At 41.9% G+C, this 139025-nt stretch overlaps 24 protein-coding genes across 24 annotated transcripts in view; 12 read left to right on the top strand and 12 right to left on the bottom strand.

Annotated features, from left to right (window-relative positions):
* Positions 1–6124, top strand: part of SERLADRAFT_404853 (uncharacterized protein) — a gene marked incomplete at both ends in the record, with an annotated part of 6557 nt that extends 433 nt beyond the window's left edge. Inside the window, 19 exons of the mRNA XM_007312690.1 lie at positions 27–90; positions 111–231; positions 553–724; positions 888–1277; positions 1331–1692; positions 1815–1818; positions 2018–2205; positions 2258–2356; positions 2958–3020; positions 3664–3679; positions 3825–3928; positions 4061–4130; positions 4311–4615; positions 4694–4952; positions 5001–5159; positions 5211–5380; positions 5432–5545; positions 5599–5658; positions 5912–6124. Coding sequence (XP_007312752.1) covers positions 27–90; positions 111–231; positions 553–724; positions 888–1277; positions 1331–1692; positions 1815–1818; positions 2018–2205; positions 2258–2356; positions 2958–3020; positions 3664–3679; positions 3825–3928; positions 4061–4130; positions 4311–4615; positions 4694–4952; positions 5001–5159; positions 5211–5380; positions 5432–5545; positions 5599–5658; positions 5912–6124 — 2933 coding nt within the window. The remainder of the gene's footprint in view (positions 1–26; positions 91–110; positions 232–552; positions 725–887; positions 1278–1330; positions 1693–1814; positions 1819–2017; positions 2206–2257; positions 2357–2957; positions 3021–3663; positions 3680–3824; positions 3929–4060; positions 4131–4310; positions 4616–4693; positions 4953–5000; positions 5160–5210; positions 5381–5431; positions 5546–5598; positions 5659–5911) is intronic.
* Positions 6125–7737: 1613 nt separating this feature from the next.
* On the bottom strand, positions 7738–12434 carry SERLADRAFT_404852 (uncharacterized protein; the record flags this gene model as incomplete). The annotated part of the gene is made up of 20 exons (XM_007312689.1): positions 7738–7753; positions 7839–7907; positions 7960–8069; positions 8315–8412; positions 8525–8696; positions 8750–8846; positions 8915–9077; positions 9389–9413; positions 9541–9596; positions 9657–9668; positions 9765–9781; positions 9855–9860; positions 10123–10229; positions 10406–10497; positions 11029–11124; positions 11435–11563; positions 11673–11690; positions 11847–11967; positions 12037–12267; positions 12366–12434. The coding sequence occupies 20 exons, from the start codon at positions 12432–12434 to the stop codon at positions 7738–7740; spliced, it is 1704 nt and encodes a 567-aa protein (XP_007312751.1).
* Positions 12435–14049: 1615 nt separating this feature from the next.
* SERLADRAFT_404851 (uncharacterized protein) lies at positions 14050–15966 on the top strand (the record flags this gene model as incomplete). Its single annotated transcript, XM_007312688.1, has 6 exons — positions 14050–14125; positions 14526–14668; positions 14765–14848; positions 14924–15003; positions 15056–15221; positions 15625–15966. 6 exons carry the CDS (start codon positions 14050–14052, stop codon positions 15964–15966), a joined length of 891 nt encoding a protein of 296 aa, XP_007312750.1.
* A 6924-nt stretch (positions 15967–22890) lies between these two features.
* SERLADRAFT_432505 (uncharacterized protein) lies at positions 22891–23953 on the bottom strand (the record flags this gene model as incomplete). Its single annotated transcript, XM_007312687.1, has 2 exons — positions 22891–23283; positions 23681–23953. The coding sequence occupies 2 exons, from the start codon at positions 23951–23953 to the stop codon at positions 22891–22893; spliced, it is 666 nt and encodes a 221-aa protein (XP_007312749.1).
* A 12020-nt stretch (positions 23954–35973) lies between these two features.
* Positions 35974–36259, bottom strand: SERLADRAFT_344304 (uncharacterized protein; the record flags this gene model as incomplete). The annotated part of the gene is made up of 2 exons (XM_007312686.1): positions 35974–36105; positions 36158–36259. Coding segments are annotated over 2 exons (234 nt in total), but the record flags the coding sequence as incomplete, so codon positions are not given.
* Positions 36260–37406: 1147 nt separating this feature from the next.
* On the bottom strand, positions 37407–38439 carry SERLADRAFT_432503 (uncharacterized protein; the record flags this gene model as incomplete). The annotated part of the gene is made up of 3 exons (XM_007312685.1): positions 37407–37799; positions 37843–38050; positions 38111–38439. 3 exons carry the CDS (start codon positions 38437–38439, stop codon positions 37407–37409), a joined length of 930 nt encoding a protein of 309 aa, XP_007312747.1.
* Positions 38440–39290: 851 nt separating this feature from the next.
* SERLADRAFT_455143 (uncharacterized protein) lies at positions 39291–42078 on the bottom strand (the record flags this gene model as incomplete). Its single annotated transcript, XM_007312684.1, has 8 exons — positions 39291–40046; positions 40104–40523; positions 40587–40966; positions 41060–41320; positions 41380–41599; positions 41653–41761; positions 41821–41919; positions 41982–42078. 8 exons carry the CDS (start codon positions 41982–41984, stop codon positions 39505–39507), a joined length of 2034 nt encoding a protein of 677 aa, XP_007312746.1.
* Positions 42079–44283: 2205 nt separating this feature from the next.
* On the bottom strand, positions 44284–45327 carry SERLADRAFT_404847 (uncharacterized protein; the record flags this gene model as incomplete). The annotated part of the gene is made up of 4 exons (XM_007312683.1): positions 44284–44627; positions 44832–44997; positions 45090–45290; positions 45319–45327. 4 exons carry the CDS (start codon positions 45325–45327, stop codon positions 44284–44286), a joined length of 720 nt encoding a protein of 239 aa, XP_007312745.1.
* Positions 45328–46819: 1492 nt separating this feature from the next.
* On the top strand, positions 46820–47182 carry SERLADRAFT_432501 (uncharacterized protein; the record flags this gene model as incomplete). Its single annotated transcript, XM_007312682.1, has 1 exon — positions 46820–47182. One exon carries the CDS (start codon positions 46820–46822, stop codon positions 47180–47182), a length of 363 nt encoding a protein of 120 aa, XP_007312744.1.
* A 1218-nt stretch (positions 47183–48400) lies between these two features.
* On the top strand, positions 48401–49666 carry SERLADRAFT_404846 (uncharacterized protein; the record flags this gene model as incomplete). The annotated part of the gene is made up of 8 exons (XM_007312681.1): positions 48401–48500; positions 48557–48763; positions 48842–48851; positions 49098–49134; positions 49295–49362; positions 49453–49498; positions 49519–49579; positions 49629–49666. 8 exons carry the CDS (start codon positions 48401–48403, stop codon positions 49664–49666), a joined length of 567 nt encoding a protein of 188 aa, XP_007312743.1.
* A 1790-nt stretch (positions 49667–51456) lies between these two features.
* Positions 51457–52684, top strand: SERLADRAFT_455139 (uncharacterized protein; the record flags this gene model as incomplete). Its single annotated transcript, XM_007312680.1, has 3 exons — positions 51457–51521; positions 51578–51871; positions 51924–52684. One exon carries the CDS (start codon positions 51942–51944, stop codon positions 52521–52523), a length of 582 nt encoding a protein of 193 aa, XP_007312742.1.
* On the top strand, positions 52652–53467 carry SERLADRAFT_376091 (uncharacterized protein; the record flags this gene model as incomplete). Its single annotated transcript, XM_007312679.1, has 3 exons — positions 52652–53043; positions 53103–53178; positions 53235–53467. One exon carries the CDS (start codon positions 53243–53245, stop codon positions 53396–53398), a length of 156 nt encoding a protein of 51 aa, XP_007312741.1.
* Positions 53468–55771: 2304 nt separating this feature from the next.
* SERLADRAFT_432499 (uncharacterized protein) lies at positions 55772–58160 on the bottom strand (the record flags this gene model as incomplete). Its single annotated transcript, XM_007312678.1, has 3 exons — positions 55772–55984; positions 56042–56068; positions 57696–58160. 3 exons carry the CDS (start codon positions 58158–58160, stop codon positions 55772–55774), a joined length of 705 nt encoding a protein of 234 aa, XP_007312740.1.
* Positions 58161–58652: 492 nt separating this feature from the next.
* SERLADRAFT_412417 (uncharacterized protein) lies at positions 58653–61259 on the top strand (the record flags this gene model as incomplete). The annotated part of the gene is given in 11 exon segments (XM_007312677.1): positions 58653–58709; positions 58790–58993; positions 59031–59051; positions 59513–59588; positions 59787–59819; positions 60018–60032; positions 60052–60092; positions 60134–60440; positions 60493–60563; positions 60808–60951; positions 61014–61259. 11 exon segments carry the CDS (start codon positions 58653–58655, stop codon positions 61257–61259), a joined length of 1215 nt encoding a protein of 404 aa, XP_007312739.1.
* Positions 61260–66076: 4817 nt separating this feature from the next.
* On the bottom strand, positions 66077–67410 carry SERLADRAFT_404843 (uncharacterized protein; the record flags this gene model as incomplete). The annotated part of the gene is made up of 6 exons (XM_007312676.1): positions 66077–66432; positions 66478–66528; positions 66617–66641; positions 66786–67068; positions 67162–67274; positions 67348–67410. The coding sequence occupies 6 exons, from the start codon at positions 67408–67410 to the stop codon at positions 66077–66079; spliced, it is 891 nt and encodes a 296-aa protein (XP_007312738.1).
* Positions 67411–68974: 1564 nt separating this feature from the next.
* SERLADRAFT_432497 (uncharacterized protein) lies at positions 68975–70705 on the top strand (the record flags this gene model as incomplete). Its single annotated transcript, XM_007312675.1, has 6 exons — positions 68975–69070; positions 69129–69302; positions 69777–69949; positions 70171–70405; positions 70468–70561; positions 70608–70705. The coding sequence occupies 6 exons, from the start codon at positions 68975–68977 to the stop codon at positions 70703–70705; spliced, it is 870 nt and encodes a 289-aa protein (XP_007312737.1).
* A 2817-nt stretch (positions 70706–73522) lies between these two features.
* On the bottom strand, positions 73523–74044 carry SERLADRAFT_376087 (uncharacterized protein; the record flags this gene model as incomplete). The annotated part of the gene is made up of 3 exons (XM_007312674.1): positions 73523–73768; positions 73821–73860; positions 73909–74044. The coding sequence occupies 3 exons, from the start codon at positions 73914–73916 to the stop codon at positions 73619–73621; spliced, it is 198 nt and encodes a 65-aa protein (XP_007312736.1).
* A 320-nt stretch (positions 74045–74364) lies between these two features.
* Positions 74365–81024, top strand: SERLADRAFT_444458 (uncharacterized protein; the record flags this gene model as incomplete). The annotated part of the gene is made up of 23 exons (XM_007312673.1): positions 74365–74493; positions 74590–74676; positions 74739–74790; positions 74838–75669; positions 75729–76924; positions 76976–77205; positions 77254–77328; positions 77381–77726; positions 77790–77863; positions 77912–78106; positions 78161–78224; positions 78277–78382; positions 78434–78599; positions 78654–78719; positions 78775–78942; positions 78994–79002; positions 79057–79135; positions 79190–79351; positions 79407–79678; positions 79734–80213; positions 80268–80648; positions 80703–80724; positions 80779–81024. The coding sequence occupies 22 exons, from the start codon at positions 74365–74367 to the stop codon at positions 80709–80711; spliced, it is 5178 nt and encodes a 1725-aa protein (XP_007312735.1).
* Positions 81025–82909: 1885 nt separating this feature from the next.
* On the bottom strand, positions 82910–85205 carry SERLADRAFT_432495 (uncharacterized protein; the record flags this gene model as incomplete). Its single annotated transcript, XM_007312672.1, has 3 exons — positions 82910–83132; positions 84883–85036; positions 85091–85205. 3 exons carry the CDS (start codon positions 85203–85205, stop codon positions 82910–82912), a joined length of 492 nt encoding a protein of 163 aa, XP_007312734.1.
* Positions 85206–90340: 5135 nt separating this feature from the next.
* Positions 90341–91875, top strand: SERLADRAFT_432494 (uncharacterized protein; the record flags this gene model as incomplete). Its single annotated transcript, XM_007312671.1, has 4 exons — positions 90341–90766; positions 90830–90937; positions 91186–91477; positions 91610–91875. 4 exons carry the CDS (start codon positions 90341–90343, stop codon positions 91873–91875), a joined length of 1092 nt encoding a protein of 363 aa, XP_007312733.1.
* A 3382-nt stretch (positions 91876–95257) lies between these two features.
* SERLADRAFT_404840 (uncharacterized protein) lies at positions 95258–96864 on the bottom strand (the record flags this gene model as incomplete). The annotated part of the gene is made up of 7 exons (XM_007312670.1): positions 95258–95262; positions 95728–95788; positions 95839–95904; positions 96045–96237; positions 96396–96421; positions 96449–96576; positions 96780–96864. The coding sequence occupies 7 exons, from the start codon at positions 96862–96864 to the stop codon at positions 95258–95260; spliced, it is 564 nt and encodes a 187-aa protein (XP_007312732.1).
* A 4157-nt stretch (positions 96865–101021) lies between these two features.
* On the top strand, positions 101022–103285 carry SERLADRAFT_404839 (uncharacterized protein; the record flags this gene model as incomplete). Its single annotated transcript, XM_007312669.1, has 3 exons — positions 101022–101805; positions 102010–102198; positions 102876–103285. The coding sequence occupies 3 exons, from the start codon at positions 101022–101024 to the stop codon at positions 103283–103285; spliced, it is 1383 nt and encodes a 460-aa protein (XP_007312731.1).
* A 1198-nt stretch (positions 103286–104483) lies between these two features.
* Positions 104484–104708, top strand: SERLADRAFT_376078 (uncharacterized protein; the record flags this gene model as incomplete). Its single annotated transcript, XM_007312668.1, has 1 exon — positions 104484–104708. A coding segment is annotated over one exon (225 nt), but the record flags the coding sequence as incomplete, so codon positions are not given.
* A 17754-nt stretch (positions 104709–122462) lies between these two features.
* Positions 122463–122789, bottom strand: SERLADRAFT_376081 (uncharacterized protein; the record flags this gene model as incomplete). Its single annotated transcript, XM_007312667.1, has 1 exon — positions 122463–122789. A coding segment is annotated over one exon (327 nt), but the record flags the coding sequence as incomplete, so codon positions are not given.
* Positions 122790–139025: the final 16236 nt, after the last annotated feature.

The following is a 139025-nucleotide window of genomic DNA, read 5'->3' as shown; positions in this document are numbered from 1 at the left end:
TCATCATTGCCATGGATGTTCTGCAGGTGATTGCCTGCAATTCTACGAGCCTGCATATTTCCTCCAGAAGTTGATCATTGAATCAACAAGGTCCAAAAGCAGATCCCCAGGGTAGTCAAAGCCCTGGTGCCTGGTGAGGCTATTGACCATTGCCAGAGCTTATACCAAGCCACAGATGGTAAGAAGAAAAAGGCAGTTGCAATTGCAATGGATAGCTTTGATAATACTGGAGTAATGGCACTTATCTGCCGTCACAATATCCCCTTTCTTTTGCCAATATTGACACACCTGGTGAACAGCAGAAGTATGCTGTAGCACTCATTCAACATCTATTTTCATTACTACCAGCTCAAGCTAACATGGTTCTATTGTAAGATGTTGGATAGTGCAACAAGAGTCCCAGCTCTCAGTTTGTGCTCCTAAGTACTTATGAGGTTCTTGAAAGCAGGTGATGCTGACACTATTTGCAGATGCTCCTGCCTCCCTCAAAAGAGGACTAGACACTGTTATATCACACAGGCTGACTTAAATCTTTTGGACAAGGCTTTACAGGTAACAAGATCCATCATAGAAAAGGACTCTGCGTCAGAGAAGACACTAGAGGCCCTTGGAAGCCTTGAGTGTGGGCACAAGTGTCTGATGAACAAAGTTGATGTCTTATGCGCGTCTATCAATGCACATGACAAGTTCCCTGAACTCAACGGCATAGACTTGGAGTTTGTTTGTACTCTCTTGAAAGCCCAAGATCTCAAAATCAATATTTGAAAATGGGCAATCAGGAGTTTTTTTGAGTGGGATAAACTTGATTGCACAGTTGGAGGGGCGCAGCAAACACTTGGTGACATTCCCTCCTAATGTAATATGGCATATTGAATTTAGTATATTAGGTATAAAGCTCCACCAGCAAACATGGCAGGCTATTTCCAAGAGGCAGCCTGCTCTTATGACTGCATTTCAGAAGTTCAATATGTACTGCAAGCATTTGCATACCCTCTATGATCTATCCTGGGCCATACCCCTTCCAACACCTCTCCCAACAAAACTCAATGATCTACAAAATGACCAGACCCTCATAGAAGATGTTTGGATATCTCCATCTGTTAGTGAGATTCCGCCTTGGTTGGAAGACCCGGATGTAGGTTATGGTATTTGTGCAGTCCTTAAATGGGATAGATGTAAAGAGGAACAATGCCGCCTGGGCATGGAGGCTGACAACATATGTCGATGGTTTGGGCAGGAACTAGCAGCAATTGAACTTGCTCTTTGCATGCCAGCTTGTATGTTTATTTGTATTAAGCCCTGTGTTCTGATTATCACTTACTCCTCACAGATAGCACATTTAAACTGGCACTGCAGCAACAGTGTAACTACTTGCATCACCTTCAAAAAAGACTAGAGGGCCCACTTGCCTCTCAAGCACGCTATGACAGCCAAGCTAGTGAAGCTATCAGGCTTGCAGCAACACTCTTAGGAGGCTCCGTCCCTGCCACTTACCACTGGATCATCCCTGACTTGCCCCCTGATGATGGTGATGGTGACCTCCTAGACCTTACTGATAATAAGGTCCTGCTCGAGCCTGAACAAGTCACTCTAGGTGACATAATCACAGAAGCATCCACTGGAGATGTAGACGATGAAGAGAATGAAGAGGCTATAGTAGGGAATGCAGAAATGGTATGGGAGATTCCAGAGGTACAGTTATATTCCCTTGGTTGTCTGCCTTCGTTCACATTTGATAACTAGAACCTTTGCATTGATACTTTTCCCATTTTGTGTCATAACAATACTGTAATTGTTGTTGGTACTATTTTCAGAAGGGTATGAGAGGCTCAAGGTGGATTTGCCCAGCAAACATTTGAAACCAGCGACATCAGTAGGCTCTCATCCTCCACTGCTCATCTTAATAACATTTGTATGAACGGTTGTGCAACACTCTTGTACTCTGAGTTCAAGTCCCCTTATACTCAACAGTGTGCACTTCTTTCTACACATGACCTACTGCATATACAATATAAAGCATCTAATGATGCTCTCTGGCGAAACATGTCATGGACATCATGCTGGGACAAGGACATATGGATAATACCCATCCATAGACCACACCCTGTTGGCCACTGGGTGTTGTGTATTGCTCATTTCTCAACAAAAGAGCTACATCTCTTTGACAGCTTTGCGGACAAGAAGGGATGGAAAGCAGATGTCAAGGTCAGTTATCATTTTTCTCTGATCTCATCACTCAGCATGAGATTTATTGCAGGATATCATGATGTTAATAATGAGGCTACATGGCCTTGCAAGTCGACACTGTGAGGCTTGCCAGATGGACACACAGGGCTGGGTTGCCAAACTTGTAGTGGTAAGTCTTGATGTACTTCTATTAACGATGCCACGCACTCCTCTTCCCCTTAGCACAAGCCACTGCAGAGCAATGGATATGATTGTGGGGTATGGGTATTAGCAGTAATTGCGGCTGTATTGCAAGGGTCAAACATGACTAATCTACAAGAGAGTGATAGACACTTTCCGACACTATCTACATATCCTTGTGCTCTCAATTCCTGTAGTATAGTCCCTATATAAGGATTCTTGCCCTCTGCTAACACCAATAATTTGGCCTTCCGGTGACATATAGCTCGAGCCCACCAAAATAAGAGGTTGTTGGCCATTTCTTGATGCCTTCAACAACTCTCCACATAACCTATTAGTCTATAAAGAGACTTCCACTGGGTTAGCAGCTCAGATACATCCATGTGAAGTGCACTCTATAGCCTAGCACAGTCTCTATCTCTATACATAGCAGCACAAGATTTCATCCTCTCATTATCCTGTCGCCAGCGCCGCCCATGCATTACATCAAAAAGATTGGAGGTGAAACAAGCCTCCTCTATTGTATCATTGGGTTCTTATATGTCGTAAAGTGGAAGGGAATTCCACTGCTCTAGGTTTGATTCATCAAGGTTGTTGGTGCTTTGCAAGGCTTCATGGAACAGATAGGAGTTGGGGAGGGCTTTTCTAGCGAGGTTAATTAACTGGTAGGGTAGAGGAGGTGAGATTGGAGTGCCCAAGTTTGTTTGTTCTGCATGAGGGGTGACTCAATTTTGTTGTTTATGGAACTTAGCATATGAGTGGGTATTCTGCTCTTGTTGTGTATCCTTTCCCTTACATATATCAGTTAGCATAGCCTTTGAGACTTTATAAGCACCTACTTTGTTGAATGATGAAGTTTAAAGGAAGAAAAGTGAGACTAATGCGTACTCAAAATTTGTATCCCACCTACAGCAGCCCCTGCACCCAAAAGCACCACTAGGTAGGAAAGTACTCAGAAAATTGATGTGGCTCTGATGGAGGGGCTTTCCTCTATCTGTTTGACTGGTTCCGGTAATATTGTAGCTAGAATTGTACGCTAGGGATATGTGTTAAAATCAGTAGGATAGATATACACACTATGATTGGTGGGACGCCTCCAACATGACTTACAATATTTGTACATTCTTCTGGTCTTCTTGTTGTGCTTGTGCTTGCCATCATCTGCCAGTGCTTCCTTGTAGCCTCACGCACCCTGCAAGCCTCATCAGCAATTTATCCTAAGTTGCCAGTGAGAATCCCTTCTGCTCTTCTAATTTTTTTCACCTCCACCAGATCCATTCCATCTACCCTTTTCAGACCACAGACTTGCAAGGTATGAAAGTCTCAAAGAGAAACCGGTCTCTATGTGCGTGTCCTCCAGCATCCTATGTCTGTATCCAGAATGCATGTTTTGTACCGTATCTATTCATCTGCACTCAAATCATCTCAGCCATCTATGGTCTTGTTTTATCTTTTAGCTTCTGCTTTGCAATCTACAAAAGGGTATTCATCTGTTCCATCTGGTAGCACACTGGTTTATCATGCACCACTCCTCATATTATCGGAAATGCATTCTCTACATGTAAGTAAAGGCTCACATATCAAGACAAAACTAACAACCTTCCTATAGAACATGTCTCCACGCAATTTAAAATTCAAAACTTGCGTTTCCACTCCAAACCCTTGCACATTAACTGCCTCTGATGTTTTGCAGGATGATGTAAGTTCAGCTGATGGTGACTTCATTGTGGCACAAGCAGGCGGAGGGCACAACATACGTGAGGGTGAGGTGACACCTACACAATTTTGAACACACATCAGAGTCACGCACCGTGATTCAGGCCTTGTTCATAATACCCAAACCTGTAGGGCCAAACTAATCCAGCCTCAGGACAATTTTCCTTCAGGAAGCCTTGATGACCCCTTCCTTTCCACACCTAATCACTCTGATCCGCATCTCTCAGACACAAGTGATCAACCTCAAACATCTAAGCCTAACAAGAAACATCAATATATTGTGATTCCTGGCCTTGTTGGGGATGGTGTCCCCAGTCTCCACAACTTGTGCACCTACAAGTCTCGTCAGCACACTCAACCTCCACTTCCACTGTCAGCTCAGCCCTCTCTACAGCCTCTTCAATATGCTGCTGTTGCCAGTAAAGTATCTCCTGAGCCAGAGCACGCACATGAGCCTCACAGAAACCCTCCACCCGTTAATTATCCATCTCTCATGTATCATCCAGCTCTCTACCAAAGTTTAGTCCCCAAGGTATGTCAAGCTAACAACACTGGGGAGTCATCAGAGGCTCTGCAACACTCTGCAATTAATACTGCAGTTCTCCCACAGCTTGCAGGCAGCAATGGTGTTAACAACACTGCACCTCAAGATGACATAGCCATTCCTGCCATTCCATATATGTGTGTCATCCCTCCTACACCTGCTAAAGGCATTGAAACCGCTCAAGAATCAGACTTGCCAAATGAGACACAGGTTGCCAATGAACTCTTTCCACCAATGGAAGACATTGAACAAACACCACCGTTGAGCATCACCCAAGTCGCTTTGGGCAGGCAATCTGATGAGACCAATGCAACTCTTCATCAGGGTTTCTGAGATCTTGATAACAAAATAAGTGCACTTTTGTACAGTACAGGAATACCTGAGTTGCAAATAACCAATCTCTGGAACATATCCCACTTGTGCAAGATCAACACTCAAAACTTCTGGAACATCTATGGTCAATATTTTGCTGTACATCAAGAAAGGGAAAAAATGAGATCTTCTTCAGAGGATCAGGTCACAGGCAACCCTTGTAAGTCATCTGTCATGGTACACATCAAAGTTCAACTTATTGTTATTGCAGCAGTAGTGATTTGTAAAGAGTGCTATATGCGCTTCAAAAAAGCATACCCAGATACATGGCAAGAGATCCTCAAAGCATTTGAAGAGGCTGCAGCATGCTCTGAGATTCCACAGACGATTGCGCAGCACTTGCAAGACTTCAACAAATTTAAAAGCAAACTTGTACAACTTGTGAGTGATTGCAATTGTTTTGGGATATTATATGACAGATCATTGCACAAGGTTGAGGCACTAGCAAATACTCATGACTTTGAGGTAGTAATGATGATGGCTGGTAGTGTTGTAAACCAAGATGCCTCTCTCACATTTGTTCATACTACGCCAGACGCTGAGAACGTGAGTAAACAAAGCCTTGTGAAATCAAATCAGGTTGCTAACCTTTTTTATAGTTTTTTCAAGACCAATGTCAAGCAAATAACAACCAGATAATGGGTAATTTCAAAGCTCACGTATAGTAAGTTGTTTAATGTGCTCATCTACAACAATACTCATCTACTCTCTCAGCAATTGTATTTTGCTGAACACAATAGGAGATGTATTTCACGACCATACAAAGAAAATGTTGCTCCCAAACATGATATAATGTTGGAAGGCTCTGAAGAGGGCAACAAAGAGGCTATTACGGAGGAGAAAAGCAATTTAGTGCTGATCAGGAAGCTGATATTGACTTAGCTTGATACATTGGTTTGTTTTCTCAACTAGGTAGACGCTCACACATTCAATATTTGCAGAGGCTCTTGGTCACAAATTTGGATGTTTCTTCTAGGAGAAGAGCAATCTTCTACAGCCAAACCAAAAGGTATATCTGACTTGGCACTCTCTGAGCACTGCAAGCTAGCCGCAATTTTGCGCGACCAAGGCCCACAACAATTGCTCTTCAAACCCGTCCCAAAGCTATGGCGTGAGTACTATTAACCTTTGTATTATGTACAAGCTGACTCCTTCCACAGCAGTTCAACCAATCAACTCCTCTGAACCTGTCATTGTTGGTGTTGCCACCCCACACGACTTTTCCAATGCTCGTGTGCCCCCCTATCAGGATCATCTTGTCCCATCTAGGCCATTGCAGGAGCCCCATCATAGGGATATGGGGTCATTGCATAAAATAAAATGTTTGAGACCCTTGGTGCTTATACCACCTGAAGTATACTATGGTGGACAGCGAGAAGGCCCTGTGTACACCACAAATCCACCTGAGCATCATTTTCCAAGCTAGCACATTGTCTGACCCTAGCAGAGTGCAACCCGTTGCCAAACGGCCCCATGGAAATGGAGAAACCAGCACAATTCCTGAGGGAGAGATTATAGGTAATCTACCGGCTCCCTAAGCTACTGCCAAGTGTATGCATTGTCCATAGTGTCCATTCTTGTCTTCTCACCATACCTATACAGTTACTATGTTTGCCTATTGTTTTAGCTGATACCGTATTAATTTGCTCTGAATATATCATCATTTTCTTGGTTAAATTTGTTGGTTTAGATCCCTCACACAAGCCTCGCATGACACTCCAAGACCAAAAAACCCCTCTGGTTGAGAGCCTACACTTGGTGCCTGCTGGGGTTGTGAATGAGCTTCAAGAAAACAAAACGAGTAGAAAAACATAGGAAAATGTCTGGAAATGTAACTACATCAAAGGAAGTAAACACTCGGACTCTACCACAATCTAGAATTCAAGAGCCTCAACTGAGGTTGACCTATAGCCTTTTGGTAACTCCTATAAAAGCTTGACATATCCCCCCACGAGCATGTAATATAATCTGGGAATTAAAAGAAAACCTCATTTGAGAGGGTGTCTGACAGACAGGTTTTTCCCTACAGAATAACCCCCTCTGTTAGTGTGTGAGAACCATTTTGAAGTGCTGCCTGTAACAACCAAGAGTTAGTTACTCTGGTGCACAACTCAGACAAGCAAAGAGTGATGAGGGGGAGTGGTTACCCCTTAAGATGTGATCAAGTTAGTTGTGGGTAAACAATAGGAGGACTCACTGAGGAGTCTCCTGGATCTATTGAGGTTATATACTACTACAGCATGTTTGTACTTATGTACTGTACAGTTGATGAAAGCAGTGGCTGATGACGTCAGGGGGCACAGCCTGTGTGACCAGCTCCACTGTGTGAGAGACTTGTAGCTAGAAATAAGAAGAAAGGCAGCGCAGCACGAGAATGTGGAGTTTGAACAAAATGAAAAGTGCTGCATGGCACATTGTGTGAAAACTACAGTAGAAAGTTAAAGAGGAGAATGAAAATTAAAGGTCCGAAAAATGTGTATCGTAACACTGCCAAGGGTGGTGTGATATGGGCATTGAATACCACTGGTTGCACATTTTTCTTTAATCTAGCTATCTTGAAGTAATTTGCAAGTCAGGTAATCTTCTTATCATATCAAGTGATCTACCTAGTTAAGACTAGTCTCAGCCATCATTATGAAATATTACTAAGTTTTACAAACAATGGGCGAGCTGTCATTCTACGCCTACCGTAACATACAATACAATTGAGATCTGCTAGGTAATATGTAACACATGCATCATTCAATTTGTTGACTATCATATGATAAAGAATGACAGCACACATAACTAATACTATACTAGAGTATAATATCTAACTAGCTCAAGATGAGCAGCTAACCATGAAACCAACGTGTTTTCAATAGCTTGTGGAGAATACACTGCTGCTTGTGAATGTCCAAATACTTTCCTAGATATAATATCAGACATATCATTATTTAGAAAATATAAAACAATCATACCTGTTCCACCATAAAAGAAGGTTTTCGATTTTGGTCTTACTAGTTGGGCCTGGGGGCATTTTGAAGAAGTCCAGTATATTGTTATATAACTGCTGGTAGTTAAAATAAAGCTACAAAAGAGCATGAGTATGATTTGATGGTATGAAGGTATACTTTACCTGGACTGCTATATAGGCTATGGACCTAGGTGTGACGGTATATATGCCTAACAGTGATGCTACATGTTCACAAGTTCAACTTTTGGCTGATACACATCTGGGGTGTTTGTACAGAGGATGCAGAGGAGGGTGATGTAAGGATAAATTTGTAGGCCAGTGGTATCAATCATGAATAGATAACACAGATATTGGCTTACTTTGAGCAATAAGGTGCTTTGGAATAACCCCTTCTCAATATCCTTGGGGTTGTACTTATAATTAGCATACATGAAGGTTGGCCACAAATTTGCTGTGACTAGATATTTGGGGTGGCAATCATGAATCTGTTCTTTGATGCTGAGAGGAAGTGAGAGTGAGAAAAAACACAGTTGAGAAAACATATATTGCATTGCTCCAATCATACTCACTAGGGCAAATAAGGCTGCCTGTGAGATTGTGCAAGAAGCCTTGCCAACTTTTGTCTAGAGGATCAAGAGTAGTAGTAAACAATGTAGGGAATAACTCTGGAAGCCACTGCACTGCCGCAGGCTTCATATTCCCAGTGTTGTCGCCTTGCGCTCCATCCAATCCTTTTTGTAACTATAATATTGTAGTTAAGAAACTATCTCAGAGAAGGCAGGGTGTAAACATACCTGCTTGTAGATGGAAGCTAGTTCTTTATTACTTGCAAAATCTTCATTCAGCTTTTTCTTGAGGGCAGGAACATAATATACAAGTTCCTTAAACCCTCTAAATGTACAATTCTTGCTATTTTTCAAATTTTATGCTGCTTCTGTAAACAGGATACAAACACTTACTCTTCACTATAGTCTTGAGGTTGCACCAAATTCTCTTTGTCATCTTGCTCATAAATTTGCCAATTGTGTTCAGCTACCATGTCACTGATAGAATCAAACAGTGATACCAGACGCCAGATCCCACAACTTTGGTTGAACCAAGAGTCAATACTGACATTTTTTCCTATCAATAGCATGTATTAGCTAACTGTAAGTCCAATTACTCGCCTTTTAGTTTTCAAGATGCCAGATTTTAAGACCTGTCTATGTGATTTTCATCCTCAGGAGAGGGGAGAGGGGTTGAAACAACCGAGGTCATGACAAACAGGAAAGAAGGGCAAAAGACAAAGGGGAAGAGACATCAAGAGCTTCTCTTTTTATCTGATCCACAGCAGCAATGGCAAACATTTCAAGTTAACCTTGATTAGTGTTGCGGTACTGTTAATATTAGGTCCATTTTTGACCTACCTTACTGTAGGTAACATGTGGCCGCACCAGAAAACCTCTTGTAGAGCTGAAACTGATAACAAATTAGCGACACAAAAAAATTGTTGAAGACTTACAATTCCCTCAAAATAACTGGCATGTTGTGAACTATAAATAGAACCTCACACCTAAAACAACTGCAGATTGCCATCCACGCCCACCTCATTCAGCTCATCTTCTATTCTGATACTCTCCACATTCACTAAGTTCTCCAATCCTTTAAGAAGAATAAAAGTGAGCACAAGGCCCAGTGCATTAACGCACAAGCTAGACTCACCCTGCTTGAGGCCTAGTAATATCTTCAAAGCAAGTCTAAAACAAGACACCAAAGTGTAGAAGACAGGTGATCTCCACAAAACGGGGAAAAAGTGGGAGAAGGACTCACCAGAAACACTCAACACCCTCAACACAATCATTGATTACAGAGGAAAAATATCCGATTGAGCTGTAGGATGCTTTGGATGTTGAGACGTACCCAATTCTAGAATATCCATGTGTTGGCTACATTCTCATGACTCTCAACATCACTAGGACTTGTGGGCATATGCAGGAGTTGAAGAGACATTTGCACAGGGGAGGTTGGGATACACTTGATGACATCACAATAGTATTGCCCAGTGGATTGCATGTCTTTACAGGGATACCAGTCTGGTCCGTATTAGAGATCTTTGAAGCCAGCACAAATGCATTAAGGCAATTTCATCAGGAAAAGAAGAAGCAGATAGACAAGTATCAATGCTTACTGAGAGAAGGTAATTTTGATCTTTTCACTATTGTGTGGTCTGCTGAACCCTGTTTTCAGGTTGTGATAGATATTGTGCTGGGCCAGGAAGGAAAATGATGGCGATAGCTAAAGTATAGAAAACACAGTGTCCCTGCTCAAAGCTAAAGGTTTAGGATAGAATACATCTATTAATCAGTACATAGCAACCTTTACTAGTAGATTTATATTCAAACAACAAAAAATAGAATCTGTCCACAATACAGAGAGATTAGCCTATAGTTGAGGACTTGGATGTTACATACCATCAAGTTGGAATTGAGGAGGTGATTCTCACAGATAAACACAATAGCATCCCACATAACCATGATCCGCAACCTTGGGCGTATATGTTGACCTAGAGAAAGACTCAAGATGCAAGAAGATCAGTAGTAGTACTAGTAAGCCCAGAACTTAGACATTGCAATATTGGGTTTACTACCGTGGCTGTGATGAACATGATAATATCACTCTGATAGCAGAAATCAATGAACACACTAATGAGTGCATGTGTTCTGTGCTACTACACTGGCAGTCCTTCATAGCACTGATAGCCTGGGTAGATTACACGATTCAGAGAAAGCATGGTGTTGCAGACTCTAGATTCAAGTTGCTGAGTGATTGCCAATGTCTAGCTTGGACTTGCAATTGTATTAATGGCACTGGAGAACGGTCTGCATTATTTTAACAGCTGGACTGATATAAGCGAGCCCTGCAAACAATTGCTTTGAAAAATTAGCACAAAGGAACTTTGCTGGAAAATCATTTAACACCCAAGTTGGACTCCAATTTGCTGGTGAGCTGATTCAACCTCTACCTTTACCCTGATATCTCTGCTCCAATCATTTATATCAAGGACTACTCATTCCCAGTTCAGACTGGCACATACTCCAGTCCCAGAGCTCAAAGATAATCCTGCTTGTATTATGGGACACTTCTCGTATTGGAATCCTCCCACTTTTTTGGTGAGTATCATCTCTTTGAACTGTTGAAATATTGATCTAGCTGTCACAATAACTTTTCCAGCCCACTACTATAGAATATTCTCAAGTTCATCACACTATACTAGCCAAAAGTCACCTTTAACTCCAACCTCCCCAAGTTCAAGTTCATTCTCCATGGGTCCTTTTGGTGACGACACTCAACACGTCACTACATATATGGTAAGACTTATCTATACGCTCATGCTTCATTACATCTGACTATCACATTAAAAAACAGATTCAAAGGTGATCTTACAGCATAAACTCAATATCAGACGTGTAGAGAGGACAATCCTGTGGACCCATGAGTACCTTGCAAAATTATGCCTACACCATCTTCTACTTCTATGTGCATTATTGAAACAAGAAGCACTATGAGCTGCATCAGGTGCTCTGCAACAGAAGCCCAAATAGCAGAAATTTGTACTGTGATGGATGAAGCTAGAATCAATGCAAGCAATGTGAGGCCTGTCAATATATCAGATATACAGTATATCTTCAAAGCTACTGATGAAGAACTTTTTGGCGAAGGAGCAGGCATTGTACTTACAAGAATGGAGTTGGAGGACTTATGGATAAGATCAAGACAATTCACATAGTTCTATTAAAAATCTGCCTTAGTTATAATAATATGTCTGTTGATATGTGGTGAAACTGAGATTGTGCATGAGCACTCAGTAAACTGAATAAATGACAACAAAAGAACAAGATACCTGTAGCGCACCAGCAGCAACCAATATGTCATGTTCATTATATAGGGGTGGTTCAACATATGTACTGGGCATATGCATGGACTCTTGTTGAGGGTAGTCTTTGCCCATAATATGGTCATTGACTACGTGATGCTGATGGTGGTTGATGATGTTGAGATTAGTGATCAACAATCAACACAAAAGAAAGATATCCTAACACACACTCTCTTGATTTAGGTCCATATTGTAAACTGCCGATTCCTGGTTTATATGACTATCTAAAAATGCCTTGCTAGCGCAGAGGTTTGGGAATTCTTGTTGAGGTACCCAATCTTGATGCGCATTCCAATCTAAGGAGACACTGATGTTATTATTGCAGTCCTGAAGCACCAAGGCATGTTTGAAATCAGTCTGAGCATCAACTATTGTGATATCCAAATCATCTGAAAGACACTGAGGTTGTGCAATATAAATCATAAGTTTACCATAACTTGGGCTACTATTGGCGGTCATCCCTGAAGTAGTCTATCCAGGCCAAATTGAGCATTTACTGTAGCTTGAGTAAGTTTGACCCCAAACTTGAAAGCCATTGGTATAGCCTGAGGGAGTAGCAGATCCATGGATAGTGCAAGACTCTGTTGAATGGACGATATATCCTGAACTTAAATCAGGTCTACAGGCCATACAACCAGCCTGAGATTGGTGAGAGTCAAAGTGACATTGATGCCAACGCCTGCTAATGCTGGGCTGTACAGATTCTGGTTCTGTTTGGCTGGTAATTGACAAAACCGGATAAACCCGGTCTCTGCCAAAGCAGCCATTGTTCTCCATGGAGCATAGCCACCACTCCATGGAGTAACTATTGTACTCCTAGGAGTCATTATACTGTAGCGAGTAGCACCTCCAACTATAAGTAGTAGGGGGTTTAGTATAGGAATACCTCAGTCGTTTCTATAGCCTCTTGGGCAGCGGCTGAGTTTCACTTAGGTTTATTAGTAATAGACTGCGTTGGCCAAGCTGGCTCAGATCTCTGAGCTGGAACAACTTTCATGTCCCAACTTCACTGGCACAGCCAAACCTGAATCAGAGTATTGCAACCTTGCTGGCAGGATAATTTGAAGGCACAACCTGAGAGAGAGACTTGGCGACATCAGTGAATAAGGTTTTCCATCCATTATCATGATGTGGTCCCACTGTCTGGCTAGAATCATAGCTGTAACCCTTACCAAACTTTATAATTCAATTTCTGACACCAAACTTTGCACTACAACAATACAGACCATTCACCTGACACCGGATACATAAAGGGTCAGCGGATAACATTTTGCTATAGTGTGGGCAATTTGTAGATATTTGCAGATTTTTTTGAGGAACCAACTGTCAATGACTGGACATTAGCCTGCCCAAGCAAATGGCACAGTGGTTGGGTGTGGACCTTATCAAATTCCGCTCAGTTCAGTAGCTCTACAAGACTCGATGATCAGATACTGCCAGGCACTAAAACTACACTAGAATGGTCAAACACAGACCTGCATTAGAGCGGCCTGGTGAAACCCACCCAAGCAAGCGGCTTCTCTTCAGTTGCAACATCCCAGAGCTCCAAACAACCACCATGATAACTCATAATTGTTGTCTGATTAAATCCATTGCAGCTATATAAGAAAGTGAGTCCATCATTTTCATGTTGTCATAACACAAACAATCACCTTGCAATTCACTTCATCATTGGCAACCCAATGTATCCTCAGGATGTCGAGAGTGACTTGGAATATGCACACATGCAGCACCCAGAGTGCCCCAACATTGCTGAATCTTCTGACACTGCAGCTTTTGCTAGGGCAGCAAACTTATTTCATTCTTTGCAACACCAGCCTTCAGAAACAGTGTCCCATCACTTTGCTTGGTTCTAATTGTGAGTACAGTTTAATATTACATCAGTTTTACTCTAAAATATATACTGTTGTTGTTGTTTAGGATGGAACACAAAATCAGTGTTGCTCTAGGTGCAGGTTTTTGCAGAAGCAAAAATCTGCTGCTGATGGCTCAAGTGGTGGGTGCTCATAGTTTTTTCTGGGTGTACTGGGCTAATGTTTGACCGCAGATTATGAGAATGCTGTTGCCTTGAATTAACTGACACGTACCAATGACAAACTCTTACAGACTCAAAATGAAGCCCTGCATAAGGAACTAAACTACATACATAGTCAGATAAGCACTTATAGGAAGGGGGCTCACATGTGGGAAGTTTGTTGGGCTGAAGAGGCTTGTCAATGTGATCTCATGCAGTGTTACATCTCAGAGGAAGACCTAAGTAAATGCATACTGTCTTCTCAGTTAGATCTCACTTGCTATAAACCAGCCAAATTACGCCATAGAGATCATTGGTCTACCTTCTCATCCAATTCTTAATAGCTCAAATCATTGTGTGTATTGTACAAAATAAGAATTACTCACCTGATACTGTATCTCAAAATCCCTCTAATTGGGTATTTCCCTTTATATGGTAATTAGCATCCATACCTTTGCGATTATTGATGGGAAGTAAATACAATATTTTACAGCATATAACAGTCAGAAGAGAGCTTGAGGTAAACCACTGCAACTGCAAACAAAACAGTCATTATGGCAATTTACAATAGAGAATATTTGAAGGGCTCTTCCCGAGTTTCATATTTCTCTACTAGTTCTCCAACACTATCTTTGATGACCAGAATTTCAAGTCCTCAGGCTCATAGCAGTGATAACAGAATTAAGTGCGCACAATGAGAACACACCATCAGCCCATCAGGTCCGGGTGATATTGAGTGTTGTCACAGTTGACAGTGTCCCCTCTGCACTATACCCTGCCAAAGAAGTACGTCCAGCTCAGACCACACAATATGGTGTTATGCCTGTTGTGAACCAACTTACGGTGAATTACAAAATGGATCATTGTCAGCACCCAACATAGGTAGCTATTTTCAACAAAGCAGCAGCATTTTTTGCACCTAACACCCAGGGCCTTGTCCCAGGTCAAATTGTGACAGGAAAAGAGGTACGTCATTAATAAAAATCTATTCTGTCAACAGTGTGCTCACCAATCATCTGCCTGTCTTTTCTTTTGACCTAGATTACTTTCAAGAATGTTGAATATTTGGAACCCCACAGTATTTTGAAAAAGCTAGGGAGAAAGGATACACTTTCAATTAGGTATGAATCTATTGATAGCAATTTTCACTGTGAACTTACCCGGTATAAATAGGTACTATTGGGATGTTATCTCAAAGATTTTGATTATGTTTGGTCCACCCTCTTCTATACACAAGGCATCCACTGAACATCTGTGCAACTGTTTTTTAAAAGCCATGGGGGTGCAGGACGCAAGTGTGGGAACAGATAACATATCCAACCCTATGTCCATGTGGGATGTAAGCACGGCTGAAAGCTTTAAGGTACAGAGCAATGAGACCAGTGACAACAGGCCAAATATCAGTATTGAACGCCCTCAGATTGGCCTTATATTTCCAGTAGAGACATACTTTACCAAGACCTAAAACAGCGCCTGAGCCCGTATTGCAAATCATATATTAATTCCATCTGTTGTAGGAGCGATGATCATAGACATTAAAGAACATGGATACGCATCACCTACATCCAATCATGCTATTGCTTGAGCTTTTTCACTTCCCTCACGTAAACAATGGTTCACCACTTGTAAGGAATATAGTTGTTCTGATCCATTATTTGGGTACAACTACAAGTGGGTGGGCCACTTCATGTGCAATGTTGAAGTCTACATTAAAAATTGGGAAATGACAGTACATACTGCAGTATTTTGGTAACATTTGGTTGATGCTAAGGATACCACAGGCAGGTCAGCTGTTACCACAGGAGAGAAACTTAGCAGCTGTGAACAAGGCATTGCAGGAGGCTTGGTGTGCTATGGTAGACAAGGTCTACCCTGGGTTGGTGCCAGTACCGTTCTCAGTGAACTGGCAGTTTTTTAAGGAAGCTCTCAATAAGGGTGTCATTATAAATGCCTATCTTTGCTATACATCTTGGTATACTGAGCACAAGAGAGGCAGATATGAGGGCAATAATACTGAAAGCGGTGGCCTGGGAACTGATGCAGCAGGCAATAGTAGCGGGAACAATGCGAATGATGGTGGTTGATTTGTCTGCAAATGCCACGGTTAGGACTAGTGTTGCCACGGTCTCGGCTAAAATTGGCTTTGTAACCAAGCTGAACTATTGTGTCATGTGACTGAACTGAGCTATGACTGCTATGAATCACGTGGCTATAGATGGTTATCACATGATATTAGCTGGCTTGCAGGCCTAGCAAGCCTTTAGAAGGCTATGTCATAAAGTTTGTAATTATTTTCGCATTATAAAGCTCAGATATACCTTGACAAAAAATTTCCATTTTTAGTGATAAAATCTGACCTTTGGATCTACAATGATACAACGCTGGAACTTACTGCTCTAAGGAAGAGTGGCATCATTGGATACAAATAGTGAATGCATATTATGTATATTGTAGTGGTACTTCACTTATTTTAATTGTTTGCCTATAGCAGAACAAGCCTCCTGCGAAAATGGTTAAAGCACTGAGTTTCCTAATACAGTAGTGTTTGTTTGGCAATAGCTTCTAATCCAAGCAAACCGATTTTGAATCTCAGAAAAATCTTCAAGAGTAATTTGAAGTCACGATCAACCACAGGATATGGAAGTGGACCAAGATTTCCAGCGTATCAAACGCTTCAAAGTACGACACAGCCATATATTATATTCAAGTTGTTAACTTTAACTAACATAAATCTAGCATCAATCTTATAAACAATCTCTCAAAGAAGTTCATGTACCTTCGGCTCTCACCTTGTCAGAATTTGATCATGAACTTCAAGTGGGACATTCTAGTTGTCATATTTCTCCCCACTTATTAACATGGATATTCTATGATAGGATAATCAGTCGCATTTCTTTGAAACCCTCCAGCACTGGTGGCAACTCAATCTTTCCCCCGGATTCCCAAATTTGCAAAGAAGGCTAATCCGCTTTCCATGTTGATGCCCCTTTTGTTGCACAACTGGAAAGAAATTGTAGGTGTTTAAATAGAAACAGTAAAGGGCTTCAATGATGAAGCTTTAAAAGCCCTCCTTGAGTATGTGTGTTGACATACTATCCTATGCCCCCTTCTTAACTTGCTTTTAGTCTACTACAGAAACTAGCCCACGACCTCCATACCACAATTTCTCCCATTTATCATAATTTATTTCAGCTCCTTCTTGAGCTGCTATCTCGCTCTGTATCAGCTCCTGCTTTGACCTCACTCCTTGCTACACTGTCTGCACTCTTTAAATATTTACTCCTACCATCGGTCAAATTAGATCTCTTAAAAACATTGTGGGCCTCCATCCGTGCTGTTTTACCAAAATGTGATAATGAGGTACAATGGGCTACAGCTGAAGTTTGGGGGACAGTTCTACAAAGATTGAACACCACTGCACGAGAAAAAACAGTCACACTGATGGTGCAGAGTCTGATTGGCATTGAAGATGCTTGCATGTGGATTTTGGTATTTGCGTGCAAGGTACATATCACTTTTTTAGATGCGAGATAAATGAACTGACTCGTCTCTACAGTCTGTTTCACAAACACTGCATACTGTGACAGCGACAGTTATCACTCCCTTGCTTGCTTATCATTTAACACATGGTGCACCTGATGCTAACCATGCACTCTTTCATTGCGTGCTGACCGCTCTCATACATCACTGCAATCCAGCAGATCAATTTTCACCTCTGGCCGATCTCCTTGTCAAGCAATTTTGTGCTATCACAAAGTCAGTAAGCTTGGGTGAGACAGATGAAGAATAATTGTGTCATATGCTACAAACATTATCCGTCATTTGCTCTGTGCGTTAAGGCTTGAGGATACTCGATATGTTGCTTTCCACCGGAACTGGTCATGCTTTTCTCCTGCGCTCTCTTGAAGCACCTTCGCTTGGTATTTGCCTCTGTGGCATTCTCTCAGAACTCGGGTGGGGAGGATGGAAACTTGCTGGACTTCCTGCAGTCCTCAAAGCTACACCTGTGTTGCTGGAGCATGAACTGAAGCTGACTATACATCTTTTTGCTAGCTTGAAGAAGCAAGGGAAAATAAGCGATGTAGATGTGGTTTGTTTGGAGAAGGTGTGTAGAACAATGGGTTGTCCGCAGATTAGAAACATGGGAGAGTGAAAAGTGGCGGGTGGATGACTTGAGCGATATACTCAAGATATGCCGGTTTGTGGGCTGTTTGCCTCAACTCTTAGCTGGGATTGTCAATTCTTCACTCAATACACCTAAACCCAAAGCAAACTATGAGTCTACCTATGCAAATGCAGCATGAGTAGTTGGTTTATGCATGCGGACGATAGCATTGCACCATCCTTCACAGTGGATTGATACAGTAGATCTCGGGGTGTGGACAAAAAAGGTTATTGTAAACTGGAGTTGGTCGGAAAGTGTGCTGGAAGGATTGGTAGCGCTACTGCGAGCAAGGTACCTTATTTTTTCTCTGCTATTGCTCTGTGTACTGACAACAAACCTATAGTCCAACAAACAAACCAGTGTTTTCATTGTTAGAAATTTACACGCCTCTCAAAGCAGCCCTCATTTTGCATTCTCGTCTTCTCCGTCTTAATTTCCTCAGGATTTTGGCCTCTTCGCTCGTCAAGGCTTCACCCGGAGAGCAAGATATTGTTAAATGTTGTCTACAGGAAGGAGAAAAAGTATCTTTGGATGCCCATAGAGTGCGTGAATGTGTTCTGCACATCGGGAGGGCCAGTCAAGTAGTAAAGGATGGCGACCGGCTTGTTGTGGACCTTTGTGCAAGATGGCTTATTTGTGCAATTTCATCCATGCACCAGCCGTTATTAACTCTCACCCAGAAATTATAGCACAACTCAAAGTTAACCTTCGACCCCTGTGGTCCCCTGCTACTGAGGCATTGTCTTCACTCTCGCAGAGATTTGGCGACCAGGTCTGGAGTTTGATGTTTGACAAGCTTCTGTAACAACCAAGAGTTTGTTACTCTGGCGCACAACTAGAACCAACTATAGAGAGGATGATGAAGGAGTGGTTACCATTTAGGCTTCAACAAGTTAGTTGTGAGGATACAACAGGAGGACTCGCTGAGGAGTCTCCTTGATCTATTGGTCTATATATACTACTACAGGTTTGTTTGTACATATGTACTATACAGTTGATGAAGGCAATGGCTGATGATGTCAGAGGGTGCAGCCCGTGTAGCTTAAATAAGAAGAAAGGCAGCACAGCACGAGAAAGTGGAGTTTGAACAAAAGGGAAAGTGCCGCATGGCACAGAGCGTGAAAACTACAGTAAAAGGTTAAAGAGGAGAATGAAAATTAACGGTCCAAAAATGTGTTATCATAACACTACCCCTCCTCTAAGGCTCGACTTCCAGGCTCGACCAAGTACCGGAGGTAGTAGTTAGATTTTTGGGCATAGGTTGGAAAAGGGAATTAAAAAGTTTAGAATCCATGCCTCTAAGCTGCCTAGGAGCCAACGGATTTTTAGAATAAAATTTGCGAACAGCATTGCAGGAATTGTCCAGATGGGCTTCTGGTTCCCATGTTCTGTCCTTGTCTCCATAGCCCTTCCATAGGACTAGGAATTCTAATTTTCCACGCTTCAAGTGTGCATCCACCACTCGTTCGACTTTGAATTCTTCTTCACCTTCCTGGGTGACTACAACTGGTCTGGGCCGGTCCACGCGCTGTCCGGGCAGCAGCCCTTTGTAGGGTTTCACACGGCTAATATTGACCGTGGGTACTACCCTCATTCATTTTGGGAGTCCCAACTCCACTGCATTGGGTTTGACTTCCTTAATCCAGTAAGGCCCAATCCACTTCTCAGTCAGTTTTCTAGACTGCAGGTCTTTTAACTTTAAGTGGTCAGTGTCTAACCAGACCAGGTCGCCGACCTGGTAGTCAGGGGCCTTAGAGTGTCTACGCTCTGCCCTGTCTTTCATCTGCTCTGCAGTTTTAAATAGCGCCTTGCGCGTTTTGTCCAAGACAGACTTCATATCTTTGACCATGTTCTCAGCAGCTTTGTTCTTGCTTTTGCCAGGTTCTACACCCATTCTGGGAAGGTACAATCTTGTAACATCAAATGGTGCTTTTCCTGTAGCCGACAACTGTTTACTATTGTAACAGAACTGGGCTATCTTTAGCCACTTGACCCAATCCATCTGTCTATCATTGATAAATATACAGAGGTATTGCTTCAATTCCTGATTGAGCCTCTCCGTTTGTCCATCGGTCTGCGGATGGAACACCGTTGATAATTTAGGTTTGATGCCCAGCATCCAGCATAATTCTTTCGTAAATTTGCTAGCAAATTGTGGTCCCCTATCGGAGATAACCATTTCCGGCAATCCGTGGATAGACCATTCAAAATCTTTAAATAAATCTGCCGTACCAGCAGCAATAATGGTTTTGTTGGTGGGAATAAATACCACTTCTTTGGAGAAGCGATCTACTACCACCATCACTGAATCATAAACTTTTGACTCAGGTAGATCCGTTGTAAAGTCAACCAATATATCTTGCCAGGGACCAGCTGGTATCGGATTTGGCATAAGTTTTCCCGCCGGCGGTTGATGGGAGTTCTTTGCCATGGCACATCTCAGACAGGATTTTACGTATTCCTGTATGTCTTTGACCATGCCAGGCCACACATAGTTTCTGGAGATCAACTCCATTGCCACCCAGGGTGCCCAGCCACTGGAGTGTTGTGACGTCTGTCTATTGCCTTGATCCTTGCGGACTCAAACACATAGATTTTGTCTTTAAAATGGAAGAGCTCGTCTTCCCATAAATAGTTTTCATTGCCGTCAAGGCGTGCCTTCTCTTCTGAGGAGATGTCTTTCTTGAAGACTTCTAGAAGATCGGAATCCTGCCCAATTCTAACATTGGCAACCCTTGATTGGTCTATCAGGGTGACACCTTTGTTGTCATCTTTGATGCCGTGGGCATGATCCTCTATTCTGGACAAAGTGTCCACTTTCCCCGTAAAACTTCCCGGATTATGAATTAACTTGTAATTAAACCTAGACAAGTACACCGCATAGCGGGCCAGTGCTCTAGCGCTCTAATGATGGCCAGCATCTCCTTATCATAGATTTGATAGTTGCGCTCTGTAGGCAACAAACTATGTGATAAATAGGCACAAGGCATCCAAAGATTGTCAGGGCATTTAATTGATAGAACAGCCCCAGTAGCAAAATCAGAAGAGTTGGTTTCTAGCCGGAACTCTTTGTCTAATTCTGGAAATGCCAATATGGGCGCTATTGTAAATGCATGTTTAAGCTTATCAAAAGCTTCCTGTTCCTTGGTGCCCCAATGCCAAACAATGTCCTTTTTATTGAGATTGTTCAACAGTCTCGTTATTTTTGCGAAGTTTTCAACAAACCTTCGGTAGAAATTACCTAAGCCAAGGAAGGCCCTAACTCCTTTGATGCAAGTAGGTTCAGGCCAATCCAATATAGCTTGAACTTTCTCAGGATCCATCCTGATTCTGTTCTGGCCAATTATCATACCGAGGAAGTCTACTTCCTTCACATTGTCCAACTTTGTAAATATTAATAAATTGGCAATGTAAATGACGACACAGTTTTCCATATCCGCAAAGATCTTGTTCATCATGCTCTGGAAGGCCGCCGGTGAATTGGTCAACCCAAAGAACATAATGAGGGGCTCAAAGGATCCTCGGTAGCACGTGAACGTGGCCTTCCAAGCATCTTCTTCCTTGATACGTACATTATTGTACCCCCATCTGAGATCCATCTTTGTTAAGATCTTGGCACCAGCCAACTTGTCCACTAGCTGACTGATTAAAGGCAGTGGATACGTGTTTTTAACTGTGTACTCATTCAAGTAACAATAGTCCATAATCATGCGCTTCTTATCATCCTTTTTAGGAATGAAGAACACCGGGGATGTTATAGGGCTTTTGGAAGGTCTGATGTAACCCTTCCTAAGCTGTTTGTCTATGAAACTTGAAACCTCATCTCTTTCTGGAGCAGAGAAGGGAATCATGTGTCCCTTTTTTGGTTTGAACGTGTCCTTCAAATCTATTGCATGGTCCCAAGGCTTAGCCTCTGGGAAGTGCTCTGACTTATGTTTTGAAAAGACTTTCCAGAAGTCATGGTACTCATTGTTGTTGTCAATCTTTTCCAAAGATCTGAGTCCATAAACGTGACCAGCATCTATCTTTTCAAGGCGCTCAGTTTGACGGACGTGATATGGTTTACCCAAGTTTTTACACTCCTGAGGGCAATGTGACAATGTGACAACCCCTGTCTGCCAGTCAATCTCAGGATTGTGTTTAAATAGCCAGGTCCAGCCCAAGATTAAATTAATCTTCCCTAGTTGGGTAGCTTTGGCGGTGACTCGTTCTCTGTGTCCTTGGTACTCGACAACAAAAAAACATTTGTGCATAATGCAGCCACCTGCGTTAAGTGTACCATCAACATTATAGACGGGTATAGATACATCTAATTTTACAAGGGGGAGCCCAATTTGCTCCGCCCAAACCTGATCTATGAAGATGCCGTTAGTGCATGAATCAAGCAGTGCGCTGGTTGGGTGTACTGTGCTCCGGGCAAGGTTTTCCACACCAACATCTAAATGGATCTTTTTTTGGAATAAATATGTGCGCATTAACACATGCCTTGGGATTTCTGTGGAAAATGGCTCCAAAGAAGAAGAAGAAGAAATATCAAGAGAAACATGTTTTTCTATTTTATAATTTTCTATATTTTTATTTTTATTTTTACCAGAATCAAGCACCCTAGTGTTTGTCTTGCCGGGGCCACACTCCAGAGGAGACGGTGGTGCAGCGGTAGTATCATAAATATTACAGTTACAATTCTTCATACAAGTACATACTTCAGATAGCAAATTAAAAAAAATATTTACAAATGTGAGAGCCACCCCCTTTCCTTTATTGCTCGTGCAACACCCCGGAGCAGGGGCCATCTTGTTGTGGTTTACTTCATTTCTTCGAGGAGTGAAGGCACCCATGTGACCTAAGCTCCAAATTCTTTTCCCTGGGCTTTCATCTTGTTGACCTGTTGGTCATAGAAGAAAGCTCGGATTTCGTCATACGAATGACCGGCCAGAGTAGTGAGCCAATCATCTGGTTTCTCTGCTTCTAATTGGCGCGCCTGGCACCCTTGGTTATTTTTTTGGTGAGCAGTCTGCGCTCCATTTGTACAATTTTGGGCCATGTGCCCCTCCTCGCCACAGTTGTAGCAAGTGAATCTGCGCGTCTGTCCGCCCTGGACTGCGCCAATATCCATAGGAGCTCCCTGCCCTGGTTGCAACTCAAATGGTTGGAACCCGTGAGAGTGATTGTGTTTTTGGTTTGATGAGCCAGGGCTTCTCTGGGAATAGTTTGGTTTTGGTGGTGGTCCTGCCACCTTGATGCATTTTGTAGAGCTCTATGGCCCTACCTATTTTTTGAACCTCCTCCACTGCTTGGATGAGGTTCTCACTCCTCATATCCTGCAGATAAAGCTGTTCTGCAATGTGGGGGTTCACATTACGTTCCAGCAGTTCCACTGCATGTTTATTAACTTAGCCCCCTTGGATAGAGAGGGCCAGGAACCGGGTTACAAAATTGTCCATCCTCATGTTTCCTTGCTTGAAAGTACGGATCTGCTGGCATGCCAAGTCACGCTCAGCTTACGGTTTGAAATATTTTTCGATGTCAACTTTGAGATCATCCCAGACAGGCCACACTCCCATGGTGTAGCACTCCTGCATTCCAACTTGGGCATATTGACCCGCCACAGGTCCTTTTAGTCAAGATAGCACTGCAGTGGCTATCTCAAAGTCATTGGCAAACACGTCCCAGTTTGCCTTGACCCAAATCTGGAGCTTGATCCACCATTCGGCAAATTGTGCTCTATCTCCTTTGAAGGCACCAGGGTCAGCGACAACTTTGACTTTCTTCTTGAATTTCTCAACTGAGGGGGTTGCCGCAGGGGGGTGGGGCTGCAGCTCAGCAAGTTGCGTGGTCAATGCCAAGATCTGCTGCTGCATGTTGTGCAACAGAGTGTTGACATCGGTTTGGGGTTGCGACGACATGTCAACTTGTTCTCTTTGGTAATCTAATGTAAACAAACGTAACTGGGGGTCCCTGTTTGCTATCTGTGGATCTACCTCTTCCCAGCTGAGTATCGGATCTCAATCTCCGACTACCTACACTATAGTATTTGAAAATGTATATAAAAGTTATAGTATTGAACCCTAGTCCAAACAGTTGTCAGGGGGTGGTCCACTTGTTAAGCTGTCAACCCTTCTCCAGACTGGCAGAGGCAGTGCCCGGCCTGGTCAGAGGAAAACGAAGAGGAAGTTTTGTATTTAAATTTCTAATCAACAATAGTTCCACACTATTGCTGAGCTAAAGTACTCCCCTTAACACTGGGGGCCGTGTATCAATAATTATTGTCTCTTCTCCCAAAGCAATATAAGGCCATCGCTAGGAGCGCATCTATCTGCTATACAGGATATTCCCAAACAACAATACTATCATCTTAACCCTGGGGTCTGGGTTTGCACAACGTGCGAGAGAGTAAAAAGAGCGAGTCCTAATGTAACAACCAAGAGTTTGTTACTCTGGTGCACAACTAAAACCAACTATAGAGAGGATGATGAGGGAGTGGTTACCCGTTGGGCTTCAACAAGTTAGTTGTGAGGGTACAACAGGAGGACTCGCTGAGGAGTCTCCTTGATCTATTGGTTTATATATACTACTACAGGTTTGTTTGTACATATGTACTGTACAGTTGATAGAGGCAGTGGCTGATGATGTCATGGGGCCTAGCCCGTGTGACCAGCTCCACTGCGTAAGAGGCTTGTATCTAAAATAAGAAGAAAGGCAGTGCAGCACGAAAAAGAGGAGTTTAAACAAAAGGGAAAGTGCAACATGGCACAGAGTGTGAAAACTACAGTAAAAGGTTAAAGAGGAGAATGAAAATTAACAGTCCAAAAATGTGGTATCGTAACAGCTTCAGGCTGTTTCACGTAGTCAGTCTAGTGATAGCATGCGGGCTTGGATGCTTGACAACCAGAACGGAGTTGAGAACAGCATTGATGACCCATGGGAAGAGGAGCGGACTTGGAGAGATCCCAGTGCTCACAAAGTATGAAGTACCACTTCTGGTTGGCTCCGCAAAGATTATCAGTGTAGTGAAATCATCTGGGTAATTTCCTTTATATCAATTACAGCATTCAGGCTAACTTGTAAAACTACCTCTACATAGGTGCAACTTCTGAAAAATTGCATTGATAGTTCATCTTATGAATCTCAGCTGCTGTTCACCCTTGGTGAATGTAGCTCACTGGCAGAAAAACATAATTGAGACCTCATCCCTTTCTTTCTTTCCTTAACTGGTCTGGACACGTCCTCTCGGCTACCTTGGTATAAATTGACATCCTGGCTGACTTTATTCAGCAAATTCAGCAATCCAAAGGCTCTCTTGCTCTTCATTGTTATCCCCCTTAGTAGGGCCTTCACGTTTAAGTGAGGCAATTCATTCTTGAGCATGAAATATGATATCTAAGTGGTACCTAACAAAGCAGGCCAATAAGAGATAACGTGGGGCCCAAGGTTCTTCTGCTTGGGCTGTTTGCCTAATACCTTCTCTCAAACCCCTCTCTATTTGGGTAGAATTGGGGACCTTGTTTTAGGCAATGCTGGTTTGCAGTTATCTAGGTCCAGCTACGCAGAAGACCTTCCCAGAGGTTCAAATGATGGAGTTCATTCAGATCTCTCCTTTTCCACCATTCATTTACAGACGTTCTACAATCCTTCTATCCTTGCCAACACCAGTTACACAGCAGGCATAACCAACTTTTGTCACGCCCAAAATCAATGAAAAAGTCTGAAAGTAGTTAAAATGTTTAATTACATTTTGGACCTACAAGACTTTATCAGAATAATGTATTTTTGTTAACATATTTCTACATATTCACACAAAAACATAGTATTTATGGGAATATGTCAACAAAAAGACATCATTTTGTAGGTCCAAAATGCATTCAAATATTTCAGCTACTTTCAGAATTTTCCATCAATTATGAGTATGACAAAAGTTGGTTATGCTTGCTGTGTTATCCTGTTCCTCGTAACTATCGAGAAAACATACAATGGACTCAGCATCAAAGGTGTATCATAAAAGATAAAAGCATCACTGTGCATAGTACAGAAGAATTAGAACAACTTGTAAGTTTAATTCCACATTACAGCCACTTTCTATCTATACTGATTTTATATGTAGATCCAGTCATTCTATCCAAACGGTCAAAAAATGCCTAATTCCTTTATTACTATTCCAGAGGGCACAATTGCCAGGTGAGTTTTGTATTTTTGCTTGTTGAATAACAACTTTTAAGAAATATGTTTGAAGTAGTGCACTAGATTTGTGCAATGTTGATGGCACACTACTAGCCTTTGTATGCACTTCTATGCCAAATTATCTGCGTGCCAATCTGCAGGAGCTTTTAGAGCTCTCATTTGATACTGAAGGGATACAGCAACTTATTCACCAGTCTGGTAGCTCTTCTAAAGAGGCAGCACCTTTACAAAGCCTGCATTTTTCAAGTTATAATCGCTATACTACTAAGGTTGGCTTTTGTTGAAATACTTTCAAGTGGTTTTATGCTTATTTTATTTCTTTGTTTAAGGGAAAAGATGCACTTCAGTCACCCCCAAAACATAAGCATTTAGCTTCAACTATCTGTGTAAATGTATAAAGCTAAGAGCTTGTTTTTCCTGGTATCATCCCAAGTGCTCCAGCAAGGATGGGATCATCCCAGAAGCGGAATAATACCACCCTTCTGGGATTTTCCCATGGTATCAGACCATGTACCATAGTGGGATTATCCCTCAGATGGGATAATCCCAATAACCTGTCACATGTCACATGGTATCAGGGGGATTGGTGCTAATACTAACATGTGAGAATGCTGGGCCAACTAGTGAAGATATTTCCAGTCTTTTCCACCTGAATAATGGTACTTTAGCCCAATATAATCAAGACTATTTTGAAATATATGAGTTACAAGTTCCTCATTGTAGCTTACTGCAAATTTGGGGAGAAGCATTCCCTTTTTTTTAAATGTGGAACATTATCAATTTCTAGATATAATCAATTGCAGGAACCATACACTAGAAAGATGCTGTTGTCCTTGCTGATAGATGTGATATGTGAGTTCTGCTTTTTTGCAAGGTTTATTATACCCTTAATTGAAGTAAAAACTAGGAAACACAACACAAATGCTGTGACAACAAAGTAATCTGCAGAAGGACATCGAATATTAGATTTACACTAGATCTGGCATATTCTGTGAGGAAAATCCTGACCTTGTAGAAAGTAAAACATAGTAAAAAGAAACATAAAGTCATGTTCTTGCAAAAACATGAATTTACCACTTTTGTGGCACTACCAAGGTATTTGATACCTTATATTGTACATTCTCTGAGAGTGGTTCCTGGGGGCTGCTGGCTGAAGGTCTATGGGGAGAGGGGGATGCTTGCTATGTACAGTATAATACACAAGATCTCCATTTTGATACTCCTACACTAGATGACTTGAGTGTGAGGATTAATTAGGCACTGCTTAGGTATTTAATACCTTGAGTTGTGCCATTTCTGGGAGCTACCAGCTGAAGGTCTAAGGGGTGACTGGTGCCTATATGCTGACTGTGTATAGTACAGTATCTAAGTCCACAAAGAATCTGAGTGCTGTAAAGGTATTCTTTTTTTAGATTCTTGAGAAATTGAAATGAATCCGGAAAATATTTTTTCATGCCAAGTAAGGTTTCTGCCAACATTCTCTGTCTCTCATATGATAGTGATGCTGTCTCACACCACTCTTTTTGGATTATCATTTTTATGGCAATATGTAGAACTCAGGTAATTTCCTTCAAAACTGATTCTGACCATTGACATTGCCCAACTTTTGATTTTTTTTACTGAGGATCATCCCACACTGATCTGGACAAATCCCTGAAATAGGGTGTGATCATCCCAGTTAAATCTGTACATGTCCCCACGTAACATGGGGTTACCCACTTCTCACATGGACAAATACCAGAAGGGGGTGGGATCATCCCAGTTCAATATGGACAAATACCATAAAGGGATGGGATGATCCCAGCTCAATGTGGACAAATACCACAAGAGGATGGGATAATCCCAAGCCAATCTGGGATGATCCCAAACCAATCTGGGAAAATCCCAGTTAAGCATGGACAAATACCAAATGAGATGGGATGATCCCAAACCAATATGGGAAAATCCCAGCAAGAGATGGGATGATCCCAGTTAAGCATGGACAAATACCAAAAGAGGATGGGATGATCCCAATTGAATCTGGGAAAATCCCAGCAAGAGATGGGATGATACCAGTTTAACATGGACAAATACCAAAATAGGATGGGATGATCCCAATTGAATCTGGGAAAATCCCAGCTTAACATGGACAAATACCAAAGAGGATGGGATGATCCCAATCCACTCTGGGAAAATCCCAGCCAGAGATGGGATGATCCCAGCTCAACATGGACAAATACCAAAAGAGGACGGGATGATCCCAAACCAATCTGGGAAAATCCCACCAAAGGATGGGATGATCCCAGTTAAGCATGGACAAATACTAAATAAGATGGGATGATCCCAGCTTAACATGGACTAATACCAAAAGAGGATGGGATGATCCCAAACCAATCTGGGAAAATCCCAACAAGAGATAGGATGATCCCAGTTAAACATGGACAAATACCAAATGAGATGGGACAATCCCAGCTCAACATGGACAGATACCAAAAGAGGATGGGATGATCCCAAACCAATCTGGGAAAATCCCAACAAGAGATAGGATGATCCCAGTTAAACATGGACAAATACCAAATGAGATGGGACAATCCCAGCTCAACATGGACAGATACCAAAAGAGGATGGGATGATCCCAATCTACTCTGGGAAAATCCCAGCCAGAGATGGGATGATCCCAGCTCAACATGGACAAATACCAAAAGAGGATGGGATGATCCCAAATCAATCTGGGAAAATCTCAGTTCAACATGGACAAATACCAAGGGGGGATAGGGTCATCTCAAACCAATCTGGGAAAATCCCAGCAAAAAAGGGGATGATCCCAGTTAAATGTGGACAAATACCAAATGGGATGGGATCATCACAATTTGATATGGACCAATGCCTGAAGGGTAAAGCATCATCCCAAACCAGCCAAGGAAAGTCTTGGAAAGAGATGGGATCATTCCAGTTCAATCTGATCTAGAAAAATCTCCAAATTACATAGGATCATCTCACTACATCACAGACAAATCCAAGCAGGGGACAAGATCACCCTGAGTCAGAATAGGACAGGGAGATCCCACAACAGGAACAGAATTATCGAATAGCATGCTTAGGCTGCTGGTGACTCAGCATGACAGGGGAAAATACTCCTGAAATGCACTAAGGTTATTCTGTAACATATAATCATAGGTAAGTTCCCAGCAGCTTAAAATATTATTGTCCTTTTCCAGCAGTTTCCATTTTTTACATGTTGCAGTATTTTGTTTGTAAACCAACTATTATGTTATGGTAGGACCTGGATGAACCTAAGGTTGAACTGGGACAGTGATTCAGAGTAGCCCTCACGTAGGTTCATCCCAAGTCACATGAAATTGCATAAGCATGCAGAGCACACCTTTCAGCCATTTTTGTTTTCACAAAAATTTATAATCAATTGTATGCGTGGGGACATATAGTGGATAAAATGGGTGTTGGCTTGTGGATGCTGGGCTGCCACAAAGAGCCAGCAATTTGTCTCATGCAAGACATGTTCTGCCTTTGACAATGATGCAGCAGAGGGAAGGATAATGAATATATAGTACTTACTCGGACTGGTATCTTTGTGCATTTTTCAGTTCAGGCACTTGGATAAAGCTGCACAATTCAAAAAAATATCATATCTTTTGGATCAGCACATTAAATGGATTTGTGACATATCTTTGCCTGGTTGCAAGAGTGTTACATTATTTAAAGTTGGATGAGCCTGAATGAGAGGTATTGTAATCCTGCAGATGTATATGCTTGGTATTGTCAAACATCTTGTATTCCTTTGACTATAAGCCATTTTAAGTAACATTGATAGAAATCCAGGGTAGATAAATCTACTTTGTGATATGCAGTAAATTATATGATAAGTAGGAATGACAAAGTTATATAGTCAGTTAAGGAAAAGAGATATGGTTGAATTATCTCCTAATCAACTGAATTAAATCAGGTTAATTTGTAAATGGTTATATGTCACAATTAGTTACACTAACCTTTGGTCAAAGTCTCCTCCATCAATCTATAGTATATGATATTACACTAGAAGCTGGACAAATTAAGGTTCAATTGAGAGTAAACACCATTTGAAATTTGTATATATGTTATAAATGATGAAAGCAGGTAGTATTGTATTCTGCTTCATGGCTATTATTACTATTGATAATGTATTGATGTTGGCTACATTTATGCAGGAACTATTTTTGCAGTAAAGCCCCCCTGACACCATGTGACATGTGGCAAATGTCTGGGATTATCCCATCTAATGGGATTATCCCACCATAACAAATGGTCTGATACCATGGGAAAATCCCAGAAGGGTGGTATTATCCCACTTCTGGGATGATCCCATCCTTGCTGGAGCACTTGGGATGATACCAGGAAAAACAAGCTTTTAGCTTTATACATTTACACAGATAGTTGAAGCTAAATGCTTATGTTTTGGGGGTGACTGAAGTGAAAAGATGCTCCAACCAATGTTCACCCAAGATATCTGGAACAAGAAGATGGTAGAAGGGTAAACTATTCTCAGATACCGGTCCCTTTGGATATGTCATATTTAGTCCGCGGGTACTATGTTATTTTGCATATGCACTTTTTATTGAGTTGCACTATGCTTGCTCAGTCATCAACTCACCTAGGTAATAGCCAGGTATTATTTTACCCTGCCGGAAACAGGTGTAAACATCCGGTACCTGGAAATATAATATATATTTTCAGCCCTCTAGGCCAAGACAAGGTACAGCTTGCCATTCAGTGACACCTTCTGGCTCCTACTAGCACAGTAGATCCACTTCTACAGTACCCTCATTTGTAGGCATATTTCCATATACTCAATATATCATTCTCATGATTCAACATTTTATTTGAGCCTACGCTAATCTTTCAAGTACTAGATAATTCATTTACAGTCTGATCTTTCACCCTATAGTTGTGGGAAAATATTTCCCCATTGGGATTAAAAAACCCGGACTTTCCCTTCTCATTTTTATGCTCGTTTCTAGGATAGTTACACCTCAGTTTGTATTGCACAAAACCGAGGTTAGTAGATACAGTCTTCTTCACATTTTCATTTACTTATTATGCTTCAGTATTGATTTCTTAGATCATTTCCCTGCTGCTTTATACTCACCCCTTCTGGTTCCTACACCCGAAGCAGTTGACCTTGATTGGGTCATGTGTCAGTATGCGTGTTGGCAAATGACCCCCAATACAGTCGTGATTATGTCCCTTTCTCGTGTAAATATCTCTCTTTTATTTCTTACTATTCATCTGATACTTTTGTTATAGAATTAATGGCTCACCCAACAAGTGGGCAGTTCAGGGGCAAAAAGCAGGCGACCATTGGGCGACCATTGGGCAATGTATTTTCCAACTGGCTAAAGACCTATTTTTCCTTTACATTTTCAAAATACTCACAATTAGTTGTTTTTGTTCCCTCAAAACTTTTGGCTAAAATAAGTAATTTATATTGTGTCATGCTATGTATCTGAAATGTTGAATCTTGGAATGTACAAATGTTCAATAAAATTATTATTATTCGCAATTACTTTTGTATCCCTCAACATTGCTAGTTTAACCCATGGCTGAAACTTGTAAGGAAATAAGTATTATATTTGTTATATATCCATAGCAAATGAAATTTGTAATGTAAGGTAGTTCAAATGTTGACCCAAATATTATTTTTTCCAACATATTTTGATAAACATGTTGGAGCAATCAAATTCTCCTCACTGTAAAGTGTCAGCTCATTCAAACTAAATGGCTCTTGTTTTGGATGAGCTGAGAGGCAAACAGAATTTCTCATGCTATGTCACACCATGTCACGCACATTTTGGTATTGTAGATTATCAGTAGATAATGGTTTTCCTGCCCCCCAAGCCTCCATTATGACCACATCCTCTTCTCGAAAGAAAACAGCTGCCTTGGCTCTCCTTAAGTCATCCCATGCTCAACAAAGGAAGGCTGCTTCCCTGGCTTCAGCCACAGCTGCTGCTATATCACTGGCTTCAGTATCATATTAAATCACATCAGCATAATTCAATTTTAACTGGTCATGCTTGGGTTAGGGAGCTATTATGTGGACATCCTCGTTAATTCCATAATATGATGGGGCTTTTCAAGCCAGTTTTGCGCAGGCTCCTTCAAAAGCTCAAGGATTGTTGCATTATCAACCGCTAGGACAGAATTTAATAGCAGCCAAGACTGCATTTGGCTGAGCATACCTTCAATGAATTCCAAAGCATCACCTGTAAATGGACAGTCAAGAACTTCAAGATGGATGAACCAATCCAAGGAAATCACCAGTAAAATCAAGTATCTTCATCCACGGACAAAAAAGTCCCTTCGGCAAGCACAACCCACGCATAGTGCCTATGGATATGGTCGGCGTAAGGTTATGTGATTGAAGTGTGTTTTGTTGGCAAATACCAATTGGTCTGCCTGAAAGTGGTCACCAACCAACATTTTGTAGAGAGCATGATCATCTTCATTGCACTTGCAAGCAGGATGGGTCACCTGAAACCAATGTTTCCTCAGTAGAAATTATTGATACATCAGATGTAATACTCACCTTTTTCATCATAAAACCCTGTCTCTTCAAAGTTCTCAGAATTGTTGTCAAGGAGGCTTGCACTTCACACACTTCTTGCAGCTGTTCCTGTAAATCACTAATTATCATATCAGGCAGACTCCAAACCAGTTGACAGATGTGTGTATATGCTACATCCTAGTGCTTAGTGATTATATAATCTGATTGTATAATTATCCAAAAATTTACCAAAACTTGAGTTGAGCATAACACACATGGCCGACTGGCACAACTTGTAGTGGTGCCAGATTTGGCCCTATTTGCCCCTCCGCTCCTTCCACTCAAATCAAGCAGGTCGTGACCAACGTCCTGGGAATGTCAATCAGAGTTGTAAAAATAGAAAACAGAAATAGAAACAATGGGGAGAAATTCAGGTATTCTATTAAGGTCACAGCCTTTCTGAGCACTCTATCTTTGTCTATCTTATGTCATTATTGAAGATCAAAGTACCCAGTGTAGAAAAAGCCAAGCAATGCGTGCAAGAAAAGTTTGGGATTATACCATGTGACTTATAAATACAGTCTGCTCGTTCACAACTACAAAGAAAAGATGTGTTCACCATTGCACCAACAGGATCAGGCAAGACACTTACATTCTGGATCCCACTATTTTTCAATGATAATGGGATAATAATTGTTGTTTACCCCCTCACAATTCTTGGAGCACAAAATGTTGATGAGCTGAAGCAATAGGACATCCCTGCTATCAATCTGGATGCAAAAAATGCCGCAGATGAGGCCTTCAAGGTCATTTGTTATTTTGCTATAGTGGTTTATTAACAAGGAATTATGGTCAGGATATAATGCAGTTTAAATACCGTGTCATTTTGGTCAGCCCAGAGCGAATCCTTCACGATCGTTGTTTCAATGCTCTCTGGAAGAACACTAAATTCACGGACCAGCTCTTCAATATCACCTATGATGAAGGCCATTGTATTAGCAAGTGGGGTAATAACTTTCAACCAGAGTATGCTGACCTTGGTAGGCTTTGCTGGATACTACCATCAAAAGTTGCTTTTCATGTTGCATCTGCAACTATGCCACCACCTATATTCCAGGATGTCCTGAGGAAACTACAAATTAGAGAAAATAATGTAGTTAAAGTTGTGCATTCATGTGATCGCCCAAATATTCACCTCATGGTAGAAGAAATGCAATAGCCTGCAAAGACACTTTATGACTTAGAGTGGGTGCTTGCAATTGATGGTGAAAAGCCATCTCAGAAGTTTATGGTTTTCAGTGATTCCCACAAGGAAACAGAGAGAATTGTGACTTACCTTCAAAGCCGGTACCTTGCTCACCAACAAAACAAAATTGTTTGGTTTCATTCAGGAATAAGCGCACAATTCCAGCAAAAAACTATGGATAGGCTGCAAAAAGGAGAGACTTAGGGCATTTGTTGTACAGACGCAGCTAGAATGGCAAGTTTTAGCTACTAAGCATAATCAATAAAGCTACTGACATTCAAAGGACAGGGCCTTGACATCCAGGATGTGGGCTTGGTTATTTAGTGGAAATATACAAAGTCACCTTGTACACTTTTCCAGCAGAGAGGACGGGCTGCATGACATCCCTCTGTTGAAGCAACTGGCATATATCTTGTTGAAGCTAAACACTTTGACTTATATTGAGCCAGTGCTGAAAAAAGGAAAAAAAAACGCTCTAAAAAGAGAAAGAGAAAAAGCGACAAAAATGGATCTGCAGAAAAGAAAGGAAGGGGGCAGGTTTCAACAAAAGAAATAGCTTTTCCAGACAAAATCCACTCTGATGACTTGGACAGCAGTAGCAATTTGAGTGAGGATGAAGTGGAAGAGATTCCAATGGCCACCTCAGCAAAGAAACAAGGAGAGAAAGTTCATCCACATCAAGATAAACTGGGCACACCTCACGACCACATCCGGAATGTTTTGAGCTTGAAATGTCTTGATAATGATGCATACGAGATTGCTGTGATGGACTTGTTCATAAATGCTCGTTCTTGTCAAGTCTGCCGGCGTAAAATTGTCAATGAATATTTTGAACACTCTGAAAGTGCGTACTACCTAGTTCAAATACCACTGGCCGATCCTATCATTGCATGGCACAGTCAATTCTGAACAACTCGGACTGTGTTGCTCACAGTGTTGCAAGGAAGTGTCATGCCTTTGTTGTGACACTTGTAACCCATCCTTGTTCTTGTTAGTTCAACCAAATACTCCAGAGCCAGTATCAAAACAATCAAAGAGAAAATTCAAACTGAAGGACAGCGACGTATCTATGCCAGACAGTGATCTCACAGCCAGCCTGAAAAAGTGGTGCAAGCAGCAAATGGTGGAGGAGGGACTTGAAGGAGACAATATCTTTGGCGCTCAGTGCATCATGCCTGATGATTTGTTGGCTAGAGTTGTGGTGCTGGCTTGTTTCCAGAAGCTAATCAGTGTGACCGCTCTTCAGGAGCAAACAAACTGGTGTTATGCAGAGTTGTATGGGCCTGCCATAATTGCTATTGCTCATTCACACTATCTGCCCCCACGTGCAACTCCACCTTCTAGATCACACACAAGTCCAGAAACATCATTGATCAGCACAATCAATACAAGCTCATGTGCATTACTGATTGACTCAAGATCAGGATTGTCGTTGATTGACACTATCAATTCAATCAATGTAGTTGTCCCTGCACTTGCTTCCACATCAACATCCACTACCTCAGTTTTAGGCCCTGTAAAGATGCCTAATGTCCTACCAATGGGCAATGATGTTATCATGGCTAATTAGAAGTGTCCGTACTCATGCAGATCTTGTGGTGCCGTTGGCCACATTGGTAGGTCATTTATTTATTCCTTTTCTTTGTTTTCACAACAATTTTTCCAGCGTCAAACTGTTCCTGTCCAAAATACATTGCCAAGCCAGCTCGCTCCAAGAAAAACATTCAGAATGTTGCTCCTAGTACAAACTAACTACTGCATTGGTAAGTCATTCCTCATACAAGTCTTCAGCTTCTAATTCGACGTTGTTTTTGGGCTCTTCCTCCTCCTCAACTTTTGTCCTGTGCATCAAACTCATACCCACTGCTAATTGATTGTTAATAACACTCTGTGCTGTTTGGCCTGGTATGAAAGAGTGAGTCTTTTTTTTCTTTCATGTGTACAGCTAATTTTTGAATGGTTTTTGTCATGTCAGGTGGGGCGTGTCAGATTGTGCAGTGCTGAAGGTAGAACACATTCTCAATTACTGTGTGGCAGTATCGGTAAACTTTAATTAGAGGAGATTCTTTTATAATGTGATCAATAGTATGATTCGGCCCAGATTCTGCAAATTCAACCTTGTTTTTCTTGTTAAGGACAGGATGTTAGAACAGCAAGAGCTTTACTGACCTTTGTGTACAGGTTGTTTCTTTCTACTAGCCAATCCATGGCACGGAATGCATCCACCTTACCTGTCGGGTTGCAGAGTAAGTTCATTCTAATTATCCTACTATTAGATCATCAGCTCCTGATGCAAAACAAATCAAGGATAAAAGACTACCTTACAGATGGTGGATAATTTCTTCGAAGGTTCGTGACAAAGCGCATCATTTGTGAAGCATACTTATATTTTCCTGTAGCTTTGACATGATAGATCCATGGAAGGAACAATGTCTCAACTCTCCCAATATCACCTGCATTCATCGCCTGGCAGAGGTCGACATATAGCAATTCATCACGGTTGCACAAGGTCTGGTTCTCAAAGTTTTTGCCTCGCTCAACATCAGGTCTTTTGCGGCCTACACTGATCTTATCCGATCCTGCAATGTTTTTCTTCACAATCTCTTGCAACATCTCCATTACTAGGTCCCAGGTTGGCTGACCCCTCGCAAACATCTCCAATATTGTCCACTCCTGATTGCAGCTCCGTGCTTCTATGCGCCAACAGTTGAGTATTGAGGCCCACAAGTCATGGTGTATAACATCATACATGCGGCAAAATCCAGGCTTAGTCACAATTTTACCTGTTTTGTTTGGTCGGAGGATGCCTACGCTCTGGAAGAGGCTGTTCTCGTTGTCCCTCCATGCCTTTGGATTTATGTAAGTACATCATAGTGCATGCACATGCCATCTTATAGTGGAATAGTCCAGGGATGAAAATGATATACTGAAAGCAATTTTGAGGTGTTTCTTCTATTCTCCTCGTATCTTGCACTGAATCCACTTGTTCCTTCATCAGGAGGTCTCCATGTACGAGAAGAATGTTTTCAGACATGTCAATGTCATGGTCTTCATCAAAATCTTTGTCATTTTTGTCACCAATGCCTCCCTGCCTAAGTAAGTTCTCTAGGACTTCTACATTCCCATCCACTGTTGACTGCTTTATATTCATTGCTCAGAATGGGATCTGATTTGTTTCGTGTACAGGTATTTTTTTGACCGCTTCTGGTTTGCCAGGAATGTCCTTGAAGTGCTCAAAAAAGCTGCTTCGGTGTACAAGAATATCTCAAACATGCCACGCAAAAGCTTCATAGCAAGGACTAAGTCTTTCAGGATGAGTTTTGTGGCTGTAAGTGTCCTCTTTGTGGAATGCAAGCATAAGTCTGTTGTCATTCATCAGTGGGAAAGACAAAGGTGACAGATTTCTGGGATCACACTGCTAGAGTTGAGCTGAACAACACAGAGGCACAGGATCCTGCACGCCAAAAAGGGAAATAGCTGTCGCAGAGGTTGCACTAACAAAGCTTCCACTTTTCTCAACAGTTGGTTGGGCTGTTTTGAAGTCAATGTCAAAATTGTTGTACGCAATCGCAGTGCACAGTGAATGAAGGGCCTTTTTCATTTGTGAAGAGGTGTCCTTTGAGAGGGATACTATAGCTTGGTAGATGGATGATAGGCTGACAGATAGGCCAGCGTGAGCGAGGGTTTCAATGACTTTCTCAGGAACGGACGTCGAGTGATAAAATATTCCTAGTATTGCTTGAAGTTGAAGGTAATTACATCTTTTGTTCAAGCTTTGAAGGAAGATAATAATGCAAATAACCATTTCTAGCTATGGTTACTAGTTGTCAACAGCCTAGTGACAATTCACTCACAATCATCAGCAGTGCAGCATTTCTTGCCCCTGCTTGCTTCTGGCTTTTTTTCATAGGGCTCTCTTCATCATGCTCGCTGTCTCTTGCAAGCTCCTTGGTACCACCTAGTTTGCCAAGGTCATTCTCCACCAGCGGTGCAAAGCCTACCAGCATTTCATCATTGTTTTGTCTCAGTTTCACGTGCCGATCATTGGGACCTTTGAGAAGCCTTTGTACAACAATCCAAAGGTGCAGTGCTATATCTTTCATTTTTGTTCCTAATACTGACAAGAAAGTATTGTCTAGCTGTTCTGTGGTCGCAGTGTTTGCCTTGAAGTGAAGGTCGTGTTGCTCTTGGCTCAGTTCTTCAACCTTCTTGCACAACACCCCACTAACAAGCCCAAATGCCCATGAAAATACTGACTGGTGAGCGGCCGACTGCTTGTGTAGAACAGTACATATCCTTTGTGCATTGCGTAAAAGCAACTCCCGGGCTGTTTTGTGACTAGGTTTGTTGCTCTTTAAAACTCCTTGGATCACTCCTGAAAGTGTGAGTTCATTCTGTTGTAGACATGCTATAATGTTACTTAACCAACTTGCAGTACTGTTTCCTGGCATTGTGGTGGTGTTCTTAGGTTAGCATAGGGCAGTCAGGTCCTTATATATGTTGCTATGATTGTGTTTTACATTCCTTACACAACACTGTATCCTTGCAGCTCACTCACAGCCCATTTCACTCGTGGCAAAATCCAGATCGCTTAGGTACATTATATTCAAATTGTTTTCTATTTTTACAACTCTGATTGACGTTCCCCGGATGTTGGTCACGACCTGCTTGATTTGAGTGGAAGGAGCGGAGGGGCAAATAGGGCCAAATCTGGCACCACTACAAGTTGTGCCAGTCGGCCATGTGTGTTATGCTCAACTCAAGTTTTGGTAAATTTTTGGATAATTATACAATCAGATTATATAATCACTAAGCACTAGGATGTAGCATATACACACATCTGTCAACTGGTTTGGAGTCTGCATATCAGGCTGCCTTTCTATGCAGCCCTCTAAGGGCAAACAGGTATTCTCTCAAGTTCTCCAGTTTGTTGGTATGTTTGTCAGATCCTCCTCACAGTCCTCTCGCTGATCCCTAGGTAACATAATGTTTGATGGTCGGGGATACTGTGTCAATGGAGGTCAAGGGTGATGGCCTTGCGTTCTTTGTGGATGTGGTGCCTCATGTTGTCCTCAAGGTTAGACTCTGACAGCCTACATGCCGCTCATCGGCACTGTGAAAAATTTCACACTCTGTCCAACCCCACTGTATATGTAATTTCAAGTACCGGTTTATCAATCTGAATTCAGCTGTATCTTTAAATATCGTGAATATAGTTATGGATTGAAATAATCTATCTACAATGGTATGGATCTGTAAATGTGGTCAGGTGATCCGAGCTCACATCATTTTCATGTTCTATTTTTGTATTTCTGACTGGGGGTTAGCAATATTTCAGACAAAAATAAGTCGAACTTGAGATCGCGGAATGCAAACATAACGACCGTTGACTATACAAGTCTAGGGCTTTTACTAGTTTGTTTGAGACCCTTTCAAGGTCTCGTGGTGCGAAATCGAGCGCTGTGACGCATTGGCACAAGCGCCGGTGGAATACTGTACATAAGTTACATGGGCACTCAATCATATCCTCTCCCACTTCTCTGTTTGATACGTTTATTTTTCTTGTGATGCTTCTTCGATCCAATATCACCCTCATTGACTAACACTGTAGCAATCCTTGCATTCCGCTCGCCGAGTGGGGTCCCATCACTGGCGAGAATGTTCTGATGCGGATATATTCGTTCCCTAGAGAATTCTTGCCCATCTCGAATTGAACCCTGAACGAAAGGACGAAAGGATAAGTTGGAGCTGTTAGTGAAGAACTCCATATCAAGCCTTTGTGATTTATTGCCTCGATCTTTAGTAGCGAGAGTGCTGCTAGAATTCGGCGGTACAAAAGTATCAGAATTTTTGGCAACCCTCGTCTCCGGAGCTCGCTTTTTGCTGGATGCTCGGAGGAGCGCTAGCTCATGTGTGCGCCCATTGAACAATTTTTCTGTTACTCCCGGGGGTGGGTGACAGAAAAGCAGCTTTGCATTCACATAGTCTTTTAGAATATACCGTGCAGCTCTCGCTTCGTCCGGGTTGCCTTGTCCTGAGCGCATAAAACCCCTAGCAACTGGAGCAATTCACGTGGTCAGGGCATCCCGAAATGATAAAAAACCATATTGCTTACTGGCATATGATATCAGAAAGTCCTCGGCTGTGACATTCACATCACCAACCTCGTCTGCCCCTCTTATTTTCACATTCAGACCATACGTCGCTTCAAGTACTTCTATCGGTAGTCTTTTCACCACAAGTGAAGTAGGGCCACTGTATTCTCTCATTTGATCAATCGGTAAAACCCCATCACAGACAAGCGCTGCCTTCGTTGTCGTGAACTGAGGAAACACCAAGCCGGGACAATCACAAAGTACGATGGTAGGCGATAAGTGTATAGTTTGGAAGTGTTTGGTTTTCCCGGGAGTCGAGGACACGCTAACTTTCTTCTCACCTACAAGAGCATTGATCGTAGAAGATTTCCCAACATTTGGGTAACCAACAAGTCCGACAACCAGCTTAGTCGGACGATTTCCGGAGGAATCCCTAAACGCTTCAACATAAATATAAATCAGGCTTCCTTCAAATACAAGCTACACATATACCATACACATACCATCGAGGTCAGGCGAAACAGTGACAAAGAGATCTTCTAATTCCATCACTGATAGGACCCGAATGCGAGGATCTTGCCCATCCAGTGGATCGTCTTCGGTTAAAACGTTAGGATACTCATCCTCTGTTTCGTCGCCAAGGGACTGTGAACCTTCATCTTGTATTGCGCTATTGTATATATCTTCACTATCGCTACTTTCAGCGCTGGGTGTTGGTGGATTGTCCGACTCTGATTCTGATCCGAATGATTCTTCAGGTGAAAGCTTTGCTTCAGCTTCAGCTAGTGCATTCCTCCGTGCTTCTTGTATGGCTACAGCATTGGCAGCAGAGAAGAAGGTAAACTGAACCCCTTGCTTGTCAAAGAAATCGGCCCAATGACGCCTGTGACATTGAAAACAGGAAAAATGGTTAGCTTTTCGCGGTACGATGCCACAAATCTCTACAAAAGAAGGTTGAAAATGAGTCCGTACTTGCCTCTGTTGGACAGTTAAGAGATCCGCCTTATTGATCAACAGAAGGCTCTTCCTTTTATTCCCTCCAGTTCCCTTTTCACCTTCAGGTCCCTCTATATCTTTCACATACGCCTCAAGATCCTCGCAACGGAATCTCAATGGGTTACGAGCATCGACGATCTGGATAACTAGATGGGAGCGCTCAACTACACGCCACAGTTGGCGCCAAACTTCCAAATTCCTTTCGAACGGCGTGAGAAGGAATTTCTCTTGTTCTTGAAGCCTAGAAGAACATCGTTTTAACTGTGACGTCCAATAGCCAACACATGAAAAGCGACACACTCAGCAAGACCTCTCCGCCACTCTAGAAATGAATCCTTTTCTTGGCGTTCTAGCTGAGCCATTGTCATGGCCTTCGTCCACGGTGGTCTTCTTGGTACTCTGAGCCGTTGCTTGTTGGCTTGATGTTTTTGAAGAGTGATTTCTTCTTCTTGATCACTAAGGAGGTATGGATTATGCGTCGGTCCAACTGGCGATTGTATGATTTTCACATTGCGCTTTTCTGGAAGTAAGGTGAATACCAAACGGGTAACGAACCTATATATCATAACACACCAGCTGTAAACTCTGTTCCCGCCAGTTGAGCTGTATTCAAGAACTCATCCAGATCCTTTTCCTGAGTGACGGATTTCAGCCGAATGGTGTTATCGATTTCTGTTGTGTACTGTTAAGCAGCCTTACAGTAAATCATAGTCCACATCCGACGGAGAAATGAGCACATACGAGGCTTGACTCTTGCTGCTGGCGGGCATCTTTGACTTTTTTATTGATAATCGCTCTCCCTAGACCTGAAGGATTTTGGCCAGCTCTCTGTTTGGGCGCCTTCAACGAAGTTTGAGGTGAGCAAAAGCAAAAGTATTTACTAAATCACACGAACTACGTACCATTGTGCGAGCTACAGTCGAGCTCTTGTGATAAAAGAACACTGGATCCCTATATGACAGTGTTCTCTGGAGCGTTGAAAGTTATAAGACTCGCTTTGAGAAGTGATGATGAGGATAAGATTGGAATCCCCGACTCTGCACCGCTAAATTTATCTCACGCTTTGACAGCTGAATTCAGATCGATAAACCGGTACCTGAAATTACACTGGGTATCCTAGACAATTTTCAACTGAACGTGCAACTACTTTTGTAGGGGAAAACACCAGTTTATGAGAAATGCAACCTCACATGTGGATAATAATTAATTTTCGGGTGATAAAACAAGGTGATAAGCAACCCATGGTATTTCATAGATCTGGATAGCCATATTAAGAAACATGCATATCAGATGTCAATACCATATAATATCAGTATGACTACTCACATATGGGATAACAGTACCATATATTCCCTACATGGTGTGATATAGCCATGTAGGCCACTTCAATATGAGACAACAGTACCATATACTAACTGTATGGTTTGATATAGCCATATATGCCATTCACATATAAGACAACAGAACCATATATTGCCAGTATGGCCCTCTCTAGCCATATGGCAAACATATATATATCATATGGCACCACTATATAATGCCTGTATGGTTTGACACAGCCGTATAGGCCACTTGCATATGAGACAACAATACTATGTACTACTCATATGGTTCTGGCTACCCATGTCAAAAACATATATATGGTACCACTATATATTACCTGTATGGCTTGATGCAGTCATATGGGCAACATACATAAGGTATGGCCCCACCATATATCACTATGGTTTGATACAGCCATATAGGGTCACTCACATTTGAGACAAAAATCCCATATACTTCCTATATGGTTTGATACCGCCATATGGACAAATTACATATGGTATGGCCGCACCATATACTAACTGTACGGTTGGATACAGCCATATGGGTCACTCACATATGAGACAACAATACCATATACCAGCTATATGGTTCAATACCACCATATGGACAAATTACATAAGGTATGGCCGCACCATATACTAACTGTATGGTTTGATACAGCCATATAGGTCACTCACATATGAGATAACAATACCATATACCAGCTATATGGTTCAATACCACCATATGGACAAATTACATATAGTATGGCTGCACCATATACTAACTGTATGGTTAGATACAGCCATATGGGTAACCTACATATAGTATGGTGCCACCATATACTACCTATATAGTTAGATACAGCCATATAGGTCACTGACATATGAGACAACAATACCATATAACTGTATGGTTTGATACAGCCATATAGGTCACACACATATGAGACAACAGTACCATATGCCCCCTTTATGGTTTGATACAGCCATCATTTGATCTTGCTGCTACATTGACTGAGAGCAGTATGGTACGGTAATCCTACTCGCTGTCAGAATCAGAGCTTTACATTGAACTCTTGTCACTGTCAGAATCAAACACTGGATTGTTCAAAATTGCACAAGCACCACTGGACCCAAATACCTCTTTATCCTCCCCATCCTTATTGTTTAGCTCGTGAAACATATCAATTGCGGTGGATATAAATTTACAAAGGATCTGCTTCTTGATGTTGAACCCCAGCTTGTGAGTATACAAACTATCAATGTTGACCCCAAAGTCACAAGCAGTTTTGTATAGGAAGTATCGCAAGCGGGGGGGGATAAATTGGTTTTGCATACTTTCTTTGTTGTTGCCATTGCCGTCAGTGGCTCGCATGTATTTCCAGATGTAGAAGTCAAACAGGGTGTGGTCTTCGGGGCATCCGCAGTGTAGGAAACCTGGTGTTCGTTCTGTCCCATTGCTTTTTTTTTCATTTAGGTTTTGCACCAGAGGGGACCCCACAATCTTATACTTTACTCTTTCTTCTTCAGCTGCTGTGCCTGTCTTGTCGCCGTCTTTGTGGAAGAGGCATACAATATCCCCTCAGTTTGTAGTCAAGAATTGTAGGGCAACCTTGCGACTTGTCCAGGCAGCTTCAGGGAGGAAATCGGCATCAACCCTTATGATTGCCCGAATGCTTGGATGGATGCACCTGCATTTTCCATCATGCGGCCTAATTTTTCTTTTTCTGTGAGTGGACTTTGTCATTAGCCGGATATCAAATACCTTTGACATATTCTTACCTTGCAGAGGACAATTTTTTCTGTAGCTTCCACTAACCACATCTGTCTTTACTTTCTTACTTCTCCTTGCATCATTGTCATCATCAGGATCATGATATGTCTCTCGTTTCTTGGCTCATTCCATATTGCTTTTCAACTCCTCAAGCTTGGCCATAATCTTCGCCAATTGGTCCTCAAGCATAGTGCGTCCTCCTGCTTGCAGCTGGGCCTGGTGCCCACTGATATCTTCTGTCGTTGTTTGCAGCTGGATATGGCTCATTTCCTTAGGCGATAGTGTTTTCCCAGTGAAGTTCTCAGCTAGCGGTGCATTTCTCTTTTCGGGGACTTGCAGCTGATCCTTCTGCATGGACTCGTTATTCTCTGCAGCAGCCCCCCTTCTATTGGCTTTTTCCTGTCCTTTGCACGCCCCATACTCCTCAGTGTCATGCTGGTCCCCATTCTCACAGCTATTTCCCTGCTCTGTAACGCTCTGTGTGACAGCTTACCCATTGCTGGCAGTTTCTTGCTTGTTTGTGCCTCCTAGATTGACCACATTCCCTTGCGGATTTTATATGGAACACTGCTGTTGGTTTCTCTTGTTATTTCCTGGTGCTGGGCCCTGGGTTGTTACTTGGAGTCTTTGTAAGTGTCTCATGTCTGCTTATTTTAACGAGACTGAAATACCTATCGCCATCCCGCTCTCCTCTTGGTCTTGCCCTTCTCCATGTGGTGCTAGATCCTTGCTTGCCACTTGGTCATTGATTTGCATGGCTTTAGAGGCCGCAATCTCCTTAATGGCTGATATAATGGTGAGTTCCTCGTACTTGCTTGTTGTCGCAGACTCAAATACCTTTGATGTGTTCCATTTTTGCCTTCAGCATGGGCAGAGTCCTCCTCGATTTGTTTAGCTGCCCTTCTGCCATTTCACGCAATACTAAAAACCAAAATTTGTGTCACTGCCATTGTCTCATAAATGCGCAGCCACATATGTTTTCCTCCCCCTTTTTTCTTGAGTTCAGCTTTCATATTTATCTCAGCCAGCTTAGCCTCTTTTTTTGCAATGTTGTTCACTACCTTAGCTAGCTGCTGCTCCAAGTTCTGTAGGTTGGAATCTAGTTTTTCACCCCGTGCTTTTAGTATTGGCTAATATCTTTTATTCAGTGTTACATACCTGTGTCATTGTTATCATGAGCCACTATTCTCGTTTGAAATAACTACGATAGCAGTAGGAGACACAAAAAAGCGGGGGGGAGGTCACACCAAAGTACCACATCAAAATATCCAATATTTATGACACATTTTTTGATTTTTTCCTCTGATGTGATTGTGGTTAGAACTAACGGTATTTCCAGATTGCCCTTAGCGTCTGCAACTGAAATATGATCGTCAGGATTTACCATATCTTACAGATTTACGCATGTCGGCACGAATTCCCAAAAACAACATGCCCAAGAAGTCCGGCCAGGCTCACACATGAACCATGTGCTTCCCGAACTCAGCAGCAGAGAGATATACCATGTCAAACGAAGATTCCATGTGGTTTGTACCATTTACATCACATGTGCTCTTGCACGCTTATTAACAAAACATTGAAATATAGAGGGGACACTATGGAAGTTAATATGGGACGCATAATAAGTTAGATGGGACTTTGGCTTGAGCTTGGACATCAAGATGCGCTTTATGATCCAATCAATCAGTGTAACAAGCAAACTAGGACTTAGGTTGGAACTTGTACATCAAGAGGCGTTGGACTAGTATTGCTAGGTTTTTCGTGTTGTGATTCAAGTTCGTAGAGGGATTGGGAGAAGTTTAGTTCATTTGTGAGGTGATTGTTTTGAGATAGGATGGCTGGTTTGGTTTGGAGGCGAAGAAAGAATCTAAAGGATATTAGTGGACATTTTGATTGATATTTGTCACTCTAGTTTCTCAACAAGTTCAAATCAGAAGCAAGGACATTGAATTCTGTCTAACTACATCAAAAGATTCTGTGAGACGTGCGTGGGTGGTAGGGATATATGTACTATATGTACCGGAGATTTTGAAGGTACATTTTGTTCATGAGCATAACAAGATTGTTAACAATCTACCCCAACACTACCCCAGCCCAAACAACTTAGTGCTTGTAGTGACTGTACAGACTTTCAGCCACAGCTGGTTGATCAAGGATGCAGCTATGACATCTCGTCCGATCATCAGGTAGCTACTTGATATTGCCGCAAATGAATCCAAAGGTGGTCACCATTCATTCCGCCACATGAACTTGTGAAAATGGTAGGTTCTCAAGTTTTCTCTTGACCAGATAGATCTTGATCAATTCTCTCATCAAGTTGTTGACTCATCCGTTTATGTCCTACCGTCACACCACCATCATCTATCATTCAATATTGTAGTAGTTTCTGAAATGAACACCATAGGACTTGGCAAAATTACAGCCGGGGGACTTGACAAAGAAATAGGTAAAGCCCACCAAGCCAGTCTCTTCAACAGGCTGACCAAAACTGACAACCCAAGGGAACACAAGCACAACCACTACTACAACAACAACCGTGTCAACTACGACAACCGAAAGCACTACAACAACAACTACGTCGACTACGACAACCAAAACCAATGGCAACAGAAGAACCACTATCATTACCACTACCATCACAACCACAACCACAACCACAATGCCCCGTATGCAACAGGACTTCAAAGTAACTGGCTCTCAATCAGATCTGCTGGCAGGCCACAATAATTATAGCCTGAGTAGTGTTCACTCGATGGACCCTACCACTATGAGGAGTTGTCTGCAATCAGATGGCCAGGTGAGCCATCACCAGGAAATTGATTCCTTCCGCACTGTGAAACCACCCCCTCGGCAGGATGATTGTACGGGCATGGCCCTGCATATTGGGATGTTCCATCCAAATTCTATTCGGCCTAACATACCAAGTTCTGCATCAAGCCCGGCATCAAATTCATCAAGTGCTGCATACTGGAATGGGTTAGAGGATCTGTTGGTTGAGTTTAGCCAGGTGGTGTTAAATTGAGGACTTAGTTATTGGTTCATTTGTTGTTGGTCTATTCACACATAGATACAATGATTGGTGGTTACATCAAAATCAATAATGTGTCAGAATGTAGTATAAATTACTATTTACAACCCAAGTCGAGCCTTCTACTCTAAAGTCAATGCATCTTTTTTGAGCAATCTCCATTTGTGTCTCCGCTAGTTGAGTTTTGGTGTGTACTTGTGACTGATTCACTTCGGATAACTTCTGAGACAGCTCAATAGCATGCGATCAACGTGCATTGATCAGATTGTTGATAGTGTTCGAGAATAGGTTGATAATATCCACAGTTTCGGATTTGGCCTCACGTTGAAGTCAGGGGGATGTGTAATGGATGAAGTGAGCATTTGCTTGAGGATGCTGAGCTGCTACAAAGAGCCAGCAGTTTGTTTCATGGCATACACACTCGGCCTGAACATTTAGTGAATAATGTGAGCCTTGAAACTTGGAAGAAAACTTACCCGTGTAATAATGTCAGACATGAGACGCGAAAAATGTGCTGAAGCTTGCCCAGCGCACATCTGCAGAGGTTGCAAATGTGCTGTGTGAAGAATTGCTTGAAACAAAAAATCAGTAAAATACATTTGCCTAGGTAGATTGATATTGACGCCATTTGTTTGCTCCCCTCCTAGCTCCTTCAACACATCCATAAAGCGGGTTCCGAGTTGACATGTGCTAGTGTGAACGGCAAGAGCCATTGTAACTACTACCTGTAACAACCAAGAGTTATTCACTCTGGCGCACACAGGAACACACTATAAAGAAGATGATGAGGGAGTGGTTACCCCTTGAGCTGCAGAGAGTTTGTTGGTATACAACAGGAGGACTCGCTGAGGAGTTTCCTGGATCTATTGGGGTATATATACTACTACAGGTTTGTTTGTACATGTGTACTATACAGTTGATAGAGACAGTGGCTGATGATGTCATGGGGCCTAGCCCGCATAGCCAGCTCCACTGTGTGTGAGAGTTGTATCTAAAATAAGAAGAAAGGCAATGTGGCGCAAGAAAGAGGAGTTTGGACAAAAAGGGGAAGTGCCGCGTGGCACCCTGTGTGAAAGCTAAAGTACAAGGTTAAAGCGGAGAATAAAAGTAAAGGGAAGGTCCGAAAATTGTGTTATTGTAACACTACCTGTTAGGTCAGACAACATGCCCATTTTATGTGAATAAAACGATTGAGGGGTTACTGGTTCTGGGATGTCAGAGATTGAGGACGTGTTGAAAGGGTTGGGTGGAGTACTTGGTCAGTCAAGCAAGGGAAAAGGTGGGTCAGCATTCAAAGTGTCGGGGGGAACAAGTGAGTTCATTGGCAAGAGGGACATCTGGATCACAACCTCTCCTTGGGTATTGCAGATCAAGGAGGTGCAAAACAGGTTAGGGGTACTTTGTTGGTCAAGTTGAAGGAGAATGGAATGGGGTCTATGTTTGATGTGTGGAGAGAGCCAGGGTGGGCTGGTGGTTGGGCCAAAAGTGGCTGCAAGACAAATGCTGCTTGGCCAGATGGTGTGGCCAAGTCGTCTCCCTCTTTCTGGTTCTCAATAGGCTCTGTACCTGGAGTTGGTACGGAAGGAGCAAGGAGATTGGCTGGGGCAAAGTCATCATGACCACTCAATGAGCGGACATCATTATTGACATCAGTGTGTGGCTAGTAAGTCCTAAGTTTCTGGGATAACATAGAAAAAGAAAAAGACTTACATATTCTAGATACCTCCTCTCAGCTTTTGTGTGTTGGCATAATGCCAATGGCAGATTTCCTGCGCATCGGCGACATTGTCGGATTCATTTATTGCCATTAGAGGCTGCCATCGTGCGATAAAGAGCTTGAGGAGGTATTGGGCTGTTGGAAAACACATGTGGAAATATTATTTCTATATTGCTGATGGAAAATTTCAAGTGGTGGTGTTCAAAAAGTGGTCAAGAATGAGCTGCCAGTGGGTTATCCAAATTTTGATGACAACCACGAGCCATCATTTCCTGATTCACCCACACCTCTGTGATTGGTGAACAACCATGATGTCGAGCCCTTGGCTAACAGCCACGGGGATACTAGTTATGATAGTTTTGTTGACCTGGTATTATCAGAGTGTGTAGCTATATATCAAGTCACCCGTACCATTTTTGTCATTCAAGGATGGGATAATAAAAGTAGCACATGCACAGTGAGTAACCATGATTCCAAAATCACAATGATGTGAGACTCACCAATCCGCGGTTTGGAACAGGGCATGTTTTACCATCTTCAAATGAAGAAAATTCACTCAGAATTGGTGGTTGTGTGTTTTTGTCCAAAAGCCAGTGAGTGCGTCCATGTTCAGTTTTTTGAGGAGTATGGAGAAGAGTGCTTCCCTGTGGATGAGACCACATTCACTTATGCGGGTAAGCTATTCTACAAATATCTTGACGCTCTCACAGCTAAACACTATAGTACTTGAAGACAAAGAATGTGCCATCTTGTTTTCTTGACAGCCTGTTGATGACAACATCTCAACAAACTTATTCTTGGTTGTGCTGTTAAACCAGCTATCTGCAAAAAACCGCGTAATTGTGTCTTACACTGGTTCAGACGGAGGAGAGGGGCAGTGGAATTGTAATAAAGATTGTACTAGTAGTTGTCCCCATGTAGTGCAAGCCTGTCACCAACTTCAAAAGCTTCTCACCAGTGATCCTAACACGCGAGATAACTATGCAGATAATCCAAGTGATGAGTTATCCAGTGAGTTTATTTTCTGCTATCAGAATTTAGACTAAAACTAATAGCGAGACAGCAGCTACCCGCGTCTGTACAGCTCAATCGAAAAGCCAGAGGTCAATATTGTATCAGGCAATTCTGCCTCCAATTTGGACCTCACTCAATGAAGACATACAGCTATACCCTTGTCCTCGTCCACTTCAAACCACTCCATCCCTTCTTGAGATAAGTGATTTATCAAGCTGTGCCTGTTCAAATGCAAGATATTCGACATTGCGAGAGAAGGAGCGCTGCTCGTGTACTATCTATACTTTGACAGGTGCCCTACCATGTATAATTGAAATCCAGCCATGCACAAGCTGTCCCCCCATCAAATGAAGATTTATCGGACCCAATTTACAAGAGATGGGTCTATTTAACTGGAACAACTGTATCATTTTCACTCACGATCTCCTCAACAAATATACAAGTGAGTTTACAACATCAGAGACACCTTTCATTTCATTTGTCTGTTGTATCACGCCGATACCAAAGCCACGGGTCACGTCAATAATTCATTTCTGAGGAGACCTTTCAAGCCATTTGGTTTTCTTACGTGTGACTTCAGCAATTAAACAACAACATGGAATGTACCAAATGTGGACCTCTCCCGGAAGAAACTATTTGGGATGGAGTTACGCTCACTTTCAGCCAGAAACAGCTCCTTCCTTCTCTTTGCCCACCAACAATCTCACATCCCCAATCAGTTTGTTGTGAGCTGGTATGTTACAAGAATCATCAACAGGTTATTGTTACAATTGACGTACCAGTACCTACTCACACTTTACTTTTCGTACTTTACTTTTACTTTTTCCAAGTCACATGACCAGTCATGTGACCATTTACCTTACTTTTCATTTTCGGACCTTTCCTTTAATTTTCATTCTCCGCTTTAACCTTGTACTGTAGTTTTCACACTGTGCCATGTGGCACTTCCCTTTCAGTTCAAACTCCACCTTTCTCGCGTGGCGCTGCCTTTATCCTTATTTTAGATACAAGTATCTCACACAGTGGAGTTGGTCACACAGGCTAGGCCCCATGACATCAGCAGCCACTGCTTCTAGCAACTGTACAGTACATATGTACAAACAAACCTATACTAGTATATAAACCCCAATAGATCTTGGGGAAGGACTCAGCGAGTCCTCCTGTTGTATCCTCACAACTAACTTGTTGAAACCTAAGGGGTGATCCCTTTCCTTACTCTTTGACCAATCAATGGTACATACTGTTGATTGGTATTCCCTTTTACTTGTCTGAGTTGTGCGCCAAAGTGACTAACTCTTGGTCGTTACAGTTATCATAGATAATACTCTACATGTTAAAATTCACAACATCTTAGGCAAATTTTCTTTGCGCTCGACCACAGTCATAGGGACCGAAGTAGATGTTGATAATGGCGACCACTCTATAGCTCTAAATGCCGAACGGAACGCAAATGATATATTGACAAGGACAGAAACTGTTCTAGATATTTATACCAAGCTTAAGGAGATCAACATTGCACTCGGAAATCTATTTCTACACCATTCTGGTTCGGGGGACATCACAAGTAAACCACCTTGTCTATATCGGATACTATTTATACAGGTATGTACAACAATTTTGATAGCATACAACATTACTCTAACTGTGGTCGGTGGAAGCTTGTAGCCAAAGACTCAATCCTACAATTGGTCAACCGGTCAGTTCAATACAAGCTGTACCAATTTCTTCTGTCACCTACCAAGGAAAATGCATCATACTTGGTAGGCATTCCATGTCTTTGCAATGTGTTAAAGTTCCACAAAAGCCAAAACAAGTCCTATCCTTTGAATGTCATTGCGGTCTGTTTTTGGCTGTATGTGTGTAGTTGCGATGTCTTGAAGTCTTTGCTGGTCAAGAATTCTCCACTTCCTTGCATTACACCTGACCCTGGTGTCTCATCTGAATAGCAGAAGGTTAGACAACTAATCCTTGGATTTTATATCACAAGACTGAACTTTTACACAAACAGGCTGCTTCTATAGCATGCCCCAGATTTGGCATCGTCCTTGTTATCCCCACCTCAAGCACGACCTTTGTGAAGAACCTGGCGGACAGCGAGGAGATAAATGCTCTAAATACTATTCACAATACAGTGAAAAGAGGCTGACAGGAGGTTTGATGCGTGCATGGTGCACACACAGCATATGCTATGGATTCCATTGCATACCCCGAGGTGAGGGGCAAAACAATGTTTTTTTGGCCATTGTGATGCGTTGGCCGAAGGCCCCAAGAGTCGTTGTCTACAACTTTGCATGTGCTTTGGCACCTTACTGTATCACTCAAGAACCGGAGTTCTTTGCAGATACCCTCTTTGTGGTTGATGGATTTCATGCTAAAGGGCATACTAAGTGCTTGCCAGCTGCTTTTCTTACCAGCTATGCCAGCACGGACCCTCGACTCACACAAATCAACTCTAGTGCCGCTGAATGCGGCAATATCGCCTTGAAGCAAATCCGAAAATCTGTTAGCTACATGTCGCAGGACCACGCAATATTGTATACAAGAGTTTTTCTGGCTGTCTGGAATCGGTTGAGGATACGCAAGATGAAGAATATTGAAGTTTGATGGGTTGGTTTATTGTTGGTGTATCTTATGCTGATATTGATAGGGAGGGGCACTACCACAAACGCTCCTATAGTACAGTGTAATCAAACAGCGTAAGATATCTATACATAGTTTAAATCTTTTCTGCCATGGTCAAACAGCCGTCTAACACCATTTGGGGTCACTCGGAGAAAATTTGCAAACAGTTGATGTGAACTATACACAGCGATATAGTCCCACCATACTATTTTGCAGTCCATAAGGATAGTGCTGTAGGACGGTATCAGAAAAGTAGATTTAATAACTACAGGACAAACCATGTTGTATTTCACTATGAAGCAAAATGATAGTATCGGCTGAGTAGTCTAAAGCCAATGTACCATTTTTCATTTCTGCCATATGATTTTATCATACCATACACGATCACATAATGGTAAGTGACCATCTGGCAGCTAGACCCACCATACCATCTCTGATTTGGGCCATACAGTGTGGTGACACTATACGTGGACGTATAGCCATAAGTTACTGTATGATAGCTAACCAAAATGATCCATAAGATAGTATTGATAGATTAGTTTACTATGGACGAAACTCACCATCTTGTGTTTTTGTGGTTATGGCCTATCAGCCCCATACATGTTCATATCATCACCAGTTACCATATATCAGTTCTCTGAAATATGGCGTAGAATAGTGTCAGTAGAATGAATTCGTATGAAATTGGTGTACCATGTCTGATGCCGGTGGTATGGTATTGTGGTACCATATGCGTTCATATCGTTGCACGCAACTATCCAGCAGTGATTGTCCTTGTACTGGAGAATGGTGTCAGAGGACTGTTTGAGACCATGCAAATATGGTTTTGTGCCACTGTCTTGTGGGTACAGGAATGACTCGGAAGTGTTTGGTCTCCAACAACCATAGAGCAAAATTTACTGCCGGCTGTAGTGTTGGAGTGGCTCAAAACCGTGAACAGCCCATAGTGTGGGAATGTATACATTTCAATGGTATGGGATGTGAAGGCTATCCAAATCTCCGGGCAAAGCTCCAAAGTTTGCTTACATAATATAATTTCTACAGATCAGTCTTCTTGTTATGACTTACAAGCATCTTATTTTTTAAGCACCTCAAGATAATGTAAGACAGAACAATATCAACAAGTAATATTAAGAGACAAAAGCCACAAGGTAACGACAAGACAGGCTAAGTAGCATAAGACAGGAAATAGCAAGATAACAGAAGATAGAAAAGATAGCAAAATATTTTACCACCAAAATTACTATTAAAGTGTAACTACGGTCCTTTGAGAAAATGAAATTTGTAATGGGGAAGAACATGAAAAACATTCAAATAAAAGCTTAAAACGTAGACATCTCTGATACATGCACGGAGGTCAATTTCCTCTGTGTCACTTTCCATTAGGTCATGCTTCCCTTCTGCTTTCGTATATTTGACGGACTTCTTGTAAATATCTTCAATGGTTGCCGGTATCATGCACCAAAGTTGATTGGTAGCATGGACAGGTGTCAATAACGAAGCAAATATTCAAAAAGACTCGCCTTTGCACCACACAGGCACAGTGCCACATGAAATAGCAATCCAGTCACGCTCACCTTTGCTTTGCCATTCGGTACTTTCCATGTTTCGGCATTTCGGCAAATTTTTGCGTCGCCACTGGCTATACATTGCATTGCGCCCTCGTTTTTGTCGTTTCCTTCACTTCCCTTCCTTTGCCTAGCCCCACCATGGGCCCCTTCCTCTCCTTTTTATTCTCACCTAACAGTCATTTCTGGATCCCCATTCTAATCCACCATTTCGTCACCTCCACCCTCCTCCTCCTCATCTTATTTGCACCCCCACCATTTCTGATGTCACCACTTCCTATCCGCTTCCGTCGCTGATCCGTCGACTACCACGTGCCACTGCTGATATCAGCAAAGCCCCGGCGGCCGGTTCAATAGGGCAACAGGTCCATCTTTATGATGTTGATCTACCATCATATACTATCAAGACATCGGTTACTCATCTTGCCTGGTTGGAGCGTGGGTGGGTAGTTTTTGAGCTGGAGAAGGTCCATCCCCTTGCGTCGCCCATGTTCATTGCTGTCCCATTCACTTGGGTACACTTATCTTTTGTCCATCGTCTTCACTACAGCTACACCTACCACACGCTGCCTGGGACTCACTTGTTCCAAATTGGGACTACTCCTCTCCCTCCCTCGTTTGACCAGGTGGTCCAACACAACCAGTCCATTGGTGAGGCCACGGAACTGTCGGATTTGGACTAGGTGGTGGACCGGTGGCTCCAGTTTCTTTTTTTTCAGCAGAACATTCATTTATAGTGCGATTATTTTTGATTCTTGAATCATTTTTATGGACACATATTTTTTAGAATGCCTGATTGACAATAAAGGAACTGTGTTGATACTGATAGTGTTTTGCCTTGCCCTTTTTTTACCTGTATCTTCCCATGACATCATGATTTTCCTGCTCTCTTTTTGCTATTAGACTTTACTTTATGGCTGTACAAACCTGTGACATTACTCACAGCATTCATTGTTCTATCCCTTTCTTTTCCTTTTTTTGACAATCTTATCCTGTACTACCTACGCAGGATTTGTCAGCGTACATTCCTTCCTTCATGTTTTTTCTCATTCTTTTTGCATAGCTATACTGTGCATAGCCTACTTTTCTTTTACTATATAAACCCCTGTATTTTACCTTGTAAAGAACAAGAACTCAATTCCAGACTTCTTCTCTAATTTCAAGTTCACTACTCTGCTGCTTGTGATCCAGTGTAGTCACAACACTTCCCACTGCTACCACTGTCAACTGCTGTTATCGTCACTTCCCACTTTTGAAGTCATTGTCATCCCTTTCAATTAGAGTCCTTCTGAGCACTACAGTTTGTGCATCAGGAGCCTGCTATCACTGGGAACCTTGTCATATTGTCGTTCTCAAACCTACCTTGTGCTACGATTAGCAAGGTAGTGCTCGTCTATACTCGCCACAAAGCCCCTATCTTTCTATATTCCAACTATCCCTCCTCCTCAAAACCCACACCCATACATCTCTGGGTTTTACTTTAAAGGATCCTCATACATACCACCCCACGAACAACCAGAGCACCCACTGTTCTAGGAGGCAAAGCCCATAAACAAGTTCCGTGGAATCTGGGAGGATTGTGTGTTAATTTGTTTTTGTGTGTGGTTTTCTAACAACAGTTCTCATCATCGACACAGGCTGGAGGGATTTGAGGGATGTCACCTAGCCACGGGTAGCTGCTCCCCAATTGGCGCTAGAGAAGTTGTCGTGTACAGTTGTCTCTTTTCCGCTGAGTACATTTAGCTGAGGGATGGGCTTGAGGAATGATTTGCCGGTAGACATGCTATTCCTCCCCTCAAGAGAGACATCATCCTCCTCCTTATCCTCAGCACAAAGTATGGGGACTTGACTTTGCTTTGTAAATATATGTTCCACCTGAAAGTATACCAAAAATGAGTAATAGTCCAGGGAAAAAAATGAGAAAAAAAATACCGCAGCTCCACACCGTGCTAAAGCACCCTATGGAAGGTTTTTGACAAGTTCAGATGAACTGGCGGTGGCATGACTTGCCCACAATGCTGGGACATCAACTGAGCCAACAATTACATCCAAATGGGATGCAAATGTCTGTAAAATAAAAGGGGAGCAGAATGCTCCCCAATGCTTCTAGTAATATAAGAATATATTATTATGGATACTACATTGGATAGAAATACAAGTGGGTGGACTCACTGATCTCTCCGGTCCAACAACCCCGTATAAAAAGGTCAAATCTTCTAGCATAGACTTTGAGAACAACTGACAAGATTCCTGGGACCTGAAGTCAGGCATAGTATCGAATAAATGCTCCAACATTGCCTGCGCTGAAGCACTGAAACTGTTATGCCACTTGTAGACTTGTTGGCCAAGCTGAAAGGGTATGTGAGATGTAACGAAGAAAAAAAACATAGGAGAATTACTTACTACACAATAAACAGGACAGTTCACACTAACAAGGTACACAATATCTGTAACAACCAAGAGTTATTTACTCTGGCGCACACAGGAACACACTATAAAGAAGATGATGGTGGTTACCCCTTAGGCTGCAGTGAGTTAGTTATGCTAGACAACAGGAGGACTCGCTGAGTCCTTCCCCATGTATTGCTCTTGTATATATACTAAAATACATGAGGTACTGTACAGTTGTAAATAAAGTTCAAAGTCCGATGTCTAGCATGTGACCGGTCACATGATGAGTCTAGACACTGGTCAGGTGATGTGTCACATGACTGGTCATGTGACTTGGAAAATAGAAGTAGAAGTACAAAAGTGAAGCGTAAGTAGGTGCTGGTATGTTAATTGTAACAATATCAGGATACACAACATCCCAGATCACCTGCATAGCAATCAATACTTTGGGATCATTGAGATTCCATGGATTCTCAGAGGTACCAAGCTATTGCTGAAATGTTGGTACGAAGACCAAGCACCATCTATTGTCTATGTGACATCCCTCATGGAGATCACGGTTCTCCGACTTATTGTGACCTGATTCTAAAAACCAGTTCAGTGAGTGGACTGTGTAGAGTGGGGATATGTACTGATGTAGTGGTCCTCTTTTTCCCTTTTAAAGCCATTTTCTCATCTGCTTCATCCTCATCCGGGTCAATGAATCCACCAGGATGATACAGGCTGCCATTATTATCGTCATTTGCATGGGCATTAGATGAGTTGGCCGTGCTAGATAAGGATGTTAGAGCTGTTGAAGTTGTTTTTTTGGACTTTTCAATGTCAGTGATTTGAGACAACAATCTGCTGTTTGTGGCAAGTAGTTTGCCCTGGCTTTTGATGGAATTAGCATTGCTAGCAACATGATTAGCCCAATCTTCGACTACATCAAGTTCAAAGGATTGCACAGCTGAGCCATCAGCTATTCTTGGATTGTGGTAAAATAGAGTTGAGGGTGTAAGTAACATCATGGGTGACAATTGCATGAGTATAATGGAATCAAGCAAATTAGGGAAAATGACTCGAACCTGACATGTGGCTGTTGCCTCCCACATTCTGATTCCCTTGGTGGTGGCTGATGGTTGATAGACGCACTGATGAGGCAAGGTGCCTTCTGATTAACTGGGCCATCAGATTGTTTATGCAGTGCACTTACAGCTTCCCTCATGTTCATCTTTTTCTTCTTCTTTGGCCGCTCTTCCTCGTCGCTTTCTTCAATGTCCTCTCTGGCCCTCTCATCAACTTCAGTATGCTTACTAACTCTTTCTCTTGTAGCAACACCCAGGCCCCCGCTCTCATTGATTGAACAATCACCTGGATTGGCCATATCAAGCTGAGTCCCATTATCAAAGTCTCCCCAATGAGTCTCTGCAATATCTTCCTCACTAGCAGGAATATCAATAGCTCGGCTGCTTCTGCATTGAACTTGAGATGGTGGTGGGGGAGACAGGTTTCTTCTGTGTCGAAATCGGGACGGTGGTGGGGGTGACAGGTCAGAGTCTTCTTTGTATTGTTCATTACCTCCAACAGACACTCTTTTTTCTTTGCTATCAGGAATGACCATGTGGTTGCTTTTCTGACGCCTGAGAGTGATGCCAGGTCCTAAAGTCTTTGATGCCATCTTTGGCTGAGCACACTGCGCTGAGAAGGAGGTGGAACTGGATTTTCTGCTGCTAAGTCTTCTCTTGCTTGTTTGTCTTCCTTTTTTGCCAGAGCTGAAAGTGCCTGCCTGATAGCAAGTGTGGTCATTTTGTCATTGTGGGCTTTGTTTTTTCTTTCTTCTGCTATTTCTGTTCATGTCCGACGCTTGGGCTGAGAGTCCAACACAACTTGTCCAGGGTGCTGGCTTGCATTCTTGGCACAAGTGATTGGTCAGCTCATAGTTAAGAGGATGAGGCAAGAGGTAGAAGTGAGAGATGGAAATGGGGTACATATCAATAGGTGAGCAAGTATTTTGAAAATGCACCCATGGTGTGGCTAACAGCCTGTCGCACGCCCAGGGTAATGTGACTCAGAAATTGTAACAATGTGTAGCTGCGTCTCTCTCTTTTGGTTCTACATCCAATGTATTTAACTTCCCCAACCCACAGATCACAATCTCATCAATCTCACAATGCCAAGCTCCTTCGTTGTGACACCTTGGGCTGCAAACAATGGTTTTGTAATCAAAGTGGGCTCACAAAGCATATACGGACGCACCACCTGTCCTTTTTGAACACTACACAGCTCCAGCATTGAGATTTAACTCAGAACAAGACCCAACAGGATGCTATACAGGATGTGACAGACAGAGATGTGGATATGGAAGACAAAGCAACACAGGATGAGGATGAGGATCAGATGTATGATGAGGACATAGAACCTGTGCAGAATGGTGACAAGGACATCCCTCCACACGAGGAAAGGCCAAATCCTGAGTTTGAATACCATCCATTCATTAATGGTGATTATTCTGTCTTTTTACTATTTCAATCTTTGATTATTTATTCAGGTTTGCCATGTGATGAACACGGTGTCTATCTACCTGCAGGAGAGCTGCCTATTCCACCGCAGAATCCCTCCAAGGAAGACCGGACACCATATTGTTCAAATGAGAACTTCTGGGAAGTGTCTAGCCACTTGCTGAGAGCTAACAGGGACAGAACTAGAGTCCGGTATGAGTAACTATATTATCAGAGAGTACAGAATGTGTACAGTACCTAGAGTCCAGTATGAGTAACTAAAGAATAGGAATACTGGACTCTGCAATACTAGTCCGAAGTTTTGTAAACAAAGGTAAACAAATCAGCCACAAAGGCGAAATTATAGAATGCTCAGTGAATACTGAACAATACAGCAGAAAAAATAAAGAGGAAAGTGATTTAGAAAGAAGGGAAAATAGATAGCACAACTAGGTGCAGAATCACCAAAACTAACACATATTATGATCACATTGAATTTGAAGCTGCCAAACTGCTGTATCAGAAAACACAGGTGTCTGCTGGGGATATTAATACGCTCATGGACCTTTGGCGTGCATCCTTCATCAAAAACGGCTTACAGGAAGATTGTGTGCCTTTTGCCAGTGCTGATGACCTTTATAGGACTATTGATTCAACATCACTTGGAGATATTCCTTGGCAATCTTTCATGCTTGCTTACAACGGCAAACTTCTAGACACTGATATCCCACACTAGATAACTAAACCTTATAAAGTCTGGTTTTGCAGCCCACATGCCATTGTAAAAAATATGCTTTCAAATCCAGACTTCGCAGGATGGTTTGATTACAGGCCCGTACGTGAGTATGACAGCACAGGCAAGCGGAAATACCATCATTTCATGTCTGGTGATTGGGCATGGAAACATGCAGACAATATAGCTCAAGATGCTAACACTCATGGATTGATGTTTGTCCCAATCATCCTTGGGAGTGATAAAATGACTGTTTTTGTTGCAACAGGACAAAACAAATTATATCCAATGTATATATTTATAGGTAATGTACATAATGGTGTGCGTTGGGCACATAGAAATGCAGTTGCTTTTCTCGGGTTTCTTTCTATTCCCAAGAGTATGTCTTTGACTTCCTTCAAACATTGAACTATTTTCCAGACCCTCAGTATCCGTCCTACTGGCTTTTTCCTCCCTCCCCAACGTTCTCTCACACACTACCCTCTCCTCGTTCGTCAGTTTGGGGCCCCAAATGGCCTCTGTTCATTTATCACTGAGGCAAAACACATCAAGGCCATCAAAGAACCTTGGAGAGGTTCCAGCTATTATGAAGCCCTAGGACAAATGCTTACTACAAACCAACAACTTGACAAGCTAGCGGCATCACGTGTGGATTTTACAAGCCGAGGGATGCTTGAGGATGATAGTCTAACATATGCATGGGCCAATGCCGACTTAGAGCTTGAAGGTAAGTTCTTTTTTCTGTGTAACTACATGGTTAGTCAACTAACTCTTTTCAGATCTTAGGGATATAGAAGAAGATGCCGATGAAGTCAGGACCAGTAACCAAGCCCACATCTTCTGTTTTCTTGTAAATTTGTGTTAACTAATTATGTACATAACTAGAACCTAATTACATGTGAACACCTCATGAACTCGGAGAACAAATCCAACAATCACCCTTTGTAGAGCACATCCAACAATTTTTATACAGCCAGGAACATCTGGACAACCCAGATGCTCCCCCCTCATATGATGTTCCCTTGAGAGCTTGCCCCAGGCTTTTCCCTGACACAAAAATATCAGTGGTGCACTCTGCAACCATATATTTCCAGGCACTAAGTGACAAAAGTGGTGTTGGTGGGATGCATCGTGAAGTGATCCATGTAACGCCAATGTGGCACAAAGGTCCAGCTTGGCATGACACAGTATTTGTAGAACGCAATGCTACACTCCCTGGCATGCAGGGCCTTGATATTGTTCGTGTTTTACTACTCTTTTTTTTTTCCTATCGAGGAGTTTTGCTACCCATGTGCATTAGTGCAGTGGTGATGAATGTGATGAGCTCACTGGGATGTGGATTGTGCATCCAGATTATAACAAGGATGGCTCGCCTACACTTCAGGTTATCCATACAGACTGCATCATGCGAGCGGCTCATATGATGCCTGTTTTTGGTGATGCTTTGATAGGAAAAGATATCAACTGTGCCAATTCTCTTGATTCTTTTGACTTATTCTATGTTAATAAATTTATTGATCAGAATGTGTTTGAAATTGCTTTCTAGTCTTACTTGCCTTATTAGTCATTTTTCAGAACAAATTCATCTTAGTCTTTCTTAACCACTTATAATGGCTTTTTGGTCTTGTGACCATAATCTTAGTCTTAGAATACATGATTTTTGACAGCTTTATCTTGGCCTTAGTGTCACTTATCTGCCTTTGTTGGCTTGATATGGCTTGATATGGCTTGACGTAGCTTACAATTGAAAATAAAACGCCTAAGATACATGTAAATTTCCTGATGTAAAGGGGTGAGCAGGATCTGTATCAATTTGACACCGGATGATCTCAGAAGCTACTGTTGCTAGCAAAAAGAGAATATGGGCTCGAGGAACTCACATAAAGACTGAGCAACCTAGAGATGTGCATGCAATAGAAATATACACACTGCCATGCAAGAAGTGGTAAACTTGAACATTGATATAAGAAGGCTGGCCAACACTTTGGGCTGATTTTATCCATTCATGTCGTGCACCTTTTGCACCACTATTGGTGTACATGGTGATCACTGAATTAGCATAGACAGAGTATGTCAGATAAGGAGCTTGAGCAAATCATTCCCATACCTTCACCAAGCAGGACTTCTGGCCCTTGTTTTGTATTTTTCTTGGCCTATGTATAAAAAATAACAAAATTATCAGGTGCAAGAGGCTTTAGCTCTGTGATATTAGCATTGAACATGTTGTCGTGAATATTCTGTAGCCTGGAAAATGCTACTTCACGATACTGGGCAAACTTCTAAGATTACAAGGGAAAAAAGAATCAGTTTGTGTTCAGTTGATTGGACAGTGTATACTACCTTGGATGTCACAAGTTGCAAATTTTCTTTCTGCCTTGCATGAGCCCCAGAATCAGTGCGAGTTCCTATACAAATTCCATAGTGACGCATTTGCCGGTCTGCACCAGTTGTGGTATATTGTGAGTCTGGTACAAGTGATGCTAGTCGACGCATGAGGATGTCTCGTATTGAGCTTGTTTTGTCCTCCACTTTAGATCCACTCGGTATCTGAATAGTAGACAAATAATTAGCTTGGCAAACTGCTTTGGCTGTTTCTTGAGGTTGGTGATCCTTTCTAACTTTCTAACTGAAACTAAGGCATTTTGCCTTAGCGTGAGCCAAAAGGGTCTACAAGCTCGAGGGCCTGACTTATTTTGGTATCAACTCTTGATGTGCCAGCACACACCTTCTAATTACAGTTGTATACATTAGCACAGCAACATCAATGGAAAATAAAAAGCATACAGATGATGTTTCAGCTATAGCATGAAGCTCATCTAATATTTTACCTACCGCTGTCCCGTCAGATAAAATGGAGTCAGGTATTGCTATTCTAGAGATGGGATAAGCACAATATGTATAAGAGAGTATTTTGGAACAAAAATGACCAATCTCACATTTTTAGTGTTTGATCCACATCTGCGACTGCTAAAGCCATTTCACATGTTTCAATCTTATCCTTAAGGTGTGATGGTAGTGATAATACTACATATTTCTGAAGGACATCGTACACAGTTTGTGGTGGGTGGATATTTGTTGAGTTTGGACCTTTCATTTGAAGCGGCTCAGGAGCTCTGTATAGAGTCATTACAGCTTGTGCTTCAAAGCCAACAGCAGCAAGGAGTTGCTCTACTTCTTGAAAGGCAAGCTGTGAAGCGTGTTCAAGTTCTGTGTCTGTTGGCCAAGCTATCAGAGCAGCAGTATCAAGATCAAGCCCTCAGAAATATGTGTGGTGGTAGCCTGCTGCTGTTTGGTTTGCTTTTTCCTCAGGTGAAAGGTCTTGAAAGGCTCCCATCATCAGAGCCTGCAACTTTGGTTCTAGATATAGAATATTGGCATAGCTAAAACCTTTCTTTAACTGTCACAACAACCCAAAGGTGTGCTCACATGTTTTGGTGGAATGTAACCATGGTAGAAGTGGGTATATTGGATAATATCTGTGGTAGACCAGTATGAGCTGAATAAGGCTGTCGCACAATATGAGAAAAATGTTTTAGGATTCACGGGAGATGAAATGGACATGAAATGCATAATTAGGGTATTGTCCTACATGATTGCGCCAGGCCATCAGGAAAAAACAAGCACGCAGAACCATTTTGGCACAAGTGGTATGTATGATATTCTGCCAGGCATCTATAAGCTCCCAAAGAATGAAGAGATAAATAGAGAGGGATGGTTGTTTTGGAAAGTGCGTCATGTGAAATTTGAGAGTCTCTGCTGAAAAAAGGCGTGCAGCAGCACGGTCATCCTGTTTATCAACTTGTTCAATATCACAAAGAAAGAGAGGGCCCAAAAAATGTTCAGCAAGACTATGGACAATTCTATAGTAGATGGGGAAATTGCCTAGTACAAGAAGTCGAGCACCAGTGAATAATTGGTTGTGGGACATTTTTGCACCATGTTTTGAGTCCTGTACACGGACAGTGGGGTAGCCATAAAAGAGTGGGATTGAAAACTCAATGGTACAACCAGTGACATTGTTGGGGATGCTGTAATGAAAAATAGAATGTGCAGATGCAGCAATGATACACTGAGTAGCACGCTCTGTTTCTGTCCCATCAGCTGCAAGTGAGGTGATGTGTAATCCCATCTCATGCATCATTCAAAGAAGTTCAAAGTGCATTTTTGAGAGGTCCTATGCATCGTCCGTTGATCCACAAGCCACAACAGCTATAAGTAAGGATTGGCGGGATTTTTGGTAGTGGGATAGTAAGCATCCAGATACGCAACTACAAGCAGTTGAGCATAAGTAGTGTCTTCAAAACAATAATATGTCCATAGTACTTTTTTTGCTTTGTTAGTGTTGATTTGAGCATTTTCAAATAATGCGTCAACTTCATCATTTGATGTTACACAAATAGGGCCCTGTGCAGCACCAAGTATAAGCCACACCATTTTTGGCTCCTTTTTTTTCCAATGGCACTTTGCGGTTGAGAACATTTTGGAATGTGTGTAATTTTTGAAGTTTCTGGCACTCCATGCAAGGATTTGTTGCCCCATCCTCAAATAGAGCCTCCCCTCAGCTGTGAGGCAACAATAAACTATAACAAAAACGAAACCTGTCTCCTTCTGCACTTGCAGGGAGTAAGGGGTTCGATGAGCTTGAGGTCAACAGACGCTAGTAAATATAGCAAGTAGAGGACTTTGAGAGGTAAGCTTCAAAGGTTTTCGTTGAGGAGTAAAGCGGGTAAATTCAGTAATAGAAAACTAAGGAGCCATACATGAATAGGTAAGGCTTTATATAGTGAACTGTTCGTTCCTCAGACCGAAAGGAGAATATACAAAAAGTGGTCTGAGGAATTAATCAGCCAATAAGAAAAAGGGAGAACAACTATTGTACGACTTTTAACTTGATTAATCAGCGGGTGAGAGTTTTGTACTAATAATAGAGGTTTGTTATGCGTGTTCAGGAACCGTATCCTCATGATGAGGTATGATCCTGAACAAGGCGTTTATTAGTATATCCAGGCTTTACTGGGGTTTGGAGCTGGTTGGCGAGATGCCTACTACCAGTCCCTACTCAGTGTGCTGGCTGGCTGGGAGCAATACCCAGTCTCTGATCTGTGATATAAAATGGTAGCGATGGTTAAGAAAGCCTGTGAGGGCTATGAGAAGTAAAATGGCAAATGATACCTTTAGCCCTAGAGCCAGAGGTGTAATGGGAAAAATGTTCGAGAACCAAGACATAGCGAAGATAAGAAAATAATAAAATGGTCCTTATATCAGCAAGATAACAAGAATACAGCACCAACAGCACATCTGATTTGCCATTTGTAAAGGGCCTGTTCATGATGCAGAACCATTTTCTGTTGCTGAGGTGATAAATCCTTCCACAAAAGATCACCAGAAGCGTCACCATAGAGTTCTTTTGCGATTTTTGTCCGTGAAGGTGCGCCACCACCTAGAGTTGCTGTACAGCCCAAGTAGCAATTAACACTTGGGTAACTTTCATGTGTAAGACCAGGACATGGAATAAAAATATTGTTTATACATTGATGAGAATGTGTATGGGTTCCAGGAGCTGGCCGTGATTGTGGGCTGAAAAAATTATATAGTGACTTGACAACAAGGCCTTTAGATTACTTTGCATGACACTTTTGAGATCTGCGGTGTTTTTTCCAGCATTTTAATCCACTGTGCACAATATGAACATTGCACTCAATGTAAGTCATTAGACTTGAATTCTGCATGTGGGTTATCATGTAGAACTTTGGCTCAGAATGAAAGGAGGTGGTTCCTATCAATCACAAATATAGGGGAAGAAGCCTTTTCTTTGAGTGCTTTCTGTTTTGCCCATGAACTGCCACACTGACTAGCGTCACTTTGTTTCCTGTGTTTCCCATAATGCCGAGACAGATTGTGTTCAGAGACACTATCTTCAGAGGGACATTCTGATGAAGCAGAGGAGACTGAATGAGCACGCTTTTTTTATTTATGTGGCAGTGACAATACTACAGATGGTGATTTGGAGAGTGGTTGAATAGGACTAGAAGGGCAGCAAAGACATGAATTAGGAGTTCCAACGGGGTTAATGTCCAAGCACATAGCAAGTTTGGGATCTTCAAGTTCTGTCAGCCTTGACAGAGTTCTTTTTGTGATACAGCTACCACTAATTTCCTAAACCAAGCAAGGAGTGTCAATATTTGTTCTTGGCATAGGAATATTATAAATTGCACCAACACTTTCATTAGCTTGTAAACTCTGAGATAAGCGCACAAACCACTCTATGTGGGCTGATATCGATGTAACCTGTGACCATGGATTGTACTGTAGCAGCTCTGCCCCCAATGTAGTCAGATAAACAATGCCGCAAGAGGCACTGTCTTACTGTGTCAGCATCTTCCAGATAGCTGAACCTGATGGGTATGATCTATGGTTGCAGTCTGGCTGAATGGCAGCTAGATACCAAGATAGTAAGTCAAGGTCGTCAACAGATGCTGTTGCACTTGAATGAAGGCCATCACGGTATGCAGATGACTTCTGTTTAAGATCAATGCGGATGCCTGCCCAATGGTTCCAATTGGCATTGACCAGAACCACAAGGATGTCAAGTTGACTGTAGTGTATAGCTGCGTCTAGATGTGATTTCCGATACGGCACATAATTTGCACTCCGGGGGCGTAGAGAGCACAGTGAGTCTAAGAAGTGGCAATTTGCTATCCTAACACGGCTACTCTGTCCTAGTTGTTTCATGATATATCTTACCTGTAGCAATCAATACAGACCTAACACTACAGTCTTGACCTCCAAAAGTGCGAAATTTGAGGCAAAAAGGGCTAAATTGGGGCAGATCGTGTGCTAGAAAAGTCACAAAACTTTCTAAAAAGTGTCAATGGGTAAACCCCTACCATGCCAGGTGCTTACCAATTTGATCAAAGCCTTGAGGCACCTGCAGATGGAAGAACAAAAATTGTGACTTCATGACCCAAACATGCAGCAATAGTCCCACTATCAAACTTGAAGCAAAAACCTGCCCCGGTGAGCTCCAGAATGGCCTCATTGTAGTCTCCTACACCTTGCCAACATGTCATACCACTCTGATTTGGAGAGACAATCCCGGTGTACTGATGATAGAAAGTGCATTGAAGACTGAGCTCCATGCCTTTAGTATCATCACATCATCCATATGGTCCTCAACTTGTACCAGCGCCTCCCCGGCTGACTCATAAAGTGCAGGGTGAGCTACATGCAAGATTGCACTCATGAGGGTCCTGGTCTCCACAAAGGATTGCAACCACAGTTCACCGGTGCCAGGCGGTGTAGATTGCACAAGGACTGGAAAGCTTGTGGAGCCTCTCCACTTTTCTGTGGTGAAACTTTTATTAATTGTAATGTATAAGATTATAACTCAATAACACAAACTTTGTGACTGAGTTGCAACCACGCTGGGGATAAGTCTATCAACCCACATGGGAATAGCCGATAGTCCCTGGGATTTTTGTAATATTTGGAAGATTGATGCCAGCTCTTTGAGGGCTTCGTGAGGTGTTTGCTTTCCATATTTTGCTTGAGATGCTGTAGACTATCACACATGCATTACTAAATATATTAGCTCAATATAAGTATCTTGCTTGACCATGTAAATATATTTTTACCTGTCTCTCCTCAGTGAGGATGCCCGGGAGGTACCATAGAACTATTCTTCCATGAATGTCCATTATGATGGAAGGGGTTGTGATAATGCCAATATCCCTGCTCTGCATACAATGTTGCATCCTATTGAATATTCACTACCCGGGTATTCATCAGTAATGTCTTTGGTGCAATACAAATGATTTACTCCTTGTGAGGTATGCAATCACTAACACCCCTGCTGCTCTCTTATATTTGCTAACAAATGTTCCCAGGAGTTTTGCATTCCAATCCCACTGGGATCCCGGCTCTGGCTGGAGGAGGTCGGGCCCCTCAGTATGCATGTGAATCAATGCTTGCCGGAAGTAAAATAGCACACTGTGCTGCAAGTTCTGTAACCAGCAATTTCCAGCTGGAAGGAACATCAGAGGGAATGGATGGCTTGGGGGTCTGAGGACTCATGGTGTTGCTGTAGACAACAAAAATATATGTGGGTTCTCTAATAAATGATTACTGGTCATTACAATATATAATACCGCATTTCAGAAACACATTGTTCAAGCATGTCCATGAATCTATAATATAAGTGCTACGGCCTTAGAGAGCCTCCCAGCAACAAGACAGCACTGGATTTGGAAGTTATGAGATATTTGCATATCCAACACCAAATAGAAAATGGTGCTTAAAAAGGTGAGAGACAGGACCATATCTCCAATGTAACAACCAAGGTTTGTATACTCTAACACACAGTGAAGACAAGCAAAGAGGTGTGAGGGAAGGAGAGGGTATTCTCCCTGAAGGTAGGACCAAGTTTGTTATGGGTAAATACAGTAACAGGAGGACTCACTGAGAAGTCTCCTTGATCTATTGGGGTTTATATACATCTACAGACTATGTGTACATGTGTACTATACAGTTACTAAGGGTGGTGGCTGGTAATGTCACAGTTCACAGCCCTTGTGACCAGCTCCACCACCTGAGAGAGTTCTATCTAATAATAAGAGGAAGCAGCACAGCGCAAGAAAGTGAAGTTACAAGTGGAGATTGAAAAGTAAGGAAAGTGCCGCATGACACACATGTCAAAAGGGAAGTTTGAAGTTGACTGAAACTTTGGAAGTCCAAAAATTGTATATTGTAATGTCCAATGCCCTCCTAATGAGGACTGGAGACCTCACCAGCTCCAAGAAGTGATTTGACAAATATGTTTTACTCCATCAGACATCCAAAATTGCCTCTGCCTTCTATTCATACAGTGAAGCAATTATCTGGATCTGACTCCAAGGAGGAACGGAGCCATATTGCATTGGAACCATATTTCCAAGCCCCTTGCTAAATGCATTCAAGCTTACCTTGTGTTGGAACCCAATAAGACCAAAACAACAATCATCATTGACTCTGGAGCAATGTCTCACATGGTCCCTCATCGCTCCTAGTTTGAGCTAGGAACATACCATGTTCTGAACCCTACAAGGACTTGGAACAGTGATTCTACAAGCAATTGTTGGCAAAAAAAGACCACACTATTGCACTGTCAAATGTCTTACTTGTGCCAAACTTTACTTTAGCACTTGTTTCTGTCCACAAATTGTCTAAAATGGGGTTACCAATGCTATTCCAGCAAGATCCAGTGCTTGTGAAGTTCAGAAAGAGATGGAACTCATCCTCACTGCCATACACAAGTGTAGGCTGTATTACATCCAAGCAAAGCCCAAAATAAACCTGGAGTCAGCTTTTGCAGCAGTGAATGTAAGTCTATTGCACAGAAGCATGAGACACATGGGAATAGATTGCTTACAATGAATAGGTACAAAAAGACATTACTGCTCCCTGGAACACAGACCCTGGCACAGATCAGTGGGAGGGACTTATTCCAGAGAATGCTCACCATCCGGACCAAGATACAATTGAGGAGGATGATCCTGACCCTCGGATCCAGGATCCCAATGAATTGCAAATAGAACCACATCTCCAAGGAGATGTTCCGCAAGCAATGGAACCATATCAGCATCAAAATACTATAAGAGCAGTGGGGCAATTGTTACGATAACACAATTTTTGGACCTTTCCTTTAATTTTCATTCTCCGCTTTAACCTTTTACTATAGTTCACACTCCATGCCATATGGCACTTTCCTTTTTCGTTCTAACTCCACCTTCTCGTGCAGCGCTGCCTTTATTCTATTTTTAGATACAACTCTCTCACACAGTGGAGCTGGTCATGCGGGCTAGGCCCCATGACATCATCAGCCACTGACTTTATCAACTGTACAGTACATAAGTACAAATACTCTGTATTAGTATATATACCCCAATAGATCCAGGAGACTCCTCAGCAAGTCCTCCTGTTGTAAACCAACAAACTCTCTGCAGCCTAAGGGGTAACCACTCCCCATTCACTACCCTTATAGTGTGTTCTTGTGTGTGCCAGAGTAACTAACTCTTGGTTGTTACAGCAATACCTTCATGAAGATGTTCTGAGAGCAGTGGGAGCACTTGAGCAGCTAAAACACCCTCAACAACAGTCTCTAGGACCAAGGCCTGAACACTGGCTATCTTTAGAACGGAAACCCAAAGTAGAGTCACAGTCAGTGGGAGGACAGCTCTTCAACATACAGCCAGCCGATGTGTAGGAAGTCCAAAAACAGGTGGACAGTCTGTCCATCAGATAAGCTCTTGAAAGGCACACAACACCTCCAAGGAGACATCAAACACCTTCAGGAGTGAGTGGGGTAACTCACACACAAGTGCATCCGCTCCCTGGAGTTCCTTCACAAATTCCTCAAAGAGCAGTCATGCCTGTTGAAGTCCCAAGAGTACACAGAAGCAGTTTTCAGACTTGTTCTGTAGGCAAAACCAAGATTATCAAAGGACTCTAAACAAGGAACAATCTCGGAAAGAGCAGCACAATAACCCCATGGAGAAACCTAATACTCCTAAGATTCCCAGAGAGACATCCAACACAGAGGAGACATTCTTTGCTGGGATAGCAAGTACTGGTCCATTCAATATAGACCTTCCAAGGTCACTAAAGGAAGCCTTGTTATGCCTGGATGGAGAATTATGGAAGTCTGCCTTGGAGGAGGTACTCCTAAATCCCAATATCAAAATACCAATGCAGTATATGATACTATCTTACTTCCAAAGACAGTAAAACCTATTACATCAAAACCTGTGTTCCGGATCAAGTTTGATCAAAACAGACACATTGAAAGATACAAAGTCCGGATTGTTGCACAAGGTTTTTGCTCCAGTTGCAAACTTAGAGTCAATCTGAATTATTCTAGCCCTCGCAGTAAAATATGACCTAGAAATTGATCAAATGAACATATCTACAGTCACGATACACAATTTTTGGAGCTTTGAATTTTGTTCTCCACTTTAAATTTCTTTTATAGTTTTCACACACTGTGCTATGCGGCACTTTCCATTTTGTTCAAAATTCACCTTCTTGTGCTGCACTGCCTTTCTTTATTTTTAGCTACAAGTATTTCACACAGTGGAGCTGGTCACACGGGCTGTGCCCCATGACATCATCAGCCACTGCCTTCATCAACTGTATAGTACACATGTACAAATAGCCTGTAGTAGTATAAATACCCCAATAGATCAAGGAGACTCCTCAGCAAGTCCTCCTGTTATTTACCCTTAACAAACTCAGTCCTAACTAAGGGAGATTATCCTCTCCTCCATTCATCCCTCCTTGCTTGTCTTTGACGTACGCCAGAGTATACAAACTTTGGTCATTACATCCACAGCTTATCTTAATAGAGAACTTGAAGAAAAACTATACATGCTTCCTCCAGGGGGTGTTCCTATCCAACCTGGATACTGCTGGAGGTTAAAGAGATCCATCTATGAATTAAAATAAGCTGGTTGTACATGAAACAAACCCTTTGATTGCAAGTTCCAAGAGCTTGGTTTCACAAAACTGATGTAAGGACTATTTATATTTTCTTACTTTCTTATCTTTTTGTTCCATGTCTTGGTTCTTGAACACCTTTCCTGTTACACCTTTAGCTCTACGGCTAGAAGTATCTTTTGTTATCTTACTTCTCATAGCCCTCACAGGCCTTTTTAATCATTGTTACCACTTCTTATTGCAGATCAGAGACTAGGTAGTACTCCCAGCCAGCCAGCACAATGGGTAAGGGCCGGTGGTAGAGATATCGCCAACCAGCTCCAAGCCCCATCAGAGCCTGGAAATATTAATAAATGCTTTAGTCAGGATTGTACCTCATCATGAGGATACGGTTCCTGAACACGCATAACAATATTTATTATTAGTACATTCTCTCACCTGCTGATTAATCCTTAAAAGTTGTATGATAGTTATTCTTTTTCTTATTGGTTGATTCCTTTATCAGACCACTTTTCTTTTATTCCTTTCGGTCTGAGGGATAGACAGTTAGCTATATAAGCACTATGCATTCATGTATAGTTCTTTAGCTTTCTATTACTTGAATTACCCACTTTACTCCTTATGAGAAACCCTTGAGTTTACTCCCAAATCCTCTACTTGCTATATTTGCTAGCATCTGTCGACCTCAAGCTCATTGTACCTCTTATTCCCTGCAAGTACAGTCGGAGACGGATATCATTTTTGTTATATAGTTTAGTGTTGTATCACAACTGAATGCAGAGATATCTCTCTACGTATTCCAGGACAACAAACAAATATGCTTTGTTGTTTTCTACGTAGATGACCTCCTCCTAGGAGCTTCATCCCAAAAATGCATGAATATCACAAAAGCCAAATTTGGAATCCATATTTAAAATGTGGGACCTTGGAGAAGCAAAATACATACTTGGAATAGAAATTCAATGTGATCATTCAAACAAAACAATCTCCCTCTTGCAACACCAATACATTGATACAGTCTTGGAGTGTACTGGAATGAAGAACTGCAAACCAGTATGGACACCAATAGCCCATGGATCAAAACTTCTCCAGGGGAAAATATTGTGCAACACGAGACACATATTGAAGGGTGTCAAGTGTCATATCTCTCAATTGTGGGCTCCCTCATGTATGCCATGCTCGGAACCCACCCAGACATCGTTACAACCAAGAGTTTGTATACTCTGGTGCACAACTCAGACAAAGCTATAAGAAGTGAGGGGAGTGGTTACCCTTTAGATAGGACCAAGTTTGTTGTGGGTAAACAACAGGAGGACTCGCTGAGGGGTCTCCTTAATCTATTGGGGTATATATACTACTACAGGTTATTTGTACATGTGTACTGTATAGTTGATGGAGGCAGTGGCTGATGATGTCATGGGGCACAGCCCGTGTGACCAGCTCTACTGCGTGAGATACTTGTAGCTAAAATCCAAGAAAGGCAGTGCAGCACAAGAAGGTGAATTTTGAATGAAATGGAAAGTGCTGTATGGCACAGTGTGTGAAAACTACAGAAGCAAGTTAAAGAGGAGAATGAAACTTAAAGGTCCGAAAATTGTGTATCATAACAGACATTGCCTATATTGTTGGAATGCTAAGTAGACACAGCTCAGTGCTGAGGAGCCATCCATGGGAAACTGCCAAACATGTTCTCTGATATCTGAAAGCAACCAGGGACATGGAACTATATTATGATGGTACAGATGTCTCCATGGGCATGGATTTCTATGGATATTTGGATGCGGATTGGTCTAGAGACCCAGATGAGAGTGATATTTCCTCAGCCTGACTGGCATTAAGACCCTTCCTATAACCTCTTTCCTTGAATTCTCTGAAATGTTGCTTGGTGAGCCTTTTTGTTCTTGAGAAGTATTGTGAAATGTTATCTGAGGTTAGGAAAGCTTCAAAATGCACAGCAAAAAGTTTCCATTTCTCAGACCAAAATTGAGACTGATTATGTAATCACACGGCTAAAAATTTTATTGCAGAATCACGATCTTTTGGCCATGTTTCACTCTAAAACTGCCAAAAAAAACATTAATCTGAGCAAAATTCCGCCTCCACCAGAGATGCCTACTCTTTCCCTTCGGCACTGTACCAACTTGTACAGTTGAATATCAACACTCAATTTGGTGAAAGCCACTCCAAAATTGGTTGGTTCACTCGGTGATTATCACCCGGTCAGGTATGCACTAGTCTCCCTTGCTGACCTAATTCAATATATTGATGATAGTCGATCGATATCTTGTAAATAAGGTCTGCTTCAAAATAACGGTGGGGTGCAGAGTGCCCCCCTTCGGTGTCAATACAGCAAAAACACAAACACTATTCAAGCTCCGTTGATTGTCAGCAAGCTCAGCACTCAGCGAAAACTCTATGCTAATCACTATGCCTGCCTCATGTTGGGTCAGATGAAACTGACCATTCGCACCGGCGTACCTCATCCAGGAGGTCACGTCCTTCTGCCTGGGCAGCCTGGACACTGTCCGAGTGTACAGCTATGGCCTTGATGTTCAAGTCGACCGTCTCAGCCGCCTGTTCTGTTTGGTAAGCCCAATTATTTGTCGTGGTTAAGCTACTCACCTGAGTATTTCCCAAGGCAATGAGAGGGGTTACAATTAGTATAACTGGTGTTGTCGGTAAGTCCTCAACTCCATGTTTGTGATTAATTCTTGAATTAACAGTAGCAGGCCATAGAAGGCAGCCGTTTTGCCACCTCCTGAGCTCGTCGTTCTTGTGAAAGCCATTGGCTTTGTTCAGGTTGTATAGCTGCTATGCCAGCATTAGAATACATGTATCAATGTATCACCAGTATATATTTTTTCGTCTGATTTCACCAAGTCCTTGCTCTATCTACGCAATGCCGAATAGGCCGTCAAGCCGATGTGTGCCGTGCAGTTTTCTCTCTACTTAAAACCGCCGAACGGGGGCACCCACCAAATCAGCGTTATATTGGACTAGACTAGGATGCACAGTGTTTGAATTTCGTTCTTTGGCCGAACGCTTTACGTAAGTTAGTAGATTAGGACACCGCCCTTTCTTGTTCCCAAACCAAAACTTCATTCCGAGTCCGTGACTGTAATCATCACAGACGACTCGTTTGCTTCGTTTTTACTGTACCAGGGCGTTCGAAACCTATCGGAATGTCAGATGACGGCCTTTCTGATCATCTACTCATTTTCACCCCTGAAGGGGAGTCCCCTGCACCAGCAGACGACGCCCTCGAGCCCAACGGCCTACCAGTATCAGAGGAAACGCGTCGCCCTACAGAGGTTTACATCGAACCTCCTTCGTTACCTTCTGATTTAAAAAAGGATTACAAAGACGCATCCACCACTTTGACGGCTACTGGCATTAAGTTCGACAAGGATGATGTCGCCGAAGTTATTGGTGAGCTTCAAGAGAGTAGTGGCCTATATTGGTTCGTGCGCTTCCAGGATGGCATTGCACACAAAGTACAGTACATTCTCGTTGATGACTGTACATATATCTACTAAACAAAATTACTCTCGTCCAGTTTCTTGCAAGAGCATTTGAAGTTCGGTTCAAAGATTTGGCTGCACATTATGGTACGTAAAGGCCTGATACGCTAACAACATTACTAAATATTCTGCAGAGCAAAAAAAAGCAGAAGGCGTACTCCATCCTTTCGATCCCTCTGCCCATTACGTCCATCCTGCTTCACGACTAAAGTCGGGGATAATGATCAAACTTCCCGGAGCGGTTTATGAATCTGAGTCTTCTTCAGGATCCAAGACATATGACACTGATGAAGCAACTGACTCAGAAGAGGACGTTGATTTCAGTGACGATGAAGACTATGAAGGAGGGGGGACGGCCCGCCCAAAACGCATGATAACTAGCCACAGTGGGGGTAGGGCCTCCCGGCCTCTGAGACAAACGAAGTTACTTATCAGTCCGAAAAAGACACGGTCTAAGGTACAACCCGTGTACAGTGATTCAGAAGACGGGGAGTTAGATGGGTACGATGAAGAGGTAGCAGACATTGTTCCAACGCGGAGGTCAGGTCGAGCCACCAAGCGCCTAAGAGATATCTATCGAAATAATTATGTCGACAGTGTCAACGAAAGCGATGATGATAAAACCTCATCAAGCACACCGTCTAAGGGCAAGCAAAATAGTGCACGAAAGAAGACCGTCCGGGGTAAAGATTCTCGCCCGGCTTATGGGCATTTTCGTGTCGTTGCTGATATCGACTATGACCCATGCTCCGACGATGACACGCTGCCCCTCAGGATCCACAGAGATATATGTGAGAAGTGCCACGAGAAACCGGCGCATTTACAGCTAGAAATAGCACAACGAAAAGCGGTAAAGGGCTGCAAGAAGTCTAAGAAGTGGGGTGAAGATAATGGTGATGACGAGGACGAAAACGAAAACGAGGATAAGGAGGAAAAGATAAACCGCCTAGGTGGCTGGGTTCGATGGTGAGTAAACTACACTCAGTTTTCCCTTAACCTGGTCTCACTTGTCATTTTCTACAAAGTCTCAAGTGTCCTGTTACTGCCCACTGGCGGTGCCTTGCAAAAACACAGCGGGACGATATTTTAAAAGCTGCTCATGCTCGCGATAAAGCAGCTTGGAAGAGCTCTCATCTCCAGAGAAATATAGATGCCAGTGCTACTACCCTTGACGATGGATTCCGGAAGCGCACAGGATTGAGTGCTTATGAAATCACAGAATTTATCTGCGGATCATGCATGAAGGGTGGGATTTGCATGGGCTGTCTGGAGGTTGCTCTAGAGCCGGATGTTTCTGTCCAGCCTGAGAATGATCTTGATCAGAAACTCGCACACGAGTTATTCTATCGATGTTTCTCCTGCAAGCGTCTCGCTCACTATCAGCATTTGCCCGTACCAGAGGAGATGCTGGGCGATGGGCTACGCAGAGTACAGCTGGCAAAGTACTATCAAATCAATACTGGCTGGCGATGTGGCGATTGTGCCTCTTTAACGTTTAACTTGGACAAGATCCTTGCCTGGCGACCTTACCCTCTTTCCGCCACTGAACCATCCCATCCGCCATATAATCCCCCCAACTATAAAAGTATGTTACCAAGGGAGTATTTGGTGAAGTGGATGGAGAGGAGCTACAAGCGAACACAGTGGGTGCCTCATATGTGGTTGGTATCCACAAATTGGATGAAGTTGAAAAACTTTGTAAACGGTGGTGCTAAGGTGGTGCTTCTTAAAGAGCCTATCTGCGACGAGAAATACCACTCAACGGATGTGGATGTTGCGGATGAATGTGTCCCTCCCAAGGAGACACAAGAAGTTCCCTTTGAGATAGGCGCAGACGAAACTCGAAACGAGGATATGAGGATAACAGTCTCACCCCTGGATCCTGTACCTGATGCGGAGCGTAGGATCCCTATGGCCTGGAAGACGGTTGACCGTATCTTAGATGTACGGTTTTGGAATTCCGGAAAGCAGAAAAAATCATTTCAGCAGGAAAAAGCGGGAAATTTCAGAAACATTACACAGGATGGAGATGATATTCAGGCTCCTGAAATAGAAATACAACGGCTCAAGGCTTATGATGAAGGTGAACAGCCGGATGATGATCTTTTGGATTCTGTCGACCAGTATCTGCGCCGGCTTCATCAAGCTGAGGCCAAAATAGAGGATATCGAGAATGTAGCGTGGGCATTTATTAAATGGGGTGATCTTGGATACGACGAAGGTTTGTCGACCAGCTGGACTGTCATGTTGTCACCTACTAATTAGACGCTAGCGACTTGGGATTCTCCGCCTCGTCCCAACGAGTCTACCTACGCCGCCTTCAAGAACGCATTTCGGCGATATATCGACTCTCGTAATGTTTACGTAAATAAGCTCACGCCCTCACAGGCGAAGACATTTGATAATCGTCCGAAGGGGGGGTATAAAAACAACCATGCCCTACGAGGCGACGTACAGCCCGATCTTGGACAGAGCAACGCCCTTAAACTCATGCCATTTCAGGTATTTTTATCCAGGTGTTTTCTTAAGCTGGTCTCATTGTTGTCTCAGGTTGATGGTGTGAATTGGCTTTGTGATAATTGGTGGAACCTTCAGCATTGCATACTTGCTGATGAAATGGGTTTGGTATGTCATTGCTCGCTTTACTGGCCTAAACATCGCTGAAAACGATCACCAGGGCAAAACTGTGCAGATAGTAACTTTTCTCGGCATCGTCATGAGCAAATTTGAGGCGTCGCCAGCTCTTGTCGTTGTCCCGAATTCAACCATAACCAACTGGGTTCGGGAGTTTGAGCGTTGGGCACCGCGTCTTAGAGTTGTCCCATTCTATGGAGAGGCTAAAGCTAGAGATGTGATTAAGCAATACGAGCTTTATCACAACGGAAAGCCCCGTGAAACAACTGGGGCCAAGTATCACGTACTGGTTACTACTTACGAGACGCTAACCAACAACAGAGATTTCGCTCCTGTGTTCAGAACGATACCCAGATGGGAAATATTAGTAGTTGATGAGGGTCAGCGTCGTAAGTATTGACGGCATTTGTTCAGGGTCATAAGAGCTGACCAGATATCCCGTCGCTGTACAGTCAAGAGCGACAGCAGTCTCTTGTTCAAGAAACTAAAAGAATTGAATACAATCCATCGTATTATTATGACAGGTGTATGTGCAGAGTCCTTTATACATTTATTTGCTGATCTGGGTGCACAGACCCCTCTCAACAACAATATGCGAGAACTATTTAATTTGATGAACTTCCTGGATCCGCAAGACTGGAACGATTTGGAACGTCTAGAAAAAGAATACCAAGAGCTAAATGAGGATTTAATCAAACAGCTACACAACAGGTTAAGGTCATACTTTCTACGGCGTATCAAGAGTGAAGTTTTACAACTGCCTCCGAAGGTATTCGAAATAGCTTCGAGACAGGGATAATGTTGATCTTGTTTGCTCTGCTAGAACGAAGTCATTGTACCTGTGTCTATGGCACCTTTGCAAAAGGAGCTTTATCGGTCAATCTTAAGTATGTTTTCTGTATAAAATCCAGTTACTAAAATATGCTAAACTATCAATAGGCCAAAACTTGAGTATTCTGAATAGCTTTGCACAACCATCAAAATCGAAAGTCAGCACAACAACTACCAAAACCAATATCAACAATATTCTCATGCAACTACGCAAGTATGTACATTATCGGCTCAGTAGCCGCAGTAGTAATTTATACTACTTCAGATGCCTGCAACATCCATATCTTGTTAATGAGGATATTGAGCCCCGTGGCTTGCCGCCTCAAGAGACTCATGAGAAGCTCATAGACGCCAGCGGGAAATTGCGTTTATTAAGGACATTGCTTCCGAAGCTTAAAGCTCGTGGCCATCGGGTTTTATTATTCAGCCAGGTCAGTTTACACGTCAAGTCTACCCCTGAGCAGAATTAAAATAATTTGTCCCAGTTTGTCATTGCTCTCGATATTGTAGAAGACTACCTTCAAGGTGAAGGTTTCAAATTCCTCAGACTTGTAAATATATTTTGTGCGTTTTTTACTCTCGACTACTGACAAATGTGCCAATCAGGATGGTAATACCAAGCAAGTTGACAGGCAGAAGGGGATGGATGAGTTCAATCGGCCTAATTCCGACGTCTTTATCTACCTTCTAACCACGCGCGCTGGTGGAGTCGGCATCAACCTATGGAGTGCTGATACTGTGATTATATTCGATCCTGATTTCAATCCGCACCAAGTCAGTATGATTTGCTGAATATTTATATATCCGAGCTTAGTTACTACACAGGATCTGCAAGTAAGTCAGCTGCATGTTCAAAATCTATCGTACAGGTATACTAATATTTCATAGGCTATAGCTCGTTCACACCGTTACGGTCAACAGAAAACGTGTCTGGTATTTAGACTCATGGTCAAAGACTCCGCTGAAGGTATTTTTGAATTGGAAATATTGATGTACAAACTTGAAACGGTGACCGTTAAAGATCGTATCATGCAAACTGGAAAGAAGAAGCTTGTTCTTGATCATCTCATCGTACAGAAGATGGATGATGACGACTCCGCTGGGGACGATGTGCAGTCCATTCTTACTTTTGGTGCGAAGGCTTTGTTTGAAGAGGACAATCAATCCTCTCGTGACATTGTCTGTAAGTAATTTTTGTTTAGCTATATGATATGTGAACCAATCAATTTTATGTGTAGATTCTGACATCGACATCGAGAAACTGATAGAAAAAACAGAAAAAGAAGGTGACCAAACAGATCAAGCCAAGAATGCAGGTCTATTCTCGTTTGCCAAAGTTTGGGCTGCAGAGAAAGATTCCTTAGAAGAACTTGACGATGCACCTGAGAACGATCAAAGAGACTCCTGGGCACAGACGTTACAGCGTGTCGCAGCTGAGAGGGATGTTGCCCAAGCTAAAGAGGCGACAGGGCGTGGCGTTCGTCGCCGCGTTGCCGCCGTCGTGCATAAGGTGTGCTGCCACTCATACAAGTCATTGTAGTATGGAATGTTCAATTATTATACAGCAACAAACTTTCGATTTCGATTTTGACGATACACCAGGCAAGACTAAGAAACGTAAATCAAAATCTGTGACGTCTGGTGAATCGGATGCCTATCCTGGATCGCCTATGCAGACCGACAAAGATAGCTCTGTCTCTTCTCACTTATCTATAGGCGATGAAGGCATCATCCAAAATGTGATGGCTACCGAGGATCAGATGTTGCAGCCCAAAGCCCAGCGGCCACAGCCCTTGGACCTTAATGGACCTGATTCATCCAGTGTTACTGCTCGATACCGCCCATCCAACACCTATGTATCTGTGTCTTCAGCCCCACAGGCACCGACAAATTCAAATATGAAGGAATATGATATTGAGAGCTGCGGCTTGTGCGGTCTAGCTCACGGAAGTGGTTCTTGTCTAATGACCGAACGTTCAGAGAACCTTGCAGAATACCGTGCAATCTTGTTGAAACACGGTGGAGACGAGCCTCCAGAAGAACGGGTCAATATTTATGTCGTCTTTTTGAATTAGCATGTATTGACATTGAAATAATAGGCCTCAGCAATCCGCTTAATCGATGAAACTCTCAGTAAAAGAGGGCACATCCATTTGATCTTCGGACAGCCTCTACACCTTCTAGAAGAAAGACCATCTAAAGAAGATAAATCAAAGAAAGCATCCTCCCCCATGCCCTCGGTTCCAAAGCCGAAAAGCCGACCTCATCCGCGACCTCTGGACATGCAACGTCATTACCAGGTATTAGATATGAGTGATAAAGGAAAGGCTCGAAAGGTCGAAAAATCTAAGTCACGCCCAGTGAAAGGCAAGACCAAGCACGACGCGTCTGCCTCCACTAGGACATTTCCCTTAAAACGAGCGCCATCTCCGTCGCTCGCTGCTGAAGGCTCTTCTAAGAAAATCAGACAAACTACAACGGTACCGAACTGTCCTTTGTGTTTCCAGACTCCCCACTGATTAAAGACTGTCCAGTGGTTTTAAGAGGACCAACGTCGTGCGTCTTTGTGCCCATGGCATGCCCTGGAGAGTTACACTGACAGGAGATTAGTATAAAACGGGAGATACAACGTCTTGAGCAGGACCCAAATATGGAACACACAGTAAACGTTCTATACAACATTCGCAAGCAGCAGCAGAAAAAAGCTCTTGATAGACTAGGACAGAAGCAGAATGGAAACTCGAGCATAGTCCTGGTCAGTAACTAAAGGATGACTAGACCATGCCGATTGTTCTTTTCAAGCTGGACATTTTGCTAGCGAGCACCATATATCTTAGTCGACATCGTGTATAGAGTAGATACCCGCCGTAATTGCAGCAGCAGTGCAAATGTTTGAACTCAAACTATCTATCCATGACATTCACTATTAGTTGGGGGGAGTGTTTCAAATATATTTTGTCTTTGACTATGGCGCTCTCAATTCATTATCTAATAAGACAAAAAAATATGAACAGAAAGATATTGGTCCCCTCTTTAATTCTATGAAATAAATAGCTTCAATGCGAACATACTGGAACATTCTGCCAAAGACAAGCCGGTACAGTACTATCAGCGAGGCAGAGAACCAGCACAACCAAGAAGTCAAGGAGGAGCTGCGCTAAACCGGGTAAACCTTTGCAAAAGGGTAACTTACTACAGCTGATTTCATAACAATAAACCTATCCAATGAGTTAGCGTGCAGGCGGACTTCAGTGGAGTGTATATTTTCGGGAAGAACCAGAAGTGTCTGGGAGATATCACAACACAATGGGATCCGCACCCGTGTACAGTGATTCTGGACCTTCTGGGCATGCAACCAATCAGTATGCTTTCCAAGTACACCTTGGTAGCTTAGTTGGTAAAGCACCAGGCCATGATGTGGGCACAGTGGGTGGTCATCCAGAGAGTGATTTAGACTTGGATGGGGAAAAAAAGTCTCAGGTATGTGACATGGCTTGATGTTGACTTTACTTCACTGTTGTGAGGCAACAATAAACTATAACAAAAATGGAACCTGTCTCCTTCTGCACTTGCAGGGAGTAAGGGGTTCGATGAGCTTGAGGTCGACAGACGCTAGTAAATATAGCAAGTAGAGGACTTTGAGAGGTAAGCTTCAAAGGTTTTCGTTGAGGAGTAAAGCGGGTAAATTCAGTAATAGAAAACTAAGGAGCCATACATGAATAGGTAAGGCTTTATATAGTGAACTGTTCGTTCCTCAGACCGAAAGGAGAATATACAAAAAGTGGTCTGAGGAATTAATCAGCCAATAAGAAAAAGGGAGAACAACTATCGTACGACTTTTAACTTGATTAATCAGCAGCGAGAGATTTGTACTAATAATAGAGATTTGTTACGCGTGTTCGGGAACCGTATCCTCATGATGAGGTATGATCCTGAATAAGGCGTTTATTAGTGTGTCCAGGCTTTACTGGGGCTTGGAGCTGGTTGGCGAGATGCCTACTACCAGTCCCTACCCAGTGTGCTGGCTGGCTGGGAGCGATACCCAGTCTCTGATCTGTGATATAAAATGGTAGCGATGGTTAAGAAAGCCTGTGAGGGCTATGAGAAGTAAAACGGCAAATGATACCTCTAGCCCTAGAGCCAGAGGTGTAATGGGAAAAGCGTTCGAGAACCAAGACATAGCGAAGATAAGAAAATAATAAAATGGTCCTTACAACTATTCACTCTTCTAGGATTCTATTGAAGTGTCTCAGAGCTCAAAATGCAAATGTGCAGCTTCTGGATCACCCACTCCTGCATCTGCATCAAAGCACCTTCGTACCAAGGTGATCGCTCAGTTGTCTTGGCCCTAGTATTTCCCAGCTTATTGGTGATGTCCCCAGCACAACCAAGAGGAGAATTGCTGCAATCAAGGCTGTTTGTGTTGATGATGCATTAGCCACTGCTGAGCGCACACAAGCAATTGCACTATTCACCAAGAATACTGCTATTGCTGATACATATTCTGCTATCTCTGATGATGTCCTTTTATCCAACCACATCCACCTTGAGATTGATAGCATGTAGTTAAAATAGCTTTACTATTACTAGTTTCCAGTTTGAGTATATGTGATATACTGTTCCCACATTGCCTTTGCAATTATATCACGTTTCAGTACTGCCCTCTCCTTTTCCTAAGGTGTGATAACATGACTATGATCCCTTTGATCCTGCCGCATAGCTTGATTATTCTGTCCACCACCTATGCTGTCCCTTCTTCATTGTTACTATCATCAGGATCATGAAGTTGTATGAAGTTGTGAAGAACGCAAAGTGCAGGAATAAGCTTGGCTTGTACCTCCAAAGCATACTCTGGAGCTGCAACCATTAGTTGAAAGTGTCTCTTGACCACCACAAAGATGTGCCCAATAACATTACGAGCTTGAGCATGTCGTAAATTGAAAAGCTCCTTGAAGTCTTTGGGCCTGAAAGATAACAAGTATGAGCTGAGATATCAAAGTGAAAGAAATAAAAACCTTTGTGAAGCTCTACCCCATTCCTTCAAATAGTATTGTACTCCACAGTAGGGGACCAAAAGAGAATCACATGAGGGAAAGCCTGCATCTGCAAGATAATATAGACTTGGAGGAATCATAAAGCCATTGCTCTGAGCATTGTTGTACACACGGCTATCAGCAGCACTGCCCTCCCAGCCAGACAGGACATATGAAAAGTGCATGTCAAAGGTGCAAGCAGCAAGGATATTTTGAGAGAGTTGACCCTTCCAATTATGATAGCATCCAGTAAGAGCATCATCAGGAACAAAGATATAGATATGGCTACCATCTATAGCACCATGACACTGATTTAAAAAAGGGATAGAACTTGGGCTCATCTCAGATTTCAGGAGGGACCTCCTCATTAGGGGGGAGATTGATGTATTTCCGGTAAAAGGCAGGAGAAACCACCATATTGAGCATACAGTGAAAGATCCTATAAGTAACAAGGTTTGATACTCAGTGAATGATATTGAAGGATAAACACATCCATACTTTGAAATTGTATCAGCACTATGCTGAAACCTCACCTGCATATCCCTATTTGTTCCACCGGTGCAACACATTCAGAGAAAGATAACAAGCTGCTCCTCTGTTGAGATATGCTTGGAGTGACAAAAACCTGCATGATCCATAAGATCCTTGGAATCTGGGAACTTGTGGAAGAGCGGTAAGCACATTTTGCTTAAATTCATTCCTTACGGACATGTTATATGTGACAACACCAACAAGACACAGTCTTGGGGCACTGGAGCACAACCACAACAACAACTCAGTGGAGGAAAGGGAAGTGTACAACCTATCAAAGGAGGGAACTTGTCATACTAATGTAGGTATACACTAGAAGAGGACTTGTATACACTAGAAGAGGACTTGCTGAGTCTCTCCCCATGTATTGCTCCAGTATATATACTAAAATACATGAAGTACTGTACAGTCGTTAATAAAGTTTAAAGTCTGATGTCTAGCATGTGGCTATGAAAAGTCCGAAAATGTAAAGTAAAGTAAATGGTCACATGATCAGTCATGTGACTTGGAAAATGAAAAGTAAAAGTACAAAAAGTGAAGTGTAAGTAGGTGCTGGTATGCCAATTGTAACACTATGTACCAGGGGAATGCATCTATTGTATCTGCCATCCTACTCACCAGACCTCAACCCATAGAAGAAGTGTTTTTGGCAGTCAAGGCCTGGCTGCAGAATAACTGTGACCACATAGGGAAACCAAAGGCCCCTTGTGCAACCCATATGCTTTGAACTGGCAGGCCGTGTAATAATCCACAGTGGACTCAGAGAGTACAGAAAAGCAAATTGGACCAGCAGAGGATTGAACCCAGGACCTCTTGCCTATATATGGCGGTGCTTTAACCAACTGAGCTACCAGCCCTTGGATATCAACACTCAATTGCACAATGTTGTCTAACAAGGCCCAGGCTTTGACCTTGACAATTCCAACAGGCTATTTATTCAACAATCACACTAGAGAAGGTTTATGGCTGGTTTAGACACAGCGAGTACATTGCATAATTAAAGCAGGCATACTTCCGACTATCTACTATTCTAGAAGGAAAAAATTAGCTAGCAATATTTAAAAGGTCAGTTCTACTGTAGTAGTATCTCACTTATCCTTTGCAGGTTGCTTGTTATCACAAGTCACTCACATCTGAAGTGCTCCCGTACTCATCCTCATATTCTCCCCAACCGGAAACCTCGTCTTCTATCTCAATTACCTCAGCACTGTCCTCATATTTGATCTCAATATCATCTCTGGCCTCGCTTTCAACCTCGTCAAGATTGATGGCCATTTCATTCCCCTCACCTTTCAATCTGAAAACTGGCATAATGCATCACTTTGCATAGGACCTCAAAATACTGGCCTTTTCTATACCCATGTCCCCCACTGTTCTCAGAGCTTCAACCGGTAAAATGAGAAGCTGGTTAATGGTAAGGAACCTGGCAAGCGAGAGCTCGTCCAGGATGCCATTGAATCTTTGCTCTGGCATCTTGTTTTCTAGAAGCCTAATCAAACTGTCTATTGCCAGATATGGCAACACCTCTTGTTCCCAAGGCAAGCATGCTGACTGCTGATGTTCTGGCTGAGTACTCGGAGGAGGGCTCAGTGATTTGATTTGTGCTGGACTTGCTGTTGTATGGTAGCTTGTTGAATGGCTGCTTGATCCTGTTTCAGAGCTTGGAGTGATATTTTTGATAGTGATATGGATGTTGGGGGTGCCCACTTTCAAAATTGAGGCAATGGGGCAGAGAGAATATTGTGGCTTGCCCAAGAGACTATACATGAACAATAAGTAACCTATTTTTTGGACAAAAAAAAGTACTAACAATTATCTTAGTCCACAAGGTTATCTCTTGATGATTTAAACATTGGTGGTTGTCACGGCCGTGTGTTTGGTCAATGACACAGTGTCCATGGTGGGACTTGCACCTAATAGCTTGCTCAAGCTGCTTGAAAGCCTTGAGCTGCCTATTTGACTCAGGATCTGGAACGGGTGGTACATCATCTTTGTGAGCCCGTTTCTTTTTTGCGGCAGCAGTAGCAGTCACCAGTGGAGTCTATAGAAGAACTTGATGAGTGCCCTATGTAATTTCACAAACAGACATTGTGACATGGTTTTTTTATTTCCAGGGTAACTGCTCGAGTGCGAGCACTTTGTACCTTGCTCAACAGTTGGTCCATTGCCAACTTGAAGTCCCAATGATTATTTATGTGGGACTGCTTACCGGTATCACCTGATATCCTGTACACAAGCTGTGCATCACCATGGGGCCCATCCATCATTTCAAACATGCGCTGCTGGAAGTCAACCCACAGCATGTCTGTAACAGCCTCATTTCCCCTTTTTGCATTGCCACTCACAATGTTGGTCATGAATACAAACACTTGATTACATAGGTAGGTCAGCAAATGAGCCTATCAAAGGATAACTGACTAGTTTACCTCCAGGTTGAGGCTCAGCATTTAGGCAAGCCTTGGATGGTGCCGTTGCTGGGTGTGGTTTATCTGCTGGTGATGGACTACAAGGCTGATGTCTCTGTGATGCTGGTTCAGCAACCACTGCATATGTTGGTGGAGGCCCCATGGGCAATGTGGGCATCTGTGGATGCCCGTATAGATGCTGCATGTGTATGCTTTGCATGCTTGGGTGAACTACCGGCTGTACACCTGGATGGCCATACTGCATGGCAAAGTGATGATCTGGATATCTGATTGCCATTGCAGGATAGCCGGGATAACAATGAGCCTGAGGCACTTGATACCCCCCTAGCATCTGCGGCACATTTCATGGGTCATTGAGATAAAGATTTACAGGTTGAGAGGCCATGATGGGTGAGTTTTGCTGCTTTGCCCTATGCTGGCCTTACTTATATATTCACTGTATAGCTTATTGGTGTTATGAGATCAATGTTGAACCATTTTTTGTCCATTTACAATGGTTTTGTTTGCTGTAGAAGTACAGTGACTCCAAAAACCCTTTCCATGTTTACTCTGGGTGTTATGCATGAAGCATACCATCAAACAGCTTGAGTATTACACTTAGCTTTGGTGGACTTATAAGTAGTACATACTCTTGGCTATAAAATTGCCCCATAGGTCATGTGATCTGGTTCACATACTATAGAGATATGGTTAATTTAAAACAGCAACACCATGGAAAGGGTTTTTTCACTTTTGAATTGAAAAGGGTATTTGGATATTATCAGTACTTGGTATAGCCTCCTTTTGCCCCAAGTGTTACGATAACACAATTTTCGGACTTTCCCTTTACTTTTATTCTCCGCTTTAACCTTGTACTATAGCTTTCACACAGGGTACCGCACGGCACTTCCCCTTCCCGCACCGCGTTGCCTTTCTTCTTATTTTGGACATAACTCTCTCACACAGTGGAGCTGGTCATACAGGCTAGGCCCCACGACATCATCAACCACTATATCTATCAACTGTATAATACACATGTACAAACAACCTGTAGTAGTATATAAACCCCAATAGATCCAGGAGACTCCTTAGCGAGTCCTCCTGTTGTATACCAACTAACTCACTGCATATTAAGGGGTAACCACTCCCTCATCATCTTTCTCTATACTGTGTTCCTGTGTGCGCCAGAGTATATCTTGGTCGTTACACCAAGCACTGCCTGAATCCTTCTAGGCATGCTTTCAATCAATTTCTGACACTCCTTAACTGGTATTTTCTCCCACTCCACTTAAGTCCTTTCCCACAATTCATGAATCCCATTGGGGGGGGGTTTCATATCCTGAAAGCCTCCTTTTGAGATAACCCAGAGATGTTTAATAGGGTTTAGGTCAGGAGACTGTGTATTGTCTTGCCAAAAAATGATGTCAGAAGGATTGAGACCATAATGCTCCAGGGTTAGCTAGAACTCATCCTTCAAAATCTGTAGGTAAATGTTCCCATCTATCCTACCATCAACCTTGGTAGCAAATCCAACTCCTTTCCAAGTCATACAGCCCCACATCATTAAGGAACCTCCTCCAAATTTGAGGGTTCCATCTACCAGCCTATCACTAAGCCCCTCACCTGCCCTTTTCCATGCCCATTTGCGTCCATCTGACCCTAGGCAATTGATTTTAGTCTCATCAGACCATATTACTCTTTTCCAGTCCTCCAAAGTCCAATCCTTGTGGGCATAGGAAAAATCCAAATGAGCTTTGCATTGCCTAGTAGAGAGAAGGGGGTGTGACAACACCAACAAGACACAGTTTTGGGGCACTGGAGCACAATGAAAACAACACTCAGAAGTAGAGGAAGAGGTGGGAGTAGTTACCCATTTGGTAGGAACAAGTTAGTTGTTGGTAGACAACAGGAGGGCTTGCTAAGTCCTTCCCCAAGATCTATTGGGGTTTATATCCTAATACAGGTTTGTTTGTACATATATACTGTACAGTTGCTAGAGGCAGTGGCTGCTGATGTCATGGGGCCTAGCCCGTGTGACCAGCACCACTGCGTGAGATACTTGTAGCTAAAATAAGAATAAAGGCAGCGCTGTGCGAGAAAAGTGGAGTTTGAACTAAAAGGGGAAGTGCCACATGGCACAGTGTGAGAACTACAGTACAAGGTTAAAGCGGAGAATGAAATTTAAAGGAAAGGTCCGAAAATGAAAAGTAAAGTAAATGGTCACATGACCAGTCACGTGACTTGGAAAAGTAAAAGTAAAAGTATGAAAAGAGAAATGTAAGTGGGTGCTGGTATGTCAATTGTAACAGGGGGTGTTTGGACTTCACCACAGCCTTCATACCAAATTTTTTCAAATAAGACCAAATAGTATTGGATGAGAGGGGCTGGTTGATGATGCTGGTAAGGGCTTTGGTCACTTCAACAGCATTTTCAGCTTTGCTAGAGGTAATAAGACGTTGGGCATGTTGGATATTGGTAGGTGAAAGCTTGGAAGGATGACCTCCAATAACTTTAGGTAGGGTAAAACCTATTTGGAGCAAAGTTTGGATATAGTAGAAGGGCTAACACCGGTCTGCTTGGCAATGGCTTCACCAGAGTAGCCAGCATCAAGCAATGAAAGGATAGAGTTTTTTTGAGTAAGCGAGTGTTACAATACACAAATTTTGGACCTTTAAATTTCATTCTCCTCTTTAACTTTCTTCGGTAGTTTTCACACACTGTGCCATGCGGCACTTTCCATTTTGTTCAAACTCCACCTTCTCATGCTACACTGCCTTTATTCTCATTTTGAGCTACAAGTCTCTCATGCAGTGGAGCTGGTCACATGGGCTGTGCTCTCTGACATTATCAGCACTGCTTTATCAACTGTATAGTACAACATGTACAAACAACCTATAGTAGTATATATACCTCAATAGATCCAGGAGACTCCTCAGCGAGTCCTCCTGTTGTATCCTCACAACTAACTTGTTGAAGCCTAAAGGGTAACCACTCCCTCACCATTATCTCTATAGCTTGTCTGAGTTGTGCGCCAGAGTAACAAACTCTTGGTTGTTACATTAGGACTCGCTCTCACTACTCTCTCGCACATTGTGCAAACCCGGACCCCAGGGTTAAGGGGATAGTATTATTTGTTTGGGAATATCCCGCATAGCAGATAGGTGCGCTCCTAGTGATGGCCTTGTAGTGATTTGGGAGAAGAAACAATAATCTTGATACGCGGCCCCCAGCGTGAAGGGGAGTACTTTAGCTCAGCAATAGTGTGGAACTATTGTTGATTAGAATTTACATACAAAACTTCTTTTTCTCTTTCCTCTGACCAGGCCAGGCACTTGCCTCCGCCAGTCTGGAGAAGGGCTGACAGCTTAACAAGCGGGCCACCCCCTGACAACCGTTCGGATCAGGGTTTACTACGAATACTTTTTACATACTTCGCTGGGAAGAGGTATATGTTACAATTGACGTACCAGTACCTACTTACACTTACTTTTTCGTACTTTTACTTTTATTTTTCCAAGTCACATGACTGGTCATGTGACCATTTACTTTACTTTACATTTTCAACTTTCCATAGTCACATGACCAAGTCATGTGACACAACACCTGACCAGTGTCTAGACTCATCATGTGACCGGTCACATACTAGACATCAGACTTTGAACTTTATTTACAACTGTATAGTACCTCATGTATTTTAGTATATATACAGGAGCAATACATGGGGAAGGACTCAGCGAGTCCTCCTGTTGTCTAGCACAACAAACCCTTGAAACCTGAGGGGTGATCCCTCCTTCTCTCTTCTCTTATGCTTGTCTGAGTTGTGCGCCAGAGTAACAAACTCTTGGTTATTACATTAGGACTCGCTCTCACTACTCTCTCGCACTGTGTGCAAACCCGGTCCCCAGGGTTAAGGGGTTATGTTTTGAAAAAGTCCCACTGGGCACCCAATTCTCAGAGTGAAGAGAAATGCAACCAGAGTAGATGTGTTCCTCTGTGTTGGCGTGGAATGACAGGCGTTATTTGGACCCTGGTCATGGCCATCTTGTACTTGATCATTGTTTTGGGATATACCAATTAAACCAACCTCCAGAGAGGGTTTCCAATACTGGATTATCATTGTAGACAATTTCTCCAGATTTCCATGGATATATTTCCTAAAACACAAAAGTGAAGCACTGGAACGATACAAGCAATAGAAAGAAGATGTCCACACATTCTGCCAAACTTAGGAGAAGAAAACATCACTCCACTGCATTCAAAAATCAACTCCAAGGAGATGGTGTCCTCCAAAAAAATGCAGCTGCAGAATACTCCAGAACAAAGACATTGGCTACATTAGCAACCACTATGCTCCATGATGACAAGCTCTTAAAGTCATTCTGGGTAGATGCCATGCAAACAGCTGCATATATCACAGCACACAGCTCAGCATCAGGACTCCATGAAAAGACCCCATACAAAATACTGTTTAAAAGGAGAGTTGATCCCACTTTATTTCGCCCTTTTGGATGCCAAGGATATGCCTTGATTTCTAAAGACAAATGGCAAGAAAGATTCTACTCCAAGGGGCACAAAGCCATAATGATTGGCTACACACATGGGAAGCAAGCCTATAAGCTCCTAGACATCGTAAAATGAACTGTGTTTTCCAGTTGGCATGTTATATTTAATGACTCCGGAAAGGTATAAAAGGACGACACTGCTCCCTGGAACACAGACCCTGGCACAAATCAGTGGAGGGGACTTATTCCAGAGAATGTTCACTATCCGGACCAAAATACAATGGAGGATGATGATCCTGTTAGAATATACTCTGACATACCAATACCCCATAGGATAATACCTCTGATTTGTAAGCCAGCCCAGTATACAGCAGCTATTCTGTGTAAGACGTCCATGGTTGCATGTTATGTTTAAGATCCTACATTGTATAACCTTGGCCATATAGCTCAATTGGTAGAGCAGCTGGCATGTATCCAGAAGGTTCCAGGTTCAATCCCTGGTCTGGTCATTATCCAATTTTATCAGACCCTGACCCTCGGATCCAGGATCCCAATGAATTGCAAATAGAACCACATCTCCAAGAAAATGTTCTGCAAGCAATAGAACCATATCAGCATCAAAATATTACAAGAGCAGTGGGGCAATATCTCCATGAAGATGTTCTGAGAGCAGTGGGAGCACTTGAGCAGCTAAAACACCCTCAACAACAGTCTCTAGAACCAAGACCTGAACACTGGCCATCTTTGGAACAGAAACCCAAAGTAGAGTCACAATCAGTGGGAGCACAGCTCCTCAACATACAACCAGCTGATGTGGAGGAAGTTATACAACTGGACAGTGCGTCCATTGGATCAGCTTCTGGAAGGTATACACACCTTTGAGGAGACATTCAACACCTTCAGGAGTGAGTGGGGTAACTCACACACAAGTGCATCTGCTCCCTGGAGTTCCTGCACAAATTCCTCAAAGAGCAGTTATATCTGCTGAAGTCCTTGGAGCACGCAGAAGCAGTTGCCATCCTTGTCCTGCAGACAAAAAGGACTCTAGATAAGAAACAGTCTCAGAAAGAGCGGCACAACATTTTCATGGAGAAACCTAATGCTCCTGAGGTTCCTGAAGAAACATCCAACACAGAGGAGACATTCTTTGCTGGAATAGCAAGCACTGGTCCATCTAATACAGACCTTTCAAGGACACTAAAGGAAGCCTTATTACACCCAGATGGAGAATTATGAAAGTTTGCCTTGGAGGAGGAACTCCTAAGCCTCAATAATAATGCAGTATATGACACTGTCCCACTTCCAAAGGGAGTGAAACCTATCACATCAAAACCTGTGTTCTGGATTAAGTTTGATCAAAACGGAAACATTGAGAGATACAAACTCTGGATTGTTGCATGGAGGTTTACTCAAAGGGAGGGGATTGATTACCAGGATGTTTTTGCTCCAGTTACAAACTTAGAGTCAATCTGAATTATTCTATCCCTGGCAGCAAAGTATGACCTAGAAGAACGTATCCACAGCTTATTGCAATGGAAAACTTGAAGAAGAACTGTATATGCTTCCTCTAGGGGGTGTTCCTATCCAACCTGGATACTGCTGGAAGTTGAAGAAATCTATCTATTGATTAAGACAAGCTTATTGTACATGGAATAAAACCTTTGATTGCAAGCTCCGGGAGCTTGTTTTTACGAGACTAAATGCAGAGACATGTCTAAGTACTCTAGAACAACAAACAAATATGCTTTATTGTTGGCTATGTAGATGACCTCCTCCTAGGAGCTTCATCCCAAACATTCATGGATATCACAAAAGCCAAACTTGAATCCATATTCAAAGTGCGGAACCTCAGAGAAGCAAATACATCCTTGGAATAGAAATCTGACGTGATTGTTCAAACAAAACAATCTCCCTATTACAACACCAATACATTGACACAGTCCTGGAGCGTACTGGAATGAAAAACTGCAAACCACTATGGACACAAAACTTGCCTCAAATGGGCCCTTGCTGACAAGGCTGTGTCAAGCACCTCTATGACACAGCAAAAAGGCCAATACCAGTATCTGCTACAAATTCCTACAACCTCTCATTTTCCTTCAAACATTTTCCTTTCTACTTATTGGACTACATTTCCTTATCCAGTCATTGTCACCTGTCACTGTCATGGAGAATGGGGAAACAAATACCCTCTGTGAAATTTATGTTTGCGTAAAGGGCAAACATGAGACAATTCCTAAAGTAAAACTGGGTAAGCATGCATAGGAGTGTGGCCAGGAGATCCACACCAATCTATGGGGATCTGTGTTAGTCAAGACATTGGGTGGAAAATGTTACTATGTTGCCTTCACGGACAACAAGACATGTGAGACTCATGGCCTGCACAAATGGGGCTGCAAGGTGCTAGTCCATGATGCTACAGGCTCAAAGCTTGGAAGCCACACCAAAGTTGGTTCTTGGATTGGTTTCTTACCCAGAGATGTGTCTTCTGATCTTGAGGGGGAGAATAGTAAAATATCTATGATATAAACCTAGAACCTGATAAACAGGCTGAACCAGCCCAAAATGCAGAACCCCCACAAGACCCTGCTCCTGCCCCACCAGCTGAACCTCAAGTGCATTGAAGCACACACATCCGCCAACCAGACCAATGTCTGTGACCTGTTAAGAGGAGAAGGTGTCTGAATCCAATAATAGAGCCTTACCTAAGAGTTTGCAGATACCAGCAGCAGGCAATGAACCTGATGGAGAAAATATGGAGGACAATGACTTGAGGGAACTGGCAGCAAATGTTGCTATGATAGCAGCAATGGCAGACCTTGAAGGTGTTGAACCCAGAACAGTTAAAGAGGCCTGAAAGTGCACAGATTGGCCAAAATGGGAAAAAGCAATCAATAAGAAATTAAACAGGCTTTGGGTGGCAGAAACATGGACTTACATTGAGAAACCACCCAGTTACAATGCACCTGGAAAAGAGACCCAAGTCCTATGCCTAAGCAAGACACTCTATGGCCTGAAGCAGGCCAGCTGCAGATAGTATCAGACCCTATGTGACAGACTCCAGAAAATTGGCCCAATTTGCTGTGAAATGGATCATGCAGTATTCCATAGGTGTGACAAAGGAAAAATCACCATCATCACAGTTCATGTAGATAACATGACTCTTTTCACACCAACTATGACCAAGATAAAATACTTGAAATTTGACCTAGGAAAACTCTTCAAAGTTAGCAACCTACAAGAGCTTCATTGGATGTTAGGAAAAGAAGTGAAAAGAGACAAAAGCACACGCACCTTATACATATCACAATGCAGCTACTTTGACACTATTGTAAAACACTTCAACTTAGAAGATGCACAAATGTTAGCAATTCCAATGGTTGCGAGCACTTACCTAAGTAAAGACCCAAAGACTATGCAGAAATGTGAACTGTCCCATATTGAGAGGCAGTAGGATCACAGATGTACGCAGTGATTGGCATACACCCAGACATTGCACATATTATCACAATCCTTTCTTGTTTTGTTGACAATCCAGATCCAGCCTATTGGGAGGTAGCAAAAAGGGATCTGGTACCTAAAAGGGAGCAGAGAGCTATAGTTAGCATATGGTCCGGAAGAACAGCCACTTATTGGATACACCAATACAGATGGGAGTATAAATAAGACCAAGTAGGCCATATCAGGCTATGCCATGATGCCTGATGGTGGGGCTGTCTCGTGGTACTTGAAGCAACAAAAAATTGTTGCGTTATCAACAACAAAGGCCAAGTATGTGGCCGTAACACATGCCGCTAAGGAATTGCTCTGGGCAAGAATGTTTATCAGTGAACTATTCAATCAAGACTTACTGCCAACAATCCACCTGTGCAATAATCAATCTGCAACATCAGGAAAACATAATGTGGCTATAAATGCAATAAAAGGAAAAAAATATGCTATTATAGCAAAAATATCACTTAAATCAGTTCAGATCTGTAATTGCAAATCTTACAAAGTCCCTTGCTATAGTGCACCACAATGCAAAAATGTGTAGGCTTATAGCATATAGAAGTTGCCTATAGCATAAAAAGGCAAATATATCAAAGTCACCCCAGCTGTATATGACCTTGCAATAGATTGATGTAAGTGACTCTAATTCCTCTAAACACCATTCAAAGCTAACTAGATCAATCCAGAGCATTTTACTTCCACTCATTTTCAAAATATAAAAACAGTTAATTTATCAAGCAAAATATACAAATGATAGCTACAAGTATATGAGATTACTGCTTAAAAGCCCTGGCTGCCTCCTTTAAAGCATTATAGTCAAATATGAGATGAGAGGATTCAGAAAAAGCCAAAGTACTAAAACCACCCTGTAAATATGAGAGAAAAAAATCAAAAAATAGAGCAAACAATTCACCATATAAACTCTTCAATATCACCAAATATGCTTGCTAGATATGTTGGGGAACATTCCCTGACTCTTGAATTTGATTCATATAGTACTCCCGACAATGAATTAAATGAGGCAAATATATAAAATAACCAGAAAACAAATGGTACATACCTTGGAGCAAATGAATTCTCAGAGAATTCTACCATTTTATTGTCGATAGTGCCAAGTAAAGCACATTCAACCTAAATATATAATTAAATTTGTGAATAAAAGAGTAAGAAAAACCTTACAGAGCATGCTATCAGGGCAAGTGCAGAGGTGTTATGGAGATATTCTTTCTTACCATATTTTCTTCCTTTACCTTTTGTAACGACCAAGAGTTTTTTGCTTTGGCACACAACATGGACAAGCAAAAGAGAAGAGAGAAAGGAGGGATCACCCCTCAGGTTTCAACAAGTTTGTTGTGCTAGACAACAGAAGGACTCGCTGAGTCCTTCCCCATGTATTGCTCCTGTATATATACTAAAATACATGAGGTACTGTACAGTTGTAAATAAAGTTTAAAGTCCGATGAAAATGTAAAGTAAAGTAAATGGTCACATGACTGATCATGTGACTTGGAAAATGAAAAGCAAAAGTACAAAAAAGTGAAGCGTAAGTAGGTGCTGGTATGTTAATTGTAACACCTTTAGGTCCCCACCACTGACTTTGAAAGAGCATTTTGAAGATGTTGTTTTTCCATGATTGCGTAATATCAGATGTTTTATCCTATATAACAAATCACACTGTATATGTTTTTATGAGGACAAAAAACATACCTTAAAGTATATACATGCATTGATCAATGCACCAGAGTTGATCATCCATGGAATAAAATCTCCTAGCTATTCCCTGTTGTGGAACTGATTTGGTATGTAAGAGGAACACCTAATCTGGCCAAAAAAACAAGCTTTACTGTAACCTGCGTGCAACCCTTCCAAACCTGTTCTAATTGGATGGTTAATATACATTTTCTTGTACTCACATATTCCAATACTTGAGCTTTTTTCAAGTCTTGGTCATCCTGTAAAATCTTCATTTTGTCGGCCAAGGAGGCAGCAGCTTTGTCTTCACTGGTAGCTTTAGTTAATAAGTCCCAGCAGATAGATTGGCGGTTAAGAGGGTTTGGAAAGCCATTTTGAGTGATGGTGTATGTCCTTATAGCTTTGTAATCAAGACTAGCAATATATTTCAAAGTTGAGCAAGCTATAGAACTTAGCTTAGCCTTATAGGACAATAGTTTGATGGAGAGACATAAAATGCTAGGACTAGAACTATATGACAAGTGTAAAGTTGATCCTAAGTTGGAATTAGTTGTTGTTGAACTTTGAACAACCTTATAAAAATATAGTATAAGCAAGTCTGAAATGAAGGAGAAAGAATACTTACAATGTTATTATTCAAAGACTGGGAGTTGGCTCTACCATGATTGCTATCTTGATCCAGAGGGGTTCCATTGTCTTCTTCAGTGTTTGGATGAGAGCTGATAGGCTGAACATGGTTGTCAGATATATCACCTAGGATATCATTTATCATATTTGTAGGAGGATATTTATCTTCATCCTGTTCTTGATCTTCCTCCCGATAACTAAAGGGGTCTGATATATGTCTTCTTTTTATTTGAGAGCCATTAGTTATTGGTCTTGGAAAGAAAAATATACACTGACTCCAAAAACTGTTGCAATATTTGGCCTAAATGTGGTGCGCAAAGTGTATGTACTATTTTTAGCTGCCTTTATACTGGCTTCAGCTGCTTTCTTTTTGTCCAAAAGAGTCTTAAGGAGGTTTTCATCTTCTTTTGACATCCCTTAAGATCTGCTAGTACCAGTAGGTGCAATAAAATACTAAAATATAAACCCAAACATAAAAAGGTGAATACCTTTTTCCTTGCAGGGGGCTGAGTTGACAGTGGAGGAAATGGACTTTTGGATGGATTTTTGGGGATTCTTTTGGAAGAAATGTTTCCCTTTGTCTTAGTACAATGTGTCATTCTAGTCATTTTAATAAGACAAGATAATAACAGCAACAACTGAAAGAGGAGAGTAAACAGCAAATCATAGCCAGAAAGAAAGAGAGTTAAAGCATAGACTGAAAAAAAAGCATAAACAAACCCAATATGGACCCACAAACACATATAAACAGATGGCTGTTGTATGTTTGTGCGCCTCCTAAAAGTCAATAAAACAAAGAAAACTCTAGCTGAAATTATATAGTATTAATTGAAGAATGGATTTTCCTCACAATCATCTGTCATTAACCCAAGGTCTAAACTAACTATCTGTATGTAAAACAAAGGAAGCTCTTTACCCTTGATAATCAAGGTCAAAGTGAGTAGTCTCTTCAGAGCAGAATATAACAAAATCCCCAGAACACAACTCAAAAACAAGCCCTTATTCATACATAACAAGAGCACCCCCAGAAAAATCACCAATAGGTAAAACTAAACATAAGTCTTGATCCACATACCTTGGTACAGAGATCTGCAATGTTGAGGACTACTCAACAATTATCCTCTGAGCATTGGTCCAGTCCATATTTTTTGATTGGTCCCTTCTGGCAGAAAATTGAGTATTTGCTGCCGCATACCGGTCATAGGAGGCCTTGACCTGGACGCAGTGCCCTTGACAGACACTGGAATTGCCTTGGTCTTGGTGGGAGGCAAGTTCTTGTTGGATGAGGTCTTTGTGGTGGTAGGTTGCAATGGTGATGGTGATTGGGTCCTCCATACATAGCCCAAGGGCTACCCTTCAATCATCTCGCAATCATTTTGGAAGCGCAAATTTACTGTATATGAATCAAAGTAGTTAATAGAAATAGTGGAAAAGAAGAAAAAAAAGACTCACTTGAGAGGAATCAAATTCAAGAATTGATCTGTATCCTTGAGGGAGGTACACTCAACTGAGTCCTTGAGGAAAAAGGCAGGGAGGCTAAGAGGAAGCAGCTCCCGCAATTTACAAACATTAGGTATAATTTGTGACAAAATCAATACACCACAAGCTACAGAAATAAGGCAGTTAGCAAGGGAATAGGATAGGTACTATGGGACTTACTATTTGCTGGGGGATGCCTCAGACATTTGGCCATATTGCAAACAACTTTGCTTTCTGCTCGGCCCAGCATCCAGCAAAGGTCAAGGCCTGCAATGATAACCAGTGAGTACACTGACCCACTTGCAGCCGGCTGATACCCATTAATAGAATGTCCGCTTGGATGGGCTAGATGCCAGATGCACAATCCTTGTCTCATAGACACCTTTCAATGTCATGGCCTATCCTGTTGCATTCAAAAAATTCAAAAAAAAAGGTCAGTAAACTAACAAAAAAGAACTAACAAATGGGACTCACCTTTGTGCCCTCATAACTAGATTTATAACACTTAACATCAAAATAAACAATATGCTGTTACGATCTCTATTGGACATTTAAGGACTACTCATTTCTTTTTACTCATCAGTTATACCATCGGACCGATGACTCATTTCCTTCACGTACATTTCTGTTCCTCTCGCATTCACAGTACCTATTATAGTACTTAGTCCTCAACAGACGGACCTGCCCTAGATAGGACCTAACTCCTATCACCGATTCCTTTCCCTTATAAATACCATGTAACAGCAGTAGTATTCTCTAATACGATTCTACACAGTTTACGCTTACAAAGCTAGACTCCTAAGATCAGACTTCTATTCAGAAGAAGACCAACTCCCGTTGGAAGACCTCCACTCAGAACTATGTTCTCGAACTTGTCTTCAGATAAGTCTCTTTACAAACCTCGACGAACCCTCAGACTTTGTTAAGCACTTCGTGCGTAACACATGCCCACTTCATGCCCTAACAAATGTGTGCACGCAAGCACAGAACCCTCCACTATTTCAGGACTACACCAAATGGTTTGACAAACAACGGCCTCGATGCTCAAGACCCAGATAGCTGGGTTGGATGATGTTGAGTTGAAATGGCCAGATGCCAAAGCGGATATGTACCAAATCTTCCCCAAGCCTGCATCTGGACTTGCTGACTAAGGGCATTCCATTCCTAGGGTAATGCCTCAACCTTTCGGCGTGTCCAGGGTATGTGTGATGCTTCCTGTTGTTTGGTCCAGATGCTGATGATTGAATTCTGCTTTTAGAATTTTGTGAAGTTTCAGGTGGGTCTGATTGAATTGCCTTGAGACTTGCAGTAAGTTGAGGGACACAAGAATCTCCAGATGTCTCTACACAGCGCAAAATCAAGTCAATTCCATCCTGAGTAAAAAAAATGAGCTGGGGGTTAATAGGGAGGTGTTGTGCATGGCTGGTTGAACATTCCCACAGTCTTGATGTCATGTGGCGGAAAGTGTGAGGTGCAAGTGTCCTGCCAGGACACTCATGCCATCAAAAGGTGAGTGGGACTTCTCACAGTCCTGTGTGCTTAACTCTAAGGCTACAATGTGTTCCTTATACTGGCACATTGTGCCACACACCTGTTATAATTGAATTCATCTCCCAAAAATAGATCAAGCATGCTGAAAATAAATGTACTATTCATGTTATTGGTGATAGAAGAACACACAAAAGTAGTGTAGACTGAGATATCATGCTTACCCAAAGTTTTAGCAGGTTATACTTCACCTCAAGGATGTTACAGCCTGACCTCCATACTACTACAGTCCATTGCTACAAGGATCTCCGTCAACACAATGGTCAGTTAGCACCCTACCTTTAGCACGTGGGAAAACTATGCTTACCAAATTAGCTGAGAGAACAGTGGTTACGCTGAGCTGCCTCCATTGGCCTATGATCAAGCTTCACAAGTCAATCTAGCTACAGATATAGGGTAAGTCACTCTTTTCTTACTGGATGGTTTTACTAGCTGATTGAGAAACCACATACCTTGAACAAGATTGTGACTCACAAGGCAATGGATATTGAACTGAACAAGGACAAAGTGTGCATAGCTATTACAATCTACAAGTAATGGACTTCACCCATATATTCATGTTTCCATCAATGCCACTATGGGCCAATCTTGATGTTCTTTCTAATCTCGTCAATTATCACAAGAAAAAGGGTCATTATTATGACTTAAATGATTACCCTGACATTTTTTTTGCTGAGCAGATGCAGAAGCCCCGTAAAACCCCCTATATATTGGAAATTTCAAAAGCAGTGGAGAGAAGACAGCCAGTTTCTTGAAGAGTTAACCAGCAAACTAGATTCTCATGCAGGTGATACCATAATATAGCATGCTCAGGCTTATCCTGAGTCAAAGAAACCACAGCCAACTTACTCACCATCTCATATTATGCAAGATTGGACCTTTGGTCGGGATACCACTGTTACAATAGACATACCAGCACCTACTTACGCTTCACTTTTTGTACTTTTACTTTTTATTTTCCAAGTCACATGACTGATCATGTGACCATTTACTTTACTTTATATTTTCGGACTTTTCATAGTCACATGACCAAGTTATGTGACACATCACCTGACCAGTGTCTAGGCTCACCATGTGACTGGTCACATGCTAAACATCGGACTTTAAACTTTATTTACAACTGTACAGTACCTCATGTATTTTATATATATGTAGGAGCAATACATAGGGAAGGACTCAGCGAGTCCTCCTGTTGTCTAGCACAACAAACTTGTTGAAACCTAAGGGGTGATCCCTTCTTTCTCTCATTTTTTTGCTTGTCTGAGTTGTGCGCCAGAGTAAGAAACTCTTGGTTGTTACAACCACCCTGTTAGAAGGAACTGTGGCATCCATCGTGGAGGAACTTTGTGATTCTTACCAAAGGCACTGGACCTGGTGGATATATTATGTGTGATTGGTGTCAGGTGTATTCCCCAGATCTCTACACAGAATACAGGAAAAGGCAGGAGGACAAGATAGCATCATAGATGACTTGCAATCAGTTTGAATAAATGCTTCAATGAGGAAGTCACGCCAATTGGTATACCTGGCTTCATCTGCTCTCTATGTACAAGGTCAAAAATATGGATTTTTCCCACTTTGTAGGCCAGTTGGCAGATACTGCATTGTTTGTCCTTCATGAGCAAGTTGTTAAGAGATTTTACATTAAACTGTCTCTCTGCGGGCCCATGCTATCACTATTCATGAGAGGAGGCAACATTACCACTTTACCATTTGACAGTAATAGATACCCTGAGCTATTTATCAGGACCATGATATTCCTTTGTTACTCGCAGACTAGATGGCTAGGCTACAACCATGCTATGGATTACAGCAATGAGGGTGTGCCAGTTTTGCGTGTTGAGCAAGGTGCAGCTACTCTACTCTGTAAAGTTGTTGCAATCCTCTTCAAGCCAACAAGCCTGCTGGGAAGAGCCATAAGGGTTATGGTGGTGGAGGTCTCTGGTGATGGGCCTTGTGCACCTGAAGATCCTGATCACGTCATTATCAAAGATTGCTGGCTTACCACTGGTACTCCTTCTGACAGTGACATTCACAATAAGCTAGAGGATTTGACAAGAGATCCATTCTTTGCAGATTATAATGAAAGCTCCTCACCTATCTTCCGTCATCCTAACAATAATCAACCTCACCCTTTTCTATCTTTTGACAACATCATCAGATCTGGAAATCCAGAAGTGGATGCCTTATATGATAGGGCAAATACTGGTTGGGATGACACACATTTTTTACTCAGCAATTCCAATCAGAGACCATCGCCTTTCACCATCATCAACCTTTATGCCATCTATTGCACATCCTGGGACACTTATTCAGGACACAACCAAGGTCATCATGAGCACTGTTGGAGTTTCAGAGTTGGCTGCCTTGGAGGACCATACACATCATTACATGGCCATGAAAACAGTTGGGGTAGAACTTGTGTGGTTTTCCTGTGTATGTGAAATGCTGGATGGGATCATTGGTGTTTTACTTGGTAAACCAAGAATTATTTATGTTCATCTCATCACTTGCTAATATCTGGCTACACAGGCTTTCAGCATGGTTACTTGAGATGTGATCTTATTCATTGTGACATTAGTGATGGCAATTCATGGCTTCAAGTCAAGGCTTCCTTGCTCCATTTTGTTGTCCCAGATTGGCCTGTCAACATCAGTAATGACATGGAGTCCGTTTTCTGGATGCTATGGTTGATCATGGTCAACTGCAAAGGCCCCTACTGTCAGCAAATTGACTGGGATAGAAAGCAAAGCACACTGCAGCTGGCAAGGAATCTGTGTTGTCAAAGTAGTCAGCCTCTCAAAAACAGAAGCAAACTGCAGCCGGAAAGAAACCTGTGTCATCAAAATGCTCAGAAACAGGAGTCTCCGGAATCACCGCCTCATCAGCACAGTGATGTCTCATTACACAGTCACATACCTCTGACTTCATAAAAGATCAGGCTTACTAGAACTAGACATAATTCAGATAGAAATAAAAGTGATGAGCCTGTCAGCAAGTGCTCCAGATCAACACGCACCCATAGCAGGTGAACAAAGCCTGAACTGTGCCTATAGAGTGTATTGCTATTGGTCACAGTGTAGTTTGTAGCTTTACATGTAATATTTAGGCTTGAGAATATGTATTCAGACTGTTGTATTTTTGCCTTACTGACCTTTGCTGTTATTGTGCTTGTCACGTCAACACCCATCCATCTGATCCACAAGTAGGCACCTTTACTGTGTTTATATCCCCCTCTATGTCTAGCATCTGATTATGGTTGGCCTACAATCAGTAGGCTTTGAACGTTCAAGTTGAGCTCACATCTGCCCAGTTTATGGGAGAGGATCCTATAATCTTTCTTGCTTGTTACAAGAAGCTTAAAACTCCCCAGGGCCTAATACCCCATCTGTCATCAGCAAGAAGCTGCAAGTGGTATAACAAAGGGAAGCTACAAAGTTTGACAATTCCAGGAGAACTTGATAGGGGCAATGATTTGGAGACAAGGGAAGTACCTGATATATTACCTGATGAACTTAGACCTATAGATGAAGACCCAGAAGACATGGTGGACGACTACTATGATTGTCTCTATGACCTTATTCCCACAGAATCTGAGGAGAATATGGCTGGACCCTCAAAGCTTTCTGATGAAGATGATGAGGAGCATATCGAGGTACCCCACCCCATTGCAGGGAAGATGATTAGGATGGATAAAACTGTATATGAAAAATGGAGGAGAGAATTTGGAGCTGAGGATATTAATGGTGATATGGATATGGATTCAAATATTTCAGATGGATCAGGGAACATTTTTGCACTCTTGTGAGAGCTAGACTAGAGGGTTGCTTACTAGGCTGTACAGGATGGAATAGGCCATAAATCATTTCATAGATTAATAGCTATACCAGGGGTACATTGCCTCTTTTCTCGCTCAAGCACATATATTAATTTATCTCTTTCAACCAAGGTGGCTCATACATTATGTCTATCCTACCACAATATATATGGGCTCCATAAGCTGGTTGATTGTGTTGCAGAACGTGTCCACAAAGCCAAATCACACAACACCTCGGAGTGTTGAACACTTCAGTCAGCTGAAAAAGGTCAAAGGAAGAAGGGAAAGGAAAGACACAAGGATAAAGGAAAAGAGAAGGAAAAGGCAAATACAGCGGAGCAATCATCTGGATCTGACTCTGAGGAGGAACAGAGTCATATTGCATTAGATCATGTACATATTTCCAAGCCCCTTGCTAAACACATTCAAGCTTACCTTGTGTCAGAACCCGATAAGACCAAAACAACAATTATTATTGACTCTGGAGCAACATCCCACATGGTCCCTCACCGCTCCTGGTTTGAGCCAGGAACATACCATGTTCTGCATCCTCCGAGGACAATCAGTTTTGGGGATGAATCCTCTGTAAATGCTATTGGCATTGGAACAGTAATCCTACAAGCAACTGTTGGCAAAAAGGACTACAATATTGCACTGTCAAATGTTTTACTTGTGCCAAACTTCACGTTAGCACTCGTCTCTGTCCACAAATTGTCCAAAAAGGGGTTATCAACACTTTTTCCAGCAGGGTCAAATGCTTGTGAAGTTCGGAAAAAGGAGGAACTTATCCTCACTGCGTTACACAAGCGAGGACTTTATCACATCCAAGCAAAACCCGAAATCAACCCGGAGTCAGCTTTTGCAGCAGTAGATGTAAATTTATTGCACAGGAGAATGGGACACATTGGAATGGACCGCTTGCAACAAATGGTTACAAAAAGACAGCTCCAGGACATAGACACCCTTACCGGAACCCTGGAGTTTTGTGAACCTTGTGCTTTAGGAAAGATGAAGAAACTACCTTTCAAGTCCACTGGAGGAAACCGAGCCAAGCACCCCATACAAATTGTGCACACAGATGTTGGAGGACCAATCAAACCAACTTCCAGGGAGGGTTTTTGGTACTGGATTATCATTGTAGATGATTTCCCCAAATTTCCATGGATATATTTCCTAAAACATAAAAGTGAAGCACTGGAACGATACAAGCAATGGAAAGAAGATGTCCAAATATTCTTCCAGACTCATTTGGGAGAAGAAAACTTCACTCCACTATACACAGAATTCCTCCGGAGCGATGGGGGAGGAGAATATACTGGCAATGCATTCAAAAATCAACTCCAAGGAGATGGTGTCATCCAAGAAACTACAGCTGCAGATACTCCGGAACAAAATGGCATTGCAGAACGCATGAATCAGATATTGGCTACATTAGCAACCACTATGCTCCATGATTCCAAGCTCCCAAAGTCATTTTGGGTAGATGCCATGCAAACAGCTGCATATATCACAGCATGCAGCCCAGCATCAGGACTCCATGGAAAGACCCCATATGAAATACTTTTTAAAAGGAGAGTTGATCCAACTTTGTTTCGCCCTTTCGGATGCCAAGCATATGCCTTGATTCCGAAAGACAAAAGACAAGGGAAGTTTTACTCCAAGGGGCGCAAAGCCATAATGATTGGCTACACACATGGAAAGCAAGCCTACAAACTCCTAGACACTGAAAAACGGATTGTGTTTTCCAGTCGGCATGTCATATTCAATGAATCCGGAAAGGTACAAAAGGATGACACTGCTCCCTGGAACACAGACACTAGCACAGATCAGTGGGAGGGACTCATTCCGAATACAGCTAGACAGCCTGTCCATTGGATCAGCTTCTGGAAGGCATACAACACCTCCAAGGAGTCATCCAACACCTCCGAGGAGTGATTCAACACCTTCAGGAGTAAGTGGGGCAACAAATACACAAATGTGTCTACTCCCTGGAGTACCTGCACAAGTTCCTAAAAGAGCAGTCATGCCTGCTGAAGTCCTAGGAGTACGCAGAAGCAGTCGCCAGACCTGTCCTGCAGACAAAAACCGAGATTATCAAAGGACTCTAGATGAGGAACAGTCTTGAAAAGAGCAGCATGACAACTCCATGGAGAAACCTAACACTCCTGAGGTTCATGAAGAAACATCTGATACAGAGGAGACATTCTTTGCTGGAATAGCAAGTACCAGTCAATCTAACACAGACCTTCCAAGGACACTAAAGGAAGCCTTATCACGTCCGGATGGAGAATTATGGAAGTCTGCCTTGGAGGAGGAACTCCTAAGTCTCAATACTAATATAGTATATGACACTGTTCCACTTCCAAAGGGAGTAAAACCCATCACATCAAAACCTGTGTTCCGGATCAAGTTTGATCAGAACGGAAACATCGAGAGATACAAACTCCAGATTATTGCACGAGGTTTTACTCAAAGGGAGGGGATTGATTACCAGGAGGTTTTTGCTCCGGTTGCAAACTTAGAGTCAATCCAAATTATTCTAGCCCTGGTAGCAAAGTACGACCTAGAACTCAATCAAATGGACGTATCCACAGCTTATCTCAATGGAGAACTTGAAGAAGAACTGTACATGCTTCCTCCAGGGGGTGTTCCTATCCAACCTGGATACTGCTGGAGATTGAAGAAATCTATCTACAGGTTAAAACAAGCTGGTTGTACATGGAACAAAACTTTTGATTGCAAGCTCCAGGAGCTCGGTTTCACAAGACTAAACGCAGAAACATGTCTCTATGTATTCTGGGACAATAAACAAATATGCTTTGTTGTTGTCTATGTAGATGACCTCCTCCTAGGAGCTTCATCCCAAAAATTCATGGATATCACAAAAGCCAAACTCGAAGCCATATTCAAAATGCGGGACCTTGGAGAAGCAAATACATCCTCGGAATAGAAATCCAACGTGATCGTTCAAACAAAACAATATCCCTATTGCAACGCCAATACATTGACACAGTCCTGGAGCATACTGGAATGAAGAACTGCAAACCAGTATGGACACCAATGGCCCATGGATCAAAACTCCTTGCAAATGCTCCAGGGGAAGATATTGTGCAACACAAGATGCATATTGAAGGGCGTTAAGTGTCATACCTCTCAATTGTAGGCTCCCTCATGTATGCCATGCTCGGAACCTGCCCAGACATTGCCTACATTGTTGGAATACTAAGCAAGCATAGCTCAGCTCCAAGGAGCCATCACTGGGAAGCTGCAAAATGTGTCCTCCGATATCTGAAAGCAACCAGGGACATGGAACTACGATATGATGGCACAGATGTCTCCATGGACATGAATTTCTATGGATATTCAGATGCAGATTGGTCTGGAGACCCAGACACGTCTCGATCAACATCAGGGTTTGTCTTTATCACCATCTGAGGAGCAATCTCCTGGACAAGCAAAAGACAAAACATGGTTGCTTTATCTTCCACGGAGTCAGAGTACATTGGATTGAGCAATGCTGGACAACACCTTGCATGGCTTCGGACATTTTTTGAAGAAATTGGATATGCTCAAAATGGACCTACAACATTGCACTGTGACAATCAAGCAGCTATCATTCTTACACGAGATCCACAGTTCCGTGCTTGCACAAAACACATTCAACGGAAATATCATTTTGTCCAAGATGACTTAGTATCAAAGGGAGAGGCAGTAATCAGATATGTTCCTACAAGAGATATGGTTGCAGACATTCTCACTAAACCCCTCACTCATGAAAAACACTGGAAATTCTCTAAAGCTATGGGACTATGGTTGCACTCGAGTGGAAGTGACAAAACCGGATAAACCCGGCCTCTGCTGAAGCAGCCATTGTTCTCCATGGAGCATAGCCACCACTCCATGGAGTAACCATTATTCTCCTAGGAGTCATTATACTGTAGCGAGTAGCACCTCCGACTATAAGTAGTAGGGGGATTAGTATAGGAATACCTCAGTCGTTTCTATAGCCTCTCGGGCAGCGGCTGAGGTATGTTACATTTACATTTATTAGAGATCACCTTAAACTAACATCTATTGTAGTTTCACTTAGGTAAATAATAAAGTCGTTTCTATAGCCTCTCGGGCAGCGGCTGAGTTTCACTTAGTTTTATTAGTATGAAGGACAAGATACTCACCCCACAAGTGAGGTACTTCATTTATGACATTATCTGCAGCTTGGGTATTATGCTCAATGATCTCTATTTGTAGAAGACAGGCAAATGGGAGGGATGAAAAGCCATCCTTAGAGCCATCATTTGAAATGCTATGAAAACTTTGCATCAGCTAAATGAAAAGGATGGGGAAAAAAAGACTTTCCTGGACAGCTCTGAGGATGGGGATTAAAGAGAAAATAGTGTACAACACAATAAACATAGCAACACCAAACCACTGGCAGGTATTTGAGCCTCACACAAGCCTCATGTTCTACACTTTCTGTGATTTGACCTAAATAAATTGACTTTTGTTTAAGTGAGTAATGTTATTGTGGCTGAGTTGAAAAACAACCTGCACAATATGCTGAATTACAGGTTCAATCCTACTGGGTGGAAAAATAACAGCAGTAATATTTTTTGAATTTCTCCAAAATATTTATAGCCACATCTGGTCTGCTTTACAGTGATAAACATATAGTTTCTAAACCATACACCAATGTTTGGCTTCAACAAACTATATACCTATATTACAGTTTTACAAGACTGTACTGAGGAACAGGTATAGTTCTATAAAACTGTACAATTATTATGGTTGTTCAACCATATTCTCTGTGGTCTATTTGGTTTCTGTGAACTATACCATACACTATGGTTGTAGGCAACCATAATGAAGAACAGGTACAGTTGCAGAAAACCATACAATAGTCAATGGTTCCTGTTAACCATATCATCTTTGATCTATTTGGTTTCTGTAAACCATACTGTACACTATGGTTGTAGGTGACTATAATGAAGAACAGGTATAGTTGTACAAAACCATACAATGGTCTATGGTTCTTATCAATCACATCTTCTCTGGACCTTTTGATTTATATAAACCATACATCACATTACAGCCATAGCAAAACATATCCCTTCTTATAGTTTGGTCAAACTATACTAATGACTGTCAAGCTATGAATTTGACCTGGCTCACCCTTGAATGTAAGGCTCTAATAGGAGGGGTCATAGAAGGATATGTCCCACAATAGTTGACTAGTCCTTAAAAATTCCAGGTTGAGAGCTGGGCTGCAACATTAGCAGGAATATATTAAGTTGGAATTGTCAAGGTCAAAGTCTGGGCCTTGTTAGACAACATTGTGCAATTGGGTATTGATAACCAAGGGCTGGTAGCTCAGTTGGTTAGAGCACCACCATATATAGGCAGGAGGTCCTGGGTTCAATCCCCGGCTGGTCCAATTTGCTTTTCTGTACTCTCTGAGTCCACTGTGGATTATTACATCCTAGTCAATAGTTGTACCTACTGGAGGTGGGAAAACAGCCTTGTTCTTTGGTGTCATCTTGGTCATTCAAAACATCTTGAGAAGGCCCATTGATGGAATCTTTATACCTTTCAAAAAACCAGTTGGGATCATTATCATACCATTTACTGTATTGGGAGATATACAGGTTAGTCTATGAAACAGCATAGTTAATGTAAAGGAACTTATGTACCACAACAGGCCAAGAAGATAAGGGAATTTGGAATTAAAACAGTGTCTGTGAATGTAGACACTGTTTATCATGTGAGAGCAGAGAACTGAGACTTGCTGGATGAAATTTGGCATTGATAGTCTGGAGCCCAGAGAAACTGGTTGGACATGATGCTGACCTGGTATTGTAAGATGAAGTTTTCTGTCAGAATGTTGCTTTTTTGGGGATAGATAAGGTGTATGTACTACCACCCCGGAGTGAGGAGTTTTAAATGGCCTATCGTCAGATTGCATTGATATGGAAATGACTACCAGAACATGTACCAGTAGTGGTGGTTACTGCAACATTGATACCAGGGCCACATCAAGATGCAGTCTGTGACATCTTACAGCTATGTCCAGGCCAATATCATGTTAAACAGCACTCATGTGAGTGTAAAAATATCAGAATGGTGGTCAATGAACTTACCCATGGGCTGAGCATCACTGCTTTCCCAGATATCCTTTGGGTTCTTGAAGGCAAGCACAAAGTCATTGTGTATTGTAAAACAATTGACATTACATACTGAGTGGCCAACTACCTACAGGATTCATTATCAGCTAGAAGAGACAGGTCAAAAATAGTATATATCAGGTATTCCATCATCCAGATACAATCAAAAAAACTATCAACTTGTTCTTTAAGGATACTATGACCTGTATTGTAACCATAGCATTTAGCATGGGAATCAACCTTCATAATGTAACAGCTGTGATCAATCTTGGCTGTCCTGCCAATGTGAATGCCTAGTACAGCAGGTTGGTCATGGAGGTAGGGATTTGGAAACAGAGGCAGTTGGCATCACTTATGTTGAAGTCAAGTATTTGGATGGCATCCATGTAGCCCTCAAACAAGTTGAGCCTGGTAAGCAACCTACAGACACTAGAAAAACAAAGCTGCAAAAGGTTAAGGGAAAGAAGGTTAACTCCACATCAGCACAACCAAACCTAAGCAAGACAAACTTAGAATCACACCTGGCTAACTATCTACATGCTCACATAACAGGGTAGTGCCTGCAGGCTTTTATCAACAGCATCTATCAGAACCCCAGTGAGTGTTCCACTGATGGCTGCTGAGAAGTATCTGACAAATTATGACATTTGTTTATGGTATGAGAAAACATGCATTGGCCAGGGCTTGAACCTGGGACTCCAGCTTTCATGGTCTGGTGCTTTACCAACTAAGCTACCAAGGCGTACTTGGAAAGCATACTGATTGGTTGCATGCCCAGAAGGTCCAGAATCACTGTACACGGGTGCGGATCCCATTGTGTTGTGATAGTATCGTGGCTTTATCCTTGTAGTTCATAATGTAGTTTATGTCTGTAGAAATAAACACAAGGTTTCTAAGGTAGTGTTTTAGCTATGAGTTAAAAGGATAATGTAAAATGTTCTTACCTCAGTCTTTGCAATAACAGACTGAGGTGTAAGTAAAATGTGTCTAGAAAAATAAGAATGTATCGGAAAAGTCCAAAGCTAAATATGGTAAGTAAATCATGCACAAAACACTATGCATGTGGCTCAATAATGTAGGCTTGTGTACTGCAACACTACAACAGTTCATGTCAGCCCTTTTGGGATGGTAACATTTCCTCACACCACCAAATTATCAACCACCTATCTCTGCACCAAAACCAACTAGAACTTGAGCACCCATGATAGGCTCTCATTTCCCTACTCCTCTGGTGAAGGAGATGTTAAGCCATGCTCAGCTTGCTTTGGACCAGTTTGCACTCCACTGATGGGATCTCAAGGATCATCCACATTATTGTCTCACACTTGCACACTGTCTATGGTCCAACAACTCACTCACAACACTCCTCTGCCACTTCCACCTCATCCACACACCCTCTAATGTCTCTGAATGTTTGAATGGCTGGGAATTTTTGCAGGATGACAGACCAACACTCTTCAAGCTGGTTGTCCAAATCCTGATAGCCATCAATCAATGGATAAGCCATCAAAATGAGCTTATAAAGCTCAGAAGTAAAAGTATGTACATACCTCCACATTATTGCCATCAGCTAAATCACAGTCTATTTGTAGGTGCTCATCATTAGACATGTACAGTGTCCCATTGAGACTGACTATGGTAGGTGGTGGAATCTGGTGCTGTTCTCACACTGGAATGCTGTCAATGTCAGGCTCACCCATGCTATCTTCTTGTATAGCATTATCCTTTGGCCCTCCCGTAGTTACATATATCCCTCTAGTTGTGCATTTAATAAAGTTATCCAACTTGCCATTTTGGATGTTCCTGATCCCCTTTAAGAAGTTGTTCTGTACTTCAAAGCCATAACTCTGGCCAGCTTGAAACTTGTTGACCTCACCAACTTAGAGAAAATCCATTACACTTTCCAGTTTATTATTAAGGTGGGGTGCACTGTGCTTCTTGCTTTATCCATACAATGATACAGCCTGCTCTATTTCTTCTTTCAAGTGCAGAAAACTGTGGACATGCATTGAAACAGCCCAACAATAGTAAGTCTTATCAAATTCCTTCCCCTTGAACTATCTGTTCTAGCCAAAAATTGAAGTGTTCTTACAATAGATCAAATTCAACAAAGCATCCAGAGGTGCCATAAAGATTTGCAAGCCAATTTTGGAAGATGGAATCCTTGAGCTTCTTGGGGAATTCCTACTTGAAGTTACAATATAATTCAGTCAGGTAGGATGAGTAGTGAGGATTACCAGAGCCTGAAAGTGTAAAAATCCAGACCTATATTGTCTCCATTGACAAATATCTTCTGTTATATAGAAAGACAATAAACTGACCTTCAAAACTTCCCAGACTTGTGTTGTCTGTAATAATAGAGTGATTAAGAACTATTATGAGTTTGTTGTAATGGTCTATAATAACAGTTTGACATACCTTGGTCTATCTGGAGAAGACTGAGGTTGTCGTTACTGAGGTGTCCAAGTTTTGCTATTCAAGTGTGGGAATTTAAGATTATGTAATGTGCAAAAAAGCGAAAACAAGGAAAAGATGTAAAGTGTTCAGTGATAGTTTGTATAGTAGTAAATAGATACTAAAATAAATGTTATGTAGTCCATACCTCAATAATGTGGCCTATGTCCCCCTCAGAGGTTACACTAAAAACATCTCACCACCAGATGGCATTCCAAAGGAATAGCATAGCATTGCTAGAGTATATATCCTTGTTACATCCTGGTTCCTTGGTGCAAGACTACACTCAGGTATTAGGCTATGGTTTCCTGTTGGGAACTTGGTCTGGGTGGTTTTCATATAATGATGGATTTTAGGCCCTATCATGTTCCTGCATAGGTGCATGCCAGCATGCTAATGTGTGTGTTCCTCCTAACAATTCTTGAAAGCTTGGCAGTTGACTTGGGTTCTTTTTCTTGTCAAAATACTTGACAAGGTCATCACAGCCAAAATAAATTCTGGAAGCAAGTTTAGTATGATATTTCTGCATATCAGTAATGCACAGCAAACTCACTCCCAAAAACTCAGTAGATGCACATCTAAAACAAGGTTAACAAAGTGAGCTCTATTATGGAAATTAACCTTGTGCAGATTACTTGGTGTCAGACACTCAGCCACTCCAGCAAGACAACTGAGAGATGATGGGTCACAGCAGTATCCTGATCCCCAGTGTGTGTGGATGATACAGCTCAAGTCTGTCCACTTTGTATGCCACAATTCAAGCATAGGGACAATGAATCCTTCAGATTCATTGTCCTCTTTGTGTATGCTCAAATATTTCTTGTTGAGATTACACATCTGCTCAAATGTCTTGCCATCACCACTGAATATAATGAGAGTCTTCTGTAAGGTCTCTTTATTTACATTCATCTGCATGCTCAGAAAGTCCATTGCAGCTGCTTTCATTCCCTGGATGTCTATTTCATTGACACTATTGGTTGCAAATGGGAAGATGTTTGTTTTGCATTCAGAATTGATTGGTGTTTTCATTATTTTTTCCTTCTCCTTTTTAACAGCCTCAAAGTAGATTGATAGTACAGGGACAAATTTAAGTAGCACAGAGAGAATGTGTATAGATGTTACTTCTCCCAGGTGAGTGAAGTTGATATCCACTCACATGCCATCAACACTGATTTTCTTTCTGTCTTGTAGTTTCTGCCATTCCATCAGCTTTTAAAGATCAAAAGCTTTAGGCTCAACATCCTGCCTGCATCTCAATAGAAGTGCCTGCAAATCCCTTGATCATCCAACTCTCTCTTCCAATATGCATGTTGTTTTGTTTTGCATAGCTCTGGACATTATCTCCAACAACAAAAAATTACCAGGTTCTGGGTGTGTGGCCTTTCATAAGTCCTCTCGTTTAGCTATAGCCATAGTTTTTAGGCTCTGATATGTTGATTCAAAAGAGACTGAGCAGCCCAAACAGGATTCAAGTCAATATAGTGACTGATGAGCCTGTACAGCAAAGAAATATACTGAACAAAATATAGGAACATATGTGACATGAGGTGATTGGATTGTTGTGATTGACATCAATGCATCATTTACTCCCTAGTCAGACATTGGGATCATATCATTGAAAACACAGTGAGACTCACAAGGTTTTGTGGACAATGAAATCATCTGACTTCATAACTAGATGCATTCTCAAAGGCCAGATTACTGTATCAACAAATTATATGCCATATTACAGGTGCATGTTCTTCTGCTACTTTTTGTAATCTAGAGTAACTGAATCTGTCAATGTCTTCCCAGGTCACTGATGGCCCATGATAGTATTTAGCATCTTGCTGAGGTGGTTTGATTCATAGTTGTAGGCCTGCATCTCAGTCAATCATTCTGGAAGCCTCTTGACATACAATTTGGCTGAAATGCAAAAGTGTCCAAGTGGTAAGTGCTGGACATACATGGAACAGACCTTATACAAGGTATATATTGACTACCATATATACACATATTAGATCTGCAATTAAAGACTAGTACATGTCTATCCAGCATGCCATGTGTCACCTGCCCCAGAAATTTCTGACATGGTTGGCTGTGTATACCTTGAATCAGACGTATAACCTAGATTTCCATTGACATAGGACTTCAACATTGTGAATCTCATCAGGTGCGAACATCTCAGCACTTGTTAAAGCTCACCAATAGCAGACCTTCCAGCAGGTCTACATAGAGGAGACTAAGGTATGAGCAACTCCTTCAGACAAAACTAATGCAAGGTTCCTCTATCATCTCTTCATTATGGTCATAAACACCAGCCCTATTCACTGAACCAACAGCTGGAACCTTCACATAATGTTTCTTCCTGGTTAGCAAAACAGCACCATCTGAACTCAGATACTTCCACAGGGTGCTCAAGCTGGTACCAATAAAACAATACCTAGATATTTTCAACCTACAAGCAATAGCCTTATACCAGACAACATCCAACAATATGGCATCAATTGGGATTCAAACCCACCACACTGACACCAATCCTTCGGACTACCTTGCAGGCAATCTATTAGTGGCATACTGGCCAGAACATAATATTTTCAAAGTGGACAAATCAACTGTCTGCTAATGGAATAGCACATCAAATTCCTCCATCAACATATTGATTACTCACCAAGCACAACCGTGATAGACAGCCCATATTTGTAGGTGGAAGCCTTGGGTGTCTGTTGTGACATTCGTCAATGGGATGGCAGTAGCTTAGTGGTATTGCAGGAGTAATTTGGGTGTCTCGATGGAGGGAGATATAAGATGTAGGTTAGAAAAGGTAGTGGCGACTAAATAATGGTATTTTGGCTTATAGTTATATTGGCAGGCAAGATGGGATTGGAAGTAGATGGCAGCAATATCTCAAAAGAGGAAGGAAGGATATTTGTCAGGCAAGGCCTTGGACCCACAATGCCCTTTTGTACCATTCCCTCAAACACGTTGAGGGTCACTGGGTTGACATTGAGCTCCCAGTCAAGATACTGGCACATCTTTTTTTATCAGGTTAATTTTGCCCAACTGGAACATATTTTTGGCTACAATACTCCACAACTTTCATGCACATAAAAGTCTTGCTAACTAGGTATGGGCTGAGTTGAAGATGATCCCAGCGGAGCCTATGATAGGTTGCTGCGAAGTGAGGATTAACAAAGGGGGCAACAGGCAATGACACTTGCCAGAGGCTCCATGGTAAGCCGTACAAAAATGGGAAAGACAATGTGCATTTAAATAGAGATGGGTGTGGGGCAATTTGAGCCATGGATAAATAGAATAGAAATAGCATTTCACTTACTGGATCTGCTTAACTATTTGAGGCAGGGGACTGCCCATTGGCTGATTATGCATGCATATGATTGCTGAGCAAGTTGGTCAGACTTGGAGTGATAAAGTTTACCTTTCACTCAGGAAAGTCATCATTGTTGTATCTATTCATGTTGAACTTTGTGCTTGTAGACGGATGCTATAGATAATTCTGATGCAGTGCAAATAGCAGGGAATTTTTTGCTAGATTTTGAGAGACTGATTTTGAGCAAATATAAGCGGATGTGCTGTTTGTCCTTGAAAAAAGAGAGGGTGTCGCTCTGGAAATGAACAAGAAGAGGTGAATGAGTGAGTCAGTAGCAACATAGTACTGAAGTGGACAAAATCAAAGAGCTTACCTGTAGGGGGGCCAGCTGGCTCTTTTTTGAAGTATCAAGGTTGTCTACTAGAAAAGAAGAAAGTGAAGAAGAGCAAGTAGACAGAATGGCTGTTAAGGGAGATGATGTGGATTCTGCATAGAATGTATTGGATAAAATAGAGAGACAATGGAAAGATCAGAAAAGGGCATTCTAATATGGCAGTTGTCAGTAGCCCGGTGACTAACAGTTAGCCTAACGTGATCCGCGTGAGTCATGGAAACGGCGCGGCAAACTTTGGCTTCAAAGCTTCAACTTCAACAATGTTTCACATCGAAGTTTCATCGCCAGTACAGATAAATATCCAATGAGACGTATTGGACGGTCAGACATAATTTTAGTTTTCCAGATTGTAATCTGGCTTCGAATTAGCCTGAGGCTTTTTCCATTTCTCCTCATAAGTAGGCCCCAGAACTTTTTAGAAACTTGATGTGTGACTTTTTTTTACAGGTGGAATGATTTTTCGTAAAAGCCTAAGAGAAATTGCTTTCATAGCATATATGTATTTACCTGGACCTGAGCCCCTTGTGACACTCCCAGGGTGCTGCCATTTCACTCAGACATTACCTACTGAGGGAGACAGCCAGTCTAACATTCTCCAACCAGATCAAGAGGCCCAGCATAGTTCAGCACAACACAACCACATTTTGGAGAATGGTTTGAACAACACTTTGCATGTCACAACAGATCCCAAGGCATGACATCAGGTTGGGTTTGCGACAACATATCAACTTGTTCTCTTTGTAAACATAAAAAAGTGTAACTGGGGGTCCCCACTTGCTATCTGCATATCTACCTCTTCCCAGCTGAGTGACAAGTCTCAATCCCTGACTACCCACACTATAGTATTTGAAAAAGTATATAAAAGGTAACAGTAATAAACCCTGGTCCAAATGGTTGTCAGGGGGTGGTCTGCTTGGTAAGCTATCAACCCTTCTCCAGACTGGCGGAGGCAAGTGACCGGCACCAAAGTCTTATCTTTCGGAAGATGTCAACTTAACCCTGCGGTCCGGGTTTGCACAAAGTGCAAGAGAGTAAAAAGAGCGAGTACTAATGTTACAACCAAAGTTTTTATACTCTGGTGCACAGAAAGAACAAGTAGAGAGGAGTGAGTGAGAGAGTGGATAAACTCCCTTAGGTTTAAGACCGAGTTAGTTATGGGTAAACAACAGGAGGACTCGCTGAGATGTCTTCTTGATCTATTAGGGTATATATACTACTACAGGGTATTTGTAAATGTGTACTATACAGTTGCTAAGGGTTGTGGCTGATGATGTCATAGGGCACAGCCTGTGTCACCAGCTCCACTGCATGAGAGACTTGTAGCTAAGAATAAAGAAAAGCAGTGCAGCATGAGAAAGTGGAGTTTTGAACAAAATGCAGAGTGCCACATGGCACAGTGTCTAAAAACTACAAAGGAAAGTTAAAGTGGAGAATGAAATTTAAAGGTCCGAAAATTGTGTACCGTAGCAATATAATTTGGATGCAAGGTGAATAGTTGATATACCTGACGTGTAGGGTGACACTAACCTAAACAAGATATGACACCTGACAAAAAGCATGCTTTGGAGGCACTGGCAGATCTTCCCAACCTATATGCAGACAACAACAACAACAATGACATGAATGTGCCAAGTTCTTGCATAATCAGCTAACAGCAATCACAGATGCATACCTGAAATGGGCATACAATTGTAAAGACACTAGTGCTCAAGGTTTTCTTGGAGAGCAAATAACAGGTGCAAGCAATGACTTACCTCAAGAAACAGGGTTTGTGAAGGTCCAGGTAATCCACATCTATAATAAGACCCTTGGGCTGAATCCAAATGGGTACTTTAAATAGTACTAATTGCATACACAGTGTTTTTTGGATACATAGGTCCCACAGCATCTTCTGTAAAATATTCCAGTATCTTCCACCAAAAACAAGCCATCAACATATACTTCAAGCACAATGATGTAGTTAAAATGTATCATAATCTTTGTAAGTGATTTTTGATCATGGTAGTATTGAACGGATGATTTATCTGTTTCATTATAGCTATATTCTTATAAAGCAATTATAAGCAGGCAATCCTTGCAAGTGGACCAATCAATCTTACAAAGGCAATAAAAGAGTGAGGAAAGGACATTTTAGCAGTGGCTGCTAAAGGAAAATCTATATCTACATGGCTTGCACAGGTAACCAGTTGAATAAATACTACAGATGGAGTATTGGCTGAAAATCAACAAGCTGACAGCCAGTGAGTACATAAAGCCATCACCTCCACATTGAACTGACATACTTATTGCTTCCTATAGGAAGTTTTTTGTGGCAGCAACTAACATATTCTCTTTGCAGAATCCTGCAACCATGGTAGTGTCAAAGGTCAATTTGACGCAGAAGATAGAGACCACCTGTCATCATGAGCAGAAAAAGTATGAGAAGATCCTGGAGGCAGTACATGCATTGGAATTGAAGCTTCAAGTTACACAGTGCTGGACCCCAGATGACCCAGAATGGCAGAATGCTGGTAGACTTGTAGCCATGCAAAAATATAAGCGGGTTTTAGATTGCTTAGAGGGGCTTGTAGTGGCTTGCATATTTGATGTTACAGTACACAATTTTTGGACTTCCAAATTTTGCTCTCTTCTTTGAAATTTTCTTTTCTTTTTAGACACTTGTGCCATTTGGCACTTTCCTTTTATTTCAAACTCCATTTATCCTGTACTTTTTTGCACTGCACTGCCTCCTTTTTTTTATAATTACATTTCTCACGTGGTGAAGCTGGTCACAAGGGCTGCATCCTATGACATCATCAGCCACAACCCTTAGCAACTGTATAGTACACATATACAAATACCCTGTAGTAGTATATACACCCTAATAGATCAAGAAGTCTCCTCAGCGAGTCCTCCTGTTGATTACTCTCAACTAACTCAGTCCTATCCTAAGGGGTATATCCATTCCCCCACTCACCCTCTTTGCTTGTCTTCAGTGTGTGCCAGAGTCTACAAACTTTGGTTGTAACATTTGAACTGACAAAAACAAACTGTTCACAGACAGGTAAGCATTTTATTCATATATCTACAAGTGCACTAACAGGTTTATAGGCTATGCACTATGAAAGCATATTGGTAAAGCCCTACAAGCCCAATCTACCACTATCCAGACAGCATTAGACAATTACAATACAGGCCCTGTGACCACCTTATTTTACTCTGGATTGGATGCAGATTGTAGAGTATGCATTTTTGACTGACTTTGACCTCCTGTATGACACACACTAGGATATAACAGGCAAAACCTGGGCAACACCTGCAGGCCATTTTGCAATAGACCAGTACTTCAAAATACTTAAAAGCTTGTGAAGAGATTGCCTACCTAAACATATCAAGGATGAAGTCACCTACTTGTACACATGTGAAGATTAAGTTTAACAGTCTCTCTGGCCCATCAACTGGCTGTATCCCAGATACAATGTGGTTGCTGTAATACGTACCATATTTCCTGCCTGGTTGGAATATCACGGCTACCAATTTTCACTGGTGCAATTTGTCCTAGTGAAAGTGAAAGTATCAACACTGGGCCTGCGGAAAGTGTCAGCATGGCTTCAGCACATATCCTGTCATTGTTGGTGACAACTGTAAGCAGTAGGTCTTCAGTTAGCAGGGAAATGGGCCAGGTGGTAAACAGTCACACACACCAAGCATAACCAACTTTTGTCACACCTAAAATTGATTCAAAAGTCTGAAAGTAGTTAAAATGTTTGATTCCATTCTGACACCTCCAATTTTAGGTCAACATTCTGTATAATTGTTTGCATTATTTCATACACAGAAGGGTGATTATCATTGAGCTATCCCTCCACACTTTTACTACCATTTGGGTACATAAAAACAAAAACTTATATCAACATTTTACAATATCAAATATTTAAATGATGTTCAATCTCTGTGTAGCTTTTTCCAAGACAAATATTTGAGTTTTGTTCAGGTTTGATTACAATATTTGGTGCATCAATATTTATCATAAACAACGGAGAAATCACTTCATTTTGCAGGTGACAAAATACTTGCAACAATTAATGTTTTCCTACAGAAAAATTCAAACAAAAATTTCTATTTTAACATTCTTGTTAAAGTTTTATCACTATCACAATATTGTTACAATAACACATTTTTAGACCTTTACTTTTCATTCTCCTCTTTAACCTTTTACTATAGTTTTCACACTCCATGCCATGCGGCACTTTCCCTTTTATCCAAACTCCCCTTTCTTGCGCAGCGTTGCCCTTCCTTTTATTTTTAGATACAAGTCTCTCATGCAGTGGAGCTGGCCACACGGGCTGTGCCCTCTGACATCATCAGCCACTGCTTTTATCAACTGTACAGTACATAAGTACAAACACCCTGTATTAGTATATATATCTCAATAAATCCAGGAGACTCCTCAGCCAGTCCTCCTGTTGTTTACCCACAACTAACTTGGTCCTATCCTCAGGGTAACCACTCCCCTCACTACCTTTATAGTTGGTTCTAGTTGTGCGCCAGAGTAACTAACTCTTGGTTGTTACAATATATTCTTTGAGCTATAGTTCTACAACAATTTACATGAAGGCAACATTTAAAATTTCTATGAGCAATCCAATCAATATTTGTAGTATTTAAAATATTGACCAAACAATAAATCTTGCTGAAACAAAAGCAATTACTCATAATAAATCTTACATGTGGAGAAATCTTCACAATATTTTAAATAACATCTTGTGTGTTGAACTTTTCATATATTCAACCTTATGTTGAACCTGAATCTTAAATTTCTTTTGCTCTTTATACACTCAGAGAAGATATTCATGGTACTATAGGTTTCCAGGTACACTCACCTCAATAATTCCCTTCAGATGTTTATTTATTTTCTGTTAAATTTCTGGTCTGACCACCAAATGTCCTGCAATAATTGAAACAGGTGCAAGTTGCCAATTCTTGCTATTCTGAGAAATGTTTGTGATCTTAAATGAGATTACACCAAAACTGAGCCATACTGCAAGTGGCCCTCCGCTAAAAGTACTTGGACTAGAAGGCATGACTTTTTCACTCCAAATGGTAATGCTGGAGGTGGACACTTGAGAGAGGGCCTAGACAGCGCATTGACATGTTGCCTGGGTCCCCCCCCTCATGTGGTGTGGTTGTGGTGGAGGAGGAAAAGGAGGAGAGGAGGGGTGGTGGAGATAAGGCGGCAGTGGCAGTGGCAGGAGGAGATGGCACTGGTGGTAATGGTGCATATTCCTCTAGTATTTTGTGGGTTTTTCCCACCCACACATGCACTTCATATGTAAGGTGGTCAGATAGTCATACTCTGCTACTCTAGCAGAGGGGTCATCTTTCCTTTTGGCTAATTGATAGATTCTGTTGATGTTGTGGTTAGCCTACACATTGATGTACACACATATTAAAGAACTACCCATGTACCCTCTCCTGGCCACGTAAGGGATAATAAATGTGAATGTACTGTTGATATTAAAAGGCTATTCAACCTTCTGCCTTGTGGTCTTTACAATTCAAACAAACTAACAATATTTCTATGCAGGGATCACAAAAGCACCTTCATTGACACACAAATCTTAGCCGGTTTTCTAATCTTGCTATCAAGCAAGCCATGAATTACAAACACTCCATTGATGAAATCATACACCACAAAATGCTGTCTTATATATGGAGGATTGAGGTCAAAGAAAGAGGTGTTGATTTTCTACAGCAAATTTAATCAGAGGCTAAGCAAGACTTAGATGAGGCAAATGAAAAAAAAAATAAAGAGTTGGAGGCCATCAAGATGCATGTGTGGTGCAGAAGAAGAAGGTGAGGAGGACAAGGAAGACTTCCAATGTTCCCATATCTTAGCCTCTTGCAGTGTCAACACAGTCAATGAACAAATATTCTGTCTGGAGAACCATATTTTTGGTCTGGGTGTATCTTTAGATCATGTCATGTCAGCCTACAATGACAAGCCAGATAGGATCTAGCTTTCCCCTGGCTATAATTCAGACAAATCAGACAACACATCTGACAAGAATGACATGTAACAATGTATTTTTTTTAATATTTAGTATCAGCCGCCTTGGAAATTTGTGTTCCCCATTTTTTCTTTTAGTGTTCCATCCCTATTATCATGTTCATTGGTCCTGTTTTTCTTTAGTCTTCTTGTCCTGTCCATTTTGTTATCTATATCAATTTTGTACTTTTGCTACTAGTATGTGACGTCTATTATGAGAATAATTATCAGTAATGATCAGCGACATCTTTGTACATATTGCTGCAGTGCCAACATTGTATTTATTTCCTTACATTGAGCAGCAAAAGGGCAGATATATGGCAATTGACAAGATAGAAGGCTGTTTTGCTGATGCTGCAGCTCTGGAACCAGTGGGCTTTAAGGCCTCAAGGTCAAGGGTTGGGGATGGTAGAGGTGAGGATATAGGTACCCACCCCCTTAGCGCATGATGTGCATGGCAGGTCCTAAGGTGAAAGGGAAGATGAAAGCTGACGTACATGAAATTTTACCTCTTGAGCAATGTACTGACACAATTTTTGGTCCACTAGTACAGGTCAGGCCAAAACCGAAAGAAGGCTCAGGAATGAGCCCCTCTAGTAATCCCGTTGATACGCAACTTGGGCTTGCTGTGGATCAATCACAACCTCCTCCTTCAAGTTCAATGTCTCACCCAACATTTCAATATCCACAGCCAAGTGCTCATCTACCCCTCCAGACCCAGAAATTGTATCACTTGATTGCTGGAATTATTCACCAATATGGCAAACTAATAAGCCAGTGACACAGGCATATCAAAAGATTGCAAGCTGCTCCTCAATGCGGACATGCCTTGAGTCAACATATTGATAGCGCTTGAGTAGATCTACCAGCCTAAGGAAAAGATGGCGCCTGACACCAAGTTCTGCACAGATGCAGTCAGAATGACTACTCAACAGCTCAAGGACCCACCTATGGCCAGTCAAAATGCAGGTGTGATATGGCTGGGGTATGGTCTTGTTTAGTTGGTTGTTGGCTACAAGTGCTGCTGATTGCTCAACAATTTGGGGACCAATGAGAGTGAGGGACAGTCGTTGAAGACATAGAAGTAGTGCTGCTCGGCACCTACAGAACATTGATGCTTCCTCACTCTCTTCACGATCCTCCTCTCCCATGCTGTCATCATTGCTGCCCATTCCCGTATCTCTCTGTCCGCAATCATTGCCTTGATCTTCTTCTATTGTCTCTACAACAATGCCTGTATAACGGAGATTATTCTATCTTACTATACGCAGGCACTCAAAGTTTTCTTTCTCCACCTCAATAGCCCTTGTGATGCCACTTTCCCAAAACCAAGAAAAATGTTGTATTTTTCCATTCTCGTACGAGGCCTTATATTGCTACTGGCTTGATCCGTTCTCAGTGCAGTTTTCCTTATTTGGCCTGAAAATTGAACATCGACGTCTTGACCCCATTCTTTGCCGTGTTGACTCCTCGCTTGGGATCTAGAAGAGTATGTGTAACACCTATAATGCGACACAATCTATCTGGACTTAACCTACCTGAGTACCTGTGTTGCTCAGGTCCGCTAATTGGAACAGAAGGTACATTTCAAACACTGTGCAGAAAGCAAAATTTACCAAGATATTGTCAATTGTCAGTTTCAGACCTCCTCTTTCGCTGTCACCTCAATAACCACGCAGCTACGCGGCATGAGAGGTGAGTGTTTTGCAAATCTACTGTCCTATTAACCAATGACTTGGATAGACTCACTACTCTGAAATTGTAGGCATTAATGAAGTGCTGGCTGAGATAAGGTGAAGACCCTATCTGCCACATCAGTGTTCTGTGTTGCAAAGGCCCCACAGGCAATAATACGGATGTGAGGAAGCTGTATTTGTACCTTTTATATCCATGTTTCTGCTACCATACCACGATGGTCCACGAGTACGTAATTCCACCACTTGTGGTTGTTGTGTCTACCTGCACACTCACTACAGCATAGCCCTGTTTTGCTCAATGCCACCTTTGTTTAAACTTTTGAAAGGGGAATTTGCTGATCATTATCCTTCAACGTGTCAATGGGCCATCCAGTGGCGTCATGGGATTTAAGTCAGTGCATTAAGCTGCTAACCCCCATCATCACCCTTTACTACAAACTTCTGAATTTCCAATTCACTTTTCCAATGAAATCTGGGGTTTGTGGATGTGTCACAATGACAAGGCCTCTATAATTGAATTCAGCAATCAAAAAAGTTATCATATTGGTGGAGATCCCGATAACCATATTGCGGTGCCACAACCTTACACAAGTAGGCTTTTTTTGCCTAGTTACTTGAGACAAAACTAATGAGAGTGTAGGTGCTGTCCATTGTGTCATATCAAAGACAATTATTGATTGCAAGACTAAAATTTGCCTCCGTGACTCAAGTTTGACTGGCACATTAAAAAGCCATGTAACACTATTATTACTATACACAACCATGAGTGATTTGGCCTGAGTTTAAGTTAACTCGGCTGATTTTAAGATAATCTCCGAGTGACATGTAACCTAACTCACACTGCTCTTAGGCTTTGAAATCCAGCACTGATTGCAGGGGATTCTCTTGCACAAAAACATGATGCCTTGTAATTTCCCTCATTATTCTCTTGTGATATGCCATGACCTTATGAGCTTAGCATGGCACCTCCATTAGTATTGAGTTGTCCAAAGACAAGCACTCGGCTACATTAGAAAATATGAACAGATGTATGGTCTATGGCATGGACAACCAACTCACAATATGGCCAAGTCGTATAAAGCTTGACAAACAATTCATTGAGATGAGTCTCCAAAACATGATGCTCGGATTGAAGATGATGTATTGCCTATGTGGATCAGAAAAGATCTTTGAGTAGAGAAAGAACAGGAATGCTTACATGGACATCCAGTTGCGATGGCTCCCAAAGTATTGTAAAACATGTATGACAAAATATGACATTTGTTTATAGTATGAGAAAACATGCATTGGCCAAGGCTTGAACCTGGGACTCCAGCTTTCATGGTCTGGTGCTTTACCAACTAAGCTACCAAGGCATACTTGGAAAGCATACTGATTGGTTGCATGCCCAGAAGGTCCAGAATTACTGTACACGGGTGCGGATCCCATTGTGTTGTGATAATGTATTCAGCCATTCACGCAAAAATGAGAGAGCCTCAAGAGTCCGCATGTTAACACAGTGGATAACTCTATCACCTCAAGTCACTCCACTTCCTGGCAAAAATGGTTGCTGTGCGGTGGAAAATGGGTAACACCTGCAGTTGTCAAAAGAGTAAGAACAATTTCTTCCTACCACACTGGCTGGGATATCAATGGGAAGGTGGTTGGGAAGGTGGTTGGGAAGGTGGTTGGGAAGGTGCGTGTATTGAATATATCTGAGCCTTATCAATACTTATCTGAGCCCCTTTGTCCAAGAAATTGGTAGGCACCACATGATGAAACACTTTCATGGTGGAATAATATATATGTGGACCCCATCCTCTCTCTTCCCTCATCCCTGGTTTCCTCCCCCTGTTGTCACTTGTCCACATTCACGGTGTCCACGCAGACAAACCTGTCATTGTTGATATTTCATTCTGGTCAATTTCAGATCCAGATGGTCTCTCTTTTGTCCTTGGACAAAATTGACGGTAGCGGGGAGATGGAGGTTATTGATATTGTATCATTAGATAAGAGAGACCATACATTCCTGCAATGGTCATGCAGATCGTGGAAGATTGTAACATTGCAATGGCTGCTGTGGGTGATCAAGCTGATTCGAGTTTTGCCTCACAACATCATATGGTTTTCCTGGGGCATTCTCTCACACATCATGGGAGTGATGTTACGATAACACAATTTTCGGACCTTTCCTTTATTTTCATTCTCCGCTTTAACCTTGTACTTTAGCCTTCACACATGGTGCCACGTGGCACTTCCCCTTTTTGTCCAAACTCCTCTTTCGCGCGCCACATTGCCTTTCTTCTTATTTTAGACACAACTCCCTCACACAGTGGAGCTGGCTATGCGGGCTAGGCCCCATGACATCATCAGCCACTGTCTCTATCAACTGTATAGTACACATGTACAAACAAACCTGTAGTAGTATATATACCCCAATAGATCCAGGAAACTCCTCAGCGAGTCCTTCTGTTGTATACCAACAAACTCTCTGCAGCTCAAGGGGTAACCACTCCCTCATCATCTTCTTTATAGTGTGTTCTTGTGTGCACCAGAGTAACTAACTCTTGGTTGTTACAAGTGATAGGAGGAGCTCTTTTGCCTTGGCAGTTATCTCTTTTTCTCTATATTTTGGCAGGCTTCTCAAACCTGGGATTATGGGTGATTGTATGCCACTTGGACAAGGTAAGATGTCTATTGTGATTGAGAGGACTTTAGTGCTAATACCATGTTCTACGTCCAGCTTTTGACCTTGCATGTCATATCCTCCTTACCATGTAATACTAGCATTACATATAACTTCACAATAAATGATACTTTGGTGCATTCACTTTATAATCAGGTTAGTGTCTGAATAACAACCATCAGAAAGGGAGTAACAGTTATACAGCTTTGTACCCACTTCAATGGAGATCTGCAGTTGTTGAATACTTCCATGATTGACTGTCTGGACAACCTCCAGTGTGATATGCATCGGATACAGTACAATAATACAGTTGGCATGCAAGATTACACATTATTGAATGGGGGGTCTAGCATTATACGTGAATTAACCTCTCTGTCTCACACTCCAGACACTTAGCAATATTCATTATGACCATTCACCAAGACAGACGTGTTTGTCCCTCACCCACCACATATTGTGCTGCAATCCAGCACCCAATTAGGCCACTGCTGGGCCATATCAGGATCATCTGGTCATCTAGGGCTATACCTCCCTAAGCTGTTGATCTTAGAGGCTATAACTATTGATCATATACCAAGCGCCCTAGGTGATGCCAGTACTGCCCCCTGGGATATTGAACTGTGGATGTATTTTGATTGGACATCAATCAAGACAACCAACCTGAAACCCAGAGTCATCACTTATTCTGTGGATACAATTATGAAGGGGGATTTTAATGCAATACCCGTCTCTGGACTAGGGGCCTTTGTTTGCCTTGCCAATTTTACCTATAATCCACATAGCGTAGTCCTTGTGCAGACATTCTCTATCCCGCTATTATTGATACCTATTTCACTCGTTTTATATGTGTTTAAGGACAATTGGGGCCATCGGAACTACACTTGTATTTACCGAGTTTGTGCACTATGTAATTAGTAACTCACACCTATGTGTAATTTTTGCTACAGACTAACAAGCACTGGCATATAACAAAGCTTTTTATAGCTTTATGTTCACACTGTGTGCAAGGCAAACATGCTCATTATCAAAGGCTTATATGTAAGTTTGTATTATGTAATTGTCATCATGGTGTTCACTGATGTCTACATTAGTTTTATATCTCAAAAGGGAGCATATAATCTCACATGTGTTTGTTTTGTACCACACTCTATTACATTTGGTATCCATGTGAGTCTTGCTATGATGTGATCAAGTTGTACTGTAGTACCAGTTGGGGTGTAGGCCATTACTAGAGTGCTTGGTTGTTGCTGCCACATCTGCAAATTATAGTCTGAAAGAGCCAATGATAATGATGATTACACCAAAATGTCAAAGCAGACCAAACAAAGATGAACCAGGCATGTTCAGCCCAATCAGACATAGTTACATTTGCTGATACCGGCTACCACTATCTGTGTATTCAGGCTGAATTTGCGGGACAGCCTGATGGACTCTTTTACCCCGCTCAGGAGATTCAAACACTTTAGGTGTGTCCTCCTGATCATTGCTCCAGGTATGTTCAGACTTCTGAGCATTATCAATTCTGTCTACAGAAAGTGGAATTTGAACAAATTTTTGTGACTCATTTCCACATTTACTTACTTTGTCTGATCAATGTTGGCTGTGTCATCTCAGGATAATTGTCCTTTCAATATGCCACTCAAAAGTGTGCATTATGTTCTGTATAACAAGTGGCTATGATATTGCAACAAGTAGTACTGTGTTTTTGCAACTAAGTCCCATCCTATCTTGGGAGGCCACCACCAAACAATGCAATGCCCAGCCTGCTTGCAAGTGTATGACACGCAAGCTAGCCGAGCTGGATGGGTACCTTATCTGTTGGTAAATTTTCTGGCAACCTAATCAGACCACATCTGACCAAATCATGGAAATTGGATTTTTCTGACATTCAATATAACTAGCCTGACTGAAATACACAATTTATAAAACTAATTAGATATTGTCTACATTTCCCTTCCATGTGTGCAAACTCGGTAAATACAAGTGTAGTCCCAATGGCCCCAATTGTCCTTAAACGCATATAAGATGAGTGAAATAGGAAAAAGCTTTGTTATATGTCAGTGCTTGTTAGTCTGTAGCAAAAATTACACATGGGTGTGAGTTACTAATTACATAGTAGATCTTCACTTACCTGGACTTGAAGCTTGAAGCTGAAACAACAGAATATCATGCAATCAAACCCAGGAAAATTTCTGTTAGCATTATATGTTTACTCTCATTATATTTTTTCTCTTAATATCTATGTCCTCATACTTCATCTTATTCTTGCCGTGGATCTCTATTCTAGAGCCTCAGGGTCGGTGTCTAACCAGACCAGGTTGCTGACCTTGTAGTCAGGGGCCTTAGAGCATCTACGCTCTGCCCTGGCCTTCATCTGCTCTGCAGTTCTAAATAGCGCCTTGCGCGTTTTGTCTAAGACAGATTTCATGTCCTTGACCATGTTCCCAGCAGCCTTATTCTTACTTTTGCCAGGTTCTACACCCATTTTAGGAAGGTACGGCCTTGTAACCTCAAATGGTGCCTTTCCTGTAGCCGACGACTGTTTGATATTGTATGAGAACTGGGCTATCTTTAGCCACTTGGCCCAATCTGTCTGCCTGTCATTAATAAATATCCAGAGATACTGCTTCAATTCCTGATTGAGCCTCTCCGTTTGTCCATCAGTCTGCGGATGGAACACCGTTGATAATTTGGGTTTGATGCCCAGCATCCGACATAACTCTTTTGTAAACTTGCTAGCAAATTGCGGTCCCCAATTGGAGATAACCATTTCCGGTAGTCCGTGGATAGACCATACAAAATGTTTAAATAAGTCTGCTGTACCGGCAGCGGTAATAGTTTTGTTGGTGGGGATGAACACCACTTCTTTGGAGAAGCAATCTACCACCACCATTACTGAATTATACCCATTTGATTTGGGTAGATCCGTTGTGAAGTCAACCAATGTATCCTGCCAGGGACCAGCTGGTATCGGATTTGGCATAAGCTTACCAGCCGGCGGTTGATGTGAATTCTTTGCCATGGCATATCTCAGACAGGATTTTACATACTCCTGTACGTCTTTGACCATGCCAGGCCACATGTAGTTTCTGGAGATCAACTCCATTGTTCGTTGTCACCCAGGGTGCCCAGCCACTGGAGTGTTGTGATGTCTGTCTATGGCCTTAATCCTTGCGGACTCAGGCACATAGATTTTATCTTTGAAACGGAAGAGCCTGTCTTCCCATCAATAATTCTCATTGCTGTCAAGGCGCGCCTTCTCTTCCAAGGAGATGTCTTTCTTGAAGACTTCCAGAAGATCAGAATTTTGCCTGATTCTAACATTGGCAACCCGTGATTGGTCTATCAGGGTGACACCTTTGTTGTCATCTTTGATGCCGTGGGCATGATCCTCTCTTCTGGACAAAGTGTCCGCTTTCCCCATAGAACTTCCAGGCTTATGAATTAATTTATAATTGAACCTTGACAAGTACACCGCATAGCAGGCCTGTCTCTGGTTCAGGTCTTGGGCCGTCATAAAATACTCCAGATTTTTATGGTCAGTCCAAATTTCAAATTGGTGCCTAGCTCCTTCTAGGTAATGCTGCCAGTGTTCTAAAGCTCTAATGATGGCCAGCATCTCCTTATTGTAAATTTGATAGTTGCACTCTGTAGGCGACAAACTATGCGATAAATAGGCACAAGGCCTACAAAGATTGTCAGGGCATTTAATTGACAGGATAGCCCCAGTAGCAAAATCAGAAGAGTCGGTTTCTAGCCGGAACTCTTTGTCTAATTTGGGAAATGCTAATATGGGCGCTGTTGTAAATACCTGCTTAAGCTTATCAAAAGCTTCTTGTTCCTTGGTGCCCCAGTGCCAAACAATGTCTTTCTTTGTGAGATTGTTCAACAGTCTCATAATCTTTGCAAAGTTTTCAACAATCTTCGGTAGAAATTACCTAAGCCAAGGAAGGCCTTAACTCCTTTGATGCAAGTAGGTTCGGGCCAGTCCAATATAGCTTGAACTTTCTCAGGGTCCATCCTGATTCTGTTTTGGCCAATTATCATACCAAGGAAGTCTACTTCCTTCACTTTAAAATTACATTTTTCGGGTTTGATGAATAGGTCCCGTTCCTGTAAGCGTCGAAGGACTTCTTGCATAATTCTGTCATGCTCAGCCTCATTGTCTGACTTTGTAAATATTAATAAATTGTCAATGTAAATGACAACACAGTCTTCCATATCCGCAAAGATCTTGTTCATTATGCTCTGGAAGGTTGCCAGTGAATTGGTTAACCCAAAGAACATAACGAGGGGCTTGAAGGATCCTCGGTGGCACGTGAATGCAGCCTTCCAAGCGTCTTCTTCTTTGATGTGTACATTATTGTACCCCCATCTGAGATCCATCTTTGTCAAGATTTTGGTGCCAGCCAATTTGTCTACTAGCTGACTAATCAAAGGCAGCGGATATGCACTTTTAACTGTGTACTCATTTAAGTAACAATAGTCCATAATCATACACTTCTTACCATCCTTTTTAGGAATGAAGAATACCGGGGACGTCATAGGGCTTTTGGAAGGTCTGATGTAACCCTTCCTAAGCTGTTCATCTATGAAACTTGATACTTCATCTCTTTCTGGAGCAGAGAGAGGTATCATGTGTCCTTGCCTCAGTTTGAAGGTGTCCTTCAAATCTATAGCATGGTCCCAAGGCTTAGCCTCTGGGAAGCGCTCTGATTTATGTTTAGAAAAGACTTTCCAGAAATCATGGTACCCGGGAGGTACCACCCTCTTAATCTTTTCTTCAGGCTTTTACCTCGTCATTGTCATTGTCAATCTTTTCTAAAGATCTGAGGTCATAGTACTCAATAACAAAGGAACATTGGTGCGTAATGCAGCCACCCACTGTCATGCACCGAAGTTGATTGGTAGCATGGACAGGTGTCAATAACGAAGCAAATATTCAAAAAGACTTGCCTTTGCGCCACACAGGCACAGTGCCACATGAAATAGCAATCCAGTCACGCTCACCTTTGTTTTCCATTCGGTACTTTCCGCATTTCAGCATTTCGGCAAATTTTCACATCGCCACTGGCTACACATTGCATTGCGCCCTCGGTTTTGTCATTTCCTTTACTCCCCTTCATTTGCCTAGCCCCACCATGGGCCCCTTCCTCTCGTTTTTATTCTCACCTGACGGTCGTTTCTGGATCCCCATTCTAATCCACTTTTTTGTCACCTCCACCCTCCTCCTCCTCCTCATCTTATTTGCACCCCCACCATTTCTGATGTCACCACTTCCTATCCGCTTCTATTGCCGATCCGTCGACTACCACGTGCCACTGCTGATATCAGCAAAAGCCCGGCGGCCAGTTCAAATAGGGCAAAAGGTCCATCTTTATGACATCGATCTACCATCATATACTATCAAAACATCGGTCGCTCATCTTGCCTGGTTGGAGCGTGGGTGGGTAGTTTTTGAGCTGGAGAAGGTTCATCCCCTTGCGTTGCCCATGTTCATTGCTGTCCCATTCACTTGGGTACACTTATCTTTTGTCCATTGTCTTCGCTACAGCTACACGTACCACACGCTGCCTGGGACTCACATGTTCCAAATTGGGACTACTCCTCTCCCTCCTTCGTTTGACCAGGTGGTCCAACACAACCAGTCCATTGGTAAGGCCATGGAACTGTCAGATTTGGACTAGGTGGTGGACCAGTGGCTCCAGTTTCTTTTTTTTCAGCAGAACATTCATTTACAGTGTGATTATTTTTGATTTTTGAATCATTTTTATGGACACATATTTTTTAGAATGCCTGACTGACAATAAAGGAACTGTGTTGATACTGATAGTGTTTTGCCTTGCCCTTTTTTTACCTGTATCTTCCCATGACATCATGATTTTCCTGCTCTCTTTTTGCTATTGGACTTTACTTTATGGCTGTACAAACCTATGACATTACTCACAGCATTCATTGTTCTATCCCTTTCTTTTCCTTTTTTTGACAATCTTATCCTGTACTACCTATGCAGGATTCGTTAGTGTACATTCCTTCCTTCATGTTCTTTTTCATTCATTTTGCACAGCTATACTGTGCATAGCCTACTTTTCTTTTACTATATAAACCCCTGTATTTTACCTTGTAAAGAACAAGAACTCAATTCCAGACTTCTTCTCTAATTTCAAGTTCACTACTCTGCTGCTTGTGATCCAGTGTGGTCACAACACTTCCCACTGCTACCACTGTCAACTGCTGTTATCGTCACTTCCCACTTTTGAAGTCATTGTCATCCCTTTCAATTAGAGTCCTTCTGAGCACTACAGTCTGTGCGTCAGGAGCCTGCTATCACTGGGAACCTCGTCATATTGTCGTTCTCAAACCTACCTTGTGCTACAATTAGCAAGGTAGTGCTCGTCTATACTCGCCACAAAGCCCCATCCTCATACATACCACCCCACAAACAACCAGAGCACCCACTGTTCTAGGAGGCAAAGCCCATAAACAAGTTCCGTGGAATATGGGAGGATTGTGTGTTAGTTTGTTTTTGTGTGTGGTTTTCTAACAACAGTTCTCATCATCGACATCGAGAGGCTATAGAGACGACTGAGGTATTTCTATACTAAACCCCCTACTACTTATAGTCGGAGGTGCTACTCGCTACAGTATAATGACTCCTAGGAGAACAATGGTGACTCCATGGAGAATAATGGCTGCTTTGGCAGAGACCGGGTTTATCCGGTTTTGTCAACAGGTACATTTGATTAATATATGAGTCATTTACCAGAAAGACTGAGAGTCTTTTACTCATGGCAAATAAGAAAGCTGAATTATATGTTAGTTTTGGTGATTCTACACCTTTGTGCTACCTATATATTTTCATTCCTTTCTCTATTTATTCTTCTATCATTCACTATTGATTGTGTTCTCTATTATTTCGCCTTTGTGGCTGCTTTGTTTACCTTTGTTTACAAAACTTCGGACAGTACTGCAGAGTCCAATGCTTCCTATTCTCTAGTTACTCATATTGGACTCTAGGTACTGTATACCTGTCATACTCTCTAATAATAAAGTTACTCACATTGGACTCTAGTTCCAGTCCCTGATTGCTCTCAGCAAGTGGCTAGACACTTCCTTCAAGCTTTGTTCTTAATAATGTTAGAATATACATACCAATACTCCATAGGATAATACCTCTGATTTGTAAGCCAGCCCAGTATGCAGCAGCTATTCTGTGTAAGATGTTCATGGTTGCATGTCATGTTCAAGATCCTACATTGTATAACCTTGGCCATATAGCTCAATTGGTAGAGCAGCTGGCATGTATCCAGAAGGTTCCAGGTTCAATCCCTGGTCTGGTCATTATCCAATTTTATCATTATATTCCAAGTATGTGATGATGTCAGATGGAAGGAAAAACCATGATACACTACAATAGAGACCAACTCCACATCAAGCTTCTCTTTCAGATGAAACCTGCATTTCAATCATATTTGAAGAAACAGTATAAAAATGATACAAGTATTAATGATGATTTTATATATTTCATGAAGCAGAAACCAATTGATAATTTATCTGTGATACAACCCACCTAAATGAAGCTCATCTATAGTATGTGATATTACAGTAGAACCTAAATAAACCTCAGGTTGAATTGGAGAATTGGAACATGAGCATGTTTTTGTGCTATTGTGATAATCATTCATTAGTTGGCCTAAAATGCTACATTTCAAAAATGCAGGCAAGGGAAGAGAGATCAAGGTGTAGCTATCTCCTTTTGTATACCCATAATTTAGTTAAAGTGATCACCAATGATGATTTTGTTTTGTATTAATTAAAAGCAGTTTTTACTTTACTAAGCTTCATGGGCTATTATAACTGTCAATAATGTTGATATTGACTATAGAAGTCACTATTAAACTATTATTTTATGCCTCCTTAGTTTCCAATTCTGTATGAACTATTTTCCATTGTCAAGCCCCCTGACACCATGTTATATGTAACAAATATCTGGGATCATCTCATCTAAGGGATTATCCCACAGTGGTACATGGTATGATACAATGGGAAAATACCATAAGGGTGGTATCAGTCCACTTTTGAAATGATCCCAACCTTGCTGCAGCACTTGGGATGATACCAGGAAAAACAGGCTCTTAGCTTTATACATTTACACAAATAGTTGAAGCTAAATGCCTATGTTGTGGGGGTGACTGAAGTGACGTCCCCAGGTGTGGGCTGTGTCAAGTGACATTCTGTATGATATCCTCATTTGTGTAGGTTGTCCCTTATTGAAATACTATTATGAGACATCTCATGGCACCATATGGGATATCCCATTCTGTATTATATTGCCATGTGTGTAGGCTGTCCTCTTTGAATTTCTATTATGGTACCAGTGGGGCACTTATTGTGATAAGTGTTGATGTATCATGTAGAGTTGGCATCTGTTATATGACAACTGCAATTAAAATCAAGAGCAATGTTGGTTAACATCATCATCTGAATGTTGTTAATGTGGGCCAGACCTCATGCTGGGTTTGTTCAACAATGTTGGTTGCCCCTTTTAATTGCAAAAAATGACTTTGGTGGAATGTATGTTATGTCAGATACTAATATCAAGTTAGAACACCATAGAATGATAAAATTAGTTCAGTTTTGTGATGGAAGACTGAGTTTTTAGTGCCAAGTTTGTAGGTTTTTTGACAATAAAGAAGAGTTTTATGATTGTTTGATACAGTGCAAACAAAGTTGAGAGATGGGAATATAAATATGATGGATAGCATAATGTGTAACCCCAACTTTTGCACAAGATTGCTTTCCAAGTTCATAAGCTGATGTATGGGAATGATGTTTCAAAGTGAACAATATAAATGGTATGTTTTGTGGTATACTGTATATCAGTGACTTTCTAACAAAAGGTCAAACTTATCAACATGCACACAGAAATAAAGGTTGCTTGTGCTAACTGCTTAATTATACCAATCTGAGGAATGTACTTTGAATTAAAGTCAATTAGATCAGTGTTATCATTGCATTCTCTTCTTTTCCCAATAAGCAGTGAATATTTTGTGCTGTGAGCTATCCTAAGATATGTCATTAGGGAATTCCTCATTTATGTGTACTTGGAACATGAGAAGGGTAAATATGGGGTGCTTCAGACTATTATGTGGAATGTCCCCAGGGCATGGTGGGATGTCCCAAGAACCAATCAGATGTCTCAAGGACTCAATGAGAATTTTGGGGTAATTTCTTCACAACATTCTCAAAACCTTGGTCAGCAGGTACAATCTTGATCTATTGCAATCACTTTATGGAGCCCTGAAATTTTTGGGATGAGTTTTGAAATATTGCAGGCTTAAATGCCTAGGTATTGTGCCTAAAACAAAAATCTTCCAGAAGAGAAAATTTCTATCAAGGGTATACCAGATACACCTTCTCAGCACCTTATAACATTATTGCATTGTCACTAAATAACCTATATTTGTATTCACCACACCTCCACCTAGAATAAGCTGGTTGCCATCTTTGTCAATGCACATTGAGCCAGCAGATATTGACAATAATTCCTTCAAATTTGAATTTGCAGAGATTATCTTATTCAAACAGTGTTTAAGATGTGCTACATATGAATGTCTGAAATCTCCCCGTAACTCCAACATAAACCATATGATTTTTGGGATATTTCTTATAATGTGCCCTTTACAATATGCTGGGTTTGTCCCATGTACTTCTCAGAATGTCCCACACAATAAAGGGGACATCCCATATCAAAGGTGTAATCACAGATGGTGGGATATCCCACAGTATCCCTTGGATTGGTATCCCAGTGGATTTTGAAAAATTGAAAGACATAACTACGTCTGATATAAGTAGTATTTATTATTGCCAGTGCTTTTCTTGGAAAAGCTGGCATTCCATTAATACTTATACCTTCAAATACTTCATATTCACAACACTCATTTCCCTTGCCATCATGTGAACTTTGATTCATTATATGGTATATCTCCTGCAGGTAAATTCAATGTAAGTATGCCAGTGCAGTTTTAATGATGGTCTTGGATATACTAGAAATCCTAAAAGATTTGCAAAAAATATTTATGGTGGAGCTCAATGGTTAATCTGTTAGGTGTGGTTGATAAGTACAGATGGCATTGACAGTGCAAAAATCTAATTCCAGTAAAGTTGAAGCATAATCATGGTAGGTTTCTCCAATGAAATTGATTTCTGTCAATTAGAACCAGGCAATTCAACTCTTGCCACTGTCACCAAGGCTCTCTGAATTGCTGTAAAATAAATCCTGACACCTTGGAAAACACCACAAACAGTAACAGTAATACTCCTGTGAAAATCAAAAATAAATAACATCTAGGTATTTACAGGGGTTGAAGACTGTACATGGTAGTTTTTGAGGGGTAAATGTGTAATTGAATTTTTCAATAAATTAATATGTATGTAGGTGGTGTGGTAGATGCTACAATTATAAGAGCATAACTGCAGCACCTTATATTTTGTCTAAACTTAAAACATAATATTTTACTGAAAATAAACAAATAAGGCTGATATGCCTACCCTAAACCCTCCCGGGCTCAGTGATGGAGTATTTTGGACCATGCACACAAGATTCTGTCCCTATATGTATGGGCAGTTGAGAGTGGGGACAATCATATATGATATATGTAACAAAGATAGTCTTTGAAATTTTATCTTTTTAACCCAGCTCTGTTAAATGCCTTAAGCAATCACAATATGGCATGGACTATAGTACAGTATTTAACATTATATGTGGGTTTGACCTTCTTGATATTAAGATGAGACCACCATTAGACGATCACAGATGATGTCCCACAGCTGGGGACGTCCCAAGGCAAACAAGGCTCTTAGCCACATAGCAGTATGGAAGATATTCAAGCTAAGAGCCAGGCACGTGAGGGTGACTGAAGTGTCAGTCATAATCTCCACTGGGTGGTTGCTTCCTATGATGTAGTGTTCTATTCTTCTAATGCACAAATGACTGCTAGAAGTCCTTTATCGTAGATCTGGTAATTCTTCTCGGCTGGGGACATGGTTTTTGAGAAGTAGGCGCATGGGTGCCATACTCCGTTTTTGTCAGGTTGATTTAGTATGGCACCTGTGGTGCGTTGTGATGCATCAGCCACAATTTTGGAGGGTTTGTTCAAATCTGGAATTTGCGTTACTGGTGATTTGCTGAACCTTCTTTTCAGTTCCTTGAAGGCTGCATCTTCTATATTAGTCCAATTCTACTTTTTGTTCTTTTGTAAGGTGGCTTTGAGTGGTTTTGCCACATCTAAATAGTGTCTAATAAACTTCCGGTAGAAGTTCCTGATTCCGAGGAATCTTCTCACTCCTTGGTTTGGTTGGGGTTGGCCAGTTTTTGATTCCTTTTAGTTTGACCAGGTCCATGCATATTTGGTTATGCGACACTATCATTCCCAGATATTCTATCTCAGCAATGTCAAACAAGCATTTTTCCAGTTTGAGGTACAGGTCATTGTCCTGTAATCATTGTAGTACCCTTTTTGTTCTGAGTTTGTGTTTGATCTTGTCTTTGCTGAATATCAACATATTGTCTATATATATAATAAGCCATGCTTCATTGATCATATCTCAGAATAGGTCATATATCATCCTTTGGAAGGCAGCCGGGGAGTTGCACATGCTGAAGAACATAACCGTGGGTTCAAATATCCCTTAACTGGTTTTGAATGCGGCTTTCCATTCATCTCCCTCCTTGATTCTGACATTATTATACCCCCATCTGAGATCCAATTTGGTGAACATTGTGGCTCCTCATAGTTTGGGGGGAAGTAGAGAAATACTTAGTTGGGCTTGAGGCATTGAGGTATCGGCAGATTGGGGACTCCGAAAAGTTGAAGTCCTACACCATTTTTGATGTATGTCTCTTCAGTGCCAATTAATACCATTTTGTAATGTATGATTAGTACAATTTTTAGAGTGAGTGATTAAATGAAAAGATACATTTCTTTTGTCAGCGATGATGTAAATTGATTACAAAGCTGAAAGCTCACTATAGAGTTCTAAAGACCTATCTCCGAACATGACCAATCAAGTGTCGTTAATGCTATTGGCTGGAGGTAAGTAATGACTCATCCGCAGTAGAAGGCGCCATGATCACGCCATAAGGTGTGGACCAATTGCGTATATATCTCAAGTCACATGCATAATCACGCACCATTCCTTCTTAAATATTCCATAAGTGCGTGCCTATTTGGTCATATGCCACGGTCCAGGGTTGCCGGGCGCTAAAGTATTGGTAATCGGCCTTATTTGCCAGACCTGCTTTAACACTTATTCTTGATCTGTGGTCATCTGATTAGATCTAAGTCTTATCTTATCTACCGGTCTGGTTTATGTAGGCGCTGGGGTAGATAACCATTTGGGTATCTTGATTTTGCTTGTCCTTAATTTGCCGGGGGACAGTATTGTTTTTGCCCCTGAACTAAAATCAAAATCCATATCCGAAAACTACAAATACCATATGCCTTATCGCCAAACACCTGCCTTCCCTTTTTGGGTCAGAAGGTTTGCTCCGATCGCAAGTGCAACCAATGTGGTCAATTACACACTTAGCTGACAGACGCAATGGCCAGGGGGACATTCCAATCAACCCTACTAAGTTGGGATAGCGAGTTTGCATTATGTAAACTAGTCAACTCTATCAGTCACTTGGCAGCCTGACACCACCATCCTTTCAAGGGTGCGCAGGCATTTATAGAGTTTTTCCAGTAATGTTAGGCCACCCTAGAGGGTTGTTAAAGGTTTGGTCCATAATATGCCGAGTTCTTATGTCAGCCTTTGCGCAATTTGGTTGGTTAGATAAGGTTAGAGTTGGTTAGGTTCTCTAATCAGACTTTATCAGGTCATTATTCCAAGAATAGACTTAGCGTGATAATGTATGGTTAGGTTAGCATGAGATTGCATAACTCCATCCAAATATATAACATTTTAAATGCAGCGGATCATCTGCGGGTTTTCTTCATCAGATTGTGAAAAACTTCAAACGT

This window comes from Serpula lacrymans, assembly GCF_000218685.1.
Source record: "Serpula lacrymans var. lacrymans S7.9 unplaced genomic scaffold SERLAscaffold_1, whole genome shotgun sequence".
Lineage (NCBI taxonomy): Eukaryota > Fungi > Basidiomycota > Agaricomycetes > Boletales > Serpulaceae > Serpula > Serpula lacrymans.
This window is presented reverse-complemented; position numbering and strand designations above follow the sequence as displayed.